Source organism: Corvus kubaryi, unplaced genomic scaffold, assembly GCF_017639235.1.
Source record: "Corvus kubaryi isolate FWS band 111438036 unplaced genomic scaffold, C.kubaryi_AGA036_p1.0 split3-73, whole genome shotgun sequence".
In the NCBI taxonomy this organism is placed as follows: domain Eukaryota; kingdom Metazoa; phylum Chordata; class Aves; order Passeriformes; family Corvidae; genus Corvus; species Corvus kubaryi.
Window position 1 is genome coordinate 31,464,930 of NW_024582091.1, and position 144,179 is coordinate 31,609,108.

At 38.4% G+C, this 144,179-nt stretch overlaps 1 protein-coding gene across 1 annotated transcript; it reads left to right on the forward strand.

Moving 5' to 3' along the window:
* Positions 1 to 3,847: 3,847 nt before the first annotated feature.
* Positions 3,848 to 60,359, forward strand: CLVS2 (clavesin 2). The gene is made up of 5 exons (XM_042016701.1): positions 3,848 to 4,997; positions 13,576 to 13,750; positions 44,499 to 44,609; positions 47,110 to 47,330; positions 52,055 to 60,359. Exons 1-5 carry the CDS (start codon positions 4,609 to 4,611, stop codon positions 52,140 to 52,142), a joined length of 984 nt encoding a protein of 327 aa, XP_041872635.1. The 5' UTR covers positions 3,848 to 4,608; the 3' UTR covers positions 52,143 to 60,359.
* Positions 60,360 to 144,179: the final 83,820 nt, after the last annotated feature.

Genomic DNA, 144,179 nt, shown 5'->3' on the forward strand with positions numbered 1-144,179 from the left:
CCCCTCATGACTTAGGTGGGGTAACATATTGGAAAGCACATATTTTTTCATTATACTATTTAATTGGTTTGATAAATCTGCTTACAGATGACAGAGTTTTTTATTGCTTCTACTGACTGAGTTACTTATATTTAAACCAGATGTTTTGTGTGTTTACATGCAAGGTCTCAAAATATTGAAAAAAAAAGTTATTATTGTCTGTGGCTCAGATAGAACATGACCAATATCTTGTTCTTTCACCTACTCTGCCTTCAGGCTGCCTTGCTATGTGTGTTTTTCATAGTGTCCACCTCCTAAATCTACTCAGTTCAGGAAAGAGGTGGCTAAAGCACATCCTTCCACCTCCACACTGCCCTCCACGAGGGTGTTTTGATCTATTTATCAACAATTCATTGCCAAAATTATTTTCTTGAAATGCTGCTCAAATCCAATGAATCTCATTTTAATATGGCAAAGTACAATTTAGAAATTGTTAAATTATTAAATCCATTTTTATGAAGACTGAACCTTTCTTTAAAAATAAAGAGCACAGAAAATGGAAAGTTTTTGATGAATTTAACTTGTTTAACTTCCAGATTTTTTTACCCTCTTCTTACATACTTTTCCCTGTGCTTTTCTGGACTTTTTTTTTTTATTTCAAAAAGGGTAAGAAGAATGGATTAAATATGGTCAAAATAGGGAAAACCAAAAAATGGAACAATAATGAAAGTTTCCAGATAAATTCCATGTATTTTTTTTTAATTAATAATCTTTAGAAATAGCCTTTTCTGTCAAAATTGTTAACATTTTCATTTTGGCCAGCTCACTTCTTTTCTCTGTTCAGTGCATTTGTGCACTGAAATAAAGAAGAAAATCTAATATATGTATTATGTTTCCATTTGCAAAAGGAAACTAAAGCAGATTAAGGATTGTGTTACCAGAGGTCTGTATCAGTTTTGTATGGCCAGGTTTTGGTGGCTGGGGAGCTACAGGGGTGGCTTCTGCAAGAAGCTGCCAGAAGCTTCCTCCACGTCTGGCAGAGCCAATCCCTGGTGGCTCCAAAGATGGACGTGCCACTGGCCAAGGCTGGGCCAATTAGAAATGATGGTAACACTTCTGAGATAACAGAGTTAACAAGAGAAAAAAAAGTTACTGCGCAGTGGTAATTGTGGCCAGAGAAGAGCAGGGTGAGAATATGTGAGAGGAACAGCCCTGCAAACCAAGGTCAGTGCAAAAGGAGGGGCAGGAGGTGCTCCAGGCACCAGAGCTGGGATTTTTCTGCAGCCTGCGGTGCTCATGCCCCTGCAGCCCATGGAGTTCCACAGGGATGCAGAGATCCACCTGCAGCCCCTGGAGGAGACCCATGTTGGAGCAGGGGGATGCCTGAGGGGAGGCTGTGACCCCAAGGGAGGCCTGTGCTGGAGCAGGGTCCTGGCAGGGACCTGCAGACCCGTGGAGAGAGGGGCCCACATTGGAGCAGGTTTCCTGGTAGGATTTGTGAACCCATGCTGGAGCAGGCTGCCCTTGAAGGACTGCACCCCATGGAAGTGTGACCCACATTAGAGCAGTTTGTGGAGGACTGTGCCTGTGGGATGGACTCACATTGGAGAAATTTGTGGAGAACTGTCTCCTGTGGGAGGAGACCCTACGCTGGAGCAAGGGAAGGGCTCCTCTCCCTGAGCAGCGGCAGAAACATGTGATGAACTGACCACAATCCCCATTCCCTGTTTCCTTGCGCCACTGGGAGAGAAGGTAGAGCTGGGAAGGAGGGAAGGGTACAGGGAAGGTGGTTTTAAGGTCCTGTTTTACTTATTATCCTGCTCTGATTCTGTTAGCAATAAATTCAATGAATATCTCTAATTCGAGCTTGTTTTATGACAGTAGTTGATGAGTGATCTCTCCTGGTCCTTATCTCAACTCATGAACCTTTTGCTATATTTTCTTTCCCCTGTCCAGCTGTGGAGGGGAGGGAGAAGTGATTTTGGTGGGTGGCATTCAGCCAGTGTGAATGCACTACAAGGTCACAGATAGGATATGTTACGGACTTGATTTTGCCAGACACTGGATGCCTGCAGCTCACCTTGCACCAAGTGAATTTAAGGCACTTGTCACATGACCTACTCTTTTATTAGCTTAGTTACAATGGAAAAGACAGAGCAGAAGCATCAGAAATGGAAAATGATGGCAGGAAAAGTCTGGCAGTTTGTTCCACAACGGTGATGGAGACTGCTATTCTGAAAGGCTCCCTGAGGAGGTAATGTAGAGGGAGAGAGTAAGAGCAAAGGGAAATGAAGATTTCAGAAAAACAGACAATAAAAAAAAAGTGCACAAACTATTTCTGGAGCAATAACAACTCTAAGAAAAAGGTATCAACCCAGATGAATCACATCTACATAATTTAAAGTCATTTTATCAGACAAAGAGAAATAAGCATTTCTAGAGAGTGATTCAGCCCTTAGATAGATAGCGTATCTTTCTTGTGAGACATCTCAAATCACACCATGAAATTCAGATGGAACAGAGCTGGGGCACAACGACTGGGCATTATTAGACTGGTCCTTCCAAAAGATTCTCCTTAATCTAGGACATTGGAAGTCTGGTCCCAGCGCAGGAAGGACTGGGGTTTCTCTCCGCCTTTCTAGCCACCCACATTTGCAGACATTTTGAGATCCAGCAGCTATGAAGAAATAGGTAAAACCTGACCCTTACCTGGCACAAAGAAGGGATCTGATGAAGAGCTGCAAACCCATATAAAATCCAGTAAACTCCAAAAAACTCCTTTCAGCCTCCAAAAGAATGACGATTTTGCTACCCAAGCACTGCTGGCTGCTTGGACCTTGCTCATTGCAAAGGGCTCCTTCCTGCTGCCAAGCACCTGCTGATGGCCTGCAGAACATGCAGGGTATCACTGAAATGTTTCTATGAGCCCCACTATTTGTCTGAGAATCCATCCTATGCTTTGTGCTGGTGCATACCCCATATATGCTCTGTATGGATCAGTGACCTTGTGCCTTTTCAGTAATTCAGCCGGTGTGCTCTGGCTCCTTGGGAAAGGAGCCCAATGCAGTACCAAAGAGCTGCCTTTCCCATAGGAAGGAGGAGGAGGAGGCGGCACACGTTACAGGCTTTCCCATGTTTGCTCTGTCTTTTGTGTGAGCTTGGTTTTCACAGATGTATTTGCACTGGGAAGGTCCAGCCCTACAGACAAAGGTCAAATGCTTTCCAGTGGAAACTCTTCCCCGAAAGAGACTGCAGCATCAAACTTTCCTGCATGAAAAAAGGCATCTTTCGTCACTGAAATATTCAGTACACAGAAGCAAGATATTTTTGCCCTTTGCAATATAATGTAACTAGAGACATGCTGCCTCCAACACGAGGCCACAAAAGAGGGTTGCTTTATTTTACTCCCAGATTTTTAAGCTCACAATGCTTCCTTCATGTTAGGAAATTCGGTCACAAGAGAGGATTGCTCGGAAAGCAATTGATGAACAACATCTCGCTACTGGCACGACCCCGACACCGGACGCTTGGTCCGACTCCCGCGGGATGCTCCCTGGGGGCTTACGCGTGGCCCCACCGACCCCGCAGCCCCCCGGCCACCGCCCCGCACACCGGGCCACCACCATCTTTCTTCTTGGTGGCCGCAGCGGCGCGGCTCTGCAAACGCCCCCTCCTTCGCCGGGAGCCCCGCGCCCGCGGGCTGCGCTGCGCTGCTCTGCGCGGGGCACGGCAGAGCGCGGCCGGGTGCGCGCCCGTGCGTGAGCGGGTGCGCGCGTGTGAGTGCGCGCGCAAGGCGGGGCCGCGCAGCAGGCAGCCCCGCGCCGGCTGGTGCCGTCTGCGAGCCGGGGCGTGGAGCGGAGGAGGGCGCGGGAGGGGGGGGGGGACGAGCATCCTCCAGGCCGAGGCTCCGTTCGGTTTTCCGGGCTCCGCGCCGGCGAGCGGGAGGCGCTTCGGCAGCAGTACCGGCGAAGTACCTGCGGATCGGCTTTCCTCCTCCTCGCTGGCTTTTTTTAGTTCGGTGGTGGTGGTGCTTTTTTTTTTTTTTTCCCCTTAACCCTCCCTCAAATCCAGGGAGACGCTTCTGAAGCGGGGCGAGCGCTGATCTTACGTAAATGGTGCTGCTCCGGGGAGGGCATCTCCCCTGCCAGCCCCGGGCCAGGGGAGCATCCCTGGGCGCCGCTCGCCCTGCCTAGCGACCGGGCTCCTCGCTGCCGCCCTGCCCGAGATCCGCAGCGGCACCGGCGGGGGCGGGCGGTGAGCAGCAGCCGGCAGCCCGCAGCCCCGTCCCCGGCGGGTTTCGGCGCCTCCGCGGACCGGCTGCGGGGATGATGCGGCGCGTCGGACCCCGCGGCGGGGAGGGCGCTATGTCAGAGAGATAACGCGCCTCCGCCAGCAGCCCGGGGGCAGTCTCGCTGCCAGCCCCCCCCGGGACCCGGCTGCCTGGGAGCCGCTCGCATCTCGGCGGACGGACTGGCCGCGGCGGCGGGGCCGGGGAGCGGCGGGGCGAGGCCCGGCGGGGCGGGGGAGCGGCGGCCGGCCGTGCCGGGGCACCCCGCCTCCGGGGGGCAAGCGGCCGGGAGGCTGAGGAGCGCAAGCAGCAGAGCCGGGGAGGAGGAGGAGGGCAGCGCCATGACTCATTTGCAGGCAGGTCTCTCCCCGGAGACTCTGGAGAAAGCCCGGCTGGAGCTGAACGAGAACCCCGACACCTTGCACCAGGACATCCAGGAGGTGCGGGATATGGTCATCACCCGGCCGGACATCGGCTTCCTCCGCACCGACGATGCCTTCATCCTGCGGTTTCTGCGGGCCAGGAAGTTTCAGCACTTCGAGGCGTTTCGCCTCCTGGCCCAATACTTTGAATATCGCCAGCAGAACCTGGACATGTTTAAGAGCTTCAAGGCCACAGACCCGGGCATCAAGCAAGCGCTGAAGGATGGTTTCCCCGGCGGGCTGGCCAACCTGGACCACTACGGCAGGAAGATCCTCGTCCTTTTTGCTGCCAACTGGGACCAGAGCAGGTAAAAGCAGGCCACCTCAACCCGCTCTCCCCCCGGGCAATGCGTGGGAAAGCCGTGCCAGAGCAGAGGGAGAGAGGGTGGGCAGCAGGGACACACCCGGCGCTGCCCACAGGGGGCTGGGCAGCAGCCTGGAAGGCAGAGGGAGAGAAGAAAGAAGAAATGTATTTTGTAGCTTAGAGCCCTTTCAGCCAGCTCATCCTTTGGGGTGTGAATTTTGGGAGGCAAGTAGACACTGCTGGAGTGCTCTTCTCAGCTGTCTGCTAGGAGGTTGACACCCTTCTGCCTCCCCTCAGCCGAAGTGGGCTGGCACGTAGATGATGTGCTTATCCTCCAGACAAAGGCTGGTTGCACTCTCGGCTGGTCTTTCTGCTTCAGCACACACAGAGCTGCTCAAGTGCCATGGGAGAAAGTGGGAGATGCTGTGTGTAGAACAGGAGTACCCATCATGGCTTTTGAGATGAAAAGTTTGCTTGTGCAGGAAGCTGAGACTCTGAATCCTTGTCATCAGATAAAGAAAGCTCTTCCTGAGCCACCTGGAAATGCCAGGATGGCAGTTGCTGTAACCACTTCTTTTCTCACTCATGGTGCTCCAAATGTCAACTCTCTGCATAATAAGATCCAAGCACACAAACCTTTGATAGCAAATTGAAGCCTAGTCCCTAGAAGAGTTTCTGATCTTTTTTTGGGACTACTGTAGCCTGAAGATGACTTAGTAGGGTGACCCAAGATCTGTCTCCCATCAAGACCGTTTTTAGCAATTGGCTTGATATTATGTGACACTATTTGTTTATTCTAAATACCTTGTGAGGTGTCATGCTCATTTTCTCCTGCAGTCTAAAATTATATCCACAAAAATGGCATGATTTCAGTACATTTAAACTCTCTAAAAACTGCTTCTGTGAACACTGTATTATTTTCTTTGGCTCCTAACCTGAGTACAGGTTTAGGGTCTGAAGCACTTTTTAATGAGAACACTTAGAATCTTGCCAGTTGCCATCTTTTTTGCAGTTAACACAGTGCTGAGTGCTCAGTGCAGATATCCTCAGCTCAGCTACTTTGAAACTTTGGGGAGGACTCAAACAGAGTGGACAAAAGGGACAAAATTTGGGGGAAAGGCATGTTTAAGTTTGCCCTTTAGGTGTTTGTTTAGCTGTCCTCTTGCAGGCTGTGTGGATTGCCATCACAGGGAGCATTCCCACAGCTCCCTGCACTGGTTGGTGTTACAGCTACGGACAGGTCTCTGCCCAGAGGGATGCTGGCCCACCTTGGCTTTCCTCTCCTCCTGACATGGCAGCCACACCCGCACTGTCTGTGGGAGAAGTTTCCTGTCCCTTGCTAGCCCATGAATCAAGTCTAGGGACTAGGGGAAAGCTGTCTGGCACAAATCAAAACTGCCCACAGCCAGGATAACAACTAGAAAGGGTGGATGAATATATGCAGAGCTGGGGCCAGCGTCCTTTTTCTGCTTTGGTTTTCTAGCAGATGGAGCAAAAAAGCTGAGCGAGGAGCAGTGGTGATGAGGCTAAGGACTCGCTGAGTGGGTTTCCTTTCCCACATAAGGACCTTCCTTGTTTCCTACATAAGGATCAAGTCAACTTTTAATTTTAAAAGCAACTCCACAAACTCTTAAAATCCCTGAAGGAAGAATTAGCAAAGAAACAGATGTTTAGGACTTTTATTAAATTGTATGTCTATGATGAAGTCCCCTTGCTAAAGGTAATGTGTCCTACTGTATACTGCTGTTTCTTATTAATGAAAAAATCCTAAAGCTTCGTGTGACACTTGTCACATCATCACTTGACTTGATCCTAGTCAAAAGAATACCAAGAATTCAAGTGCAGAGATAAAGTAGCATTTAAAACAATAATTGTCATGTGGAAAGAATAGGTTTATTTTCTTCTTGATGTCGGATGTGCTGATATTTAAAGTACATGAGCTCAGCTGACACAGCAATAAATTTACTGTGATCTTTTTCATGAACTCCTGTTGGTATGATTAATAGTACTTATGCTATGATAGCAAAGTGGCTGGGGTACACTGTAGTACTTACTGGACATGTTTGCAATTGGGTGCCACTGCTTTTGAGCACTGCATGCCCACAGCACTCCTCTCCTCCAGAGCGAGGGATTTGTTTTCAGATAGACCCCTCAGACAAAGCGGAGGGAGCTGAAGCCCAGCTGTGGGGAGTGGCTTGCTCCAAGGCACATGACAAGTGACACATCTGGGAATGGAGCTAGGTCACTTTGTTTTCTAATTAATTTAGTGCCTTCCATTATCTGATGCTCGGTGGCTTATCCTGGGGAGCATTGTGAAACTTATGCTAGGGCTGCTGTGCAATATGTCTCAAGCTTATGCCTTAAATGACTTGAGATCTTGCAGTACGTAACCCAGTGTTCCTCTTGCAGCAACAGTGGGAGGATTACTTATTGAAGCCTGTCTTGTTATGCCCTCCTTGTATGCTTCATAAACTAAGTTGATAGAGCACAGTAAGCCTCCACATTTATCATGTATGTGCAATTTACTATGGCTAGGATGTAACAATTAGAAATAAAAAGTTCCAATTTGTTATTTAAATGAATAGCAGACATACTATAGATGATTTATATAGCACTGCCAGCCTATGATTTACATAGTTCCAATTAGAAAGAAAGGTGTGGGAGGCAAAAAATCCCTATGATAAAACAAGCCTGTGTACTAGATGTAAAATCATTAAATTAAAGCAGGGCCTAAAAACTGTACCAGATGTCCTGCCATTTGAACAACCCAATTAGACATGTATCAGAAAACAAACAAACAAAAAAAGGAAAGGTGAAAGATAATGTACTAAGCAACTTTTCAGTGTGACCCAGCCTAACTCTCCACCTGTCTGTACTATTGGGAAAATGAAGATCAGTGGCATTCCTGCCAGGAAGCTGGATAGCACTCAGGGAGTGATCAGCCTTCCCTATTGGCTTGTAGGTGTCTACATGTGTTTGAAGACTCCCTTTTCCTTAATGTGTCCAGCTGGTGAAGTTTTATTCAATGACTAGTGTAATTAACTTCAGCTCTCAGCTGCAAGGGATCTGTTGTAAGGCATGGCCTTCTGTATGCTTCCTGGCACCTGGACACACATTCCCCAGGACTATCAGTCCTTTTTGTTGCTATGTGTTTGAAACCTTTCCGGTATTAGTTATCTCAGGTTTTTCCTTAGAAAGTGCATTAGAAGAGTGCAATGATACCTAGTTCCTGGCGGTGTCACAGTGACCCAGTCAGCTCACACCATCCTCAGTGAATGTGGAAATCCTCTGCACTCATTTACTGCTGGCTCTGCTGTTGCATCAGATGGTTTACAGTGGGGCAAAGACAGAGTGCACGGGTTTGCGTTCAAAACTATGCTTTCATGTGCACAAGTGCTAGCAACTTTTCTTTTCCTCCTGTTAAATGAAAATTTAACTTCTGTTACTATGAGGAGGCTGGTCTGCTCCTCAACTCACAATAAACAACAGGCAAGACGGCAAGGTATTTTTGAAGCTCTGATGGAGGCAGTATGACAAAATAAATAGCAATGCTAACAATAATAACGTATTAACATTAAAAATCCCTGTTTAGCAGAGTCAATTTTTGTTTAGAAATTATATCTTCCAAGCGATAACTATTAACAGTTAACACTGTTAACTGTGTAAGCACTGTCATTATTTCTACAACTGCACCTGCTGACTGATGCTGTCTTATTGTTTCGTAGTTTTCCCCCAGCTATCCCTATCTGACTATCATCACCTGTATTTAGACTGTAGGTGTTTTGGCCAGGGAGCTTTTTCATCAATGCTAATGTAAAATTTAGATCAGCTGAATCTTCATCTGTGGCTGTGACTGTTAGACTCTGGGCTAATATATGGCATAATGAATGGTATTAAATCTGAATCGAAAAGTTAATCTGGTAAAATATTTGAAACTGTTTCTACTTTTTCTATGCATTTTTTGTAACACTGGTGGTACTTTTTGGTTTTAGAATAAGGTATCCCCAGGGCATGCTGCTGCTGCTTAAGCAGAATAGCCATAAGAGAACTTTCAATCCCCCATCTTTTCAGCATTCAAATCTGTACCCAGACTGACAAACCAAGGAGATATGAGGCATCATTTCTAAGTACTCCTTTGTGTATCTTGAGGGCTCTTGTTTCACTGAAATTCTAAAAATAGTGAGCCAGAACAGGGATGATGGCTCAGAGACTTGACCAGCTTTCTCTTTTAAACCACAGTGGCACAAGAGCTCATTTGACAGAAGCCTCTTCTTGTCCAAATGGTGGTGAGTTTAAAATACAGACTGTGTATTCTTTATATCTTTAGGACCTTCAAGAGACATATGGCTCAAATCCAAGCAAAGGAGACTTAGCATTTTTCTAGTTCACATCCTGGGAGGCAGATTCATGCCATTCAGTTTTAATTCTTAAAATAACTCAAAATTTCTTTCTTGTAGGGAGGAGATGACAAATAGCCATAGAGATAGTAGGGCAACTGTGCTAAACCAGATTATCTGTTATTCAGTCCAAAAGTGAATTGACTGGAACCAGAATCTGGTTAAACAGATGATATGGTTGATGCCACTCATCATCAAGAACATAAAGTATTGAAAACAGCTGACACAGCTGAATTTGACATGAGACATCTGTACCCTGCATTTTCCCTGTCTCTTCTCTTTATGTTGGCCTGGTGGAGATCACAGTGGATGCATACAAGAGGATGCATAGACCACTTGAGAGGTAAAGGTGAAAGATCCTAGTGAAGTATCACCAAGAGTTGATAGCAATGTTTGCCAGACCGTTTTCCCCAGAAATCCTTGGAAATACGTTGAATCTGTTCATGTGCCACAGAAAAAATCTCAAATAACTTTTCTGTAAAGGGGAAGTTGCTGCCACTGTTAAATTAAAAGAGAGTGGGATGCTCAGTAAATTGTTTGTGGTCTTCTGTTCTTGACAAATAAATGTCCCAGTGAGGTATTTCCGTGGAAAGCTCTGGCACTGTTGGGTTAGAAATGGTAGCCATCACATTTGAAAAATGGGATTGAAAAAGCATTTGAAAGAATCACTGTCAGTGTGGCTACTAACTTGTCACGCCTTCCCAGGCTCTATTGCTTTAAAGTCAACCTGAATGAAAAATTTCAAGAGGTAGCAGAGTGTGTCTTGCATACCAGTCCGTTTCAGTCAGTCTCAAGCTAGGGCTCACATAAAAAAGGAACATTAAGAGTGCATTATATATGTGATAATGTATTTCCAGCATTTGTTACTCAGATTAATAACTGGACTAAAAAACTTGTCCAAGTTTTCCATTGAATTAAGCATGGCTCCAAAAATAGAAGGCATTAAATACATTTAAATTAACTGTAAGTTCTTGATTATCCTAGCAATTAGTAATACATTGCTAGCTACAGTATGTCCCATAAGAGTCTGTTTAAGCAAGTGAACGCAACTGGATTTAGCCATAAATAAATTAGGATTTATTTATTCACAGCCTGACTTCAGGCTGCTACAGAACATGCACTGCAGCCAATTGGGCCCAGCACACCCTACATACCTGACAGCACTGGGGCAGTCATTAAAAAACTGGTGCCAGGGCAAAATGAGTGGCTTGCTGTTCCCTAAGTACACGTTTTTGCTTAGCACAGATTGGTAAGAATAAAACAATACCATCTTCCCCTCAGACTTCACACCATAGTCTCTTCAAATTAAAGGCTAATATTTTCTTTTTTTCTTTTCCTTCAAAGTAGAAAGGCAGTCAAATCTGTTGTGGACCCAATTTATTTCACATTCACTAGCTTATCCTGTTTTTCTCATGTTTGACTCGTCATATTTCTGTATCTATATGGAAAGTAATTTCAGCGTGGAATAAAAGTTTCAGCAACAAAATCCTGAGTAATTTTTCACAACCTCGTTTTACATAGGATTTTGATTTCCCTGAAGTCCAGCCGAGGGTGGAGTGTATTTTATGGCAGAGCCTGTGCATCCTGGTGACACAAACAGTAGTAGCAGTGAGGTGAAATGTCGGACAACACAGGGCTGGAGTGGATTAAAGATGAGTCTTTACGCAAATAACTCTGTGCTGTGTGAAAGCTTCCATGCAGTTTCTTCAATCATGTTTTGTTTGCTTGGGCTGTTCAGCTGATACTTTCAATACTCGGCTTTTTGCACCACCTAAGATTTCATTTACCACACCACAGGTTTACATTTCTGGCTTGTCTCAGCCCGTGTTCTGAGCAAAAGCTGCTTTAAATGCTCACTAATGGATTTGTCTGTCTTTCTGATGCTCAGTACTGTAGTTAAGTAAGGTATCGAAACCAAGAGAAGAGATCCAGTACAGAATGAAGAATAGCTCCTATCTTCAACTAATTGCCCTGAAGGGTATTTGAGGTGGGAGGCTTGATTGGTAGTGACATGTCCTTTTATACTTCTGATGTGGCTTTTTAGACTTTAAGAGTACTTCAGATACCTCCCTCTGGCAGAAAGAGCTCTTGCTCGCTTTTAGCCAGACCTGTTTTGTGCAGGACTTCTCTCTTTTTTTTAGTGAGTAAACATAAATATTGTCATTGTTGTTGTGGACTGTATTTCTTACACTAAGCAAACTGCAGTAGGAGTTCTGGTGATGGTGAATGTGCTATGGATTTATGGAGACCCAGCCCTGTGACTGTTATTTACTCTCTGTGGTGGCTGAAACCCTGTTCCCATTGATGCCTGACAGTTTTCCCGTTGACTTAAATGAATTAAACACATAATTAGGTGTATTTGTGTTTACATGTATACATCTTGTATTTAACACTTAGGTATACATTAAAAAAGCATTTTATGGTTGGTCTTAGAGACTGGCCTCATAAACAAAGAATCTTGATGTCTGATGCACCAGATTTCCAGCAGCCTTGTGCCACTAGGAAGCTGTTAATCCAAGGCATGTGACGTCTCCTTAAACTCCTTAGGGAGGATATTAGAGAGATGTACATCAGGGACCTGGGACCCTTCTTCCGGGACTGAATGTGGGGTTCTGCTTTGTGGAGCCCTTCTGGAGAATGAGATCTTTTGAATGGGGCAAGCTAAATGTCAAGTAGGGTTGAGGCTAATTTTAGAATCTGAACATTTTTAATGTCTGTTCCTTGTATGAACTGTGGTTAAAATTGTCCTCGGACCAAGGCATTCCAAACTTCCTGTAAACCTTAGATCTCAGAAAAGTAAACCATTAGAAAAGAGTTAAATCTCAGAAAAGTTCAAAGGAGAGGAGTGAATATGAAAAAAATTATCCCAGTCAATAAAAAAAAAAAATTAAAAAAAAAGGATCTCCAAAATGAAGAGAAGAATTTTGTAAAATAATGCTTCCCCTAGTGTTTTCTGGGGGAAGCACACTTTCTCTTGTTCTGACGTTAGGAGAGTCCTTTTTTAATCCCTTTTCTGTGAATGCATAACTGGGAAGTTCACTGAATTTTAGTTGGCTAAGAAAAAAAAAGATGGAAAGATTCAAGGAGTCAGCCACAACAGATTAATTTCATTTATGTTATTTCCTTTTGCAGATATTTTCAAAATACAGTTATGTCCACAACAGAACAGTCTACTCATTGTATTAAAGCAAGTAAAATTCAGTATAATTTAATGTAATTTCTAAGTAGGCACACATGCTCTGTGCTACATATGCAGAATGGTGAAGAATTCTCTAGGGACTCACAATTTTGAAAACTTCTGCTTGATGCCATCATGGGAGATATTTAAAGGGCCTTGCTTAAAAATATCTGTACACCGAATATTTAACTCTTTCATTTCTGGAATATTTGTATATCTGATATTTTTCAGGTTTAACTTTCTAGTGCCTCATTTGATACCATGGAGTGGACTGGCCAATTTAAGTCTGTTTTGGTAACTGTTAATAAAATCCTAGAATCATAGAATGGTTTGGGTTGGAAGGGACCTCAAAGATCGTCTAGATCTAACCCCCTGCCAGAAGCAGGGGCACCTTCACTAGACAGAAACACCTCAAAGCCCTAGTGTGTGTCACTTTCTGATTTTAAGATCCTTGATTAATCAGCCTTCTATAATTGTGGATTTAAGAGAAAAAATTACATGGGGGGGCGGGGGGGGATAAGGAGAGCATGTGGAAATTCTCCTTTTTAGTTGATAATTTTGTAGGTCCTATTATTTCATTCCCTTAGGAAAATATAGAAGGGAACATTGGATCTACGCTTCTGGTATTAGTCTTGGTTTTTGGTATCATTATGATTTTAGAAAAATATAATTTGTGTAGAAGCTCTTATATAGACATGTATATATCTTTAGTAAAGATACTAAAGCAGCTTAGGATACTATACAAAAGTTCAAATTTGCTTTTGATGTGTTACATTCTTGTAGTTTTTTCTGCCTGGCTGATGGTCTATAGGTACATAATCCTGCTCCAGAAGATGAGCTCAACTAATTGAGCTTTTGAGGATTTCCCAGCTTTATGTGCCCATGACTTCTGAGGACACACTCGCACTCTTTGATTTAAACTTCTGACAAAGAGAGAATGCTCAGAACTTCTCCACCTCTGTGGCTGTTGCTCCTTCCCTAACCAAATCTCCTCTTCCCGTTCTCAGGTACACACTGGTGGATATTTTGCGTGCCATACTTCTTTCTTTAGAAGCCATGATAGAAGACCCCGAGCTGCAAGTGAATGGATTTGTTTTGATTATAGACTGGAGCAACTTCACCTTCAAGCAGGCCTCCAAACTCACACCAAGCATGCTTAGATTAGCCATAGAGGGCCTTCAGGTAACATTATTGTTTTCTTTCTTTTCCTAATTCTTTTTCGTTTTGCAGTTCATTACAAATCTAGGTTGATAAAAAAGACCTAAACAAAACAAAATTCCGACAACTTCTGAATAGCAAGGCTATTAACACTTTAAGGTGTGGGTGTACAGGCAAGCAAGCTACTGTGACAAAAGTGTGAACTCAGTCAGCTAACTGCAGTAACTCCTGATGTGTAGGCTCCTTCCTTGCTATAAATATGAGGTAACTTTTTTGTCTTTATTCCAAAGTGACTGGCTTTCTGTAAATTCAGATGGTGGCTTCTGCAACAGAAAGTTAGAAGTAATCAGTTTATGTTGTAATTATGCACAGGGCTAATGAAATAGGGGTTGCTGCTGCCATGCCAGCTTGTTTTTTTCATTGATTCCTTTGGAGACGGTCTCTACATCATTTGTAATAAAGTGTGGGGCCCTGTGATTAGACAGTTAGCTGGGACTATTTATTTACTCAAAGTTCAGCATATGCTTGGCTCTTTTTCTGGGTCAAGATTAATCTGAGCAGCAGCTTCTGGGACTGAGTATACAGTGATTTAAATTTCTTTCAGCTCATTGTAAATTCACTTTATATGGCATAGGCACATTCGTGGAAAGGATACTGCATAATTTGCATCTGTTTCCTATGGTATTTTATTCTTGTTAAAATGAAAAACTCAAATTGTTAAGGTAGTTGTTTTCTGCACAAGTCTGAGTTGTCATGTTAAGAATATCTGTAATTCACTACTGTGGCAGTGTGCCTTGCTTTTAGAAGGACATGTATTCCTATTCTGTGAGGTTTCTATCATTTATACATTTTTATTACTCATAAAGCAAAATAACAGACTTACCTTTGAACTTTCTTCACTGTGATAGTGTGATTTTTGAAAAAACTTATATAGCAGCAGGATGGAGTTTTGATTGAATTGATGAAATGGCTCAACTAATATTCAGCCTGCTGTAGCACACAGAAGGGTAGTGACGTGAGATAAAGATCTCAAATCTCATTTTGTTGTGTTTCCTTATGCAACAGTATGATTCTATTTTCTTTCGAGCTGCATTAGAAGGCAGCAGTGAAACCTGTGCTCTAGTAGTGCTGCATTTCCTTTTATTGCTTTCAAAGTTGGTGGGGGGGGTTTGTGCTTTTTTCAAAGTTAGCCATTGTTTTCTGGTTTAGAAGATGAATAAATGCTTTTGTAGTCTTTGTTTTCAAATGGTGGTGTTTCTTCTTGGGCGTTGTTCAGAGATGGTTATTTTGAGGAGAGCTGCAGTAGATAGTTGCATCTGAAAATGTGAAGGGTGGCCTACCAAACTTCAGGTGGGCTCTGAGACTCTGTATTCTCCTGCCATTGGTTAGTTCATGACTGAATTGAGGAGAAATCCTTTGGCTTACTTAACTTACCCATGCCGCCAGCTTTGTAGTTTCAAATATTCCAAGTCTGATGGTGGCCAACACCTATGGCATCGTTTTGTGCCCGCTGCCTTCAGTGCTGTTTACTGCAGAGATGCAAAAGTGGGCATGAAATGCTGCAAAAGAGAGAAGGAAGAGGCATTTCTGCCCTTTATTTTGGAGGAAAATGTATAGCGAAAACATCATTCTGAATGATGTCAAAGTAAAAAGTGCTTAATCAGGTAGTATGAAAAAGAACACGAACAACTCACACACACTATTTATTTATGGTCTTTGTAAACACATTCTGTTTAATCAGAGAAATGAAATTTACTTTGGCTTATAAGATTTAACAGGGCTCAAGATTCTGAACTTTACCATTTGGAGAATTTAAATATTTGTGTTGCTTAGGTGGAAGGGGACAGTGTCAGTGGGATTAGTGACTACTGAATTTGATGTTAGCCAAATCCCTTTGCCTCCTGAATGAAATCTACTGATTTTGCATTATATTTGCTTAGTTTCCATGGTGAGCAGAATACTCAATATGGTACGTACCAAAGACTTTACAAGCTATTGCATTTTTGGCTTTTTACAATGGCTTGCTGTTTAGGAAATTGCTTTTGAAATCAAGGTAAGTAAATACATAGTTTTCTACTGTATAGAAGAAGATGAGTTCTGGTATATACTTTGTCTGCATATGTGTTAAATGGGAGTGTGAAAAGAATCATACCCCGAACTTACTTGGATAAATTTGAAAAAGTTCCTAGGTAGCTGTTTCCAGGAAAAGAGACTTTTGGTCATGGCATTTTTAATGTTATAGGACTGATTATCTGTAATCTGATGTGAAATTCTAGCATACCCATCGCAGCAGTGCTGTACCAAACGATTGATGCAGTGTAGGTCAGTGCTGAATTTTAGATCAAATGGTTTTGCTAGACAAGAGGCAAAAACTTCATGTGGAGGTGTCGGCACTTGGCTGGGACCCTTGATGCTCCAGTCCTAGATCATACACTGGCTGTGTGCTTTTTGAAAAAAGGAGCAACAGTCTTCCTTGCAGATGCTTGTGGCTACAGCACTCAGTGTTGCTCCTCATCAGTGAGGAAGATTTGCACTTTGAGCTCCTACACCTTCCCTAATATAGAACAAGGTCAGAAGGAAAACTTTTTGAGAGCTGAAACACATGCCTTGACTTTAGCACTTTGTGTTGACTCTCCCTAGTGTATTCAATGTATGGATGTTTGTGAATTCCAGTCTTTAGGTGCCCACTTTTCCCCGTTCATTGATTTCTGTAGCCAGACACTGCTTTTTGGCTCGTGAAGAAGCTAATGTTACTCAGCAGCTGTGTTCCTGAAAGCAGGGAGTGTTACAGTGTTGTGTGCTTCAATACCTGAGTGCCCCGATTAAGTCTCTTCCAAAAACTTTACAGAATTTTGTTTCTTTCACCAGTAATGGGTTGCAATCTGTGTGCTTCAGCTGTTTTTCTCATAGAAGAGAGAACTTTTGAGAGCTCTGAAGAAAACCAGTCCTAACTTTCCATAGACAGTGATAAACTCTGAGCAAAAAACCCAAAATTTATCAGATGGTTTCAATATAAGGAACAATTAAGTTGGCTGGAATTCATCTGGACGGAGGAAGAAAAACTGTAGAGGGAAGGTACAGGAATCTATAAAACCATAGAATCATCAGATAATTCAGTTTGGAAAGGACCTCAGGAGCTTGGCAAATCCAACCCCCTTCTTAAAACAGGGTTCCTGGTGAGGTTAGACCGGGATACAAACAAGATCATGGGTGCCTGGAGAGAGTGGACAAGCTGCAGATGTTATTTGTTATTTCCATTTTAAGAAATGGGCATCATCAGGTGATACTAGGAGGAGACCTGGCTCTTTATAACCGTTGTACAACGTCTGGGTAACTTGTGGAACTCTGTGCTATGGGAAATTCTGGATGCTTAAAGTTTAGTTGTGTTTAGGGAAAATGGAGAGATGAACTGAGTATTAGTAAGTACAAAAACCTTCCTTAGGCTGTACAAAGTTGGAGATGAGGTGGATGCTGAGTGGAATAATCACATATGGCTGTCTAAATTGTGGCTGCTCTAGGCTCTCACTTTTGGCCTCTGTTAAGGACAGGATATGAGTATGGACTTTTGGTATGGCATAATTAAGTTAAGTGTATATTCCACCCCTTCTTCCTGCTTTTAAAAACCTTCCTTTCATTTTACTGCTCCTGGCACTCCCCTGACCCCTTCTACCAAAACACCTAGCTGAGAACACAGAAAGAGGGAGGAGGTTCTGGTTATGATTATTTTCTTTGTGATAGTCCTTTTTTACACTAGCCCCTATACGGACTCTTTTTAATTATCGAGACAGCATTGTTTTCATAACGCAGGTGAAAACAGTTTCAAAGACTGAAAATCCAATTTGAAAATTATATTGAAACTCTGACAGTTAATAATTTTTGGGGGTAATTATAACTGAGTTTTGCAAAATGGAACACTGTAGGTATGCATGAGACACTTTAACTGATCAGCGGATATTTTGTATTCTAAAACCTGAACCACTAATTCCTTCTTAAATATTGATTTCTATTTAGTGCATAATAGTAGTTGCATGTGTGACAGATTCTTTTTCGTGTTTTCACTCAGGCAGGCTGTACATCCAAATGCTTTGCAAAAATGTGTCGTTATTGGTGGCTGAATGTGAATGCTTCTCCTCTAGTTAAAAATCTGGTGAAAAAGAGATGATACACATTTAAATGGGGAGCTGAACATATGTGGACAGTCAGCATTGTTGCAGAAGATAGAAGACTCTTGCTTCTGGGATGAGGGTGTTTACTGGAAGAAACAGTGATAGTGTTGTGGGGGACAAGGCAGGGCTTTTAACCGTGTCCTTTTCTTTTTTTTTTGTAACAGAGGAAGGCTTCATACACTAAAACACACTCACTCCTGTAAAAACGAAAGCAAACCAGAAAGTAAATGAAGGCAGCATCCTTGCAGCTACTATTACTTTCAAAAACGTCTTTCACACAGCTGCTCTTGTGAGTTGTAAGAACAATATCCCCAACCAGATGTGTTGCAGCAGTCCAAGGTGGAAGTACCAGACACAGACCATGTACAGTCTGGTGATGGAAGTGACAGGACTTCCTACTTGCATTTTCTCTAAGTGTGAACTCTATCAGTATCTTGCAGGGAGTCTTGCTGAACATCACAGTTGGTTCAACAAGCACAGAGAGTGCTTAAATTTTGCCACCTGGTTCTGGACTACATCTATGCAAACAGCATGTTGCAGTGCCAAGAATTCCTGAGACAGCAACTTCCAGAACTAAGGATGCCTCTAAAAACAGTATTTTGACTTCATATAATTACGTGGTTACAGGCTCTGTGCCGTGCATAAGATTATTAATAATGAGCTGAAGGAAGAGTTAGCACTGGCAGTGAGCATCAGTGAGCTGCAAACCACAAAATAGAGCTTTAAATGTTTTTGCATCTGGACTTAAAACCATAAACCCCTCTCATTCAGCGCTTAAATTTTCCACCAGTTTTTGAGAACAGGGTCCTGACACTTTGCATATTGCTTGAGAGAATATTAAAAAGTAGCAGACTCAAGCTTTTAATGGGAGTGTCTTCGGTTTTCAGGAAATTTAGTAAATAATTTCATTCAGGTTTTGGTTTTTTTTAATCAAAGAATTAAGTTGTTTGTAAATGCTAGAGTCCCCTGAGCCCATGACTTCTCAGAGAACAGAGGGATGTGCTTGTAAACAGCTTAATTTCATACCAGTTCAACTCATGTTCTGTAGCAACAGCAGTTAAATGGGATATTTTTCCTAAGAGCTTGTTATTTTCAAGAGTTTGCATACACTTGGTCTTCCTTACTTGTAAAAAAGGCCATAAAAAGGCTTACTAGCAATTTACTGTGTAAACAGGGTGGACTGGAAGTGACTGTTATTTCTAGCTCCTCACCTGCTGTCTGGATGGGCTTAACCTGCTGGGTGAGAAGAGACTTTATGACCACAGCTCGAGTTCAGCTACAAACAGGCGTGTCTGTATAGACACAGCCATTATTCAGTGTGGTCCCAGCTGTTACCCTGTTATCTGAAGACAGAATAATTAATTTTCTTGCTAGATTCTTCTGTGATGCTCATAAAAAAAATTACTGAATGCCTTTGGAATGTTGATTTATGTATTCTCGCAAACACACTTTTAAGACAAGGGGATACCATGATCTTTTTTCTTTTTATTTTTCTATCCCCAGCTGAGAATAATTCCACTGAAAGATTACTGTTAAGTGTTTTCTAATTTGGGGTGCCTACTGTGACAGGCTATGGTCTTGATTTTCAGTCACTTTTTATATATTTGGAGTCCAGCTGCCATTTATTTTTCATCAGGAGGATTCAAGACTTCAGTCTTGAGCCCCCAAGCCAGGAGTCTGAATTCTAGCATGGCTAAATTAAGAGCTTCTCATTAGATTCTCTTTGAATGCACATAATGCCACATGGGCTACCACTTCTGAAACAAATGAGAAGAAGCAGCTAGCTAAACTCCCCTTTCCCCCCCAGAAACTCTGCTCTGTGGCATCCTACTGAAAACTGCAAGGAAGCTTAATGGAGTTAAATATCCACCCTGCAAACAACTGCTACTGGAACTAGCAGAGTATCTGCCTGCAGTAGGTTGTCGTCCTCCCATGTGAACCTGAACAAGAAAGACAGAGGGCACTTTGCCAGTGGTTTGCAGATATTTGCTGTAAGCAAGGCGTGATTAGTTGTGGGGAGCTTGGCTTTTGTTCAGACACTTTGATCTAACTGGCACAGACTCTTTTACTTGTTCCTTCTGCCCTTTTTGCTCTGACCAGGCTTTGCCACAGTCCTACTGCTTCCCCAGCTCCTCAGCCCACTCCTGCTGACATTGTCTTACTTCGTACTACACTTCACTGATGTGGGTTTTTTTGTTGCTGTGTTCTGATGGCATCCTCCAAAACCTCAGTCACCATAGATGACTGCATGGCACATTAAGTTCATCTTAGACTCCCTTAGGAGATGTCAGCCTTTTGTGGTCTCTCTGGCCAGGTGCTCTCCACATCTGGCTTCTAATCATCTTAGCTTCCCATCTCCAAATCTCCTTTTAACCAGTGTTCCCATTGCTCTTCACACCAGTCATGAAAACAGCACTGGAGCGTGTGTCCTGATCTGTTCACATACCAAGTGAGTCCTCTAGACACCAGGCTGTTAAGGAAACTCTCCTTTTAGTTCCTCACACTGGAGCTGGTCTACTTGGTACACATGACTAGGTGCTCACAGGGCCAGGCAGGAGACATTGGGAGCTTCTGAGGATGTTAGTGGAATGACATGGCATGATCTAGAAAAAGAAGAATTTTCTTTTTTGAATCTGGTGTTTTCTTCTACTCAACAAAGTAGATATGGTTAGTGTAGAAACCAATGAAAATGCTCATAGTTGACATTTTTCCATCAATTCAGTCAACAGAGAAAAACATCCAAATAAAATTATTGGATCTTGAGAGAAAGAAATAGAAGAGACTCTTTGTACAGGTGGCCTGCTTCTTTCTTGAGCTTTTGCTAAATGCTAGCCACTTTTCTGCTTTTCTTTATCAGAAAACTGAATCTGTCTGCATTAACTAAAGGTAGTGACTAAATTGTTCTGATGAGGCTGAAAAACTAATACAATGCTAAAGTGACACAAACATGAAGGGGTTTGTAGCACAAACTCAGTATAGGCAATTTATTTTTATTATAGGCAATTAATTCTTGCCACTGTGAATGACTTTCTATTGTCTCTGGCAGACCACAGTTCAACAACTATATAGTTGTAACCATTCCTCAGCTTCAAAATATCTCTTTATTTTTGGAAGTGATTTTTCTCAGTCAAGGTCTAAATATTTCTCTTTTCTTCAGTATCTTAAGGCCATAAGGGGAATAAATAGTAGCCTTCCTTGTAAGGTCACTCAGAAATAAAACTAATTTGTTGTAAATTGTAATGTTAGAGACAGAAGACATGTTTTAAGATCATAGTTCACCTTCCTGCTAAGGCAAGATTATCCCTTGCATTATATTTTCTAGTGCTTCTCACAGTTTAATTTAAAAGCTGGAAGGCAGGTCTGGCACATTCTTTGGAAACTTCCCTACGACTTCTTGCTTTTCAGATTTCCTCTCGGCATTAGTCCTAATTTTTCTATTTCAAAATGTCAACTCTTATAAAACCCTTTGCTGTTTCACTGTGTGCTGTTGGGTCCAAGAGCAGGAATTAGTATGTGACACTCAGTAACTCATAGAAAGGAATTGCTTTGATGCAGTATCTATCTGCAGCAGCAGTGATTTGGAATCAGGACCTGGAGATGTTCCTCCGGCCTTGTTTAGCACTGGAGATGGTGAGATGTGAAAATCAGTGTGATCCTCTTTATTTGGAGAGCCTAAATCTAGGTGGTTTTTTTTTTATAGTGTTCAATTTACTTGTGTTATTTTATATATGCATCTTTCAGGTTTACCTCAAAAGTATACACTGGATTGTTTTTGTAATTATTTTCTGAAACCAGTCTAACCTTTATTTTCCATGATGCTAATAAATCATCTGTGATATTATTAGGCTGTGCACAGTTTTCTTTATGCTACTTTCTTCTGCACATACTGCCCCTGCATGTAGTGCCTCTGCCAGCAAAGTCTTACAGGGCTCCATCCACAAAACAATACAGTGTAGGTTTTTTTGTGATTTTGGTTTATATTCCTTAGCAAGTGTTCACCTCCTATGACAATTATTTTTGTGAATCCAATTTGCCTTTGGTTATAAGCAAAATTTTAACTTTGGTTGTAAGTGATTGCTGTGCAGGAAGAACACTGCTGTCATAATTTGCTAATGTTTAAAAACAACTGTGGGAAACATCTCTGGGGGAAGCACCATAAAAATGTGAAATTATATGGCTGGTGATGGTTTCTCTCATCTCAGGTTTCCTAATCATGAAACAATTAAGACAATTCAATTTTTGTACATTTTAATAGGCATAACTGTTTAAATAAGTGATACTTTGCTGGTGATTTAAAGTAGGTTAGGAGCTGAAAGTTTAGATATATAACAAATGAAGAAAATTATATTTCTGAAGAAAAAACTTAAGTATTTATTGTTTCTAAAATCTCATACTCCAGTGTGGATAATATACTTTAAAAAAAAAGCTCCCTCCCCCAAAAAGCATTTCTGCAGTCTTTTGCTGCATAATTTGCAAAGATCAGAATAAGTTCTTGAAAAACATCTCTTATTATATGGAATATGACAAGAGTGCTTGCAATCTTTTCCAGAGTTTTCTGTAATGAAAAGGATTGAGTAGTAACATTTTGTTTACACATAATGAGTATCCAAACATGGATATGAACTGAAATCCGAGGTGGCTGAACATACCACCCTTTCTGAGGAAAATAAATTTACATTCAATCAAAAAAAAAGAATTTCACTCCAGCACCTGATAGTGAGAAAGCCTCGTGTCTGCATCTCCCCCAGCTCGGCTATGCTGAGGTTCTTGCTTGTTCTTTTGGGTTGCATTTTATGTTGCCCCTCACAGTTTAGGTTTTGACTATGAAATATGTATTCTTCTCCCTTATTTTATAGGACTGACCCTAAAATCACACGGTGTCATTGGAAAATGCAATATTTAATTGGTGATTAAAGGTTGTGTTTTCAAATGTATATGTTATTTTCCTGATCTTTTTAGTTGGTTCTCAAGAATCGTTGTAGCTGTTAGAATCTTTTGGGGTAGGGCTTCCTTTCTGATAAGAACTGGTCTTCAACCCTTGGCCACTTCCACCACTGAAAACGTTTTCTGGAAGGAGAAAGTGATTCTACTGTGACTCAGGGGAGGGCCTCTCTAAAGGTGTGTTTCAACTGTGGTTTTCATTAATTCTTACCTGACACTGCACTGAATGTGCCTTATTACCTAGAAAAGATTCTGAGTTTGTTGGGATGTGCCTTCATCTCTTGCTAAACTATTTGACTGCAAGTATAATTTAGAGCGCTGCATCTTCTGGCTGAAGGCCACCGTGCAAAGTATAAAGAAGCCAGTGCAAATCATCAAGTACTGGTAGTCCTCCAGCATTTTCCTCAGAAAGTCTTTGCAAGGTACAGTCAGTCCTCTGAAATCTGCAATGGATCTTTCCGGTCTTTATGCAGAAACCCCATGGATTATTCTCCAGACGTAGTGAGTCCATGTAGAAACACTGGATACATTCAGTAGTTCAAGTGCAGTTATAAACCCGGGCTTTGCAGTAGCAATTTTCAACCTGTGGAAGAGTATATGGTGAAAATGTAGATTCATTTTGAGAGGAAGATGAAAAAGATTTTGAAGGATAGTGCTTAACAGAGGAGAAAAGAGAACACTAAGGATTTTAGGAGAAGATGGGATAGTTATGAAAGCATAAGTTATGAAAGGGCAGGGTGAAGACAGACATATAAGCTGCCCTTCAGTGTAGATTTTGAAATGTTTCAAAGTAAACAATTCCATTTCCTATTTTATGGCTGTTATCAATCTCATTGAGTAAAATGTCATCTCTAAAATAAAAATTTTTAAAGCTATACTGATGTACCATTAGAAAATAAAGATTAACATTTTTGAAATCTTAGCTGTCACACATCTGCAATAACTAACCTGTATAATAACACCAGATATTATCATTCCCCTCCAGTTTTAGTCAGTGAGTCACATTACATGGTGACTTTGACAGGCACCAAGTGTGCTTTGAGACTGTGTTCTTCCTCAAATTCTTAATTCACTTTCCAGAAAAATTATAGGGGTTAACTGCATACCTCCAGCAACATGTTTCCATTATGAGGGGATGCAGTTAAATAGTTGTGATTGATGAGGGATTATGTATCAGTGAGAAGCTGTCTGAGCCTCTTAACCACTTATTTTCTCATCCTTTATCTTTCAGGGGTTTAGAGATGCAGAATTGCAAGCAAGGTTTGACATATGTTTTGGGCATTAGTTGGGATCCATTGGGTCACGCTTTTCAAGGCATTTTGTTAGGAATATTGAGCAATTGATTTTCTCTGAAAAACCCTAGGACATCTTCATACTATTGCTATCAGTATGATCCAATTCTGCTCTCCACAGAAATTCAGCAGGAGTGCAATTTAATGAGACCAGTGAAAGGAATCTGACTGCTCTATTTATAGCACACTAATTGATCAGGGTAGCCATGGTAGGAGGAAACTTCAGAGAAAATCAATGCAGTATCAAATGAAAGTAGCACACAAGCCTTTAAAGGCAGCTGCGTGAAAGCCAGTTAAGAATGAATTTATTTGAAGATCCAGGGGAACATCTTGGACCATGTGTGTTCTTGCTTTAAAATGTAGGAATTAAGTCAAAGCAGCATCTTTCATGCAAGGTGAGCCTTACTATGTATTTTTTTCTTCATCCTCTTGTCCCATTAAATCTTCTTGGTGGATTTAGTTTCATATGTGGACTGTAAATGTCTTCTTTTAAGATCTCCCCCTTGACAACCTTACCCTTTTTTTTGTAATGAGGATGGCAGCCACACTGTGTAGCAGAACTGCAGAGCCTCTTGGCTGTGTGTCCAGCACTTGGGCACAGTTCCAGGTCTCATGGCTTTCACTTAAATGCAGGGAGAAGATGGTCTGTCTACCTCCATTCTCCTTCCTGTCATCAAAATACTTGTGACCACAGTAGATATGTAAAGCATAACTGTTTGTACTCATTGCTAGTGTTTCTTAAATCTGTGTAATGGACCTTAGCTTCCTCCTCTAATTTCATGTTTTCCTCATGAAATCTGCTAAATCCTGAGCAGCCCCCTACTTGCCATCTCTGAAAATTATGGTTTTGTGGCAGATATTCTCCTTTACTGGGTGTATTTCCATGCTATGGGCTGACTGACCATCAGTACATTGCTTTTGGGCTGCTGTAGGAGGATGAAGCAAGCAACAAACTACCATGAAGGCATTTCAGCAGTGACTTGTTTCAGAAGGAGTCAGAGGGGAAACAGATGTACTCTTTGGTTACTTTGAATGTGCTTTTTGCTCTTGTGTTTTTACATAGACAAAAGTTTTACTTCTTCTCTGATTGATGGCAAACATGGCAATGATTACAGGCAAAGCTGTCCAGGCTGTCAGTGTGTCTCCTTTGCTTCAATGCTTGAATGTGCTTGCAATTAAATGAATAAAAATCTTGTTTCATTTTGCGGCATGTGGGATGCAACACTTAGATTCCCTTTTTGAGGAAAAATGCACATACTTTTTTTTCAGTAGCATAATTAAAGGCATGGCATCATGAAGTAGATGCATGAATAATTCTGTTTTTCTGCTGCTTCATAAGAAAGGAGTAAATAATCTACACCTTCCACGAACAGTTAATATCTGTGGGCTAAATTTCTTTAACACCAATAGCTAAGTATATTAATGGTACTACATCTTCTGTTCATTCAGTTTTGAGCTTATGTAGTGGCGTGGAGTTGTGGCTTAATTAGCTAGATGAATAATGTCAGAAATATTGTCAATTATCAATATGGTCTTCATCTTTCTTTAAGCCCCGACTGGGAATCCAGTTCCCAATGACATCAGCAGTTGCCGTGGTGAACGTTCATAAGCTAGTCTTTAATCTCTCATTAAATCACAGGCTAGGAAAGCAGACATGAGGACTGAGATGAAAAAACATGCATCTGCAGCACTGATGTCTTCCCTGAAAAACAGGAAAGGCACACTTCTGTGTTTTTGAAAAAAAAGAGAATTTGCTGCATTGGTGAGCACACTCTCAGCCACCTCTACTGTCTAAGCAACACCATGCAAGGAGAATTTGCAGAATGTAAACAGGGGTGAGATGTGTGGGGCTTGCGAGCAGCTGAAATGGAATATGACAGGGCCTGAATATGATGAATGACTCAGCTCTGTCATGTGCAAGGTTTGAGAATGGAGGTAAGGCTGGCAAGTTTAGGATCTCTTTCTTGCTACACTGGGCTTTAGCTGGACATTTCTTAGAGCAACAATCTGCAAGTTTAAGTTACTGTACAGAGGGGCACTGGAGAGATCTCCGTGTGAGCTAGCAGAACAGAGGTGATGTGTGAACTCACACTCAGACTGACTCATGGGGAAAAAGGAATGGGACAGAGGGAAGAGTACTTTGGGGCCCATGTAAATGAGGATGGGTCTTTTGAGAAACAACTCTGAGTTGGGAGGGCAAATAGAAACTGAGTTGTTACTGACAAGCCCCCAAGTGTTACGTGTACTGGGCTGAGACTGGAAGAGTAGAAGTACCTGTGTTGTAAGGGACATAAAGGTGCAGTATAAAGCTTTTGCTGTGGAACGGCTCCCCAGAGTGGCAGTTTGGGCCAATATGTAACTGTCTCATTCTGTGCTATTTTGTCTAATAGGAGAAAATTATTCTTCCCCATGAAGCTTAATGTGCTTATGTCATTACAGCATTGTGTCTCTAAGAATGCCATCACAGGAGCTGTTACTGGCACAGGAGTTCGTTTCTGCCCAGGTCTTGGTCTGCCAAGGTCTTGGTCTATCTGTCCCCACTCTGTTTGTCCTAAATCAGTCCTGCCTCCTGTATGGGCCCAGATGTTGTGCCAGTGCTTCCCTGTGTTTGTTCTCTCAGTTGCCTGCTTTTGGGGTAAAGGAGTCCAATAGCAATTTTTTTCCTAAAGTAGAAATGGGAAGCCATAATTTTGCACTTTGAAAACGGAAACAAAAATTAAAGAGGCAGGGAACAGACCAACAACTGCTTTGTTCTATTTTGCAAATACAGTAATTGAAAATAAACCAGAAAATAGAAAAGCAGAATCTGGAGGATCTGGTTTTTTTGTGGGTTTTTTTTACAGATTTTAAAGTTGGGATTGATTTCCTTTAAGGTTATGAAGTCTTGCTCACAAATCTTTTATGCTTTCCCTGATGCTTTTTATTCCTGGAAAGGTTTTTGACAATTTAAAACTAGTCAGAAGAAGTACACTAAGCTGTAATTTATGTTGCCAGGCATTATTAACCAAGGCCCTGCCTTCTCACACAGAGGACCACACAGATGAAACTGCAGAATAGAATTATCTTTGCCCAGGTCGCAAAAAGAGAGGTTGTCTGCGAGAGCACTCTGTCATGTTTTCCTACCAGCACCGAGTTCACACTTATGTCCTTGAAAAATACCATTTGCTCGGATGACAGACTGTCACAGGGCGGGGATGTAGGTTATTGCTGTGAGATGAGAGCCTTTTGGCGTTCTTCTGAGTCACTGGCACCATCTGTCCCTCTCCTGAGGTAAGGCCGGATGGAGCGAGTGGAGCCCTGGCATGCTGTTCTGCTTTTTATTTGCCATTCCCGACCTTGCATCAGTTGTGGTCTGATGGCAGGGTTGGTTTGGGATAACTTGCTTTGTTCCATGTTCTGCAGTGAACCCCGGGCATAATCTGCTTTGACTCACATACTGTATTGCAGGAGACATGTTTTGCTTCAAAGCAGATGGTTTCAAAATGAATGTTTTTGCTATTAGTGCATCATATTGGGCCAGGTGTTGCTAGCTTCTCTTATCCTGCCGTGTTCAGAACCTTGATTTTCTTTTCAACACACGATAAAAATGTAGAAGGGAATTCAGTCAGGATTCGCATAGATCACAATTCTGGTCAGCGAAATAGTGTCAGCCTGGTTTCCCTTTTGCTTTTATTGGGTGGGTGATGTGTTCCTGTCTTTTCTCTCTTGGGTTTGATCCTTTCAACATGGACTGAAATTCACAGCCCTGGGCTCATCAAACCCATATGGATTAAAAAAACTCCCAGCCCTTAGAATAACTTTCAGGCAGCACAAAATGTGGCAGTAGGGTATTAAAGATAACTGGGTCAGGTTTCCCACAGCATTGTATGTGGAAAGATGTGGTAAGTGTTGGTCTTGCAGAAGAAGCTGTGGTGTTGGAGGAGAACAGGCTTTTACAGATAAACCCAGGGCTGTGAGTTTGCTGGCTGAGTGCTTCATGAGGATCGCTGCAACACTAGAGAAAATAAAAACTGAATGAATTTGAGCTTAGTGCTGTTAGTCAGCTTTCAGACAAGTAGTAATGACAGGTGAGGCTTGGCAGTGGAAGACACAAGTTGAGGTTATGTGCATATTGGCACAGGAATGACACTGAAATGCTCCTATGAAAACAGAGTTCTCTAGGGATGATGTTCCGTGTGAAGTGAGCAAGGGAAAAGCACTGAAGTCTGTGGGATGGTGAAAGGTGACCCACAGCATTGAAACCTGGGGAGAACAGTTGGTATGGACTAGGGAGACTGGGGAGAAGGCAGAGAGGATGGATAATGCTGCAACTGGGGGCATCCTGTTTCTTGAGCATTGGCTGTAAAATAGAAATGGGATGAACAGCAAGTTATTTTAGAATGAAATATACTATAATGCATTTATATATTAACGAGAAGGAGCAGGAGGGGTGAAAGTAGGAGCTGTCACTGCAAGAAAATATCATCAGGCATAGAATTAGAGGAGTTGGGGCTGGAAAGTCAAATTTCCATGCTGTTTCCCAGGTAACAGGTGAGTTTGTTGAGTCTGAGAGATGTCCAGGCTGGGAAGTGGGGCTTGGGGATAGAGGCTCATGTTTGCGTGTGCCATTCTCTTTGCCCTCATTTTTGGAGTCCTAAAATAGATCTAATTTCCCTTAGTGTTACATAACAGTGAGTCAAACCCAGCTTTTAAATATCTTTAATTAGTTTTAACAATCAGATTTCCAGTTAACACATTTAAAGTAATGAATGCTGCTCTCCATGCTTGCAGAAGAGGCTCGGTGGTTACCTGCAGTGAGTGTACAGATGACTTTCACCAAACCCTATTTCCTCTTGAGCTAGACAAGATGTTCAGTGCAGGAGGTCCAAACTTTCCCATCCATGATGCTGGTGTCTTTCTGTGTCTTTATGTTTTCTCTTTTTTCTCTGTGCCCATCTTCATGCTCCTGCAAGCTCTGGTGCAGCCTCCTACGCTTCCAAAGCCCTGCAGCTTTGGAGAGTTGGCAGCGGTTGCCTGTCCATGGAGATCATCAGAGTTGGTGTCAATTTGATGTGGATTTAAACAAAGCTAGGCCTGCCAGGTTGGACAGAGAGTTACTTGCTTGAATTTCAAAATTTTGACTTCTGGTTTGATTCTTGCTTCAGGCATTATTTCAGATCTCTCATTTGAAGGGAAAATATCTTCCCTACCTGGCTGGGAGCCATGTCCAGGGCAATGCAGTATGATCGTTGCTGGGAATGCTTTTCATCTGCAGCAATTGTAGGTGATGCACATACTTGTGCACATGCTTTGATAGAAAATAGCATCTGTACTTTTTATTGCTTTGTGTAGTGCTGAAAAGCACATGTCAGTTTGATTGGTATGGATCAGGGAAGAATCATAACTTGTGTGGACTATACAAAACTATATACAACCTGCTGATCATGCAACAATGCTTCTATTTTAGAAACTTTGTGCTCTATTGGAATACACATAGTAAGGTCTTTGCACTGATGCTGAGTTATATTAATCTGTCAGCACTTGTTTAACAATAGTGTTGTAGAAAAGATAATTAATTTTTTTGCAAACACATCTACATCTATATTTATGTTAGTGTCAGAGAAAACCAACACAATGAAGGAGAGTTTTATTTCAAAAGCATAAAATGCTTGTAAATAATTTTTTTTCTCTGTGAAATGCAAAACCATGCAAAAGTCTTGATGACATTTTTTTATTTACTATGAATTCAGCTTGTCTGTTAGCCCAGCTCCTGTTCCCACTGGGGTCGTGCTGTTCACCCTGCTGATAATAAGGAATAAGTTGTTTTTATTATATGCTTATGAAGCCTCTTACACAGAAAAAGCATTCAGTAGATACTCATTAGTGGAGAACTGTTTTCAGACAGGTACGTTGTTTTGAAAAAGGAGAATGACATAGCCCAGATGAGTTACTCTTTAAGACTATCAGAAATAGTTGTTATCATCAACATTTACAACCCTGCATGTGGATTTTATTTACTTTGGCTTTATTAGTTGTGTACTCAGACTGAACTTGATTCTCACCTGATGCAGAGTGCAGCTCCTCAGAGGCAGTTATGTTACTGTAGCTTTGGTTCTCCAAAACCCATGCATGCTCTCACCAGATCTGCTGATCAGTGAGCTCTGGTGTGTCCTTCACTTGTGACTGATACTCAGATCTGTGCTGTCTTCACTTACTTACCCCATGTACCGAATGTTGTTACTGATCCCATGGTTCTTGGTTGAAACCTTTGAGTTGCCTGCTGAGTTAATGCGAATACGGACTGAACTTAATTAATTAATTAATTATAACTTACCTTAAATAGAAATGGCAGTACATTGCTCAGTGCTGTTGAAAAGGAACTGGGATGCTGATGACCTGATGGCTAAGAAAGAAAGAATGATGCATATTTTGCATGGAGAATTACTTGTATCTAGCAGCCATTTCTAGTCACCATTTCAGACTATACAGAATGAGGACAATAAAAATTTCAATGGAGGTGGTATGAACAGAACCATTTGTGTGATACTAATTTTTGTAAAAAAAACTTTTCAGTAGAGGTCACTGTAGTGGACACAAACATCTCTCAGGACTCCTGAACATGTATTTACACAATAGCCCTCATAGTGCTTGAGTAGCCACTCTGTTTAATTAATGGTATTTAAAAGGTTTAATCTGTGTAATTAATAGAATTTTAAAAATCCATGGCTGACATTTGAAAGTGAATATATTTGTTTTGTATGAGGTGCAATAATTTAAAATTGCTTCATGTTTTCCTGAGTTTCTTGCTGGTTTATACTGGGCAGCTGTCAATGGAGAACACCTCTAAGAGACCGTAACTGTGTACTAATAAAACAGACATGCCCAGGGCTGCTCCCTTCTGCTGCAGTGGCTATGTCCTGACTATTATTATTTTTGTTAGCCTAAGCAGATTGCTGCATTCAAAGGTCATTTTGGAAGTGGTGCTTGATTTCTGTTTACCTTCCAAATTGTTTGGGAGAGGGACGGTGGCTATGACTTACACTTTCACAGTATAGATAATTGAGTTTCTCCTCCATGAATGTTTCTGGGTGCTGTTAATTGTGCAGTGTAGATGCTGCTTGGAATTTTGCAGAATGTTATTTTGTGTATTTTGGTATTTCTTATGGTACATTTTGTTAGGGAAAGGCCTGTCTCTGCAGTCAGAAATGGAGTACACCCAATAGAATCAGATTAGTGCAGGCCCACAGTGAGTTCAAGTAGGTGAGCTGTATGTGAAGAGCATTGCCTTGGAGAGCTTTGCACTCACCCCTGCAGGCTGGTGTAGCAGGACTGGAATGTCACAGAGTTAGTTGAGCTCACCAGACCCACTTGCTATTAACTCTAATAACATTTGTAGTGATGACACGGTCACATCTTGCATCGGATAAGTTGTCACGTCTGGTGTTTTCCAGTTCCTGACGACACTTTGAGGCAGTTGAATGTTGCTGTAAAAATGCTGGAGTCAGCTGAAAGTATAGAGAGGGTTTAGATAGGCAGAATGAGATTCCTCAAGTTGTTATTTCACCAAGTCATTGAGGTTAATGCTTCTCCATCCATAATGGCACCATGGGACTTTATACAACCAGAAGTGGTCAAGACCCTTTGTTGCTTTTTTCCTGCTGAAACTTGGCAGCTTCCGTGAGCACACCAACTGTTCAGTTGTGCTGGAACTCTGGGGCAGAGTTGAGCCAGAGGAGAGGAACCAATTACTGAAGTGCCAACAACCACTGGACATCACTTTGGGTTCCACTTGGAGGTTACTCTGCATGGTCTCACTTTGCAGGTGAGATCTGTCACAGTCACAGGACTGGGTGATGAAATTTGCAGCAGTGTAACAGCTTAAAATAACAAAGCAATCTGTTTCAATACTGAGGGTGTCTTGGGACACACAGGATTGTGCTTGTCTGTGATTTATATCACCACATAACTCTCCATATCAGATCTGCATGAAATTCAGTTTCTTATCCTGATATGAGCTTGTGTTGTATATGATGGTAGCAAGTAACAGAATGAAATCTGTTAGAATAGCTCCAAGAGGCTGCATTCTTATCCACAAAAACAAAGGCACTATATAGTTCTTTTACAAAATTAAACAGAAACATTATAATCTATGACTCTACATCCCTGCTAAGAAGAATCACAAATTTTCCATAAAGACAAAAAGAAAATGTTTATGTGAAATGTCTCCCTTCTAGAGATTTTTTTATTTGAAAAGTATCAAATGGGTCAAAACAGAAGTATTTAATTTTGGGAAAGCTGCCAGTGTTGAGTGGAGCATTCAGACACCTCACATCCCCATTTACCTCCAGGCTGTATCTGTTCCTGTCTCCAGGAGAGACTGTTGTGCAGTGTAGGAAAAAAATATTTCAACCAAATAACATTGTCTTTGTAAGGAAATGGAAGCTTAGAGCACTCAAAGTACAGCTCCTAGGGCAGTAGCAATAGCTAGCAAGCATTCTGTGATAATTTCCCCCCTGCTTTTTTTTTTTTACATCTACCTTCCTTCCCTCCCTCCATCCACTGAACTCAAATTCTAAGGTAGCCTTTGCTTTTTCGTATACTGACAGATTTAGCTGCTGCATTCTTGTCACAGAACACTTAAATATTCATTCTGCTTTTAATTTTAGTGCTGAAAGACTGTAGTGGATATGATGATGCAGGAATTTGGGCTCAGAAAATGGAAGACTTTTAATGCTTCGGCTACGTGTGAAGATTTATCAGCCAGGCTCCAAAATGAGCAGAGCTGACTGGAGTACTGCTTTAAATGATCTATTTCAGTAAATACACAGCCAGGATCTTTAAATGGCTAAGCATACAGCTGGTGTCTGATATCTAGAATGTGGCTGGAAGTGTTGTTTATTCAGGATGAGAACAGGTATTGTAGGTCTGTAGTACTGTACTGTACACATATATACACATCTGCTCTTTGTCTGAATTGCCAAAAATTAGGTTAACAAAGAAACATGTTAAAAATGATCTTATGGTTATTCCAGGTTGGATTTAATTACATTTAAGGAAATTTAGATGATTTATCTGTGTGTTTCTTATTTCCCTATGTGCTGGCAGTAGGCAGCCCATCCCCTTATTGCCAGCATCTGACTGATTAATTGGTCTCTTGCTTGATCTGTTTTCCTTTTTGTTTATGTATAACTTATTCTAGTGCTTTTCCTTTATAATATGGTAACACCAAATTTGCCCAAGGTCTGTGCACTAATGTGGATTAAAAGTCAAGCAGCTGCAGCTCTAATACATAATTGATCTACCAGTAGGGCACAAAGAACTGATTCTGGTTCCTAGATAGGAAATGCCTTTTTTTGTCCTATGCTGTTAGCCTGAGCTCTTAAATCTATATTAATTTAAAGTGAATAGACTACTGGAAATGGACAAATTATCCATTTTAATAATTTTTAAGAGATTATTTTGATGTTTGAGGCATAAGAATTTTTATACACGGACACAGACACACATGCACTCTGTTTGCCATGTACCTTTTAGATTTCAATGCAGTTCTGTTTGTTGTCAATTGAAAATATCTTACGTCTAGAAAATGTGGTACATTCTGAGTCTGTATCTGCCTCTTGATGTGACCCCACACCTGTTAATACCTAACAGAAGATTTTGCTTGCATAAACTATTTTTTTGTACAGGTGCAAGAGCTTTGTGACATGGTCTCAACAACAGCACCCGTTTGTGAATGGATAGGTTGGAAGAGGCCATGTCTGCTCATATTAGCATTGGCTGTGATTTTATTTCAGCTTGTCCTGTGTTGTTGAGGAATGACTCTTTGACTGTTCAGTTAAGAGGAGGTAGAAGCTTGTTTAAGGTTTAATGTTCATTGATACTCTCACTGAAATGAGGAGTTTTGTATTTCCAGCCTCCTTCTGAGGTACACACGGTGGTCACAGCAGGGGCCTTTACAGCTGTGGCGTGAATGACAAGTGGGTGAGGGCTCCGTGGTTGTGGGACTAGTAGCATGGGTGTGCTGGATAGCATGGCTTGTGTGGTACTAATGGATGGGAAGTAAGAGTCAGCCAGCAGGGTGTCTCTGCTTTCCATTAAGTCCACTCATGCATACCATAAGCCATCATCCCTGTTCTGGGGATTTAATTCTCTGATTAGCATGAAGCACTAGCACCAGAGTGACAGTAGTAGAGGAAAGCAGAAAATTTAAGCCGCGCTGTAGAGGAGGATTGCAAATCGGAATGTGGCCAAATCAGAAAAGTAGAATGGAAGGAGAGGGAAGGAGGGTCTTTTTGCACGTATTCTTATGCTTCCTGTAAAAAATAGGCCACGCTGTTGTAGTATATTGCATTGGAGTTAAGATGCTACAATTTGAATATGGTTTTAGCAGCAGAGCAATAAACATTTTGCAATCTCTAGTTACAAACATCGGAAGATGTTACTTATGCAAAAACAATATCTTTGTAAATAATGCTATATTTAGAAAAAGACATACTTTCAGATGTTGGTAGAGCTAAGAGCAGAACAGCAAATTGTCAGTTTCAAAATGGAAATTGAACTTCTTTCCTAGAGGTTTCATTAATGAATGGAGTTAATTTGACTGTTGCTTTCCCTGGTCTGTGAGCTCTCTGTGTTGCCCTGTGACATTTCTGAAAAGCTGGACTCACTGGTGGGTGCCAGAACTGGGGAGACAGCTCATTCCCAGCCTTTGGAAACTGAACTTGTTCAATGCTGTGCAGACAGCTTGGCAGTGGCTGTGTTTTGCAGTCCTGGTTCAGAGAAAGTGATGCATGAAATGTCAGGGTTTGCAGGTAAGGTAAGCCTGCATTTAGGTGGAGTAAGCTGAGCACATTTTCGACAGTCACTTGTGAAGATGAGTGACCTCGGGCAAGCCAAGAAGCTTGAGTACTTTACATAGGGTAAATATTAGCATTTATCTGCAATTCAGTTTTTAATTGACTTTGAGAAGTCTATCATCACACTGGTTACTTCTGCTGGTGATGAATTTCAAATATAGCACAACTTTGGTAAGTGATTTGAAATATACTAGGTAAAAAGACTATTTAACCTCAGTGATTTTATATTTTTCATCAGTGTCTGACTTGTTTAGAACTGTGTGCTCTTATATTGTTTCCTTATGTTCAGGTGGACCCTTCTGTGTTTCAGTTCGTTCCCATGGCCTCTGGTCCTATCACTGGGCAACACTGAAAAGAGCCTGGCTCCAGCGTCTTACACCCTCCCTTCAGGTCTTCATGTACATTGCTGAGATTCCCCTGAGTTTTCTCTCCTCCATGCTGGATATTCCCAGCTCTCTCAGTCTCTGTCCTTATGAGAGATGCTCCAATCCCTGAGTCATCTTCCTGGCCCTTTGCTGGACTGTGTCCAGTGTGTCTTTGTCTGCTTCGTACCGGGAAGCCCACATTCCAGACAGTTTCAGAGTTGAGTTCTTTTCTCTGTGGGTATCCATGTGACGTGAACTGAGGCTACTGTTGTTTTCTTTTGCTGAGAATACATTCACATGGGTTCCACTTTTATTTTAGCAAGAAGACATCTGCATTTCTGATTTTGATCTCCCAACTGCTTGCATATGAATTTTCAAGAGTTTCCAAGGTGTGATTTTAGGAGAGATCCTACCATCACATTTTGTCATTACTGGCATATCCTGATAGCACAGCAAACACATTAGCCTTGTCCTAGATATGTATGATAAAACATGTAACTATTTATTTTCCCAGTTTTGCTAATCTCTGTTTTTACTGGAAGTTTTCCTCCATAGAAGCCAGCACAGAGACACCCATGCTTATATGGCTTTGCAAAGACAGGGGGCTGATGTCTGAAGTTAGAATTCAACAGCAGTGATTTGTGGTCCTCTAGAGTAATAACTTGAATGACAGTTCTCCCTCAAACAATATTCAAGTTCCCTGGACTCCCATTTTGCATGTGTGTACCACCAGCAGTCGTTCAGGAGTGCAGAAGAAGAGGGAAGCTGAAGTGGAGTTAGCATGTAGGCAATCATATCTTTTCAAGTATCTTTCTAAAGATAAAGTAGCCGAGCAGTTCAAACTGAGGCTTTCTTTAAAGCTGAAAGTCTGAAATAAATCTTTATTCTGTACTATGAGAAAGACATTTGAACACTATTTGGAACTGGAAATAGATTTGTCCTGTGGGGAACTGACTTCTTGAAACTATGTATACTGCATAGTTCATGATACCTCTACTCTTAATAAAATATAATACTTATTAATGGATCTCAAGTCAGTTATTCAATTTCCACAGTAATTTAAAGCTTAATTGTGCTGCACTCTAGATCTCAGTGTCTGCCCTCAGCTGATTTTTCTTAAATCACTATCCCTCCAATTTTACAGTTCAGTTCAATTCTCAGGACTGTCATTTGCATGGAGTGACAGATTAAAATTGGACAGCTCAAATGATTACGACTCTTAGTGCTTACTGCAGTGATGGAGATTGATTCCTCATAGTATGAGGAAACATATGGCTCATGAAATAACTCTTGAAACACTATGGCTTTCAGTTTATTGTATTGTTGTAAATTGAAACTTACAAAGGGCTAATCCAATTTTAATTCATCTTGTCTGAAACTGAGAGTTGCGTTTTTGGAGGAGCTTTGGATAATAAAATTGTAGGCACCAGTTTAGAAGTTCTCCAATTTCAGGGGAGAAAAAGTGAATATTATGGTAGGAGAAATGGTATCTTTCAACTCAGTAACTTACTGGCGCTGCATAGCTATGCAATGCTATTTGAAAACATGCATTTTTGCCTCTGTGCAGGGTCTTTGTTCACCTTATCCATCTGCAGACCTGTGCACCCTATTGCCTGGACAGGCTCAGAGTAGTTTCTTGCAGATTTTGGCAGAAGCCAATCCTGAACTGAAAATCCTTAGGCTGGGTCTGGTTCTAGGAGATTGTCAGCTGGGATGATATACGAAATTATATGGAAGGCATAAGATTTGGTATTTATTTACTTTATTTGAGTTTAGGTCTGCAAAATGAGTCTTGGCATGTGACTGTAAAACATGGGTCTTCCACGCAGGAATACTTTGTATTTCTCTTTCTCTACCTTCCTGTGAAAATTTTGAAAAGGGGCTAGAGAGGGAACAAGATGAGTATGTTTTTCTCTTGTGCATCATAGTAATTTCTTGATGCCTCTCCCTGAATTACTTTTTAATTTAATCTCTTCTGCTTTTACCTTCTTTCTATGGTTTCTGCCTTGCCTCATTTCTTGCCTTGCCTCATTTCTGCCTTGCCTCATTTCTTTCAATCCTTGTCTTAACATTATCTGAAAATTCCCCTTCCTTCCCACGTGCTGTATAGCCTACTCACATTTGGAAGTCGTCAGGTACAAGGAAGGGGATGGTATCTGATAGCTACTGATGCTCCTCCTTGAAACTACCTCAGGCCCATGGGAAGCTGTCTGCGTGACGAAAAGCATCCTGACAGTAATCCTGTGGTCAACAGTTTGGCAGAGACCAAGGGCTGTTTGGACAGTCTCACTGACTAAAAGAGGATGACTTCAGGACGAGGGTGGTACCAGCTGAGGTGCTGGTGTGGCATTTCAGCTCTTGCTAGGCAGTCCCTGGCCAAAGACTTCTGCCTTCAGGAACTGAGTATGGAATAATTTTTGAACAGTAATTTTCCACATTATTTTTATTCCACCAGTATTATGAAAGCATTGTTACTGTATTTATGCACAGCAGTTAGCAGTATAGTGTTTTTTTCTTTTTGTCTGTAATCTTAATCTAATAAGACATTCACAAGCTGCCTGGAAAACAGACTTTTTTTTTTTCCCTATGGGAATTTCCATAGAAGAAATCACCATCTGATAATTGCATATTGTAAAGAATGATTTTCATCACAGGGTAGAAAACAGAATGGAAGAACCTACTTCTACCATTGTTCTTACTGTTTTTCTGGCTTTGCTGATTTGGAAAATAGCATCAGGCTGCAAAAAGTTTTGGGTTCTTTTCCCCCTTTTTAATATCTCACATTCCAAATTAAGAGTTAGAAAAGAGTCAGTGTTGATAGTTGAAAACAGTATTGTCCTTGGAAAACAGCATTTTTTATTTCTTCTTTAAAATTAAAGCCTTTATTTTCAAGGTTTAAACTAAACCAATGGGCCAAGAACCAATGTCCAAAACCCCAAGTCCCTGTCAAAATGAAGAATTGCTAAAAGAATTCCACATTTTCTAATTAAAACTTAAAAAAAAAAAAAATCAGGTCAAAACCTATTGAAATTAATTTTCAAAGACATAAAGTAATTTCGAATTAAAATTGAGGTTTTAGACAAAATACTTTCTTTATCAAGCCCACCTAATTAAAAATTGAGAGTGATATAATCCCTTTATCCAAATAGTGAAAGCACAAAATCTATGTAGGTTTTAAATTTTATTATATTTATATATAAACATGCAGACACATATGGTCAAATGGCTTTTAAATCCCACCTAATTAATTTAAACAATATAGAATTTTTATGAGTAGCATATTGAAATGAAAGATGGAAGACTATTTGAAATTAAAACAGATACTTCAATAAAAAAAGCAATATTGTCACTGGATGGATACCATCTCTCTTCTCATTTCATTCAACTTAACATATTTCTATATGAGCTGTAAGATAAAATGACCAATAGAAATGAAAAGGACTGCCAAAAGTCAAATTGCTTCACTGGAAGCTTCTTAGCAAAATGACAACATCCAGTTCTAGATAATTAAATCTTATTTTGTGGGAATGTCACTGAATGATGTTAATTTGCCTTTAGGTACTGTGCTTTTGGTTGAACACAGTAACAAAAATTTATTTGGGCACTTTTTGTTTGTCTTAGAAATGGTTCAACATTGTCTAATAAAAATGAAAAGCTGAGACTAGGAGACAACAACAGTTCTCTTCTTTAGTCTTACAGAGGGAAATCACTTGTGCAGCTGTTCCAGGGATCAAGCAAAATTTCACCACCTGAGATTTCTTTTTTTGGATTTTTTTGGACTTTGAACCTTAAAGTCTCCTGTTGTTGGACAACCTGAAGCTTAGTTTCTTCAGAATTTACTAATTTTCTCATAATGAGTTAGGGTGCTTATTCCCTGCCAGTCTTGCTGCATGTTTGGTGATTCAAAGCTGTCTACCAGCTTCCAGTCTAGTTAACTGTGCTCCTGGTCTGGTTTCTCTTCTTTGTTTGGGTGTCGACATTGTCCTTTGTTTTGAAAGGTTCTTTCCTCACCTGTTATTTATTCTCCCTAGTGTGTTTACCATCTGTTTTCGTAAAAAAAACAACCCAAATTCTTTTAGATGCTACAGATTCACTTTCCAGTCTTTTAATCATCCAATCCTCACCACTGGTTCCAGTCATGTCTTGAGCATGGGTGATCAGTTTTGACACACAAGTTTGTTTGTTTTGAGGCGTTGCAATTACTCGTGTCACGGATGGATGCTGGCAGGAAGTTTGGTATTAGGAATGCCTTGTTCTTTCCTACCTTCAGTGAAAGTTAACAGTTTGGTAGCAAGATGGGTGTCCTTTCCTGATGTGGATGGCAGTGATTCTTGGTTCCTCTGGTAGTTCAGCTCTTGGAGTACTAAGGAAGTGAACTATTCCTTCTAGTCAGAGCCTTCTCTTTCCATGATTTTCTGTAGTCTTCTCTTTAAAGAAGACTGTCTTAAAAATGATAAAAATTAAGCTTAGTTGTTTAGTCATGCTGCATTTTGTAGCAGACAGAATGTTTCAGTTTCTTTCTAGTGGAGCTTTCCATTATAAAGATACTATTTTTGTTCATCATATTTTTTTTTTCTCCCTAAAGTGCTTGACTTTTTTGGAAAAGCTAAAGGAGAAATAATGTATTATCTTCAGGAACAAGTCTTAAGTCACATTTAAGAAATTAATAGTTTTGTATGCTTTCTTTGAACTTGCAGTTTTTGTTAGGAAGGTACAGCTGTTGCAGTTTTGACTTTGTAACCTCTTGTTGTCTGCAGATGCTACAGCCTGAATTCATCAGAGCACTCAAGTGCAGCCTTAAGTGAAGTGTGTGAGTGTATTCATTATGTTTGTCCAGACTGTCCTTTGAAGGATGTCTCTAGACTGTCTGCGAAAACAGTTTCACTGCACATAAGGACAGCAAACCCTCAAAAATAACCCCAGAGCAACATGTGCCCAAGAACTCTCTTGGTGTTAGTGTGTGGCAAGGTGTGTCCAGACAGTCTGTTTGCAGGAGACGAGCAGCATACTTGTAAGGCTCTGATGAGAATGGGCTGCCAAGGCACCTTTGGGCACACAGTGGTCTCAGCAGTTTCTGAGACTACACTTCTAAAAGCTGTGCAAACAAATTTGATGACAGTACTGAGCTCAGCTAGGAGGGCTACTTCATTAAAAGTAATCTTCAGAGGTTTAAATGTAGAAACGATACTCAAGAAGAAGAAAATGCTATGGGCTTTAAGAAGTTCTTTGATTTTTTCATTTGGTAAAGACGAAAAAGGTGGGTCATTTTTATTATTTCTATGATGACAGTCCTGACACCACTAAGAAGACTCACAGTGGTTTTCAGTAGGAATTTGGCACTTTTCTTTCTTAGGTACTGTTGAAAATGTCATATACTGTTTTTCTTGTTACTACCTGTGCTGTAAGAGCTCCTGCTGGCCAAAGTGGAGCAGGGCACCCTCTGTGAAACCCTGAGAGCTGGCTTAGGTGATGGCTGAGCCCAGCACTGGGTGGAATTTTATGTCTGGCAAGTAGAAACCTGGCTTCTTAGTATGTGCCAAGGGTGGTAGCAGGCAACAGCAGCTGGGTCCTTGGAGAGAAAGCTTGTAAAGATAGTTTGTATAAATTATGTTTGGCAGAGAGGTAAAATTGCTGTGCTGTGAGTCCACAGAACCATATATCACAGGAGATGGAAACTAAGTGAGGGAGTTTGCTTGGGATCGTTCTGCGGTGCTGGCCATTCACTGGTAGTCCCCCAGTCCTCCAGACAGCAGCATGGGGGCATGCCTCTTCCTTGGCAGCCTACTGTTGTCACTTGCAAGCCTCGTGTCACAGGAACTGTGGGCTCTGATAGTAACTACCTGCTTGCCTTTGTCTATGGCATGGCCGTGTCCCAAACTGTGCTCATCAGAAACATGCAAAAGTTGTGTTCCACTGCTGAAACAGAGGTTACAGTGAATGGGATGAAAAATCCACCCACTATATACATAATTAGTTCTTTTTTGTGGTTTGGTAATACCCCATCAGATTTATTACTTTTCCAGTCAGAAGCACAGCTCACTTTACAGCTGATCTCCATCTCTTACTGTTTTCTGGCAAGAGATTCCATTTACTTAGAATTCATGTGATTCATGGGTTACAGGCTCGTCTGTTGAAGTACAGTACGTCTGCAGAGGCAGTTGTGACTGCCACTGTGCTTGTAACCTAATCTGCATAAAACCCCAGAAGAATCAGTGATTTGAAAGAAATTCCTACCTGCTGTTTGTGTAGGATGACCATCTGTCTGGCAAATCCCCACGTGGAAGTCAGATACATCTGAGAAGAGCAAGACAACCTTCTGACACCTGCTTCTCCAGCAGATGTAGTTGCTTATTCTGCTTTTTTATTTTCTTCAGCAGGTGCTTTAGGGATTTGCTTTTGGATCTACTTTCAGCAGCTTTTGAATACTAGTCTAAGTACTGTGTAGAATGCAGGATCATTCTGACCAAATCACCTTTTTTTTTTTTTTTTGGCACAAATTTTGAGGGGTCCTAATTACACCTTAGGAAGTGCTTCTGAATCTGGGCACTGCAGTTCAGTTCCAGAAACTGAGAAATACCCAACTTCTTTAGTTCCAGAAAATGTATTCAGAATTTCTGAAAAACACTGAGGCAAACTGGCTTTTAAGATCAAGTGGCATCTTCTATTTGAGGATTGTTCCCAATATATTCATGATCCTCCATGTAAATGGTTTCCAAGATGCAGGAGAAGAGAGTATACTTGTCAGAATGGTACTTTTTAAGGATAATCCTTTTGTCTGCTGGAAATTTTATATCTTTAAAAAGACACAGAGCATTCTGAGGCCACATTAGAATACAAATGCCTATGGCACTCTGCTCTGAATCTGTGTTTGTACGTCAGTTTGAGATATTCTATTCATGCCTATTGAGATATTCTTATTCACAAATTGTCCTCAGTTTCTGTGTGACTCTCAGCTCCGCTGAGATTTCTGGAGCTCTAAGTGCGTGCTCTTTTGTGCATGGTATGCAGCATGAAGCCCTGGATTCCTTTGCTGGAGAGCTGGCCACAATAATCCAAATAAACACAACCTTCTGTAGACAAATTGTAAATTCTGTAACTAAAGGTTAAGGTGTCATCCAGTGATTTATCCTTCCTAATGGATTTTTTGGTTCACTGTGATACAAACATAATTTACTCATAGTTGTGTCCTCGAAATGGTGTTTGGGGATCTACAGTACTGAACAGGGTGTATTATGCGTCGAATTATCAACCATCCTGTTCAATATTTAGTTAATGCTTACAGGAGTTGGGCCTTTAGCAAAATGAGGCTTCTGCAGCAATCTTTCAATAGGATTGTTTTATTGCAAAGCTGCTGTTAATCAAAAGTTTCTGGAGAAAAGCTGCAAAACAGACCATTGATTGCATTGACTGTTGTGCTCTGGCCAGCCAGATGTGAGCAGTGTGTGTTGTAGTCATCCTTCCTGTAAACTATTGTCAAGGTACTGCCTCCTTGATGGAAAATCCAGCAAGTTGTTACAATTTGAAGGTCAGAGGTACCTTGCTGTAAAGAGCCTGCGGGTTAGGCGTACTTGACAGGATGTGAATGGATCCTTGGAGAGGAGTAAGCAATTTGTACTTCATTATTCCCCCAGGTCTGAACACATTTGCAGAACTAAAGAGGTTCTGTGAATATGCATGCAGTTTCACTTTTGCAAAGTATATCTCTATGTGGAAACATTTAATGAAAGATTTCCTTCCTGCAGTTTCTGCCTTCCTTTTGTGACAGTTCTTGTTTGGCTTGAATAGTTTATAATTTTTTTCTTGGGCATTTTGTTGGTGTGTGCTGTATGACCCTATGCTTCAAGTGGTGCTTTGCAGATTACATCTAGGCTGCTGTATGTTTCTCTACAGCCTCCTCTCTTGTCTCCAGAGGAGGCAAAATAGGTCTATTTGCACAATGCACCCTGTCAGACCATTTGATTGCCTCCTTTTGAGCCTATGATCCCACTGGCACAGACCTGAAGCTGCCTTTATTGCATCCACATAGGAGGAGAAAGAGAGGAGGAAGAGAAGGAGGTATAGCTGGAAAGGATGTCCTTGTTTGTTACCTGTATGGTCAGATGGGAGCTGCTGCTGCTGTGAGGAACCTGGTTTTGATCTGAGTGGCTGCCTATGCTGTGTCACCTGTTGAATTAAGCTTCAAATGAAAGCCAATAATTTAATAAGTGTGTATAATTAAGAGAAAATTCACTGAGAAGGTTCTGACATAAGCCATTAAAAAAAGGGAGCATGCATATACTGCACCTGTTTACACTTCTTTCCTCCTTCCTCAATGGTGTGACTCTGGGCAATGTAGGAGACGGCTTATTGCATTGTTTGTGCATATGATCAACCAGGCAAAGACAAAATGAGGACACACAAGGAATTTGGCAATTGTATTCCAGGACAGAGTGGCTGCCCTCCTCAAACTGCCAAACCCTCTGGCATATTCTCTCGACTTAGAAATTGAAAATGCATATCAGAATCTTTTCCTAGTGAGTTATCTGCCCCTTGTGATTTTCAGCAAGTAAAAAAGAAAAGCCACTGCTTCAATACAGATATGCTGTCCTTACATTTAAGTTCCCAGAAGGTCTCTGACTATGTGACAAGAATTACTGTCATGGATATTGCATAACAGTTTATGCATAATCTTTAATGCAGTCTCAGTTTTATGAAATATGGATAATATTGGAGACATTTTGAATAGTAGTTTAGATTTACACTTTCTTTTTAAGGTGGAGACGAGGGACATTTTTAGTGCTCTTCAATGTCACTGGAAGAGTTGAGATCGTTACTATTAAAAATGAATAAAATCCATAGAAGTGGAAAAGAGAAAAATACATTGTATAAATGGATTATGGGCAAATCATAAATGTTTAAAGCATTTCTGGAGGTTAGAAATGCCATGCCTTTATTTGAATAATGTAGCTATCTCAGCACACTTCCTCCACACTTACTCTGTCCAAGCTGTGTTACTCCTTGGTGTGGAAGGTTGGAACCCAATTGAGAGAACACAGTTTGGAATAATCTTTCTTCTTGTTAAAGGTTTATTATTAAGATAAAGGCGTTCAGAGAAAAAAATAAGGTATTTGATGCATGTCCTACATATGTTAAGAGTCAGCTCAAATTGTATGTATTTGTTTTGTGACACACAGGACAGCTTTCCAGCTCGGTTTGGAGGAATACATTTTGTCAATCAGCCGTGGTATATCCATGCCCTCTACACAGTCATCCGGCCCTTTCTAAAGGAGAAGACACGAAAAAGGGTATTCTTCTTTTTAATTGTCCATTTCCTGCCAGTTGCCGTCAGCAGATGCATCATAGTCTAATAAAGTAGATCAACATGAGATATCAGCTTGCTATTGGTGGAAAATGTTTAAATATATCTGTGTGGTAAAAGGTACCTTCAGCTGTTTTAGAAACTTTTACAACATTATCCTTTAAGGACACAGTCAAGCAGTGTGCTTAAATGTATTTTAAAATGTAAGCATATGTTTGCTCCTGGGGGTTATATAAAAAATATTGCCACATTACAGTTTCTATTAAGGTTGTATTCAATTCCATTCTATTTAATTTCTGTTAAAATGATTTATGTCTTTATTTTAAAAACAGAGTTAGTGAGTACAAAGTCCTTTCCTAGTGTGATTTCCTTGAGATTAGCACAAACTAAAATACCCAGCTGGCATCTAGTAGTATTAGTTTGCAAATACTAATTTGAATGAAAGCCAATAAAAGGGAATTTGTGTGCATGCATCTGTGCATAAGCATGAGCAGCCTCCAAGATGTTGCTGAATTTGTACCACTTGCATCAGTGCAATTAAATTAGAGCTTGGTGGTGATAGCTTATAGAATGATTATTTCTGTAACAGGAACTTTGTCATCCAGGAAAACACAATCAACATCATGTACAAAGGCACTACAAAGAGCATGATTACATTTTTTTGTGGAACCAGCTCTCTAAGCAGCTCTGTATTTTCTCTCCTCTAACACAGTCTGCAAGGCCACAATGATCCTTGGTGTGTAGCTGTTTTTCACTGACAGATTATGCTTGAGAGGCCTCTGGTATTTACAGATTTTGAACTATAGATCACAAAGCCTATTATGCAATATCTGTTATGAATATGCAAATGAAGCCCCATTTTGCAGGATTCAGTTGCACTCTGTTGACTGCAGCTTCTGCGAAGAACATTGTAGTGCCAGATATGTCTGAGGCCTTTTCAACTCAAGTGCTGGGTATGCATAACAAGGGAGTAAAGTGCAGCTCATAGGAGTGTTACAGCATTAAAAATGAGTGACAAGGCAGTTGAACATGGAGGCTTATCAGTAACCATCTAAATTTTTATTTCGACACCTGAATCAATGGCATATATTTTCAGAAATGCTGACTTTTTACAACTGTTTTTTGTCAATACCAAATACCTATAAAAAGTAGTCAGGTAGTTAAATATTGATTTACAATTCTAAACTTAGTGTCAAAATGTGAAAGTTATGGCCAGCACATAAAATTTAAATCAGATTTAAAGTATTGGATGCAGAACAAACAATTGGGGGAAAAAAAACCTAAACCCCACAGAATTCTCTTTAGATTTTTCTCATTAGGCTTATTATTTATCTGGGGTTTTTTTATCCTGAATTATTATGTATTTTTTAAATTTGTCAGGTAGATTTGCAACTGATAGTTATATTCAGATAAATGTAGTACTAGGCATATATAAAAACAACTGCTAAGAAGTAAAACACTCAGCTATAAAGGCACCATAAAGCAAATTACTTTCACCATTAATAAATGTTCTTTCACAAAAGGACAAGTTCCTTTCTGAGATGAAAGAAAATCACTGGTTTTCCATGGTCACATTAACTTTTCTGTCTCCACAGCTGACTGGGAAGATGGTCTAATATAAGCAATAAAAGACAAGCATATATTTAGTCTGTGTCTTTCTGCCTTTTGAATTTAACTCTTGATAAATCATGCTAAGGGTATAGCTGCTCAGAGGGGTCCCTGCAAGGTGAAGTGGAATGTTAAGGATCTCTGAGGGGAAACAATAAAGTTAAACATAAATACAAGTATTCATATATACGTCATACTAATATACAGATATGTAAATGTGTATGAATGTCAGTCTACCAAAACATTGATGGTAAATATCAAATAGTCCATCAACTATTCCCATCAACTATTCAGTGTTGTCACAGGGATTATTTTACTGTTATTACTTACTTCAGGTATTGTCAAGTATAAATGGCAGTTACTGCTATCACTAGATTAAGGAAGAAAATATTTCCAGCACTGTTATCATTACACTGCACAATTTATCTTATTTATAGAACTCATGGCTGGATGCTGACAGTCAATATATATTCCTTGTTGCATATGGTGAATATTTTTTTTTTTATTAATTATAATCTTAATTTAATTCACTTACTTTAATTCACAGAATTAGGGAGGTCAGTTAACAAGAGATTAACAAGGCTGTCTGTCTATCTAATATTCTGTCCATCTAGCTACCAGACATCAGTTCTTGCCCTCCTTAAGTCCCTTTCCCTGCCAACATTTTAAGTTATTTATACTTTAATCACTTTGGATATTTATGAACATGGTGTGACCATGCTTAACGCAGAGGTGACGTGTGCCTTCCTCTGCACCTCTGTTAGCCCAAAACAACCAAAATATTGAAATTGTACAAAATTCTCCTGATGATGGTCTCATTTGGGCTTTGATGATTTTTGGTGATACACCTGTGTTTTTACCTGCATGCATACATATAGATATTCCTGCATGGTAACAACCTCAACAGCCTGCATCAGCTCATCCACCCCGAGATCCTGCCTTCAGAGTTTGGAGGAATGTTGCCCCCCTATGACATGGGGACATGGGCAAGAACACTGCTTGACCATGAATACGATGATGACAGTGAATGCAATGCGGACTCCTACAATACTCCTGCAAAGGATATAGAAAAGGACCTCTCTCCCAAATCCATGAAAAGGTGAGTTAAAGTTACTGCTGTCTTCTACTATTGCCATAAGGTTAACATTTGCCTTCCTCCTCTTTTATGAAGCTGTAGGTAGTCAGATAAATTCTATCAGTCTATTATATATGAGGACCATTATTTTTTTTTCCTTTCTTAAAAAGATCAGTGTTGATGAGAGATCATGGCCTTGATCATTACTCATGTGAGTTGTGAACGCAGTGCAGCTGATTATTTCTGTGGTGCCATATAGGTTGTGTACACAGTAATGTGTTTGGAATAAGCTGCTATCCCACCTCAGCCTACGGTACTTATTAGAGAAACAGTGCTAGCTGGAATGAGCCTCCGTGCAGAGGGTAAAGTGGGGCCAGTTTTCTTTCTGGGTGGTGATGATAGCTCTTATCTTCCTCCATCTCGTAGCCCACTGCCTAGTATCCACCAGCCTGTAAGGGCCAGGGCATTTACAGTGTTTGAAACATCAGTCACAGTGACTGCATGCCTGAGAAAATAGGAGGAGAACCAGGACCAAAATCAGTGCCAATTGCTATACTCAAGCCTGGTAAACATCCTGGCATTTGATACTCTTCTCTTTGAAAAGGTACAGTGTAATTGCTTGCTGCATTTTACCTTTCAGAGTAAAGTATAGGAAGAGCTTAGTTACCTCTTCAGTAACTATGGAAGCAGTGAAGTCATTAACTTGGGAGGGGTGAATCTGATCCAACCTTGACAGGGCAGTAGTCTAAACTGAGAAAATGGTAAGGATTACAACTGTGATATAAAAGGTAGCAGAAAGGGCAGCAGAAAGGGCAGCAAAAGTCAGAGTGCAGCTCATGAGGGGGAGGCCTAGCAATGGATCAGAAAAGAACAAACAAGGCAGAAATCAATATATAAAATCATTAAAATTAAGTTAGGATGTGCTAGGCTGGGAACCCAGTTTCAGGAGATAGCATGTGATGCAAAAGGGAAAGAGACTCTGGAAACAGATCAAACAGGATAAAATAATTTCAGATTTCTCAGTCAGGAAGATGATTTTGGCTGGAAAATATTGCCTAGACTGGAAAGGACAGTGGGGTTTAAAAGGGAGATATTTTTGTGGAAACAGAGGAGACAACATAAGATTGCTATAGGAAATAAAAAAAGAAAAAAGCAATAAAGTTTAAGGATTTTGTGTTGAAAAAACCTACACTGCATTGGAAGTGGGAAATAGCAAGAAACTGTATAGGAATGAGCTAGGATAAAAAGTTAAAAAAGGTTCTGAAACTATATGATAGAATGGTACTGGAATGGCTGCAAACCTGGTCTCAAATTCCCAGTGAGGGAGCTTTGGCCATAAATTCCCAGAGCCTCTAAAATCCCCAATGCCCAGATATATGAAGCTAGAATTATGTAATTAATACAATTAATGGAGAAAATGGGACAGAGAAAAAGAGCCAGGGGAGGGGAAAGGTGAGCAATACACTTATATATGATTTGCATGTAATACAAGAATTATGAGACAATAGAGAAGCTGTCTTAGACAGAAGGATGGAATTAAGGAACTGAAATGCAGAAATCTTTCTGCTGCAAAATGATGTCGTGAGAATAAATAACTTCATCCAAGGGTGCAACAAAAAAAAGTATGAGAAGGCCTGTGATAAGTCCTTTTGGAGCAGACTTTTCCAGATTGTCCTGGGCAAGCATATTACTAAGTGGAAAAGCAATGAGTTGACCATGTTCTTTATTCTTTGTCAAATAATTTTTATTCTCATTTAACTTTTCTTAAAAACTTTCATACAGTATTACACTTCAGTGTAAGCTTCAAATTGACATTCTTTCAGTCTGGGTGAACTGACACAGTAGGAGACCTGGTGCAGAAAAGAAACACGTTGAAATTTATATCTGTATAATATTAAACTAAAATTTCTTCACCTTCTATGCATTCTTTCTCAGTTAGCATGCCCCGAGCATCTGCTGGAATCCTTGTTCCCTGCTGCTGGACATGAAGAGTACTAAGTAGACTTAATATGCTGGTACTAAGATTGGCAGAAAGTCCCAAGACCTCCAGCATGTTAAGTGCACAGACTCTGTTAAAACACAAATAAAAAAGTTAAGATAAAACAAATAAACTCTATTTCATTAAAAATTAAATTTAACTTGGATTCAGAAATTGATAGGTTGCTTCTCTCAGTTTAAACCCACAGTCAGTATCATACGTTAGTGCAGAAGATTTTTAACACATAAAAAGCCATGACTAAGTCAATGAAAAGTGCTTAGCTTAGAACAAATTTCACAAGCAGATAGCAGACCTCCAACAATTATCTTGTTTTATTTGGCTTACCATTTAAAAATTAGTTTACTGTACTAAAAGAATGTCTTTTTAATACCACAATCCTACTGAGACTTCATTTCTTTCTTACTCATTTTTTGCCCCCAATGTGAACCACTGACATTCCTCCAGATCTCCTTGAATTTGGTTAATTGGATGACTTCACCTTGAAAGGAAGGTTGATTGCAGAGGGGATGGTGGAGATAAGGAGGAATTAATGCCACCTGTAGCACAGACCTCTGGGGAGAGCTTGTTTATGTCATCTGGCAACATTGCAGCTGTCTCAGCAGTCAGGTTTAGCCTGTGGCTGTGCTCACCCGTGGCTGTCATTCTGAGGCACCCAGCTGGAGACCTGCATCCTCTTCTCACCTAACCCAGCAGGGCAGATATCTGTGTTGATAAGCTTTGCAGAGGAGCTGTGGTTTGGTTCCTCACCTCTGCAATGGGTCTTTGTAGTATAACTCTGTCCCACTGTGTTTTCTGAGAATGTATTCAGTAATGTTTGTAAAGTTATTTGGGAGATGTAGGTAGAAGAGAAGGAGCTTAGACTTAAGCAAATGCTTTTCCTTTCACATACCTTCATTTGTGAATTGCTGCTGAAGGGGATGAAGCATGACAGTAAATTTCTGTTTAAAACTGAGTGCAAACTGTTTCTCCTTCTTCTTTAAGGCATTTGGGCGTCTGAGCTTACAAACCATAGATCAGGATTTGTGCAGTTCAATTTTTACACCTGCCTGGGCATTGGGGATTTTGGAAGCCCTGGGAATTTGAGACCAGGTTTGCAGCCATTCCAGCTCCCCTTCAGTTTTTCCCAGATGAGAACTGGAAACCCTGTCTGCTCAGTCATTGGCAGCCGAGGGAAAAGGCTCAGTTTTAGCACTACATCCAGTTGGCAAACCTTTGAAGTTAATTTGCTTCCACAGCAATTTTTGTCATGATGAGCTGGATTTTCCATGAGTGCAGCTTCCCACCAGCAAATTTTCAAACAGCTTTGCATTGGCATGGTACCTTGTGAAGATTTTAAAAAAGCGTTTTTAATTCAGCAGTTTAGTTTTCTGCCTGAGGAACTGACTAGTGTTCAGGATGAGTATTATTGTATACTCTTAATTTAAAAAGTTTAAATTATGCTTATCACAAGAGAGATGGTCATATTTTTAAAGTTAATTTTCTTGATTTTAGTATTAGTATGAGAATGCGATAAATATTATTAGAAAATATCCTTGTATCTAAAGTTTTCATCTACGCTTTAAGTCAGATGTTTTTTCTTGTGTTTTTGTAAGTTTTCTTTAGATTTTTTTGAGAAAGGTCTCATCAACCTCATTCATTGTTTTCACTGGATGATGCCAGTTTATGAGAGTGGCAGATTGACTCCATATGCTTATTTTAGGAAAGGTTAGAATTTGTAAAGGTTTTTCTCTGCACTGTAGCCCTCTAAATGGGCAAATCTGTAGCAATGCTGCAGGCACAGGGTGCTTCCACTGATCAAAAATAGATGTCTGCATTGTAGAGATGTATACATGCTCTTTAGTCATCTTAAATCTTCTTTACAGAAAGAAATAGGCATTTCCTGCATGAGGTTCATCTCACTAAAGGAAACATCTAACAGGGGTTGCATTTACTGTACCCCAGAACTGGCTGCTTTTTGATCAGCTGAGCCATAGCTGATATGGGACCCCATCTTAACACTTCAGGCGTTGTTTTCTATGGAGCATTTTGATTTTGCTGAGGACTGGGTTTTCCTCTTTGTCCGTCACATATGGCTGTTGCAGGGTACTGGTACCATGTTATGCTTCTGGGCTGAATCAGAGAATCCAGAGGAAGTTTACAATCACCACTGAATTTGCCCTCAGCATCCTTCCCTGCCCTGTTCAGTTGAGCTGAAAAGTGAGTTTGACACATTTGTTCACTGCTCCAGAAATCCTGCTAACCATGGCACTGTTCCCTTGGTTTGGCTTAGGATCTCGCACTGTTGAATTAAGATGCTATTCAGAAAAGGAGCAACTTGTGCTTCCAGCTGACACATCCCGCTAATTGCAGTGTGTGATTAGCCAGCTGGGTGGCTGAATTGCACCTTCTTTGCCAGTCCAGTGCTGTATAACCTTCTGGAGAGATGGTCAGTGCTTAAGTCACTACAGAGGACAGCTTAGTTTGCTCTTGTGTCCGGAGGATAGTCCCTGCTTCATGATTTCACTGAAGAGAGGATCCACATTATTCTACCTTTTGCTCCTATATTTACAAATCAGCACTGAGCCCTTTAAAGCCCTGTTATCCTTCCATGAGGGTATTTCCTGATGGTTTGCAATGATCAGATGCTTGGGTAATGTTGTACCATTATTTTTAAGCCCTGACAGAAATTAAAATAAACAAAAGAAAGCTGAGGTTTACCCTCATTTGTCTTGATCTAGAAATGTCAGATAAACATGTTGTCCCTCTGCAGGTCTCAGTCAGTCGTGGATCCTGGGGTGCTGAAACGCATGGATAAGAATGAGGAGGAAAACATGCAGCCTTTGCTTTCACTTGACTAACAGTTTTTGAGCATTGGACATGAACTGAGGTGGAAGGCACTGCCTCTCAGCAACAAGCAAATCGTTGGGAAAGAGTGTAACAGCTGGAATCCTATTTACTCGTGTTAATGTAGCATAATGGCAGCAGGTTTTACTATTCTGCCTGAATTCTGGATGCCCTTTGGTGAAAAAGAAATGGAGAAAAAAAGAAAATGAAATAAAAAAAAAGGAATCAATAATTTATTCTGTAAGTGCCAACTTGTTTGTAAATACAATATAATCCTCCAATTTTACTTTGTAAGTTATGGTAAACAAGTGCTATGGAAATGAGTGACTATTAAACATGTCAGTGAAGTGAAGTGCACCGTAAAAAAGAGAAGAAAACGTGTGTGTTCTCACATGCGCACACACACACACACATACACAGAGAGAAACATGTACTGAACAGAGAGAAACATGTACTGAACAAAGAGAAACATCAAAGTCAATTAAATATTGTCCTTCCCATGGGAAGCCAGCTAGTACATTGACTACTGGGTTTTTTCTGCAATGTTCATGTAGTGTTTGCTAAGATAAAGAGGGAATATAAGAACTTGGGAGATGCTGTAATCAATGGAATGTTTCCTAACTGTAGGAATTGGTTTAACAAATAACCCTGGGGCTTAGGATTGTAATTTAGCATAAACCATGTGCATTGTGAGAAAGATCACAGGTGAACTGGAACCAGCTCTTGGATAGCCTTGTTGTTTAGCTATATGGATCTCTGAGGTTTCTTCCCTAACTTTTCATTTACACAAGTAACCTGGCTTGGTACCGTAATCTGGGTGTTGTAATGTGGGACACGTTGGAGTTACTTCTCTTGCATTTTGGGTGCACATCAAGAAGTTTTCCAGAACTCTTGTTCTCCCTTGGAGCAAGGCATTAGTCCTCTAAATGCAGGGTAATAACCAGTATCTGAAAGTAAAGCCTGGCAGCAGAGGTTAGAAGTTAATCACTGAATCCTGTGCACTGGGAGACTGGATACATATATATATATATTTTTACCAATCTCTGACAAGCATACAAGGTGGCATTGTTAGATAAGTATATTTCATTGGAGATTTATACAAGAAATCATACCTATTCAATGTACTTAGATATATTATAGATTGTATATTGAGACACTGTCATTATTAATATAGTAAAACTTTCCATAGATAACAGCATTCCACTCCAAGCAAGGATTAATATTAATAAGTTGTAGTCAAACATCTCAGCCTATATGTTTAGGATACCTTTGTTTTGGTTGTAGTGTAACTGTATATATTGAACATGTGCCATAATAGAGAAATACATTTTACCTCAAAAGGTCAACAGGTTTCACTAGGGATTGGGTAAATCAGCTGAAACATAGGTATTGTGTCATCTCTGTGTGCTGGCTGATGTGTGTGCAGCCTGTGGTATGCTGAGGTGAGAATGTAATTTCTTATTAGGATTTACATCGACAGTCAGAGTGGGAAGACACACAGGGTGCCCAGCAAGACATCTGAATAATTAGAGGTATTGTAAGAGCATGTCCAGGCAATGCAGGGATTAGTTAGGAAAACACTGACCACAGTGGACGTGCTGGCTCACAACAACCCTGCCTCCCAAGTGCTAGAGTTTGAAACATTTCTTCCATCACTTCAGTGATCAGTGAAGTTTTAAAGTTACTGGTTGTAGGCCACCTCTCCTCATCCAGGATGATTACAGCTGTAAGATTTGGTAGGCTGAGATGAGTTAAGAGCAGAGAGTGAAATCTTGAAAGTCTGTCGTCTAGAGTTTAGCTGTAACTCCTGTGGTGGCAGCTTCAGCGTTTCTCAGGGCTGAGAGGACCCTGACTCTTCCAGCATAACCCTTGATTAGCCCAGGCAACACACAGATAAAGCTCTCCTACTTCGCAGGTCGTTAGCAGCACTGATAAATAGTGTATTCCCTAATATGCCATCACCTTGCAGGAACTTCTCTGAACAACTCATCACCTTTCTGCTTTCCTAATTCTGTTTTCATGATACGTGTTAGGAAATGCAGAGAGGAGAGATACAGAGCCTGAACTTCTTATCTGTCTGTCCTACAAGTTTTTCAGTAGTAGAAACTGTTCTAATACTACTTCTGTAGTTTGAGAGACTTGAAAAAATGATCTGTTCTTATATACTATTTTATTCAGTTCTATTTTTCACATTCCTTGTAACATCATGTTGTATAAGTGAGATGTGTCTCCAGTATTTGCATAAGTGCCATATTTGAATGTATGTTATATATTTCCACACTTCTGGTTAGTAAAATAGTATATCGTCATTGATATGATTTTTAAATCCTTATCAGATAAAACTTAAACATCAGTAGAAATTTTCTCCTTGTAAGGGCTTCAGGATTTAGTCAGTACTCCACATGCATACAAACTGTGACACAGTGGTGATCAACATCTTCATGGATCCATTTAGATACATGGGCCTGACTTTGCTGTAAGACAGCAGAATGCTGATTTCAGAGTACCCCACCTGTCCAATCAAAAAATGCAAATCCGTTCCTGTATGAACTTAAAATTTGTTTTGAAGCTTATAAATATTTGTTTGAAAATCCTTTATTTGTGCACTTAACTGTAATTTATGTAATATTTTCAGATGCCTGATTTCAATTTTAAGGTAATAAGTATTAATACATTCTTTCCAGAAAGTGAAAGTAGGATATATTATAGTTTTGTGTAACTAGGACCTCATCTTTCAGGAAGAACAAAACTGCTTTTTCAATAAGATTCTCTCTGTTAAAGAGTCGGGCTACAGGTCTTCTTGGCTGCAGCTTTTATTTCATTGAAGCAAATTCTGACAGTGGTAATTGCAGTTGTGACATTGAAAAAGAATATGGAAATGGGTAAGAGAAATAAATATACTTTACCTGCTCTCAGTATTCTTTCAAGGCATTTCTCTTTTACATATCAGGGTACATAAAGGGTTCCATCTTTCTTGTAGAAAATCTTTATAGGTAGTTCAATTTTTATTAGATGAATTTGGACTGAAAACTTTTTCCAATCTTTATTACCATAGGAATTGCTGTCTAATTTTTATAGCAGAATTGAAGTGCTAAAACCAGAATGCAGATGTTTGGGAGGAACTCCTCTTAATTTCTTACCTTTCTTGTGTATTGGGTAGAATAAAACCTTGTTGTAATTATGCATGCCGATATGCATATTAAAAATATCCTGCAATATGAGGAACTTAGTGGAGAAACTGGATATACCTGTCCAACTACATTAAAAAAAAAGGAGGTTTTAGAAAAAAAAATGTAAAAATTGATAGTTTTAAGCCTTTGCTAAGATGTAAAAATATCCTCTTACATGATGACTTTTCCAAGACACAGATGTTTAAAAATATATGTAAAAGTTATGGAAACTTTCATGACCAAAACCTCCTTGTAATCAGAGATATCAGTAGACTCTGATTTATAGAGACAGGTAATCAGACCCACTAAGCTCCAACAAATACACAGACTCCCAATAGTTATTAGTTGTAAAATAGTTTGAGATGTCTTTACAGAAATGTAAATTTACTGTATAGCATATTTAAAAAGATGTTTTGCACTCTACAAACATGCTATGCCTAGCCACAAACTGAACACAGAATTAAAGAAAAGAGGAGTAAAAGGGGCCTCAACAGGTCACTCATATGTGGAGGAGCAGATTCACTTTAATGTCGCTCTCAAATGTTTTAGCTCAGTACCTTGCATGGAATGCTCTTTGTATTATTTAATCATAGTCACAGCCAAGCCTAAGCACATTACCTGACAAAATTGTAACCTGGCAGTGTTTTGTTTATGCCTTTTATTATTTTCCTGTTCTGTTTGGGAAATTAAAGTTTGTCAAGCATCCTAAGAACTACCATTTAGCATTACTTGGAAAACACTGCAATAAGCTTTGGTCATATCCCTGTTATTATATTGTTTCTGTTATTATTATCGATGTATGTATTTGTCAAGTCTTTTGATAAAGTCATGTTTGAAAGAGCATGCAAGAGAGAAAAATCCAAAATCAATCAGGCTTCAGGATTTTGTTTAGAATATTAAAATGGGATTTTAGGGGGATGCTGAGTTTGGATTTGATAATCTTTAATTGTCTCTGGGGAATGTCCTGCTGAGCTATTGTCAGTGTTGGGTTCCAAGACAAATTTGGAAGATAAATATCAATATGAAAGACAAAAGCAAATGTCTCAAAGGACTGTACTGAATAAACACTTAATCACATGGCTAGCTGGATCAGGTCCCCCTAAAGAAAGGTGTTTTGCAAGTAGCTTGTGAGTGTGTACTTCTGGTGCTGAGAATAGTTCTTTTGTCCACAAACTTCAAAACACTCTATGAAATTGAGAAAATAATAGTTATCCTGTTTCTCAGGTAGCAAAAGAGAAACACAGCAAGTTAGAGACATATGTCAATGAAATACATTTTTCTATATGGCAAAGATGACACTTTGATCACCCAGTCTGATTTTAACTGCCAGAGAGAAAATAATGTGTCCCTATTTTGTGTAAGAAGGTCCTATTTCCGATTCACTCATGCTTAGTTTCTTTAGAACACTTTACCATGAGACCTTTGCAAACCAGGGGTGATATGCTTTCCTGTGGAGTTAAATCCAAATTTAACCGTTTCTGCTGAGGAAATAGCAAAAGGGGAGTATGTCCCCCAAATGAAATGCCTTTCTTCCCTGTCTGATTGTTGGGAAAAAAAGGTAGTTTAATTCAAAGACCCTCCAAAAGGAAATTTGCCCCGTAAAGAATTCTAAACTTGGTCAGGGATGAAACAAGATACTTATTTCCCATTAACTGTACAAGGAACATCAGTGTTTCGTTTAGAGGCGTGCTCAAGTGACCCCAAATGAAAGTGCAAGCCAGGTAGATAGAACCTTACATTCTGTATTGCCTTGTAACTTTGAATGATCCTGGGTCAAAAGTCTATATTTAGCAGATTCACTTGGACGTTCCCTTCAGTCTGCATTGCAGCTTTCAGTTGTGTGGGAATTTTTTTCCTATCAGCTTTTGGGATCTTAGAATGACATTGACCCCTGTTGGATTGCACAAGTTGCAAAGTGGTTTTGTTGTTAAAAAATAACAACTTGTGCAGGGCTGGGCAGTGATAAAGTTGAAACATGGGGCACGAGTTCCCACTATTTTGTCACTTCTCCTCTGGTGTTTTGTGTGTGTAAACTGCTTTGATTGATAAAAGACGTGTTAACACTTGCATGATATCAATTTAAAAATAGAGAAAAAAGAGGTTTTTGCAGTGAGTTCAAAATCAGAATTGATGCCATTGCTGTGGAATCCAAAGGGAGGTGGGGCACTGCACACAGGTGAAATAGAGAGACTTCAAATGAAAGATGCTGATAATTCCTTATGGTACACGTTTTGTTAAAATGTGGCCAAAGTATTTTCTCTGTGGGGACAGTGGTCAGCCAGATCTTTCTGAACTAGTGGCTTATAACAAGTCCTCTCTAATAAAGGTATGACAAAGCTTCCTTTTGTAGAGAATTCACTTCCAGAGAATTGACATATCTGTCAATTTGCTGTAGACAAATGGTGGGAGTTAGTTAGGATTTTTATTTGATATGGAAATGGTGCTGTGATTCCTTAAAGAGGCTGTCGCATCATCAGCAACACACAGCAGTGCCTGAAGGCTGGCATCTCAAATCAGGTCCCTTGGTTAATAAAAATTTAAGGGTAGAAAAAAATCAAGGGAAGAGATAATAGAAGATGATAAAATACAGTAATTAAAAAAAAAAAACCAAAACAGAAGCAAGCTTGCAGTGGAAAGCTGTATGAATGACAAAAATGATGTGATAGAATTTGCACTGACACTTCCAAGAAATTAATCAGTAGCCTGAGTCCCCCACCCCTAGACTGTGAGCAGATTTTCCATTTTTCACACCATCTACCATGTATGGCCACGATGAAGTTTCCTGAATCTTTATAAAATGTTTGAGTTACCATATGAAATGGTAGGTACTGTGGCTGAGCTTGTGAGCATGGTTTAAGGGATCAGAACATGACAGCAGAGCCTCACCTGGAAATGGGTCCCAGGAATATGTGAAGTGCTGTGTCCTGCCTGGCTGAAGAAGTCATGGAGGCAGAGAATGAAAGGACCCCTGTGGCTGTAAGGAAAGGTGGAAGGCCTATGGAGAAAACAACCTTAGTGAGTTGGAATGAACTTACTGGCCATTTTTGTAGTGAGGGAGGCTTTCACCTGCTCAGTAATATGAGAGGGCTTACAAACCCCATGACACATCTGTCATCAGGAAGGAGAAATAACATATTTCTCACTTTACCACACAAACCCAGTTTCAATATATTTAAACCTGATGCATATGCTGAACCTGAAGTGCCTCTGCTGCTGCTGTTTCCACAGTAGCTCCCAGGATGTGGGTATCATGTAGCATGCAGGAGCTGGAAGGGTAGAACCCCCCAACCTGTCCATAGGAAGAGAATGGAGGGATGTATTCTGCAAGACCCTGTTGCAGAGAAAATTGTGCGGGAGAATTCAGCGCTTGCTTGAGTTACAGCCTGCCTTGCCCTGACATCAGGGCCTACTCTGTGGAAAGCTGTGACTGGAAGTGTTGTGGGAATCTCCCCTACAAACCTGGGTGTCTTGTGCTAATTGTGCAGCCTTCGAGCTGTAGCTGGCGATCTGTGTCCCATGTCTTTGAACAGTGCTGCTGGTGATGTTAACTGTAGCCATTAGTCACTCAGAGCACAGAAGATTTAAAGGAAACTGATGGCTTTAAGCATTGCACTCAGTGCCTAAGAATATCAAATTGGTGATAGTTACAAGTAATGCCTAAGATTATGATAACTTAAAGACTTCCAGGGCTTGGTTGCATTGTATCCTTGATGGGACTTAGTGTATAATCACTTTCCTTTGAGTATGGTTGTCCCTGAGGTTCACCTGCATCTTTGATGCAGCAATGGTAGAAAGAATTAAATAGTAAAAAATGTCATTCTAAAATTATGAATAGATTACCTGACACTATTAAAAAAACGGCTTTGCAGTTTGCTAGTGTTCAACTTGAGAATAATGCCTCTTATAAATCATTTGCTTCTCTAGCTCTTTCACCCTATTGTGAAATGTGTTCTGCAAAACATTCCCAGCTCTTCAGCCCTTTTCCTACCCTCTTGCATTCAACACCATCCTGTCTTCTGTGTGTACTTTATTCTATGAATAACAGAAGAAAACTGTAAAAAAAACACACTGATAATCTGCAGACTAGATCTTGAGGACGAGTATTTTAAATATTTCCCTTGTATAAATCTCTGGTTAACAGGGAGAAATGGAAAATGAGACCAAGGCCAACCACATGATAGCGGAATACAAAACAGAAGAGTCTGTCTAGGAGTATAGATGAGACAGCTCTTGTGATTTAAGATGTTACCTTCCCCTGACTGTTAGTTGTCATTCTTCACGTAGGAACTACTGCCCCAACATTTAATCAACAACAGATTACAGAAGTACTCATGTCCCAGTGAAGGCTGTTCACAAATCACGTTAACTCTGTTGATTCTGCACTCATGCAAATACAAAAGCACTCACATAATCTATTAATACAACTCTGTTATGAGAATAATGATTAACAGCTAGTCATGGCAACATCTAAAATTGCAGATTGGCAATCTGTGCCTTAAGGCTCTTGTAATCTGTAGTACTGGCATAGCGGTAACTTCTGAATAATGGGTTTTTGCATGCAGCAATCTACTTTGGAGCCTTATGGAAAATATTACAGCATCATATCAAAATTCAAAAATAAAATAAGGAATAATTTACAAACAGTGCTTGTATCCTCAGGATAAAATTTGTTTCTTTCTCAGCTCAGTACTGTTAGGACTCAGGGGGTCTGAGATTTGTAAAGCCAGGACAAGTTTATTAATCATGTTCTTTCTCTGTAAAGTTTCAATAACTGTTCTCTTTTCACAACTTCTTGTTAGTTTGAATTTTATTCTTGGATCTAGTGAAATGGTTAATTTTGATCTGTTGTGTTCTAACTTAAAGTCTGAAGGTAAAACAACTTTGTGAAACATCACTCTTTATATTGTATATTTAAATATCATCAGTTCTGTGTGATCAATGGGCTGTTTTGGAGAGTGCTACTACTTTAAATCATCATTGGTTATTGAGGAAGAATGACATTCTGTTAAATAAAATATGACCAAATGAAAATTAAAATACATATATATTTTTGTGTTTGTACATGGGAGTGTTTGTCTGGCTTCCTTGTGCTAAAACATGTATGGAAGACATATTTCAATTGGATGAACTGCACTTTTTTTTACCAAGGTATTGAAAGAAAACTGAGTGGTATGTCAGCATGGAAGTCTGGTGACACTGAATGTCTCTTTCCACCCAGCAGTAAGTTTTAGAGAGTTAACACATTTTACATTTACAATATTATTTTGAACTGTCACTTGGAAGTCTCTCTTGTCTCACAGGTGAAGATCATGTAGCGATGCAACGCAAGGAAAGCTCATTTCCCCCTCAAAGATAACTCCTACTCTCCTGCCTCTAACACTTGTCTGTAGTGTGTTCCCTAGCATTGTCTTGTGTTCATTGACTTTTCTTTTGATGCCACATCAGGGAGAAATGGTATTAGCTCTGCACAGAGATGTCCCTTTCTTTGGGAAAATATTTTTGTTCTCAGGAGAGATTAACCAGGGTAGGATAGAGGAGGTTGTGTGACATTGGAGCACTGCCTGATGAATGACTGTATTTCATTCTATATGTTGATTTTTTTCCATGGGAGGGAGAGACCCAGTGAATTACAGTAATGTGTTTATGTGCTTTTTAATGTCATTTTTGTAGTTGCTTTAGACACAAGGACCTTATTCACCTCTTCTGTACACTTTCCATATCTTATCTTTGGTTTACATAGATTAAAAAAAAAAATAGGCTGCAGTAGCTTCCTGTTTCACACATAATCTCAGTGGTGTATGCAGATGCATTTCTTATGCCAGCACTGCAATATGTTGAAAAAATATTGATGGTTTCTCATCTACATGGGAAAATAGTCCCTCAGCTCCCAGGCACTGCGTGGCTGTACACAGTACGTAAGCCATGGCTGCACAAGGGTGCATTTCATCATTATATGGCTGTGCGAGCTGCATGGCAATACAGCTCTCTGCTCCCTTGGAAATCCCTCACTTGCATCCCTCTGGCTGACCAGAGTTGAATCCCCTGTAATGATGTGGTTTTCAATGCCTCGCTAGAGTGTTTTGAGTTGTAACCACTACCCATTTGTATGTTGCCAGGCAGCTTTTCCCTGCAAACAATGTGATCCCAGTGTGTGCACCCGTGTGTGTGTGTGTGTGTGTGTGTGTGCATGTATCTGCTTGTCTCACCCCACCTCCCATGCTGGACCCCCTTCCCTAATGTCATTTATCTGTGGAAAAAAAGAGGCCTCAAAGCTGGCATCTTGTGTTGACATGTGACAGCATGTTGTGACATGCTCAGCACACCTGGCCCTGATGTGGAGCTGGCTGGAGCATCCCATAGCTCACATGCAACTCCAGTGCCTTTGTTTCCTACCAGAAGGGACCAGCTTGTGGGCTGGAGGATGGGGGAAAGAGTACCAGACCCGCTTTTGTTCTGAGGGAACTGGGAAGCAATGAGGACCTACAGTAGGGTTGCACAGATCTTTTAGACATGTAGTACCATAAAAGTAGGTAGGTGGCAGAGGAATCCTTTTTGCTCCCTGTGCTGCCAGACACCAGTGTTTCTGTACGGGCAGGAGCTCATACACAACCTCCAGTCAAAAGGAGAGTGTCGATGTCACACCATTGGTGTGGTGGCATGGTCAGGAGGGTGTGCAGGAGTAGGAGAGTCTTGTCTGTGGAATTAATTACCTATCATGCTACCACAGCTCTGGCGCAGCCCACAGTAGTGCTGCAATGGTGGAGGGTACTGGAGTGGATAACTGGGAGCTGTGCTGATAATTTGAATAGTACTGGCAGTGTTTACACAAATCTCTAAGTGTCTGTTGAGCACAATAAAAACGTAGTAAGCGTTCACAAAGCCAAAAATTCTCTGTATGAGTAGCAAATAAAGCATTTTGTCTCATTGCCTGCATGATTCTCTGCAGTGATGTTTTCATTCCCGTGAGCTGAGTAGTGGGGAAAAACAGCCCTTGGCCTTCCAGACATGTACAGATGGTGGGCTAGTCAAAAGCCCTTCCAGTACCTGAACTCTGACCAACAGCATCCTCTCCCCTCTGGATAGATTACCAGGCTGTCAAGAAATCCTCTTCCCATCATCCATCAGCTTAACTGCTGAAACCCCTGGAGATTAGCAGCTGAGAAAGTGCCTATGTAGCAAAAATGTGTCACACTGGTCAAATGGAGATAATATTTTATTTTACACTGTCATTCTCTTCTATTCAGATATACAACTTTGCAACTTCCGTCTTTTATGAAAAGACTAATGAAATTTACAGAAAAAATATTAATGAAAAAGTATTATTTAAACATAGCTGTTTAAATTTTATCTCCAGGAGCGGTAATGCTACAGAAAACAGATAATCGTATGGTTTGATAGAATTAATTTTCATTTCAATTTCTATAAATAAAAACATTTTTTTAACAGACAAGTAATTTCTTCCTCATGGAGCAATGAAGTAAAAATCAGATTGGTCTTAACCATATCCCATTCCCAGAATCACCAAATAAAGTCTAACCACCATGTTGGGGTGCTGATCTTAGTAGGATTTTTTTTTTTTTTTGATTTTGGTGTATAAACCACAAATTTATAAAATTTGATTCTAAATAAACACAGTAATGGAAAATGGCAACATATTCAAGAATTTTACAATTTTTTCTTTTCCTTTAATACATATACCTTTTTACAGTTCAAATCAAGCTACCACAAACCAAGAATATACCTTGAAATATGAAAGTGCTCAGAATAAAGTGTGAGGTACAAATGTGCATTATGCTATCAGCTGGATATTTTCTATTAAGGCTTTACCTTATCATTTTTAGATCCTTTTAATGCTCATATGTGAAGACCTGAAGGAGAAACAAAGTGTCTTGTTTTCAGAAAAAAGAGAAAGGAAACATGGACCTGGAATATCACAACTTACCTTTCTTGATTTAATTTCTTTTACATGTGACTTCCTTTTCTTCTTTAAAAAAACTGTAGCCATGGATCTCAGCTCATGTGGTGCATCAAGCTGATGCACCCCTGTACAAGCCAACTAAACCACAATAGCCTCTTAAGTTATTTTAGAGTCATTAAAACCCTTTGACATATAGTGTATTTTGAAAAAAAAAAAGTAGACTAAAGTTAACTGTGAATAAAGATGCTGCACTTGAGAGTGTTTGAAAAATGCTTGCAGACCTACCTGTCAGGTACATGGTCTCTTAAAGAGGAGTGCTTTGCAGTCACTTTGAGGAGTGATGGTCTTCAAGCTCCAGAACTAAAGACAGGGGAAAAGGAATATATCTTCTAGTAACACGACTCTTTACATGGGCAGATAGTGATAGGACAAGAGGGAACAGTTTAAAAGGGGAGAGATATAGGTTAGATGTAGGGAAGATATTCTTTACTCAGAGGGTGGTGAGGGTGCCCCATCCCTGGAAGTGTTCAAGACCAGGTTGAATGGGGCTCTGAGCAACCTGGTCTAGTGGAAGGTGTCCCTGGCCATTGCAGGGAGACTGGAACTAAATGATTTTTAATTCCAACCCAAACCATTTTGTGATTCTAAGATGTAGCCTACTGTCAATTTCTCACTGAGATAAAACTGCCTCATTATAAGAATTTAGTAAAATACAGAAGTAACTGCAGTGCAGTGTGGATTAATTAAAATTCAGTCATTAACTGAGATTGACCTGAAGTCACAATTCCTGTGAATAACATCCCCTGTCACTAGTTGTTTTGTTGAGGTTCTTGCAGAAGTTTCCAGGGAAGCTGGGAATGTGACCTGTGATCATTTCTTCTTCTCTTTAAGTTCTCTCAAGTTCTTTGCCTTTAAATTTCTCTGCTAATATCCTGCATTATGAAAGAAAGAAGGTGGATCTATTAGAGAAGAATTTCTCTAATCTTCATTTCTTGCCATTTTCCTGTCTTCTAATTTTATTGAGATGATGAGGTGATTTTTGTGGGATGGTTTTTGGTGTGGGTTTTTTTTTTTTTTTTTTTTGGACGGTGAGGAGATGAGTCCTTTTTTCTGTTTCAAGGTAATTCATCAAATGATGCTTTCATAACCCTGCAGCTGCAAAATTTTTTTTTTGACTGTCTATTCCCCCCAGTTTATTATTCAAAGATATGGTGGTTTTAATGATTAAATATAGTGATCTTAGAAATGCATAATGATGCCAATTTTCTGCTTGGTTTCCCTTTCCTAGAAGCACCTTAACAGTGCAATATAAAGCCCAAGATGACAGCAATTTACACCTCTGCAGAGACAATAAAATGCAAATAATGTGGTTTATCTTGAGTATTTTCCACAGGAAAGAATTCGTTTTACGCTGTCTTTATTTTCACACGTGGAAAAAAAAAGCTCTAATAAGATGACCACTGTTTATTTATTTATTTACATTTTAAAGCTCAGATAAGAATTTATCTACTACAAAACGCTGTCAGGGAAAGTTGTGTATTGGTTGGGTGCCACATAAGGAAGAGGTGCTCGCCTGCTGCCTTTCACCCCTGCTTGTTTGCAGAGTGATATTTGTGGGTTTTAGATGGCAGAAGTAAGTTTGTGTTTGGCTGAAGTCATTAAATAATGAGGGGTAATAGAGGCCAGTTACTGCACAGCTCCTTGGTTTGCATTTCAGATATGAAAACCTCTTCTTTATAAATGGTACTTTACATGGGTTTTAGTTTCCATGGGATTTTTGTCATGTAGCTTCACTGAACAAAACTGCTGCACCCTAGGGAGAAAAGTATCAGTGCCATCAGAGAACTAATTTTGGGAAGGCAGAGAATAAAACTGTCATCTTTTCCAAGCTGAGAGAGTTTCCCAAGGGCCTTTTTATTTTGTGAGGAAAGCTACCAGAGGCTAGTGGCAGTACTGGTATTGATTTTAATGTTCAAGTTTGCAGTCATTATTTGCAAGAGCATTTTGATTAAAATGATCTGTCTTTGATTTTCCTTCTCAAAATGGCTTTGATTTTAAAATTGATTTTCTGTCTGTTTATAACATATAACTAAAACAGTTGTGGGTTTTTGTTTTGTTTTTTTTTTAATCAAGCCTGCTATTCCAATTATTAAAGTGATATCATGAGTCTGAATGATTAGCATTGCATTTTTTAAAGGAAGTTTTGGTCCTGTTTGGTTCTGTGTCCCATTTGCCAAACTGCCACAATTTCTCATGGAAGAGAAACCCTTAAATGGAATGTGCTCTGTTGCTTGGCTTCTGCCATATAAAGTCATAAATCACAAATATATATTGGTTCCTTTAAGAGATTAACTCAAATAATATTAAAGAGTCTAAGAGGGCACTAAAACTCACTTACTTCCTGATTTACTGAACTAGAAAAATAATCATGTCATTAACTCAAGTCCATGTTAAAATGCAAGCCTAGTGTTCTGAAAAGTTTAGTTAATGCTTCCACCTGCTCTATAAATTTAAGCAATGCACTCCTCAGCTTTATTGGCTCCATCCTCAGCTAGTGAGGTCCATAATTCCAGGGCACAGATGATTAATGTCACCCTGTTTGGATTCCTGCATCTGTGTGATGAGTCAGGCTGTGTGGGAAGGGACAGTTTTAAGCCTTTGAATTTTCCCCATCTTTCCCTATTCTTCTGGTGTGAGGCTGGCAAGAATTTGTCCAAGAAGCTCTTTTCTACTGAAGATTTTGGATACAGCAAAGTTGAAACTATAAAACATTTCAATGTCATCTACATTTTTGAAGTAAATTTTTAAAACAGTTTAAATACACTTATTTTGATAAAACTATTCCTTTGATGATATGTTAGTTAAAACAATGACATAAAATAATTCTGCTTCAATTTGGATATTTTATTTTGTTAAAACCCTTGGGATTTTTACAATTTGTTATAATATGAGGCAAGTATATTTTCAAAATCCATATACTGTTCTTACAAACTAAATTTCCTTTTTTATTTTTTGTTTGTATCAGCGTCTCTTGTTTGCTGTAGGTGCCTTTCAGAAAGGTCATGATTTGATTAGTATGTGCCTCCGGCCCTTCAGAACCATATTCCTCCATTCAAAGGTTTATTTTTTTTTTCTTTTCTCTTCATCCATCCCAAAGCTTCTGCCTCATCCTCTGTCACCTGCTGACAACCAAAGAGATCTTCTGAGGTGCATATTAAATAAGTAAGTTTGTGGCTTTGCTTTTTCTTTCAAAATCTTACAATTCTGACATGGATGTCAGAAGCACTTTCTAATTTTTCATTTTCACATGTGAAAACCAACCCATTTCTCAATATTATAGATAGAAAAGGAACTCATGTGTATCAAGGAAGCAAAAATAACCACACTGGGGACGGGGAGGTAATGGTTTCCTTTCCTTTCTGATCAGCTCTCAACTGAAAATCAATTTGCTTTAACAGAGAGCACAGCACGTTATTGTGTTATTTGTTAAAAAAATTGTATTCTCTTTGCAGCATTGTAGACTGCCATCAACATTCAATCTAGAACATACAGTTCTGAGCTTGCTTGCACAGAGAGAATACCATAAAACTAAAATTTTTTAATAGATTTATAACAAATATGATGTAATGATATATGCACATGGAGAGTAAATGTGTTAAGACAGTTCAGCCCTGAAAATAGCCAGTGGGGTTTAAGGTATGATGAAAGCCTAAAAACTCATGAGTGGTTTGGAGAAACTGAATAGCCTTCTGGGGTTTTTTTTCTTACGTGAGCAAAGAGTCACCACACAAAATTATCAGGCTGCACATTCAGGATGCATAAGAGGAAATGAGTCTTCATTCACCCTCTAATTAAAATATTTTCACCATTACCACAGAGCACTGTAGATGCCCAAGATGACTTCCAAAATATATATTCATAAAAGGTTTATTTATTTAGGGTCATTAAATACAAAAGGAATATGTCCACTGTCTCAGGGAGATCTTGAGACACAGGGCTGGAAGTATTCTGACAGTTCACCAGGGGAGCATCTATTCCTGCTTGCAGCATTCTCGTAACCTTCCTGGGCATCAGCTGCTGCCCACTGTGAGAAACTGGACTAGGCAGACTTTCATTTCCCCAGTATGGCTTTTCCTACGTTCACTAAAAATAGCTTGTATGCTACAGGTTTATTTAGTGTCCAACACTGTGATGGATTTGAGATTTGGTTGCTGTAAAAGCTGTCCTCTTTTGGGATTCTTCAAAGACAGTTATGCTACAAGGGCTTGCTATCATTAAGATAGATGTGGGAAATTCACCTCACCTGACTTTAGACATCTATATATGAGGTAATCACCTGAATCCCTGCTCTGATCAGTGGAGAAGAGAATTTGTGGCTGTTATCATCTCCCCTAGGAGATAAGCTGTATACTGTGAAACACAGAACTCTCTGTAAGGGGAGCCAAATGATTAATTCTCACTGCCCTTGACTGGTGTCCACAGTGGAGAAAATGTGAGGGGAGAACTGGTAAGAAAGGGAAGTAAGTAGAGAGCTGTATTCTGGTTCTGCTTCCTCCCTCATGGAATACATTGCAAAAAAAAAGCAGGAAATGTGGCTTTCAAAACTTTTTTCAAGGAGAGAGTGGTGTGTTTTCTAAAACAAGAATGCAAGGGAACATCAGCTGGAAAATCTCTCTGGCATACAGACTTCAACCAGGTTTGGGGTCCACAAAGACGTTAAAGACACCTTTTGTTATCCAGAAGGATCCTATTCTTTCTTTGTGAGTGTAGCATGACTGCAAAAGATACATTTGACTAGAAAAAATACGTTAATTGTATTATTATTATGTAGTTTTTCCAAAATCCCAGTTCTACAATTCAGAGGGCTAGCTAGGAATAAGAAAAATGCATTTAAATCACTCCTGGTTCTTAAAAGCTTTATAATGGGAGTGACACTGCCTAAGAATGATATTAGACAGGTGCTGTACACATAGCAGAGCATCTGAAGGGCAGCACGAGGAACAGTGGGCTGCTATTGCTTAGGTTCAAAGGAACTGGACTGTCTAGCTCCTGGTGGTTGAATTCCTTCACAATAGAATTGTAACAGGTGAATGACATATTATTTTGAGTATTGTTTCTGCATTCAGGATAAAATCATCTGGCTTTCTGCCATATGGAAACAAGTTTGTTACCTCAATGTTTTTCCTATCACCAGTGAAAAACTGTTTCCCAAATTCTATCTGTGTCTATACTTGCAATTACACCTACACCTTCAACTATCTATATATTATTTTCAAAGCCAAAAATCGTTCTCTTCAATTCCTTTTGATCTGCATCTGTAATAGCTCATTGATTCTTCATGATGACACTTAAATTGCCCACCACTCCTTCTTCAGACAAATTAAATGTACCACAATGCTTTGAAGATTGTGGTTCTTCATACAATCCATGCCAGGTTTCTTCATATAATCCATGCTCCAAATGCTATGTTTTGCATTGTCAGTCTGTAGGGAACTCCTTGCTCTTATGGTGTTTTGATGCAAAAATACAGCTGCTGGATACTTACATGAAGGAGAACATACGCTAAGAGCAGCTGACAAATACTGCTTGAGTCGAAATGGGTGGCATTCATTTGACCAGCCTTCATTTACATGTGACCTAGCTCTATACACCCTTGTCAATAAAGAGGAAGAATCATTTCTAAGGCACTACTCATCTTAAAGCAGAGATCTTAGCTAGGGAAAACTTGGTATGACTGGCAGGGGAGGCATAATGGGAACCTGAAACAGCACATGCACTGTACAGAGGCAGTCCATAGAAGAAGAGAATTATTTCTTTACAAGTTATTAAACAATGGAAGAAGCCCTTTTTACACCTTTTATTTGTAATTAAGAAGTAGGTCTCTAAAGGACAATACTTGCTTAATAAAATGCAGTCAATTAAGGCCTGCATCATCAAAGAGGCACTGCTGCACACACATCTGACCTCTCCTTCACCTCCTTCAGAAGATGTGCCAGCTCATGTTAAAAGTACTGAAATGTGCTCCAGCTACACTTCTGAGAGGCAAGGCAAAAGCAATGGACTCTGATATGGCATGAAACCTTCCCACGTTGATCTTTATTATGGTAAATATTCAAATCCTCAGAAGTGTGAGTCATATAAGTTCAGGCTTCAAGAACAACTAATCTGCATGGTGATGGATCAATAAGAGACACTGCAGTGTCTCTTAACAAATTGTGCCTCCTTACATTCAACTCATACTGAACATTAAATTAGCTTATCTGATGGGTGTGTACTACAGTTTGACATTCTTCTGCTTTCCTTAAAAAAAAAAAATCTCAAAAATCATAGGGTCCTGTGCTGGATCCAAGGACTCATTGCCTATGAATCTGGAGAATACTTCTTTTGTGGTCAGCTAAATCTCTTACCTGAAAAAATCAGCCTCTATTCAAACAGCAATGGAGACCCAAAAGCTTCTCTCGGAGGCTTCGCTCTGAGGTATCACTGTCCTTTTGCTGAGGGGGTATCATAACGCAGACATCCACAGCTGTTTTAAGTGGAGCAGTTGTAACTTACCACATGTTTGAATTACAGATTACTCTATTTTTCACAGAGTGAAGGAAATCTTCAGAATTAGCAGTGCAACTCACTTGGGATTGCATTTACTGTAATTTGGTTGGGAGATGTCAGTAACTCAGACCTTTACTCTGAGCAATGAATTTGTGAGTTTGGGCACTGGCTGAACATTGACTCATATGGGAACAGGGAGTGGAGATGCAGCTCTGGTTCTCTTGACCTACCAGTCAGCAAAGGAAGGATTGTTATTTGCTGCTTGCAGCAGTCAGGAGAAAATTATTTTGGGACTCACTTGTTCTGTAATTTAAAAAGACAACTAAGCTCGTATGTGCAGGATTTAAAGGAGGCAAAAGAGTAAAAGGGAAGCGAGAGAAGGGATGACAGCAAAGTATTTAATGTATTAGGATGTCTATCTCGATGTGTCTGTTGGAGGTTTACTCTCTCCAGTGTTGGAACCTGCTCTCAAATTTAATAGGTCTCTAAGCAGCCACCCACCCTTTGCCATGGGGTATTGAAAGCAGCCAGAGGCACTGCAGGCTGTGCAGACACAGGAAGCTGGAGATGAACCAACATGTGTATGGCTCTCCTTCAAAAAACACATGCTATATTACTAGAGCCAAAGTCTGTGTATTGCTGGTGTGTCTGACTTTGGCGATTTTTTTCTGAATGACTGAGTGCAGCATCAGAAAATTTGGGAGCCTGAAAACCAAGTATGGCCTGACAGTATCCATCTCAGTAGAAATCAGAACTCTCTGTGGCCTGAGTTTATTTCAGAATGGCAACTTGCTCCTCTTAGTAATTTTAAAAAACCATTCTCTCTGTCATTCCATGAACTGTCTGAGCTTGTAACGCATGGAATAGCTCTCACCCTCTTGTACATCATGATACTGTGTTCTTCTGGCTCCAGCCATGAAATTGTCTATACATCTGCTGTACATGTTGTATCATTATCCAGTTACATTTCTATGAAGTGTTGAATGGTGACAATGTTTACTATAAAGCTTTGAAGGATATTTTCTTGTTATGAGGATTCTGTGATAAGGCCACCTAAGACTAATGAATGAAAAAGAAGTGGTATCAGTAGCAGTTAAAAGGTAATTTAAAGAATTAACAGCAGGAGAAGGGAAAGCTGTACACAAACTACTTTATACTTTTTCTTACACAGAAGCAGGTGGTAGCTTTCCTATTGTGAATCCAATGCTTTTTACTGCAAATCAATCACTTCTTCCGTGGGAACCCACTAGAAACTTTAATAATAGCAATCTATTGCACCTCGCTGTTAGGTTTTGCCGCAGTCTAATCTTCTGGACTTGTGTTTACCAATGATTTAGGATGGCTGGCATCTCTAAAGTACGTTAATTGGTTGTAGTCCTACTGTGTTTAAATTCTTGCAAAAAGACATCGTATGTTGATCATGGTTTTCCTCTGGGATTCTGGGGAATCAACTCGGTGTGATTTGGAGCTAGCTTGGTTTCATGCTAGAGGATTGGTGCATTATTCATTAAAAAAAAAGCAACTGTAAATGTAAGGGGAAGAAGAATTTATGAGACAGATCAGATTTAGGTGATTTTGGCACTTCAGACTGCAGCTTCAGGGCCTCCTTTGAGAAGGTCTGCATTATGTTCCCCATCCCTTATGACATTACAACCCTCTGCTTCAGCGCATGGTCTCTTGTATTGTGTCTCCAAAAGGGATTAGTGAGAAGAGAAGGCTAGAACTTCAGTCTCCAGCTTGGATGGCATGGAGCTCCTTGAAGAACTGGAGGCTATAAAGGACAACTCAAACCATCTGTTTTAAGGAGTGATAGACATTTTATTTCCAGACATGTCTTTAGTTTTCACTGTGATCATAACTTGCAAGCACCCCTCTCAGTCTTTGGATGTGAAGGCAAGGCCCCCTTTCAGCTGGGTAGAAAGGGTCGTTCTCTTCTGTCTGCTTTAGGAAGAGAACAAGAGTGTGCGCTTAGTCTGAAGGCATGTGTCTACCTGCTCTCACATATGGGCTGGTCAGGGGTCAGTTTCCTTTTCTGATATAGGGACAATGTGAAGGAACCTTCCTGTCAAATTTGAGTGCATGAGAGAAAGTATAAGGACTGACCATGTTACTGTATTTTTCAAAATTTGATATTTTGATATTTAAGAAGGTATTTACTGAGTGTTTTAAACATTACATATTCAAGCAGAAAGCAGGTATACTTTTGGATGGGTACCTAAAAATTTTCAAAACAGTATTTGGACATTTGGACATTGGGCATAAGTTCATTTAGTGGAAAAAAAGGTTCCAGTTAGTAACAAGACTAATTTATCTAATGATGTATTTATGGATGAGTCTGAAATGTTAGTATGAGTAGTCTAAACTAGTTTATTGGGAAGTTTTAACATCAGAAACCTTATTAGACATTTCTGTATTGTCCAAGCAGCTTGAATCTTTATCTTCAGTAGCACTATGACTCCAAGGATGGCAGATGTATATTTAATAACTTGTTATATTCTTAGTCAACAATAGTAGTTTATATATGCTTATTTAAGCTGTGTAATCTGATGAATAGAACATGTTGAGGAAGGGGAAAGTTGTCTTTATAGCATAAATCTGTAATGTGTTTTTTATATTGCTTGTAGTAAGCCGAGAAATCTTGTGGGTCTAGATTTGTCATTGTTAGAAAGCTTATTTGAAGATTTATAAAATTTACCTTATCGTTTTACTATATAAACATAAATATTTTTTTAAATATCAAGAATGTGATGGGTGTGCAAAGATTGATCTTGCTGAAAAAAATGCATATCTGATTGTCCTGGGTTGCAGTGTCCTCTTACCATCCTCATGAGCCGTTGAAACCAGGAGGGGCAGTGTTTCCTTGCCTCCTCCCCCCAGACTGTCTTTCTGTTAATGGCCCATCATTGTCCTGCCGCCTGACTCAGAGATAACTCCCTCCGGACTATCTCCTGTTAATGAGCCTAATCAACACTTGGCCTCATGACTCGTTACCCCATTGTGAGATGCTCCACCCAGAGGGAGGAACCAAGCATCCCATCGTGGATATAATCTGGGACTCTGAACACCAGAGACAGCCCTTCCACTGGATTTCCAGAGGATAGGAGCTACACAGCCACCACTGGACCTTCTGATGAAGAGCAGATCCTCCTACAGGATTTCTGCTTTGACAGAACCGCATCCACCACTTCAGGAGGACTGCAGCCACCATCTTATCAGACTGCTACCACCACACTGACTAACAGGGAGTCAGGTTGTATCCTGACTCTGTCAGTTTAAACCAGTGTTTTCTGCCCTTTTTTTTTTTTTTAAATTTCCCTATTAAATTGTTATTCTGACTTGGTGCCTCCCACTGGTTTGTTTTCAGACTAGTAAACTGATTTATGCCTGTCCAAATGTCCAAAAACATGCAGCCGTACATCAGGCCTCATTGGTGAGATAAGTACTTGCATGTTTTTTGATAGGAATGAAGACAGTTATAAGGCTGTGGGGAAGCATAGATATGGGGTTGAGTCTGCTACTTCATTCTGCTGGGGTGGGGCACTGGGCAGAGCTGATGCCAAGTATGAAGGAGCAGAGGCAGAGGGAAAGGGGCTGCAAGCACAGCAATTCTTTGCTGCCCAGCACTCACAGCTCTCTCCCGCTCCTGAAACAACTCATAGGCTTTATCCAAAGGATGTGACACAGGAAAACTGGATGTGATGAGCAACAGACTGTGAGCAAGGTTGCTGCTTGTGTGTGAAGATAGTAGCAATTGTTGGAAATTTCTCGACCAGTATTCGTGCTGACCTCACCAGTGTCACATAACAAAGTACCCTCTTGTCCCCAACCTCTGCTCCACTGTTTGCATACTGACAGTGACTTCATTAGCCCCCTTTCATCTCATTATCACACTAGAAGCTCACACTCAGTTGCTAATTCTGTGTGGTTCTCACTAAGTCCCTGTTTCATATGCAATATTTAATTTCACAGGCACGGTCCAGACACTTTTGTCTAGAGATATTTGGCATTTATAAAGATCATTTATTTGAGAGGGCCCAGACTGATAAGTTAGATGTCTTCATCATTATTATCTGCTATTCTGACAATCTATGTGTCATCCACAGATTTTACCAACAGTGATATTGTGTATTATTAGAGAGCATTAATAAAACATTATTGAATTAATCCCTGTACAGGGATCATCCTGTTAGAATATTCCTCACTTCAATATCTCTCCATTGACAGCTACATTTGGGCATCTGCCAATTAGTGCATTCTTAATCCATTTAATGTGTTCTCTACTGGTATATAAGAGACTAATTTTGTAATAAGACTTACATGTGGCACTAAATCAAACACCTCATGACAGGCAGACTTTACCAACTACTTTTGTCAAACAACTTAGAAATCTAAGAAAAGAAAACCATAGCTACAGCAGTCTTGGGGACTGAGTTACAGAATCTGAGTCAAGATATCTTTTAAATAGGAAAGTAGTTAAATATTTCTTCAGGGCTAATTTCACTGAGGGAATTTAGAACCATGAGTGTGACCTCTAACCCAGGCAGAGTCTTCTTTCAGGTAAGTTCATGAAAAGTGAGTTAGTACAAGGTGTAGCCTTTCCAGGGGAAAGGAATGAAGATACTTCTTGCTCCTCTCCTTCTGGCAGTTTCCGCCCTGAATACATTGCTCCTCAAATGATTTATCATAGGTAAGAGAGAGGTCTTAGTACACTGCACGATTGAAAAAAGGGAATGGGAGCTTGAGTGGCTGTGCAGACCCTCTGTTCCAGACATACTTTTAAAAAAACCCACTGGCTCTTCCTTATCTTCTGAAAGAAAGATGGCAAAGCAGGACAAGAAAGAGGTGCAAACCAGGATAAAGTGCCAAATTTGTCCTTCCTCTCCTTCCTTCCATCTCTGTTTCTGAATGATTTAGATGTCTCCCAAGTCTTCCTTTGTGCAATCCATCTTTGGATACCTGAAAGGATATCTGCACAGGCTCTAGAGTCTATCACTGTGCATGTGCAGACCCCAATCTAAGCCTGGCAAATGTAGATTTCCACTGGTCAAGCTGTCATTTAGCAGGGGACTTTGCTAGCATCAATATACTTTAAGTCTTCAGAGGGAGCAACATTATATTGCACTTATCAGCTCTTTGCCTTCCCAACCCTACTGCCAGAAGTGAAAATAATGAACTCTGGGGTACTCAGCCTAAGGACAGGCTTTCAGTGTACTAAGGTTTTTGTGCCTCTAGGTATCACCTTTTGGTAGTAGAAGGAAAATCTGCCTTGAAAGTGTAATATGAAATAATTCAAAATAATATCACATTAAACATTTTTTTTTTTAAACTTGTCTTAATTTAATGTGTGCCTACAAACTGAGAACAGTAGCTGCAGCAATCTTATAAATTTTAATAAGCCAGAAACAACTCTTAGGATATTCCATACTAATAATGATATTATGCAAAATAACCACTTACAAGGAAAATCATATAGACTTTTGGGAACCATAACATTCTGTCTTTCCAGATCTATCCTGACACATATATCACAATTTTAAAATGCTATAATTCCCTTGTATATGGCATCAGTTGGTTTTATGATCTATAAAGTAATTTAATTGTGCAGGTGTTCAAAGATTTTGTGTTACTGTCATCAGCCATTCCTTCAGGCAATCATTGTTACTAGAGAAGATGAGAGGAAATAGGTTTAAATATCATGATCTTGACAAATTGGAGAAATGGTCAGAAAAAAGTAGGTTGCAGTTCAACAAACCCGAGAACAATCACTGTATTCACATGAAAAAAAGAACAACACAAAACAGGAAAAATGCAGATAGATAGAAGTTCCCAAGGAAAGGATCAAGGCATGTATTATGAATACAACCACATGGACCAAGGTCAACAGTCCAACAGTATCTGTTTCTGATGGTAAGCAATATTTCATGCTTAGGAAAAGACTACAAGAAACAGGAAGGGCAGAATGCCACCTCTCCTGATTCTCTTTCTACTTCTGGCACTTGGGGTTAGAAGCTTAGTGAAGTAGAGTGACATCTTCAACATCATATTTTAGAATACCTAAGTGTAACTTCCAAGTTTATTCAAAAATCTCTGGACCTATTTGTGCTATCCAAATCATCCTATGGCAAAAGGTTTCACAGTTTAATTGTATACCTCATAAAACTTCCTTCCTTTTGTTAAACCTCCTGCCTATAATTTCATTGTGTGCCCTTTATCTTACATTTTACGAAAAATAGTATAGCATAGTTCCTATTCATGTTTTCCACGATGTTTTTATTAATTTAAAAAATAATTTTATAAATGTTGATTATGTCTTTATAAATTTTAAGAGGCATCCTACTCTATGCAATTGGTCTTCAGAGACCATAATGTACTTCTGAAAATTCTTGTCAATTCTTGTCACTTCTTGTCACATTTCTCAGTGTGTCTTCTAATTCTACTTTATCATTTTCTGATATCTGCTGTGATTTCTATGTGGTGACCAGAGCTACACACACCATGTGAGACATAAATGCACAAGGTTTTTTTTCAATGACAGTTTTCTCCCCTTTTCCTTTCTTTATAGTTCCACATGTACTAATTGTTTTTATAACTGTTATTGAGTACGGGGCTTACATTTTAAAAGAATTTTAAAAAGGATCTCCACAGTCTCATTTCTGAGTAATAAAATCTTATTGCAAGCTGCTGCTATACATATAGAATTACAATTACTTGTCTTCATGAGACTTATTTTACATTTATTGTTTCCTCCTGAAATCTTTTCATGCTTTATTATGAGAATCTCCTTCAGCAATTTTCAGCCAGTTTATCTGTGACTAACATGAATGTGAGTGCTTGTACTGCACCCCAAGTATTAGCCCATGTCCGATTTAGAGGTGGATCCTATATCAGTTGTTTTTCTATGTGCAGAGCGACTCACAATATAAGCAGGTATGTGTGCAGATACCTGATTTGTGATTACCCAGCTGACACTTATGCACATAAATCAGGCATCCACAAGTATCTATATTTGCCTTTCGCTGAAATTCTGGTCCCCAGTGAATTAAATGTCCTCCTAGTTAGAAATGTAACTTCCTGCTGAGCAATCATTAGGTGTATGTAGTTCAATCCATAAGTTCCAAAATTGAGAGAAAAGTCAGTTAAAATCTCTGCATGTTGGTGCTGTTGATGTCGACTTGTTTTCAGGAATTTAATAGATTTCTGTGGAATGGAGTCTGTAAACTGATTAATGACAACACCAACATCATGGCCTGGACCTTGTATAATTTTCAGAAAAGACTGAATTGGAAAAAAAAGAAGAAAAAAAGCTTACAGGCGGTGCTTCTGTGTGTTCTTTGTGGACAGCTGTGATTACCCCTTGTTCAGTTTTATAACTGTGAAAGAATTACTATAGAGCCTTCACCCAAAATGTTAAAGGCAAACAGAAAACTGGGAAAATAATTTTCAAAATGTAGTGTGCCCAATTAGGCATGAGTTAGCTTAATGCCTGACTGCACACCCAATTGACACATTAAATTTGTCATGGTTTCCTTTTCAGTTTGGGTAATTGTGCATGCAAATGAACAGGTACTCATATAACCTGTAATTTCCATAAGTAATTGACATATTTGCATGTGTAATTACTTTCTTTGTAACTGAAACTCAAATTGTGACTATCTTAATATTCATCAAGAGCATGAGCTCTGGTCCTTTCAGCAGGAAATGAAGTTCAGTGATCCACTGACAAATTGAATCCACCTCAGAAAAGTGGGGAATTACCTCACCAGCCTAGATTATCCTAAATTGTTCTCTTTCTGATTTAGGAAGGAGGGGTATCAGACTGCATCAGCAGTGACACCTGACAAGATCCAAGCTAAATACGAACAACAAGGTTCTAGATACAAAAGGATTATTCTTAGAAGCCACTAAGTCCCTAAAGGTTTTTTTTAGAAAGAATAAAAATGGGAATAGTTGGTCAACCTGTCAAAGCTTTCTAGACTACATACCATAGATACTATATAGGCATCTATATATTAATGCAAAAAACTTAATCTCATCACTGCTGCGAAATAACCAGCATAACAGAGATGGGATAACTCATGACTATAATATGAACAAAAATTGGTATAGGATGCAGGGAGGACAAAGCAGGGAGAAACGAAAAAATATTTTCTTGCATGTACGAGATAACATGCTTGGTAACTGAAAGTAAAAAGTATATCCCAAAAGTCTCTGGTTAATAGCTAAAGAGAGAATAAATGCTAATAGAGAAGAAACTAATAGGGAAGAAACACAGCAGGTATGTAGACAGATCTTCACAATTTGCTCTGAAAAACAAAGATGAAGCTTAATGGCAGGTATGAAAAATAGTCAAAACAGAAACAGGAAGAAATACTAGGTCTTTGAGACAGAATGTGGTACATGGTGGGCCACAAATTGAGCATAAATTAATAAGGTTGTGCAGCTGTGAACATTGTGTCTGGGACGTATTGTCAGCAATGCAGCCCACAGGATTTCTGTTCCTCTCAGACCTGTCTTGATGAACTACATTGCTGTGATCATTACACTTCAAGAAAGGCATGAGAAAGTCCAGAGAATCTCTGGAAAAGGTGGCCTTTGGGTAATATTGAAAAAACTGGGTCTGGATAAGACAGAATAGAAGATATTTGGGACAATGTCATAGAATTTAGGCATATGGAAGTCTGCTACAAAAAAGGAGAGGATAGACTGTTTTCCAAGCTTTTGGCAGATAAAGGAACAGTGATAGGCTTTGTTTTCATTAAGAAATGATCAAGTTGGACATTAGGAAACACTTCCTCCTTATGAGAGAAAGTGACATTGCTAGTCATAGCTTTGCACTGTATGAGCAGGCATCTGCAGTAGTTGTAAAATCCTAATTGCTGGAGATATTAAAAACAATTTAGCCATATGTCTTTCATGAATGACACAGGGATAATTGATCCTACTAGAATTGGGCTGATATTCTCAGGGTTGCTTCCAACTGTTCTTTATATAATTCTGTCATTTGATGGTTGTATTTAAAATTATGTATTCTTAGTAATTGCATAGTCTTTTAAAAAAAGCAGAATTGAAAAATTTTACCATCCCATAATTTTTATCTCTTTCGCTCATACTTGGTCAGGGTCTTTTGTTTACATCTAAGATCATAACAGTTTGCTGAATCAAAATAACACCTCTGCCAAAGGGGATATGAATGCATTACTGTTATGCTTCTGACCTTTTGCCAAGAACAAAAATGCATACTCAAAGGCAAAGAAGAACTGGGCGTAGCATCAGGGTTTCTTTTGTAAAGTTTCCAGTTAACTGAAGATTAAAATTTTTAATTACTATTGGACCGAGTAAAAAATGTTGGTGTGCAGATGGAAGGCATCCCTTCAACAGGCCTGTTTCTGTAGAAGCTGCAGCTACCATACTGCGAGTGGATAGCTGATTAATCAGGGAGCTGGCTGGAAAGCTGTGTTTAGTTCTGTTTCCAGATCTCCCATAGACTTGCATGACCTTAGGTAAATCACCCTTGCTAAGCCCTTGAAGAAACATCCTCTGGTTTATGTGTTTCACAACTCCTGTGCAATGAGTAAGAAGCCATATAGATCAGCTATGACCTTGCTGATGATTTACTCTGGTAGGAACTTAATTCAATACAGAGCAGGACCAGGGCTGGAATTTAGTCTGGGGGCCTCACAGGGCAGTTATGATTAGGAGGAAGCTCTGCAGGTGGTCTGGTACCACCTCCTGCACAGATCTGAACTGTTGTCAAAATTATGTCATTTTACTCAGGAACTATCCAGTGAAATTTTGAAAATCTCTGAGGATGGATCTTACACAGTGTCTCTGGGCACCTGTTCCGATGCTTACCACTCTGATGGTGGTTTTCTTTTTTTCCCTCACTGGAAATTGTGACCATTGGACCTATGAGGAGACTCTGGTTTTGCCTTAGAAAAGGCAAAATAGCTGCACTTTAGGTTGTGGAAGATTACAGTCGGTCTTTACTCTTCTCCAGGCTGAAAAAAATCTCTTCCCTCAGCCTTTCCCCATGCAAGCCCTCAACCATGCAACTGACCCTCCTCTGGCCTGTCTGCCAGTCACACATCTTGTCCTGGGGTGGCAAAACTGGGGACAGGACAGCACATACCTCCACAAAAGCATCAAGAAGAGGGGAATAACCATTTTCGCCAGTTCCCTTACTGTACACCTGTTAATGCAGCGCAGCATGCTGTTAGCCTTCCTCACTGCAAGGATGCACTGCTGCCTCATATTTAACTTGTTTTCTAACATGTATTTTCTGAAGCCAGCCAGTCGTTAGCCTGTACTATTGCACTTCCTTTTTCTGTCCCAAGGCATTAAAAATTATCTTTGTTGAAGTTTGAATCTTTGATCCCAACTTTGAGCAAGTTTTTAGTCCAGCAAGTGATTCATCCATCTTGTAGTCTAGTCATCCAGTCCATATCCCCAGATTTTACAGTGATTATTTTTAATTAGTTTTCTGTATTCCTAGATCCATTGCTATAACTTAAAATTTTGCTGTCTGAATGAATGACAGTAAAAACACACAGGGGAAGGAAGTTTTCTATTTTCATTTAAAAATGAAGAGGAGTTATTTTTGTGTTTGAATATACTATCAAGCAGAAGCTGTTCTACACAATGTCTATAGCAAAAATATTGTAATGTTATTGCAGGGAGAGAGAAATACTGAGTCATGCTAACTGGGTAATAATAGTGCCCACCTCAGCTGGTGCCAGAAATCACTAGCAAGGATGTTTGAGAAGATGAGAAAGGAGTGCTGTGCGTCTGCACAGGAGGTCTGGTTCTGAGTACTCCAGCTATGAACATCCTGGCATGTCCTAAAGGCAGCAAAATGATTATTTCACAAGTTACAAGTGGCTGCCAAAGATTATATGTCCCAGCCATCTCATTCACTGTTCATTTGCTTCCCTCCCTCCCTCTAGGACAGTTATTATTTTGTGCGGGTTACTGATTGGACATTAAACTTCCAGAGGGATAATCCTAGCAGGAGTCAGCACATTTAATTTCCCTGAAGCAGGAATGCTGAAAACTTTTACATGCAGTTCATTAAATTTTGTTCTCATTAAATTAAAATTCTATTAAACATATTTATTTGACTCCTATTGCTATTTATCCTGCTTTCTCTGGAGTATTTACTGGAGTCCAACGTTAATGTTATCAATCAAATCAATTAATGTTATTGATCAAATTTTCAGTGTTATTCCTATTATATATTTAATTCAGTAAGAGTTCTGACCTCAAGAATAAGTCAAACAAATTTAAGAGCAGTGGTCTGTTCACTCTAAATGAAAATTATGTACTTGATTTAAAGGAATAGTTTCAACACTACATGCACAATTTTTGACCATATTTCTATTCCTCCATAAAAAGATTTTGTTTGGAAAGAACAATGAAGTACTTTTTCCCTTATGAAGGAAAGAACTTCAAAGAATCATGTTATCAGAGAGAAGCAGAATATATAAAAGCACAGATGCCTGAAGGAAGAGGCCAAAGGAGACAACCATTAAGTAATTGGATTAACCTCTATTTGGCCCTTTTCAACTGAGTGAGATTTATTTGGATAACATGCTGGTTTTTTTCTTCCAGGTTTATACACAATGTAGCAGCCATTTTCAAAGACTGAAAAAGAAATTGAAGCATGCGTCTCAGTAAAAGTCCCTGTCTGGGTAATATGCATAATAATGCATCTTTCAGTAACTTAAAATCTGGAACACGATTGTTCCAGTAGCCATAACCTGAATAATACACAGATGGAGATATTTTTTTGCATACAATGTCTTTCTAAATTGCAGCTGCAAGGACAACTTAAGGAGGAAATGAGAGCTTCTCTCATTTTACTTGAAAATTGATTTAAGAATAAAAAAAAAATCTATTTAAAATTAGAATAAAGCATCAAAATCTAAGACTTTGCAAACTGGAAGTCCAAAGTGTCTTTGATTCAAATAAATTATATTTTACATTAATCTATAAAAAAAATTTCACCAAGAGCTGAAAGAATTGATTGTGCCTAGATCAACTATATTGTCTAATTTAAAAACAAAGTTATTTCAAAGCAGAAAAACATGAGAGTTTTGTTAGAAAATATCATAACAGTTAATTTGGAAAATTTTGAAAGTTGAACCCCAAATACTTCCTTCTAATATCTTAGCTTTCTCTACAGATATGTAATTGAAAAATTATCTAACAAATATATACATTTTATAGCAGCTGTAGTAGGAACTGCTTGCTTTTCTCAGAGCCTCCATCCTAATTTATCTAGTTTCTGCATATTTTGCTTGAGGAGAATTTCAGCAAGGACACAGTGCATTTTCCATTTCTGTGGATGAGGTGTCATCAGCATTTGCTTTGTCTTATATGAACATAGGTCTGCGGTGATAGTGGTCCAGCCTGTGACCTTCAGCTGTATCCATGCAGAACACCCAACCCAGCCACAGCAACTGCATCTATTAGTGAGATAAGGATGGGTTTGGGGCCAAGGGGTAGCTGGCTGATGCTTGATTTGAAAGGGATCAAAGTGCTGTCTATGGGAAACAGAAGGAACAGACAGCAAAGAGAATATTGGGACTTTTGACTCAAAGAGGCAAATAGGAATGAAGCTAGTTCACTGTTAATATTAGAAAATCAGAGAGCCACTATAGAGGATGGGATCTAGTTTCTTCTTGTCCTTCACTCTCATTTAGTTGTGTAGTTGGGCTTATTTCTTTAGTCATGCATTTAATATCTATTAGTTTTAGCTCAGACTTTGCAATGATTTTTACTTTGCAACTGTCTGGACAGTGAAAATATAGCAGAACTCAAGTCTGTGCTCATTCAGAGCATATCTTCCTGGAGTGCACACACTAATGTTTCTGTATTTGTACTCTCCACACAGTAGGACCTAAAGAGGATTTTGTTTAATTTGTTGGCATCCGACCAGCTTTTCTAAAGCATCTTCTGTTTCCTCAGGCCAATCTGTTATTGCTGTTGTCAGAAGGAGACGTGTTCCACCCCTTGCCTCTGAACAGTCCCCTTGCCCACAGAGGGCACTGCAGTCAGGAGCTGCCTGACAGGGTCCTGACTTGCAGAGGTCAGTGTGGTGATGGACATGTTAAATGAAGCACAACCTCTCTTCCGTGTTGGATAGCCACCTGATGCCCTTTTACATGTTTCTACAAACTCCTGGAGGATAGTTGTAGTCTCAGGATCTTTGAAATAGTGTCAGGAGTTTGCCCAAATGTTTTGTCCAAGCACTGAGAGTCAAAATTTACATGAAATTGTGACAGATAGTATCATGGTAATTACTGTCTTGATATGGTCATGACTTCAGCATAAAATACTTTTCATAAACCTATTAAATTTCATCTTAAAAGCAGCTAGTTGTTTTGTTGGGTTTTTTTATTTTTTCCTCTCACAATATAACTTTTGGAAGGGCTGGTTCAGAATTCTTATTCTAATGCTGTCTAAGGTTAGTGATAGCCTTCTTTTGGTTTCCATTATGTGTTGACAGTTTTCTAAGTAGTTGTCCTCAAGATTTCTTGAAGGTTTTCTTCAGAAGCTTGAGTGTTTAATAGTGTAAGAAAGTTTGTACATGACTGTTTATTTATATCTTTTACAGCCCCATCCTCTTCATTGAGAAAATGTTCATTTCACTGCACAAAATTCTTTGAATGGAACTGTTGTATTTTTCTCAGCTAAAAGCTTTCTGCTTGAGTTGCCTGGGATAGAATTTCCATGAGAAGGTGTATTTCTGGATCTAAAAGGTTATAAAATATCTAGAGGCTCATGCTTCCTTTGTGCTCTCACAGGTTTAGGCATAACAGTGAGCAAAGTCACTGATATATGATATTTTTCCATTCTGCAGCTTTTTTGGTAATATTTCATCACCAGAAACTGTCACACTCTTATTTTACACTGAAGATCCAATGCTGGACTAATTACAGGGTCTTCAAGGAACACAGAATGCAAACCAGACAAAAAGCATTGTTAGAAGCTAAGTTCAAGATTTACAACTCTTTTCCCTCAATTATTGTGCAGAATTTCAGCTCAGAAGAAACAAGACAGTAAAAATGTAATTAAAATGCCATAAATCTTACAATAGTGCAGTTTCAGACAAAAGGATTCCCTATCTCAAAATCACTGATAAGCCTGAAGGAAATTGTATGGACCTATGTGAGCTCTTCCTTTTGTTAGAAATGTGGAGCAAGATCTGACCTTAAATTGTAGGAAACATTCCTATCTATGTGTTTATGTAACTACCAGTCAGAAAACCACACAAAGGCTCTATTAAACAACCTTGCTTCTACTGTTCATGTGCTCTGCATGCAAGTGCTTTGATATAGGACCAAAACCAGAGAGGTCTCTGTCTCTCCAGTGGTTTCTTGCCGTGGGCCTGATGCGTTAGGGAGTGAAAACATGGAGTTTTAGATAAATATCAACAAACAGGATTTTATAAGTTTGGGGATTTTAACAGACCCTTTGCCCCAAAAGATCTTAGAAATACTCTCACCATACAATTTTTACCCAGCAGAACCAAGAACTGGTTGTTCTTATTTAGAGCCTTGTGCATCACCTGCTGCCTGGATGCCAATTTTACCATTTTGCTATCCATCCTCTTTCATGTTTTAATCTGGAATATGAATTACTGATGCATGAAGAGAGTGAACTGGTCACTTGGCAGGAATGAAACATCATTCTCTTTTTCACTCTTGCCTGCCCTGTGCCTTCATTTTCCTTCCAGAATGCTGCTACTGACATACACCTATGCTTCCCTCGAGTTAAAGATATCTCATTCCCATCTGAATATGAAATATCTAGAAGGTACAGAATAATCTGCTGTCCTCGGCCTTGACACTAGAGGCAATGGGTCATTTCACCTGTTTCTGCCTTTGCTATGAATAGCATTGCAAAACAAGTCTCCACAAGAAACAAAGGAACTGGAGGTTAAGAGTTGATAGTTTGATGCCAGGAAGCGGCACTGAATTGTTCGCCTGTTGAATGATTTATAGTTTTCATGAGGAAAGTGGAAAGAGTATTTTCTCTGGTAATGTCATATGTATAACACATTTTGGGAGAGAATAAAACAGAGCAAGGTCCTTACTAAAACCCTGAGACTGTCTCACTGGAGTAAATTTGTTTTTTTTATCTCCCTCATCAGAAAAGCAAAAAATCTCTGTTCACCACTGGATGTCTTCCCATTTCTCCACTATTTCGATGGATATTTTTCACAATGTAGACAGGAAATTACCTGTTGAATTATTTATTTTTCAACAGAGGACATGAAGTCACAGTGACCCCAGTTTTCTTTTGTGATAGGCTCTTCACAAATAACTACTTTGAAAGTCAGTGCAACACATAGGTGAGATGCCCTAGGTATGTTTAATTATTTAAGTTAACTTTCATCCTCTTTTCTCAGCAGTCTTAGCAAATTTAATGTGCACTTTTAAGGGAGACTGTTACAAATGTAGAGTCTCGTTTTGCTCTGAATAAAGTGCTGTTTTTTTTCTAGTTTCAGAAGGTCGAAAAGGACAGGTTCATATCTTAAAGAACTCAGATTGGGCTTGGATTTAATTATAGCTAATAACTGAATAATACCTGTTAGGAAAGATGTGAAAACCCACAAAGGGGAAATTGACATGAAATATGTGGCCAGGGTGAATAAAACTGGTTTTCTTGTGATTTATTTCAATGATCAAATTGCTCTGCCCCCAGGAACTGAATTCTAAATCACATGAAAAATTTTGTGTGACTTTTCGGCAAACAATATACAGGTTTTAATAGAGCAGGCAATGGATTCTGGGACAATTGTTATTTACTGTCATAATTTTAAATCTGAAGAAGTTATATTTCCGTTAGATGAGTTAATATTTCAGATGAAGAGCAGATGTTGTTGTTAGGAGAAACAATGTTGTCAAAATAAGAAACTAAAAGTGTAATACTTGCTTTATAATTTGCTTTTTCATCTGTGGGGAACTGCATCAGTATTTTTTGCCTAGGTACATTCTTTTGTGTATGTTTGCATAGCTGCATCATATGGATAACCAGTCCCTCAAACATCAGTCCTCATTCTCATGCTTTTTCATTTCAGAATTATTAGCTATCAGCTCATAGTCCCTCTGTGAGCAACCTCCTACTCTGTAGTCATCAGTATCATTCCTGTCGGTTACTCCAGTTTTGAGGATAAGCTAGTTCTTTCCTATCATCCCTGAATTGATAATGTTATTCTTTATTAGGCCTTATAAAAGTCGCATTATTACAGTCCTAGTTATTTTGTCCTCAGCAATGTTCTTTGGCAATTAAATCAATTTTGCTGAAGAACTTTTTTCTGAACTATCATTTCTCTGTATGTGTTCCACAGCTTGACATATTGATTTCCAATGTATTACAAAGGGATCTTTTTCACACATGAGAAGAAATTATAGTTTCATTTTATGTTTCATCAAATTTCTTTCTACTAGAAAATTTGTAAGGAAGAAATTCAAGCCCCCCTATCACTGAAGAGATCGGACATAAAATCAAGTAAATATCTTTCCTGTTTGCATAAATTGTCTAAGATTTTAATACACCACATGTTGAAACAATTGCATCATCCTAGGAAAAACATTAACATTCAGTCACTCGTAGCTAGGACTTAAAATTTAAATTCACGGAGTGATTTATTCTAACATATAATAAGCAGGGGTATCAGAGACGAAATGAGAAATCAATCTGGTACAGTTACAAGCAGCATAATATTTGAGAAATTTTAGAAGGCGTCATGCTGAATAAACACTTTTCTATTCTATATAAAATATTATATACTATACAGGATTTTTATAAAAGGTAGCAATTATATCTCACAGCTGGGAGTCGTTCCACTGGATAAAAATTTAAGAAAAGTAGCCTTTTGAGTGCACAGATTTTGTGCCTTAGCCCTGCAGTTTGAGATTTATCCTGGGGACAGCTGCACAATGCTTTTGGATTGCAAAGAAAAAATTGTTCAGTTCCAGAAATTATAGATAGAGGGGACTTCTTTCCATCCCAAGTGAAATAGCTGGAAAATTAATCAAAGAAGAATTTGTGAATATTTACCTGAATTTGACTGGTAGGGACAAACCAATAAAGACATGAGAAAGGGGAATTGTACTTTCCTAATATGTTACAAGAATCTATCCAGAGAAATTTTTTATTATTTTATTGTTAGTTACAATAGTTGTCCTTTAAATGAGTCATTTTGTTCCTATATTTCATGGCAGGTATTGGATTTGAGTTTGTTTTTTTTAAGCCAAGGTGGCTATCTTACTGGCTCTAGAGGTTTAAGAAAAAGGGAAGAGGAATCAAAGAGAACTATTACAGTCCCAAAAGCTGCTATTTTCAACCTAAGAAAAATTATTGTGCTATAAATCTGTTTCATTAACATGTTCAAATATTCTCGTTCCCCACCAAGTAATAACGATTTAAACACCAAATGATGTCTAATCAACAGCTTTTCTGATTTTCACTAACTAGCTCCCACAAAGCATGATGACAAATTACTTCTTCTGAAATCAGTTTCTTCATTCTTTAGAAACTTCTGCTCTAGTGATAGAAAATTGTACTTCGATAGGCAATAATACCACTCCCATTGGCATTATTTCTGACCATTCCACAGGTAGAAAAGAATTGCTTGTTCAGGCAAATACCGTGCCTCTGATACTGATTGCATAGTACCAACATAATTCAACATCTGTAGATGTTTTATCTGATTTCACCTTTATATGGGGTTGTAATAGTAATTAGTAATTGGACTAAAGTCAGTGGAGTTTTTCTAAAATGACTGTAAATATTTATATTTGGAAAGCATTGGTCTGTAAATTATGAGATATAGAAACCTTGTTTCTCCAGTTATTTCAGTGAGGTTATTCCACTTCCATGACAGCAAAAGTCCATTTAACTAGCCTGTAGCAGTCATACCTAAAATTTGTATTATTACAACAAGTATTTTTTGTTATTCCAGAATAATTTTCTTAAATTTAACTTGAAAGTTCCCTTTATTTTTTTCAGTTTAACCATTTATTTTGTTGCAGACTCCATAAATATTTTTCTTCAGTTGGATTTAAATTCAACCTTGGAGCATTTTCAAAATCAAAGTTTCTTGAAGAGAAAGTGAAATAAATAGTCTCCTCCATAGAAGCTGTTAGTTTGCCACTCTTTGCTAAATAAGATGCAGGAGAATCAGGAGAGGAAATAAGGTAAATGAAATATTGTTAAAAAGCACCCATCAACAGGAATTGTCACAAGAAAATATCTGAGGTGAAAGGCTTCTTTGACAAATAGCAGACCTTGCTTGGTTCTCATAAATTAGAGGGCTGTAATTTTTTTGTCATTAGTTGACCAAATAAAAAGAAAGGGAAGGTGGAATGAATTTATGCATTTGGAAATTGGAAAATTACCAAATTACTAAAATAAATGGCAGCATATCAATGGTTAAGGCATTTCCACTTCAATAATGTACAGGAAAGCAGAGGTCACCCTCCTTAAAGGATTTTAAAAATTTAAACACTTCCGATGGGAAACTTGCCATGTCATAGCTCAAGCCAAGTGATTTCTGAGTTTTACCTGGGATTGGATTACCTTTTTTGACAAAATGTTATCATCGAAAGAGAGCTATACACAGTAGATAGCAATGTGAAAACAATGAGGTAATAACAATATATTATGTTATCAAAAATTTCCATTTTTGTACAGAAATATTGCTAAACCACAAATCTGCAATTTCTATAGACAGAGGTTAGCTACCAGAAAGCCTTCTGACTTTTTTGAGGTCAGTTTCTTAAGGAAGGGAGCTGATCACGCTTTATGACTGCTCATGTCTGTTTTCTTTATGCAGTTGTGTACAGTTAGGCCAATTTCAACAAAGTTTTTTGGAGGACTTTATTCTTAAATTGACTTTCTTTCTGCAAATGTAGCATGGACTTGTCCCTAGGTGGAAGAGAAGAGGTCTTATTGGTGCTTCTCTTGGTGGAAAAACATGTGGAGATGGGAACATCAGTAAGCCATCCAAGTGGTGGTGCACTTCAGAACACCTTCAACATACAGTGTCTTGAGCTCCTCTTAATTTGCTGGAAAAAGCAAGAGGGTGCCATGGAGTTAGGTCAAAGGCAAGAGCTTATGACATTATGGGAATAGGTCATAAGGATTTGGCAGACATCTGAGATAAGGAAAATTACAAGAGTATGAAAGGGAACTACTGTCATGGAAGGAAATGGGAGATACATTAATTCAGCTTCTGCCAAGCAACACAAATTTTTGTCTCCTATGTTTATTTGTTCATTCTGCATTGCTAATGCTTGTCTCCATTATGATCTCAAACAAATATATTTACCTTTCTATTCCTTGTTTTCTCTTATATGTAATGATACTATCCATATTTTGGAGAAGCACACAGTTTTTAAAAAAATACTTTTGTTATTAATCTTCCAAAGATCATGACTCCAGGTGAGCCTAATTAAAATAATAGGGCAGTATGCAAAGCTAATTTTGGCAAGGATGTGTCATGAAAATTTTATACAGAGAGAATTAATTCCTTTAATGTGTTGCTGTACTAGTGAAAAAGAAAGTCTGATGACAAAAGGGTTTTGGAAAGGATCTTGGCAATGGCGGAGAATGGTAAGCCTTTTTAAGAGAGAAAAAATGTACAGTATGAGAGTTTAAAAATGGAGAAGAGTATGATTGGTACTGGAATCAGTGAATTAATTGCATGGTATGTATCAGACATCAAATGTTGATGTGAAACCTAGAATGTTCCAAAAAGCATGTAAATAGTCACACTGATGAATCATTGGTATTACTTTTTGAAAGGACTGGCTTAAACTTTTGGATGTTTTGACAGTGATTCTTCATTCATCTACTTCTGTTTTGCAAATCACAGGAGTCATGTGTTTCAGACAATTATTTGCGGACTTTGTGTTGATTATTCTTTGGGAATAAGTCAGGAACTTAATATAGGTAGATAAATTAGCCTAGACTACTTCTCTAGTCCATGGGGAGTGATAAGCACTTTCAGAAGGTGATTCAGAGCAATCAGAATCAGCTTCTATCTTCACTGGCTACATTAAATGTTTATACATGAATGGAATAGATATACCCCAGGTGGGAAGCAGTCACTGTAGTGCGGTAACTTATTTGTTGATGCACTAGAATATAATGAGAGGAAAAGTGCTACAGCTGTCAGACAACTTCTTAATATATCTCTTTTCTCACAGAGAGAGGATGAAGCTGTTGCGTTGATAAAAAGGAACTAAAGTGTTCCTGTGCCAGAGCCATATGAGAAGAAGAAACAATCACTCAGGATCTCACTTGTTCTTCAGATTCTGTCAGGGCTTTCCTACTACCATCTCATGAACAAAGTTTGTTGAGATATATAGATCTTGTTGAAAGCTGTTCAACACATTATCTACACAGTATATATTCAGTTGATCAGTCTGTTTCTTCTTCATGAAATCTGTTGTTCTATGATACATTTTTCATTAGGCAGCTTCCCCTGAGTCTAACATTAATTATGCACCAGACTCTAAGGGAGAGTCAACAAAACCACATGACATGAATGAGCGCAGCTGAGCATTGACAGGCTCAGACATTTAGGATCTTTGTACCAGGATTTCCCAACAGAAGGGTCAAATACAGATGGACTTAGCTCTACCTTCATGGGCTAAGTCTGAAAACACTTCACTCTATCTGGGAGCATCAAGATGAATCAGAATCCAAAGTCACTTCACCTTGGAGCCTGCTAAAGAGGCACTTTTCTCATACAAATGAACGTTCTTTTCCTAGTAGCATGTCAATGTTATCTGTCTTACAGATGATACTGGATTTTGGTTTTGTTTCTTTCTGACATGTTGCAGTACCAGGAATTAATATGTTAGTGTTAGCTTTGCTTTGGTATTTATGTAGTCATTGGATGTGTGACTTGCAAGCACCTAATTAAGACAAATAAACAGTGCCAAGGATCACCACATTTGCTTTATTCATGATTGCTTGCAATGTAATGGAGGACAGACAACAAAACTTCAGCAAAGGTCAGTGCACAGAATGGCCAATGGGAAATACAACTATATTCATCCAAATGTCCCCCCTAGCTAAGTATTTTGCTGAAAAATAACCCCGGGAGAAATTAGGATACACACTGGTGAGTCAGAAATTGTCCTTGCCAAGCTCAAAGACCCAACCGACTTTAAACATTAGGGAGAGGTGAACCTGTATACAGAGTCAGCATGCACAGAAGAACCTTTTCTTAATAGTACACCATAAATTAATCACCTAATATTAGCAGATGACTTCTAGTTCAAATACGTGGCTTCTGATTTAAATCAGCCTCTAATATGACAGTATACGTTCCAGTGCCAAACCGAGAGGTCTGACATAGTTCCTGCCCCATAAACCATGGTAGGTACTGAACTGTAAACCCCATGTGTTCAACAGTGGAGCAGGTATAAATACTTGTAGGCTTTCCATTAGCAGTTGGGAATTTGGCTATGCATAAAAAATCTGTTAATCACAGAAGTACATGTGAAGGTCTTACTCAGCTCTGCCGTCTCTGGAACGCATTAATTATTTGAGCATTCAGACAGTCTTCCTGCAATCCTCACCTGGTGTTCTTATGACAGACCACATTGCCCATCAGAGATGATGCAAAGGGAGATGGTGTGTGTATGTCTGTGTAGGACACATGGAGACCTGAATATCTGTCATTGTCATACTCAGCAAGGCAAGTATGACAAGACAGTCCTTACTCCATTCACTAAAAGAATAGAGATGGACTTTATGCACAAAAGGTTTAAAACTAAAAATGCTGATGGTCAAATCAGGAATGGCCAGCAGTGATATTGGCTTAAGTAATTTGGGCTTCTTTTCTTCAGGAAGTGAATTGAGAAAATGATTGCTGTCTCAGCTGGCTGCACTGCCATGTGGAAATAATGCTCAACCAGTAGCAGACAGGTCTGGCTTGAAATCAGCTTTTAGTACTGAGTCCTGCTATCCCACTGCTATTCCCTTAACCTCTACAGCTGTTTGATTATAAAATTTAGTCATGTGCCAATAACATGTCCTCTGAACACCCTGGCGTGGAAAATGAATAGTTAGGTTTTCAACAGATGTCTGTTGATGGATTATTTTTGTCAGGAGATGAATTGTTTTATTGGGTTCTGATGTTCTGCTGTGCTCTTAGGCCTCATATCTCATCACTTCATCCTATACTGTTTATTTTCACAGCCATAAATTTGGTTAGTTTAAATACAGGTGTCAACTGCAGTCTGTCATTTTACACATGAATAACTTTTGTGACTGATTTTACCTTATCCGCTAGATAGATACAAGTATCTATCCAGATTGCCCATGGTTCTTCATTTTGGTAGAAGGTTGTGCCTTTCCACTGCAGAGTAGTTGGCTGTTGGCAATCTGTATGTTGGCAACATGTGTGTTGGAAGTACTCAGGCACTCGCTGAGGTTTCCAGGTCTGACTCATGCAACAAGGCTGCTGTATTTCTGTTTAATGGCCATATTAAAATTAACCCACTTGGGCACAGCCAGATTTTTGCAAAGAAGCTGTCTCTATGGAAAGAACTTCTAAAAGGGAACCAGATGTTTAATTCTGAATTATTTCAGCACAGAGCTTATTCTTAGTGTTTATGAATAAACAACGTAACAAAGTACATGCCTTTTAAGAGTCAAGCAGCATTGCACACGTTCACTATGCTGGAGTCAACAGTCTGCAGCACATTAACCTAGCATTCTAAACCCCTAAAGTAAAGTGCCCCAGAGGTTAATTGAAAAGCAACTACTAAAGACATCTTCCTTTTTCTTCAGAACTGCGTATCTACAGAGCTCAGACAGCTGTTCTCAAATAAACACCTAAACAAGAGCAGCCTCATGGGAAATCTGTTTTAGATAGCTTGTGCAAGTACTAGTGGAAATTAACACAGGCATTTCTTGAAAAATTTTTGAAGATAAAAGAAATTATACCACCAAAAGATGTAAATGTTTAGTAGCACTTTTGCTTTATTTCATTCCTCTATAAAACAGCACAAGTAAAGACATCCCCGTTTCAATATTTCTTCTCTGATGAATGACAGTGTAGACTTGGGCTCTTCAAGTTGAAAAAAAATTGTATGATTGGGGATAAAAGAGAATACCATGAAATCAGTGGTATCATAAAGGACAAAAATAGGAAGTGGCTGTATATTCCCTTCTACTACACAAATGGAGGTCAAGCAAATGAACCTAGCAAATGGTAGGTGAAAATAAAATAAAGGCTATGATTCTTCACACAACATGCTATTAAGCAGTGGAACCCATTCACTCCTAAATATTTTGGATGCTAGTATTTTACAGAGTTTAAAAACTGGTTAAACTCAGGAAAGAATAATTTGTTTAAGATTACTAATCAGAAAGTCAGCCTCAGTTCAGGAAACTTATTTCTGATGTTTTTGATTTTCCAAGGAAAATACCATTATACATTTGCTCTATTCTTACTGTTTCCTAGGCTCCTTCTGCCAGCAACAGACATTGGTCTAAACAGAGGAAAAATATGTCTATTTTTCTGTTCAGGTGGAAAAATTTTCTAGTCTGGTTAAGTGGTGTGCCATTTTATTGCCATAGAAGAGACCATGCTTTCTTTACCCTATCTTTGGTGTATACTGTGTGGCTTATTTAAATTAGGTTGTTAGCTGTTTATGGAGTAGACAGAAGAATTTAAATCCTTCTGACTTCCCATTTCAGATTGTACCTCTCAATCCAGATGAGCAGGACACTTCTGGTGTAGCTAATGCAATGCAGTGCACTACAGACTTACCCAAGCTATTTCTAAATATACTTCCAGGATCCTAATCCACTCACTCACCTAGCTTTGTCATAGACTTTGATACAGTTATAACCTAACAAGAATGCAAAATAACCTAACAAGAATGCCAAGCACCTCTTTTTCTTTCAGTAGTTTCATGACATTAGGTGATGCTCCTTTTCCCTTTTTCATGTTCCATGTAGGTTCATCCTAGCTTCATATCTGGAGAACACTTGCAAATGCCAGGGAAACTAACAGGTTTCACCTCTTATCTCTCTTGACTGATTGGGCCACTCTTGCATCATTACAATACTTGATTCTAATTGTATACAAACACTGATAATTGTAATGGATAAGTGCTCTAATCTGAGAGTAATTTACTGTTTATGCTATTTGCATGTATGTGGCTTTCAGTACTATCAGAAGGCTGAACAGAAATTGCACAATAGATGTTAATTAACTCCTGAGAACAACTTTTTAAACTAATACTCCTTATTCACATGTTAGTACAAAAAAAGAAAGACATAATAGGATTACCTACAGGAAATAAATTTTTCAGAGTTTGAAAAAAGACATGGCGCCAAAATATGACATATTTTGTGCAGAGAATTCACTAGAGACATCTGAAGAGGAATTCAGTGTGATCATGGTGGCATGGAAAGTGAATGAAGTTTGCCTCAATCTGTTGAACAGCTAAGAGACTGAAAAAGTTAGAATGTAGGCGTTAGTCCCATTGGTGTTGGATGGAGAACCCACATGCTTAATAATATAGAAATAAACCATCACGTCATAGACGCCATGCTGGAAGGAGACTATGTGGTGGTTAAAATGATTCTGTTGGCTAGGTAGGTTTTTCATTTTCCCATCACAGAAAAAGTTAAAAATGACTTTCAATTTAATTATTTAAATTGCCTCTTCTTTCTCTATTGTACTCAGAGCAATTATGAATTTGGACAAGTCTTTTATCATATGCTAAATGAAGCACACAGGGCATTCAGAAATTATGTCACTTGCCTGCTTTTTGTTAATAATCACTGTTTCATTGGAACTGCTCCTTACCTACAGCACAGAAATGCCCAATAAAGGTTATTTTGATTTATTAAAGAAGTCTTACTAATTTGATTTTAGCTATAATTTTTCATTTAAGTGAACTTTTCATTGCTTTTATTAACAAATTCAGGTGGTAAAAATAATTATTAATGGAAATCCTTTAATAATATTACAGTATATCTTCATTATACCTTAATCACTCGAAAGAGGTACCTGCAAAAAAACATTAAAACCATAAATGCATTTATGATGAATAACTGTTTTGACTTTTAATAATAACTGAATAACTGTTATGATGAATAACTTACGTTGACTCTGCATTTTCATTATGATTTTTTTGTAAGACAAAAATTGCCAACACATGGGATCTTAGATCCAAGTTTATCTAAAAAGCATGAAGAAAAAAATGTTGAAAAGGATGAGGAAACACCCATAAATTAAGACAAAGATAAAACTTTTCAATTATATTTTCCTATTTTCTCTTCATCAATGGGTTTATAACCTTTTTTTTTCAGCTTTTTCTTCCGAAATGCTTAAAAACTATTATTCATACACAATATCTCTGATAGCAAAATATTTTATAATGGAAAGGTCATTTCATGTGATAAAATAGCATATTTGAATAACTTGTTAAAAAATAATTCAAGAACATTTTTAGTTACAGGCAAAACTATGGATATGGTGTCCATGAATTCACGCTGACACGTTGCAATATCTTGGGGTGGGATGGTTATTCAACTCCACAGGCCCATTTAGAGTTCATTTATAAATGTTATGTGACCGGACATCTAAATCTGTTTCTTTGAGGAAGCTGATTCCTTCAGACATCCTTCAAACATGCTTAAGAAACTTTGACAACAATGTCAACAGTATAGAGAAATTGAGACATATAATGGCTTAGTCAGCACAACAATAGAAAATCCGGAGTGGGGGAGCAGTTTGTGTTATTTATTACAAGTTAAGCATGCTTTGAGTATGTGTGCTGGTTTTGGCTGGGGTAGAATTAATTTTTTTCACGGTGGCTGGTGTGGGGCTGTGTTTTGGATTTGTGCTGGACAGAGGGTTGATAACCTAGAAATGTTTCTGGTTTAGCTGACCAGGGCTTACACAGGGCCAAGGCCTTTACTGCTTTTTGTACTGACACACTGGAGAGGGAAGTTAGGGGTGCACAGGGGGTTAGGAGGAGACACAGCTGGGACAGATGGCTCCAACTGATCAAAGGAATATTTCAGACTGTGTGACGTCATGCTCAGTATATAAAGTGGGGCAAAGCAGTGAATTAAGTCCTCATTTTGCTTTTCTTGTATTGGCAGCTTCTGCTTTCCCTATTAAACTGTCTTCATCTCAACCCAAAAGTTTTCCAGCTTTTACCCTTCTGGTTCTCTCCCTGATCCTACTGGCAGGGAGAGTGAGTGAGAGCCTGCGTGGGACTTCGTTGCTGGCGTGGTAAAACTGTGGCAGTATGTATGAGAGCTTGGGTCCTGGGAGGACCTTCAATGCTTTCAGTCTCCTGGAGCTTGGCTTTTCCATGGTGAGCAAGAAGCACCTCAACAGGTTTTGACTATTTTTTGTTTTGTCAGAAATGAACTTGTAGGTATGTGAAGGTATCAGATCAAAATGAAGGTATCTAATGAGTATTCCATTTATAGCCCTAAATTTTTCTTAAACCATTTTTCATATATCTAGGTCCTTCTTTATGGTTCAACAGCTAGAATAATTATCTTCATAGCATGTTGAATATAGAGAAATATATTATTTCTTTGTTCTCTACACATTCAGTATCAATTGAAATACTTCTGTTTCATCAGGATATTGAAAGACAGTCAAAAATAGTCTCTATAACAAAATAAGGTGATGAGTCTTCTGAGGTCCAGATTCCAGGCTTCCCTTGCTTGTAACTTGTCCATGCTCTTGATCACTCTTTTCCTACTTCAATATGATATATCTGAAAAAGTAGGTTTGTTTTTTTTTTTTAAAGAGAAGTTAAAGAGAAGAAGTGGAGATCTGTTCTACAGTGGGCATGCTGAAGGTTTAAAAACATTTAGATAAAAATTAAAAATACAATGTTGGCACTCTACATGTTATGATAGGTGGGATAAAGTATGTTTGCTTTCATTAAAGATGTAGGACGCACAAGACAACCATGTACTCGGGGCTCTAAATTCGTCATGCACTACAGAGTTGAGTCAGAAGAAATATCTTGCACTCTGGACAACTGATGAGCAAATATAGTCCCATATGGGCTTGTTGTCCCAAGCACCACTGTTGAGGAGCTCACCTCCAAGGTAGGAGAGGTTCAGAGACAAATATTCTGTACTCATGTTGTGGAAGGCACACCTGACTCTAGTATTGCCCCTGAAAGGCAGACGTACCTTAAGGATGTGACCTGCCATTGGTTTGAGGAGTGGAAATGTTTCAGTTAACTCTAGCAGTGCAAATTCAGGCTTTCAAGATGAAAGGAAAGACTCTGTGAAAGTTTTATGCCTGAACTGAAACATTATTGGCTACTATGGTTTCATTGGTGTCCCTGCAGAAGAGTGAATTACTGATTATGAAATGAATGGTTTACACCTCTGTGAATTTGAGGCAATAGTAATAAATCAAAGGAAAAATAAAACTCCTACACAAATACAGTAAGGAAAGAAATTTTCCTATGTTTTTATAATATCCAACAAAATTCCAACAATCCTTATGTTCTACATAGTTTTGTGGGAATGGGGAATGTCAGGGAATATTGTAAAAATATTGTTTAGAGTTTGAACTGATTTATGTTCTTGTTTTTTGAATCCCACCTGTGTATATTTTTCATTTTAGATTGTTTCTTATATTTCTTCCTTTTGTTCTCAAAGAGAAACAGGAGGAAAATGAAAGCAACCTACTTTTCATAGGATCAGGGACTTAGGAGCCAGCTCTGGTATTGGGGGTGTGTGAAAGACTGGAATGTTAACAGTTAATGGCTCGAACTATTGACCATTTGCAAAAGCAGCAGGGTGCACACCCATCACCAGAGTGTACAAGCTGGGTGTTGAACAAGATTAAGAAAGAGGCTGAGAACCAGAAAATCCTGCAAGGTGGGGTAGTCTTTTTTATTGTGCCCAAAGTCCTTACACAAGTGGCTAAGCTGTGAAAACTCCCTCTGGGGAAAACTCCCATCTGGGGAAGTACCAGGACATCCTGTGTCAATTCCAGGACAACCTGAAGGTATTTGTCCTTTTTGATGGGCCATAATTGACTCAACCATGCTGATGTAAGAGGCATCTGTAATGTCTTAGAAGGTGTGATAAAACATCAAAGACTCTTCTCTTGGTAAGAATAAAAAAACAGTTAGAAAGTCTTGCGGAATCTCAGTCGTGTGTCATGTAGGTAACATGGGATTAAAAGGGGAGAGGGAGTGAGAAGAGAAATTACATTAATATATCAAATCTGATATTAATACATTTGCTTTTGGCATCTAAAACCTGGCCTAAATACAGAACATTCTGCATTGCACTTTATTTGTACATCAAGATTACTGCCATATACTAAAACCAAGTCCATTTCTAGCTTTACTTCTAGTCTCATCACAGCATCATAGGTGAGTCTCACATAACTTTAGTCTTATGAAAGCTACTAAGATCTGCTCTTAGCAGCGAGTGAAGAAAGACTTGTTCCTCTCATGGGTGATTCATCCCATCCCTCAGATTTTTATTTTAGATTAGGTGAACTCATCAGCAGTTACCAGTTTCTTTCATTTACTACAGACTTATCATTGACTGCCTTAGACTGGACACCTGACAAGCCAGAGATAAAGTGAGAAAAATCACATTCAGTGTCTTTTGAGTGATACAGTTCCATGTTCACTCTGAGCTTTAGCTTTTCTTCTATATAGTCACGTCTTCACTGTGACCTATTGGGAAATTAGAAATACAGCCTCAGAGCTTGCTTACGGTTTGTTTTATAAATTTATTCTCATAAAGTCTAAAGTAACAGAAATATATAGTGCAGATGGATTTTGTTTTCATTCCTCTACAAATTAAGGCAGCTCCAGATGCAGAAGTTAGTCCAGTTGCAGGAATCTTAAATGACAGGATTTAATTTCTTTATGTTGGTGCTATTCGACATTCCTAAAAGAGCAGTTGTGCCAGTGGGATTCGCAAAGGTTTTACTACTGAAGTGAGGTCTGACTTACCAGAAAGAAGTTTAATGCAACCCACTGTTTTCAAAAATATCTGAAAATATGCCATAGAGTTGATTGTCAGAATGCAATAGTTACAGTGAAACACCTCAAATGCTGTTTTAGAAGCTGGTTAAATTTAAACGCGCATATAATTTCTTGGCACTTCAGAATTCATTGTTACAGCAAGAAAAATAGTAAGGATATATACTAACTCAACCACAGAATTTAGGGTTAGAATGGGGATGGTGAGGTGATTATCCTTGCCTCTAGCCAGGATCAGCTGTTGAAGTGCATCTTTTGACACCTTTGCAAACCTTTCCTTTGAAAGTTCTGAAAATTCTGTGGAGTCTACAAATTTCCCACTTATTAACTATTTTTGTAACCAGACAGTGGTATCTAACATTTAACCAAAACCCTGAAGTATTAATATATTTGTTTTTCTTTGATGGTTGGAGCATAGGCAGTGAATCTAAGCCCATTTTCATTTCTGCAATGAGAGGAGTGTGCTCATTTTCTTCTTTTTGTCCTCACACATCAGAATTTTAGTCAGCAACCAGAATCACATTTCTGGTAGTAATACACCATGCAGATCAAAAGAGATGGAGCCTACTCTGCAGGAAAAAAGTATTTTTAGATATGAATATTTGTTCCACATAGAGTTCCTAATATTGTTATATGAGGTTATAGTTTTTTGTAACACAAAGGCAGAATTATTAAACTCAAGGCTGTGGTTTGCAAGGAAAACATAGTGGTTAAAAAGACTGAGTTGTTTTCTATTCTGTCATGAGTGACTGAGACATGCATGCAATGGAACAAATGTTTCATAGAATCTTGTGGAAGGCTGAGACAGGAACCGTGGGAAGGGAAAAAGTTTTGGTGGTGTGATATCAGGCTCTGTACTTCTCTTCCTGAGTTTAGATAGTAGATACTTGTTTCATGAGATAGCAGTGATTATTTTTTTTCTTTGACAAATAAAGAACAGAATCATTATCTAATATTTGTTCCAATAGAAAAGAAATTAAACATATGAAGAGTCCTTTGGACACGTTAAAAGAGCAGAAAAGAACAAGGTCAGGAGTTGGTTTTCTGTCAGGCACAATGATGAGATCTGGGCCCTTCTGCTTTCCTTTCTTACACCAGTGAGAGTGTAATAGAAATTATTTCCAATTGAAATTGCATAAAGGGATGGAACTCGTTACATTTTTTGTGTAATCTCACATATTTCTCAGCTTTTAAATTGGATGAGTTTAGCAGTTACTGTTTTGGTTTTGTCGGTTTTCAGATTAAGACAAGTGTTAACACTATGATATACATCAGACTCCTGATAGTTAAAGACTAGACGACTTTTTAGCTAAACTGTCATTGTCATAGTACATAATTACAAATATATATATGTATATATAATTATTATTATTATTATATTTTATTGAGATATGTGCCAAGCCCCATGCTAATACGTAGCAAATGATGGTTATCAACAACAACAATTAACAGAGGAACCAGACTAGAGGAGTTCAGGAGCACCCTGCTTGGGTGCCTTGTTTGGCATGAGCTGGGATTTGACAGATTCATGAAGCAAATAATACCCAGTCCTCAGATCATCTCCATAAATACTTTTGAGACCATATCTGGTGGGTAAGGTAATTACTTGCCTGTGAGGTGACAGCAGTTCCGTCCCCAGGAAGAGCCAAGCTTTCTGACATGTCATAGATGCAAGCCTCCATTGCCTAGTATCCAGTGTTTGATCAGTTTTCCAAAGAGCACTGGGATCACACTGCACAGAGGCAATTTTTATTTCCCAGAGTAACATGCAGTCAAAATTCAGGGTGATGTTTGTCCATCAGTAGAGGGTGGTACAGACCGCTCTGTGTATTTGGGTGCTTGCCAGAAAACAGAGAAGGAAGAGAATGCTAATTTTTTAGAGGGTCAGTGTTGCAATTATTAAAGGATCAGGGGCATGGATCATTGATAGAATTATGGGATCAATAGAAGAACTGTACAAGCAATAGGCCTAGAAGCACAAGGCCTGTGTGTGAGAAAAAACTCTCCATGGGAAAGTCCCTGTGTGAAGAAAGCAAGCAGGGCTGGGAATAAAGAGGAAGTTTTGAAACAATGCAGCTGTCCTGATAAGATGTGCTAACCAGGGAAAAGGGGGGTGAACACTGAATTCTTTTAATCATAACATGACTGTGGAAGCTTGCCAATGTAAGTCCAATTATGTAGAAGTAGAAATGTGCTTTGATAAGCTTTAAGCCACTTAGGAGTTAACAAGCTGGTATACTATATAAGTGCCTTTGGATTGCTAATAAATGGAGTTTTGCTCTTATCAACCATATTGGCTTGGACTGCATTCTTCTCCCCCCGCCCCCCGCTGGGATCCCCAGGCTCTCGTCCCTTTACAATTCCAACAGGTCAGCAGCTTCAGCTGCAGAGCTTGCAGATTTATGCTGGCTAGGCCAATTGATTTGATCAGGGATTGATACCCATCAAAGCTATTACCAAAAAAATAGTTAAACAAAAGCAGACAAATTTTGGTTGTGGTTTGCAAGGGAAATTGATTGAATTGCCTACTCTGAACATTAGCACTGTACATCCAAAGATAGCTCCTCAGAAATACTTGCCAAAGTGAATGTTACCGTCCCAGGGAAGAACAGAAATTTCTTGAGAGCAGCAAAATCTGTGTAGCAGTGACCTTATGGTTTCTTGGTTTCCATTACCTCCAAATCACCCAGAGCCTCATTGTGCCTTGACTTTGCTCTCATCTGCTTTCACCATTCTCTTGCTTCTCACTTCTTCCTGGGGTGAATGTCTGCTTGCAGATCTGGTCTCTCCTCTCAGAAAGAGGGAGAGGGAAGGAGTGGAAGAAGGTCTTCCTCAGGAAGGAGAGATTCCACTAGCACATTTGCACTCATGTTTGTGTCCTTTATCTCTCACTATTACGCACGTGATTTTCCACTCAATAGTTTTTCTCTGTGCATTTTTTACATAAGTTTAAAATTGGTATCATAAACCAGTGACTAGTTTGGATATTTTGGAAAGCTTTCTATTGAACCAAAGTCTGTTTTCAAACTTTTAAATAATTTAAGTTGGTTAATTCTAATATAGAAACCTTAATTTTAATGTATAAATCCATGCACATTTAATATAATCTAAGTTGTTGTCCTAGCTAAACATTTCAGTGCTCCAGAATGAAAAGATTTACAGCTTTTCCAATTTTTCATCTCCTGGAGAACAACATTGATGGGTTTTGTCTGAATCTGTGTCTCCTGAAGGTTTTCATGATAGGAAAAATATGATTTTCAAAATCAAATACAATAATAATTGGCATAGATTCATCAGTGGACTACAGTGAAGTGATTTATGGCCTTATGTTTAACATAGCTTCATCAATGTTAACAGGAGAACAGTAACATAAACCTTACTAAAATGGCTGTAGTTGTGTTTGTGGAAAGAAGAGACAGGGTGGCACTGGAGACTGAAACCTCATATAACTACAGACAGCATGGGAAAAAGAGAGTGCTTAATCTACAAAACGTTTTTTAGTTTGTCTGAAACAGTTTTTAAAGAGTTGCACTATATTCCAGCTTGAGTTATTTGACTCCATATAAAAGGCCACAGGTTAAAATATAAGGGCCTATTTCACCTTTAAATTCCATGAATTTACAAATGTATGCTGAGGGAGTGTGCTTAGGTCACTGCACATCCGTAGGAGTACAGGTGCCTTGCTGCATCCACACACACACACATTTCTTCTCATCAGTCTCTGTATGCTTTCTTTCCACTGATTGTGAAAGTGATGATATCTAGCTAGGGTGTGGCTCCACTAGACGTATTTTTCAAGTGATTCTTGTTTGAGCCATCAACAGGGAAGAAGCCATACACAGTGTGAAAAGAATTCATTGCTGGCATCTCAGAAAATAGCACCTCTGTCACGTACTTCTGGGTTTAATTATTGTTTGCTATTTTTTAAAAACAACCTTTAAAGCGTGTGAAATTATTGGAAAAGGTCTCCTTTGATCTTATTAAAAGTATCAAACAATTTAATTTGAATAATTTTCTTTCACTTAAAAGTTTTGGTTGAGACATTTATATGACCAAAATAAAAGGAAGTTCTGATCTAAAAATGGGAACCAGAATTTTCTTAGACTGAAAGTTCCATTACAAGCCTAAAGTCTTCAGCTCCATTGTACAGCTAAGTTCTTTGCATCTTAGCTGATGGTATTATTTATACGGAATATCAGTATTAGAGAAAAAGTGTTAGAGAATGATTTTAACACTCTAACATATGCATTTATCTAAATAAAAACAGAGAATTATACATTTTTGGAAGCAAAAGAATGACAATGATTGCATGTGATAAAAAACCCCTTCACAGCAGAGGTCTCAATATGAAGGGTGATAGCTGTCAAATGGGATCATACCCAAACTCGTTAACTGCTCTATTTCTGCAATTTTTTGAGAGAATTTGTCAACTAAATTGCAGAAATCCTTTTCTTTGTAGACTGCCAATCACTCCCATCCATGACACAGCTGCCCACAAACAGATAAATCTATAAAATATCCCTATGAATATGTGAATTGGTGTCCCATACCTGGATTTATTTTGAAGTATTCTTGCCCTTGATTACATGGACTTGTCATTTTCACTAATTGTAATCCACTGAAACTGTAGGACATCAATAACATTGCTATCAGCTGAAAATGCTAAACGATTTTTTCCTTAAATCATTAACTTTTGGGCAAATTAGAGGCATGCTGCTGGCTTTATTTTCTGGAAGCTGAAGCACCCAGATGTTTCATTTTCATGGCATTTAGCGTTTAATAACCTCAGTGTTACTGGTACTAATTTTCTAAATGCTTTTTCTGCTTTTGTTTTGAAAATCGATACATGACAAAAGGCTTTAGTACTTCAATTTTCTCTTCTACTGTTTGGGGAAGATACCAAAATGATCAGCTAAATGATCAAGCAGTTAAAAAGAAGTGAATTTGGGGTTGGATCCAAATGTCCCTATAGTCTATAGGATTCCATTAACTTCTAGTACATCTGCCCAGAGATGATAAATCAGTTGGCAAGGCATTAATGGGAAAAACCCACCTGGCAAGAAACTAAAAGGGAGGATGATTTGTATGATTTAAAAAATAAGGGTCATAAAATCTTGGAAAAACAGGTTTTTTAGTTGGTTTTTGTCTTCTATTTTTTTTCATTTTTTTCATTATCATTTTTTGTGAATTTAAAAGAACTAATTTGATCTATCAAAGAACGTGTTGTCATTCCAGCTGAAATGTAGATATACCAGTATACCTATGTACACACTTATATGTGTAAGAGAGAAGAACACTGTATTGACTTTCACACTCAAAAATTCAAGTCATCGAGCAGCAGTGAAGCAGTGCTTTATTCAGATTTTCTTAAGGCAGACTTAGACACACTCACATCAAGGCAAAGGAGACAAGATAGGCTCAGTTGTTTTGGGAAAGGCTGGTCATATCACTTTGGCAGGAAGATGCAATATTTAGAGAGGCGCAGGGAAGGTTCTCATCAAGTTATCTTCATGTTGCCTTTTCTGCACTGAAACACTACTTCTAAGCCCTAATTTAACAGCATGGTACTTAAGACTTCTCCTTTGCATTGTTTCTTTTCCGAAGGAAAAAAACCCCACAGGAGGTGGGTTGCACAATAAACGTGCATTTATCTTTGTCATTCAGCTGGAAAGTATGTCTAGACTATTAATGTTAGCAGCTTTATTTTCCCATTTCTTTAGCAGGTTTGAAAGCAAGAAGACCTTCACTTTGTAAATACCCCTCTTTAGAATAAAAAAGTAGATGAATTAAATGTTTCTGTTACTCTTTACCAGAATCAAAATTTTTCAGTTTGGTGATTGAGTTTCAAAAAAGTTTGCTTTTTCTATCAGGAGGAGCTTAATATGGGATACATGGGAGAACAAAGTAATTTCTGAGCCAAATTTAGCAGAAAGAATGCGAAAACTTTAGAATTATGAAAGCAAATCTCATACTTAACAGGAAGAAACTTATTACCTCTGCTGCTACCCAAATTCAGCAGTTTGCTGTTTCAGCCACCAGCCATACTCTCTAATAGAATTTTATTGGTGACTGAGACAAAACCCAGAGGCTTAGGATATGGACATGCTTATTACCATTAGATATTCTGAGAGAAAATTAATAGAACATTTCAGGTAAAATCAGATCTGGGAAGGAGTTTGCCTGTTGGCAGAGTATCCATTAGAATCATAGAATGATAGAATGGTTAGGATTGGAAGGGACCTTAAAGATAATCTCGTTCCCACCCTCCTGCCTTGGGCAGGGACACCTTCCACTAGAGCAGGTATCTCAAAACCCTGTCCAACCTGGCCTTGAACACTTCTGGGGATGGGGAGTCCACAACTTCTCTGGGCAACCTGTTCCAGAGCCTCACCACCCTCACAGTAAAAACTTTCTCTCTAATATCTAAACTAAACCCAACCTCCTTCAGCTTAAAGCCATTCCCCCTTGTCCTGTCACTACATGCCATTGTGAAAAGTCCCTCTTTAGCTCTCTTGCAGGCCTCCTTTAGGTACTGGAAGACTGTTATTAAGTATCCCCGAAGCCTTCTCTTCTCCAGGCTGAACTGCCTCATCTCTCTCAACCTATTTTTGTAGGAGATGTGCTCCAGCCCTGTGGTCAACTTAATGTCTCCCCTCTGGACTTGCTCTAACATGTCAACATCTTTCTTGAGCTGGGGTTGCCAGTCCTGAACACAATAGTCCAGGTGGGGTCTCACCAGAGCAGAGTAGAGGGACAGAATCACCTCCCTTGACGTGCTGGCTACACTGGTTTTGATGCAGCCCAGGATACAGATGGCTTTCTTCACTGCTAGCACACACTGCTGAGTCATGTCTAGCTTTTCATCTAACAGCAACCCCAAGTCCTTCTCCCCAGGGCTAGTCTCTTTCCATTCTCTGCCCAGCCTTAACTTGTTTTTGGGGCTGCCCCAAACCAGGTGCAGGACCTCGCACTTGGCATTGTTGAACTTCATGAGGATGACCTGGGCCCACCTCTCAAGCCTGACAAGGTCCTTCTGGGTGTTATTCCTTCCCTCCAGCATGTTGACTGCATCACATACTTGGGTGTCATCAGTAAACTCACTGAGGGTGCACTGAAACCCACTGTCCATGTCACCAACAAAGATGTTAAAAAGCACCAGTCCCAATACTGACCCCTGAGGAACACCACTTGGCACTGCTTTCCATTTGGACATTGCACCACTGACTTCAGCACTTTGAGCATGATCATCCAGCCAATTCTTTATCCACCCAGTGGCCCATTTGTCAGATTCACGTCTCTCCATTTTAGAGATATAGATGTCATACGGGACAGTGCCTTTGTACAAGTCCAGGGAGACGATGCCTGTTGCCCTTCCCTCATCCACTACTGCTGTAACCCTATGGTAGGAGGCCAAGAAATTTGTCAGGCATGATTTGACTTTAGTGATGCCATATTGGCTGTTACCAACCACCTCATTATGTTCCACGTGCCTCAGCATATTTTCCAGGAGAAGCTGCTCCATGATCTTGCCAGACACTGAGGTGACACTGACTGACCTATCATTCCCTGGTTCTTCCTTATCTCCCTTTTTAAAAATGGGTATTATGTTTCCCCTTTTCCAGTCAGTGGGAACTCCACCAGATTGCCATAACTTCTCAAATACGTTGGATAGTGGCATAGCCACTTTCTCAGCCAGTTCTTTCAGGACCCATGGTTGTATCTTGTCAGGTCCCATAGACTTGTGCACCTTCAGGTTCCTTATATGGTTTTGAACTCGGTCTTTTCCTGCATTGGGTGGAGAAGAAAAATGGGACGACTTAGGTTTTTCTTAACACAGAACAAGAATCAAGTCAAAGGGAACACAGGGGTCACAATTTGAGCAAGAACATATTTTTCCCCTTGAGAATAATCAACTCATCCAGAGAAAAAGGCTCAAAATTGTAAACAAATTTTATCTAATGAGTATTGGTAAAAGAGTTATGTAATAAAAGTGATATTTAGAAAGTGCATTTTTTGCAAAACTTTTCCAAAGGAAGCATTTCTGAATAAGTTGGATTGCTAAGCTTTTGGATCAGGCAAAATAAAATGTATTCTAAAAATTTTACTCATTTCCATCATAATAAAAGACAACATTGGAAACTGAAGGAAAGTCCTGAGAAGTATTTACTACATTGACTAACCCAGTCCTTGAGATTTGAGGACTTCAGAACAAATGGTTGTGTGGTGTATGTATCACAAAAAATGTGCATGCTCAGAAATCTATAAACCAAGAGAAAACCCAAAAAGTGTCATGTTATTTCATTGTTTAATTGAATGGCTAAGAATTCGGCATTGAGAGGTACCTTCTGTTTTGCCCACAGGTGAATAATATGACTTCTTAAGTTTTTGGTTAATTGAGAATTTATGGAGAACTTCTGGTATGCAAGCTATAGATCTAGTGACATTTTCAGGTGTATAAATAATACATGCTTCATATTTTCAATTGCCTTTGTATTTCTTCCTTCTGGAGAACTAAAAGGTGGCAGAAATATCACCTCTTTAAGATGAATCTTTAACAAATTCTTCTTTTATGTATGGTTCCTGCCTAGGAACCCTCATAAGACATTTTATATTTACTCTTATTTTGTCAATTACAAGCCCTTCACACCTTAACTTTCATTATTACTACTCATGTAATACTTTTAATTTTTTTCTTGGCTTCCAAAATCTTCAATCCCTGGAAAGAAGTGCTGCCAAAGGTGTGTAACTGAGGGCAGTCAGATGCTGACTGTTTTAAGTTCAAAGCAGCTTAGAGGGCCAGTGTTCTCCCTAAGGGGATAAGTCTCTGATTTCTTACTATACTGAGTGGTGGAAGAGTATTAAGTAAGATAGGAAAGGGAAAAGTGTTTCAGCTGCTCTCCTGAGTGCCTATGTCCTAGCAGATAAAGACATCTCTTTACAACTCTGTTTACTGAACTTCTCTTATGTTGTCTTAGAGTTTTTGTCATACAGAATTTGGCATATAAACAAGAGTACATTAAGCAGTAAGTGGCTGTGTATAAAAAAACATAGCAGTGTAGTTCTAGAGCTGAGGATTAGTGGAATAAATCTTTGTGGTAATGTACTATTTACAGATGTCTGTCTTATGTTCTAAGTGGTGACCCCAAGTGTGGGACAAATAGCATTTTGCTGGTTTTTAGTAGGACATGTATAAGATCTGTGTAATAACCAGCTGTGGTGGGTCAGCCTTGGTTAACAGCTGCTCACTCCCCCCCTCAGGGAGGGAAAATAGGAAGAACAAGAATGAGAAAGCTCACAGGCTGAGCTAAAGACTGGCAGATTGGTTACTAATTACCACTGTGAACAAAGAAGACTCAGGGAAAATAAGCTCACAAAAATGTATGATTTCACGATTTGGATAGTGGGAAACAGAAAGGCAAACATTAAATCAACATCTTTCCTCCCCCTTTCTCAAGCTCAAGGTCACTCCTTCCCACCAGTCTCCATCAGTAATGATTGGCCCACGGTGGTTCCTCTTCACTGCTCTGTCCTTCTCAGACTTTTAGCCTGCTGTGGCATGGGTGCTCCACAGGCTGTAGGGAAATCTCTGCCCTGATGTAGAGCAGCTCCTCTTCGTCCTCATCTTCTGACCTTGGTTCTCCATCTGCTGCTTTTCACTCTTTTCATTCTGTCTTCCTCTCTCTCTGTGGCATTTTCAAACCTTCCTTACAGATGCTTTCCTTGAGGCACCACCATCAGGGCTGTGGGGCTCAGCTCTGCCCTGAGGTGGGTGCCTTGTAGCCATCTGGAACCAGCCATGTCCAGCCCAGGGCTGCTCTTCACAGAGGTCACCCTGCAGCCCCCACCAGTGCCTGGGCACCTGCACACTGTTAATCACTAAAGGAGCTTCTTACACAGACTTTCTCAGCACCCCCTCACTAACTGGTGCAATAGGAATGAGCCATTGAGAAAAGCTCCGATTCACCAGAAGGTTTTAAAACAGACAGAATTGGACTCTAGCTGTGACATGGGTAGATGTGTAAAACTGAACAGGGACTGAAGGATGGGGATGGAGTCTGAGGGCTGCACCAGCAAGAGCAGACAGCTCTTGTAAAACTTATCTCACTAGGCTTGCTGCAAATTGACTGCTCCTGTTGACTTCAGCATGAGGATTTTAGCACCTCAGAGAAAAGTGCGCAGCCAAACTGCCGAGTGATACACCTCATACATGGGATGGCCCACCAAACTCTGCAGGGCAAAGGACTCTTGAACCCCAGTGCAGAGCTGAGCGCCTGCAGTTGTATCACCTTCAGGCTCTAGTCTGTTTCCCACACCAGCTCATCTGCCTTAACCATTGCTGATACAAGCCATAGTTCCTGTGGAGTGTGGGAGCTGGGAATCTCACCTTTTTTTGCGGTCTCACTTTCTTGATGGCCATTTTCCTAAGAGTCTGAACAATATACTTGTCATTGGAGATCACAGCTTTGTCTGTACTGGTTGTGCAGCTGTATTATAAACAAGCCCTTTGATGAACATACATGATTTGGTGTAGATGGAGTCCTACCTCGAATGACTGCAGCACCATTTAGCTTTCCATCAGAGTGTAATCAATGAAGTGTGTAAAAAAGCTGGCTAACTATTGCTAAAAGCCCATTAGGAGTAAATACAATGCGGAATGGGCAATTTTCCAGCCTCTTTGTAATCAGAAGATTTCTGAAGCTTGAATACATAAACCCTTGTCCTGCACTTTTGAATTCACAGAACAACATATTAGAGCCACTGAAACAGGGTTTATATTTTTTATTTTCCAAAATGTATAACAATCAGCATATGTTTTTGCAATATTTCAGGCTAACTTGAGTAAAACCATGCAAACCAGGAATTTTTTTAGTTTCCAGGTGAATTTAAAGAGAAAAACACTTGCATCTCTGAGAGCGGACCTGTTTCTCCTGTTTTTCCAGGCAGGGACATAGATTAGGAAACAAAATTAAAAGATTGATTTTGTATCACTTATGCAATTTTGTTAATTGTTTATATTTCCAAAGCTTTCAGATATCTAATTGGAACATTGTGAAAATGACATCTGGAACAAATTCTTGTCATCTCCCATCTCAGATAGGAAGAAAGGATTAAAGCTAACTATAATGAAAAAAAATTATTTTTCCCAAAGAAGCTGAAAAAAAATAAAGGCTTATAGTATATAATTTTTTTGTCCTGATTATTGGTGTTAGATAAAATCTTGAATTAACTGATTTTGCAGAAAGTTAAAATCTCATTTTTAAGACAGCTTTCACAGTAAAAACCTAGGGCAATAACATCCATAATAATATATACAAAATCACAAATTGGGAAGGAAAAAGTCACTGGAAATATAAAAAGAGACACAGAAAAAAAATTTGAAGATTATCATTTACCATTAAAAATTCTCTGTTGTCAGTGCTATCTCTGGAGCAGATTTCACAGGGGTCTGTGGGAGCATTCACCATGAACACTCATATCTATAGTGTAATTCTACATGGGAAGAGCTACTTCTAGAGCAGGACCTGTTCCTGCTGCTTTCTGGTCACCACTGCCTAAACTGCTTGTAATGACGGTTTTTGCAGCACAGGACCTGTGCAATATCAGAGCACATTAAGGCCAAGGATCCAGTTCACATAAGGCCATGACCAGTATTCGGAGAGTACCAGCTGGACCCAGAAGTGTAACAGCAAAGCTTTCTGAATTGCACTAATCTGTCAAAGAATCAGTTGTCCAAAACTTACATGAGTCAATTATTTGATTAGAAGTAAGAATGGATGGGGAAGGACAGTGTATGAGGAAGGAGGCCAATGCTATCTTGATCTAAACTAAAAATAAAAAAGTGATATATAGTTTTTGGTGTGTTCAGACTCTACAAGTAGTCACATTCTACAAAGAGCATCATGTTGCTTCAACAGGAAACTACATAACTAAGGTCACTGCTGTATATTTCCCAGATTAAATGCAAAAATATAGTAAGGAAATGCAAACGAATAGCAGCTTGCAAAAATGTATGATTATTTGCATTGCCAGACATAGACTGGTGAGATGCCAATTTTCAGTCATGTGCCTTTACATGGATCAAATGCCATCCTGTCTCTTTCCTGGGGCAACAAATCCCTTATTTCTACATAAATGCACAAAAAAAGGTTGAGAACAAGCACATCTACTTTCAGTTCTACTGTAAGTTATTTACAGTAGTGTGCTGTGAGGAAGTCTTTTCATTTCATCTAGTAAAACGAGATACCTGGATTATTTAATGTGTTTATGTTTCTTTTTTTTTTTTTTTTTGATTTTTTGTTTGTTTGGGCTTGGTTTTAGTTTTTTGTTGTTATTCACTGATCTGAGATAGCATGAAATTCACATAATTACTTACTGGAAATTTGGTTTGCTTTAGTTTCATGAATGGCATCTCACATCCTAGCTTTTCATCTGGCTTATGCTAATAGCAAATTGTTGGCTGGTATATTGTCCATTTACAAGGTTTTTGCTGCAAGACAATCTGATTTAGCCACAGAATAAAAGTGGAAGCACTATAATTATTCGTTAGTTTCTTCGGACTTTCATGTCGGTAAAACAGTGGTTTTCCTAACCTTTGCCATGTGGTTTCACTTTCTCTTCTCACTTTGGGCCTTAGGAAGAGAAGAGCTTGTATTTCACCAACAGGCAGGGCAAAGTGTCCATCCTTTTACAGCTTCAGATTAAATAGAAATATTCATCATTAACATGACTTGTGGAGTCAACTTACTGATAGTGTATTGAGCTGCTCCGATTAAGTGTGAGCTTCAGGCTACTCTGGTCAATGAGACATAAAAATAGCACCAGTCACAGAGCACATTTTCATGACTTAGTGAGGCTTTTTCCTGTCAGCAATTTGATTGAATGTTAAGAAGAAATAGTTTAGGATTGCAGGTAGTCTTGCAATCTTGCTGATATAAGAGCTACATTCAACCTTTCACTCCTTAGATAAGATTAAATGGAAAAGAGACTCACTTCAATGCTGAGCATGTAGGTAAAGAAAAACAAGAGCAAAAGAGGCATGAAAACACACGCACATGCTCACACACACAGTCACATCAATGCTTTGTTAACATTGCAGCCTTTCCATGAGAAACTGGGCATGAGAAACTTTTACATTTCTGTCTTTGTTAAACACAGTTCATTACTGCTTGTTCTGCCGCTGCCCCATGGAAACTTTTTCCAGGTACATGTGTGCAAGTGGATCACGTTCTTGCAATGACAAGTACCACTGCAGCTACTGTGGACCTCAGCAGAAAAGATAAAGTGCAAAATATCAGTGATCACAGGACTCAGTCTCTCTACTGCCCCGGTTTCCTTGTCTTTCTCTTGGAAGTCTTTGAGTGAGTCTTTTCTTCCTTGTTTGGAGGGGCATTAATAGGAAATTGCAGCCCAAATCCATTAGGTCCATTTAGGAAGACACATTGAAAGTAGCGGACAGGAGCTAGGAAAACAAGGAAGAGAGGATTAATGTTTGTGGTTTCCAAACTGGGGCCATGAATCTATTCCATGTTCTTTCAGAAAACATGTGTATGATTTCATTCCCATTAAGTGAGTTATAACAGCACAAATCTCTAGCGTGATCACAAGCCAGGTTTCACATATCAACAGGATTTTAGCTAAAAAGCTCAATGAGAGATCTTGTAGCACAAGATGAGAAAATATTGGCAATTTCACATTTAAATACATCATTCTTCTCAGTGTTATAGCTCTACTTCTCCCAGAATACTTGTATTTTGGGATAGCTGAATGCAAGCCCATCAGAATTCACACATATATTTTCTGGTTTTTATACTTTGCAATGACTTTCAGATGCATTGAGGAGCTCCAGAAGGACTCATATCTAGTTCATATCTAACTCATATCTATTTTATTAGACTTCAAATGAATTATCTTTTATTGTGAATAAAGAGATCATAAATGTACCTATTTTCTAACCTTTCACAATCATGGATGTTTTCTCCCTTTTAATTTTTGAGTACTATGTATGTCGTTGTACTTTCCATTATATTTTAAAAGCTTCGAGAACACATGCTTCAGCACAGATGTAATTGATCTAATTTGCTTCAAAAGCTATTTTGCACTGTGAGATTAACATTGACAAGATTTTAAAGGACAACTATTAGCCAGTTATGTGTTTGGGGAAAAGGCTGGAGGAATGTTGGCATCTGAAACACATTAGTTTTCACATGTCTGATATTCTGATGACTTTTTCTTTCCCCTGATGTTCATCCCATATTAAAAAAAAAAAAAAAAAAATTAGATGTTCCCTGTGAAAATTCTAAACTGAGATGGACTCCAGGGCTCCCTGCATTACAAACTGGGGTGCAGGCTTTATTTATTGACTTCCAGGTCTCATTAAAAACCACGTCCCATAGTGGAAAACAGAGCAGCGTGTCAGAAATGCTGGTATATTCAGTCCAGTTATATTATCCTCTGTGGTTTTCTTTCCTGACTCATGCAAAGGTTAAGTCTTTTTTCTCTAAAAGCGCACTTGAAAAAAAATTGGAAATGAAATCCTTCTGGATCTAATGACTTACTGCTTTTTCACTAAGTCTAAGAATGGGAATGGTTTTTTTCCCAAAATTCTCAGTGTTTCTATGTTTCTCTGTGAGGTGAATCTCAGATCTCTTTAGAAAATAGAGATAAAGCAACTCCCCTGAATAGAGTTCACAGCCCAAATGTGTCAGACCAAGGTTCTCCTGTGAGGCTTGACAAGCCATGGACTGGTGAATGTGCTATGTCCTCCACCACTAACCTTTCTATGTACACACTTGGGCAGAACCAGAAAGTTTCTGAAATATATTTTCAACAAATAGACTTATTCCATTCTTGAACTAAGGTAAATTTCATGAGTAAAATTACTAAAAGCAATATATTGCCACAGGAACTACTATGATTAAAACCAGTATGCTCTAACCAAAATAGTTAGTCAGATATTTTTCAATCAGATCTCTTAAAAACACCCCACAAACACAAAATCCCCTAAAATTTAATCACAGTGGATGCAAGATTGACAAAGATAAATTCCTTAAAGGAAGAAAAATGCCAATTACAAATCATTTTTACTGTTAAAAGGAAACTATTTCTGTATATTTTTTTATGGACACAAAAATGAAAATAAAAAAGTCAATTACACTCTTCTTCATGAAGAAGGTGAGTAGGGCACCATGCACTTTCTAGCTTCAATAAATACCAATAAATATTTTACTTATGGGTAAAAAAATTATTGTCCCCTGTATTTTACATGCTATCAGAAAGCAAAAATGTAGCTCTTTTTCTTCAGATGCATTTTTAAAGTTCTGTAAAAGACTAACATACACAGCTGCATACTTGCAAGTATTTTACACATGGTTATGTTATTTATGTGTTGCAATTATAGCATCTCTGACACTACAATGTTTTCCAGAGGTGTTACCTGATCATCATTCTAAAAACACTAGTAGAACTAGCTGCTACAACAATTTAATTTGAAAACCTGATGTATAGTCTATTGTTAAAAGCCACTAAATTCATGAAGGGGAAGGGAAATGGCAAACTTTCAGATTTTTGCAACTCAGCCAGCAGCTACAAAATAATTATGTGGGCCATAATTCTAAATTGGAAAAAAAGGCATAGAAAACAATTCTTTTGAAAATATTATATAAGAATTATGTTTATTTGGAATGTGTAATGCTAAATATCACTTTCTAATTGTTTATTTGGAATGTTAATGCTTTGTTGCGTTATTTCTATCTGCAATGTTTGTGAAGTGAGCCCTGTTTTTTGGCTAATATGTACTCGTGTTGATTGCAATATGTTGAAGTGATATCCAAATGTTTGTATAGCTTATTATTTATCATCTGTCTTTAGAAAACATCAGAAAAATGTTGGCTAAAGAAGAACCTCAGGAGAAATAGGGATGGTAGTAATGACTTTGGAAAATTTTCAAGCTAATTGTTTTCATAAGACTAGCACAATTTGTTTCCAATTTGTGAAACTTTCAGTGTTGAAATTAGGCGCAGGCCATATTTCTTTTTTTTTCTGGCATAGATCCCTCAAATACCCCCAAAAGGTATATATATATATATAAAATCTCCCCCAAAACCTCACCCAAAACCAGGATGTTTTGGTTATTTCTCTGCCTAAAGAGTAGAAGTAAGACAGGATAAACAGTGCAAATGGGACAGGAGTAAGAACATGGGACTAGAAAAGGCAGGATGTGTAAAACAGGTTTTAAGGTAAGGAGGAAAAAACAATCATGCTTCTTCCAGGATGTGCTGGTTTTGGCTTGGGTAGATTTTGTTTTCTCTATAGTGGGTAATATGGGACTATGTTTTGGATTTGTTCTGGAAACAATGTTGCTAGTTCAGGAATGGTTTAGCTCTGGCCGAGCAGGATTTACACAATCAAGGCCTTTCTGCCTTTCACCCCACCCCACCTGCGAGGGGGCTGGGTATGCACAAGGAGCAGGGGAGGGAAACAGCAGGGACAGCTGACCTCAGCTGACCACAGGGATATTCCGTAACATATGGCATGATGCTCAGCATGTACACCTGGGGGAAGAAGAAAGGGGAGGACATTTGGAATGATGGCATTTGTTTTCCCAAGCAATGGTTACGCAGGGCGGAGGCCTGTTTTCTTGCAGATGGTTGAATGCCTGCCTGTCCGTGGAAAGGACGGAATGAATTCCTTGCTTTGTTTTGCTTGAGCATGTGGCTTTTTGTTTTATCTATTAAACTGTCTTTATCTCAACCCACAAGCTTCGAAAAAAACTTCTGTGAATATTTTGAAGATCTACAAATATGGAAAAAAAATTTTATTAATAATTTTTAACTGTATTTTCCTTGGAATTAATCTGAAATATTTCACCCTTAAAAGTCCCCATTTTCTTCAAATGTTTTTTTTTGAGGGTTAGACAAACTAAGGTACAATGCTTAAAGGATTTATCCTAATACTAAGGCAATGTTTATACCTGATTTAAAACTTAAGCAGATTCACTTGGTAAAAGGTTGAACTATTTTGATATGTTGTAGAGTGTGTGTGATCTAGTGGCTACAGTTATTAGAGTACAAGATTTGATAAGCAAGGTATTATGCTTCCAAATGTAGGTAGAGAAAGAGGTAATTTTCAGGTTTTGGAAACAGTTAAACTATTAAAAAGAAGTATTTTTCCCGTACTGTCTTTGTAGATTGTGTCTTATTAATTCTCCCAGTGCAAAACTACTCACTTATAAAAGAAAATTTCATCATCATCATCATCATCATCATCATTCTATGATGGAATGGATCTTTTATATTTTAGCTAATTAAGCAATCAGAAGCAGACATATTGCAAGTTTCCATATTTTCTGGTAAGTATCTCATATTTCTTTTTTTTTTATGGCTGATGAATTTCATACTTTTTATAAACTGAATTTTCTGTCTGTAGCATATTCTAACTTGTTAAGTAAAACAAAGTCAGCTGCCCATATAGTAAGTTTATGCAGGATGAAATCGCTTCAGTATTACACTTTTGGCTTCTTTACAATTCCTGTTCCATGTTACCCTTCTTAGACTGCTTTATATAGCAAACCTCAGCTGAAAAACATGCAGATAAGAAATTCATTTGGAAAATACCACCATCTTTGGTATTGTGTCTGCAACAACGTTATGATACAAACCATAGTCAAGAGAACAATTTGAATTTTGGCATGCAAATAAGAATAAAAATACATCCCACACTGCCTTTGCAATTCCCACATTCAATATGAATGCAGAATGTCTTTCAAACTGAAGAGGATTCTCACTTTGAAAGTATTGTTTCATATCTTCACAACAAATGTTACCAAAAAGAAAAAAGGAGGAACAGTAGGAGAAAAACGTGGTTTAACAGTAGACATATTAAATAGATACTATCAGCTTAAGCAGGAAAAAAAAGCCTTTTATCTGGTCTGTACATTTGTTTAGGACGTAGTTTATTAGAATTCATATAATTACTTAAATTTCCCTTATGGGTGTTATGGGAACAAAAAAGTCAGTGCTGGAAAAGTATCACAGAGTTTTTTTAACATATTAGAACTGGTGCTCTTATATAAGGGCATCTGGTACCTAAGATGAATTAATGTCTAAAAGGCTGGAGGAAGGGATATTTGCTTCTTTCTTTTTCACTTTGGGAAAGGAACAGGAAACTTTCACCTCAAAAAAGATAAAAAACAAAAAGAGAGAGAGAGAGAATTCCTTAAAGTAGTTTTTTGCCAGGATGGAAATCAGTCAGAGAAAGAACAGCTAAGATGAACTCCAGAAAGAAAAGAAACCCCCTGGATTTGTTTAGGAGTTATGTAGTGGAAATGCTAAGTACTGTGGTTACTCAATAAAGTATATAAATATTCCATGGAGCTTATTTGTGCTCTTGATCTCTAAGTGACATGGGTGTCACATAGAGGGCTAGTTTCAAGATCTGTGTGGAATATTGTTAAGAGCACTCTCCTGGTGTTTTCAATTCTTTAGCAGAAAAGAGAAAAGCAGCCTAAAATAAAATTTATTACTCCGAAAGTTCCTGTTTATGTGTTACAATTATTAAAGTCTCCTTTCTAGAAGACTCAGATAGCTGTTTTTAATGCAAGTCACCAAATAAAATATTCATTAAAAAGAAAACTCTTTTAGCAATAACACTTTGGTTATTAATGGAAAATTACAGAGAATGTGTGACAATTGTTTTCTAGTTTGAATCCAATTTCCTCACTTAGAGGATGTCCTAATAGAATTAAACAATTCAAAACCCACAAAAATTAATCAATCATAGTAATCATAGCATTAGAAACTACTATTTGGTAAGCAATTACAAATAAAAGAAAAACTTTAACAACTGCACTCATTTACTTGTGACTGCTTCTCAGGAATGCACGTGAAGTGCAAACAAATTTCAGCGATCAAAACTGAACCATACAACAGCAAAAAATTCACTCCAACGAGTTGGCAGCCAAAGATTTTTTTGCTTACTAAAGAGTCAGGAATAGAAGCAAATACTTCTCCCCCTTGCTCTCCTTTTCCTGTCAGTCAATTTTGGCCCCATCATGTAATATTCAGTAAAATTACAGTATGACAAAGTGACCAGACAAAGCACAGGGCAGATGGGGAAGGGAAATCATGTGGAATCCTTTATAAACATCACAAATTTTTGTCTTCACACTTTCTAAAAAGAAGAATATAAGTCTTTGTGCTTAGTGGCACTGTGCAACTGACATTTAATTACATCTTATTTCTTCAATAGAACAGTTGAAGGCTGAGGGCCTCTGCAGGAGACCAAATATGGTTTTAAGTTCACAACATGGCCCATAGATACCTGCTATTCAAAACAACATGATTGGGTCAAAAATTAAATTAATTTATTCATTTTTTGACAAATTCTTTTCAACTCCTTTCTTATTGACCATGCTCTACAGCCATACTACTGCCATTCTCAGAAATTACAATGCTTAATGGGAAGAAGGACAGGAAAAACAAGAGGAGAAAACATGTATATGTCTGTTACAAATAAACAAGAAATACCACTACCACTTTAAGTCAATTCTATATATCTAAAAACACCCTCTAAAAATGCCATTTTTCTAGCACTGTATATACAAGCATAGACAGGGAAAAAAAAGCAATTATCCCATGAGGACACTTCTTTTGCATCTTATTTTGTGTCTTGAATAACAAAAGAAAGTTAAAAATGTTTGGAAAGTAGCAGCTCTTAAAGCTACTTTCAAAGTGTCTGTGATGCAATGCAATTAATTGTATATTTTCCAGCGACCATCCAAGCTTTCATATCTGTTTTATCAAGGAGTATGTCAGATATTAAGTTGTTTAATGAAAAAGGACTAAAGATGTTTGAGTAGCAGAATTAAATGCCAGCAATAACATTGTTATTACAGCCATGAGTATTCAGATTCTCCTTAACAGATCTTTTTCAGGCATTGTGAGACTTCTCCATCAAGGTCTGGGAAAAGTAAAATAAATTTATTTTATAAGAGTAAATATGCCTTTTCTCACAAATAATGCTCAGGTGTGAGAAAAAAACCCCAAACATCTAGAAGGTTGCTTCATTTCTTATGAGTGCCTGTGGTCCCAATTTGCTCCCAAAATTTGCTAAATACATCTAAGTGCTTCAACGTGGAAAAAAAATAGTATCAGTACAAAGTCAGTTGTATGTCTCTAATTCATATAACACCTTCTTAGTATAAAACATGATGAAAATGTATCAAATCAATAGCACTAGAAGGGCACTCTCATTATATTTAATGTCATTAGAAGGGAAAATATCACCACAGTAAAAATACATGTAAAGTTTAAAGGAACAGAACTGGTTAAAAACAGTTATGAGCTGTCACCTGTCAAAGTCAATGCTCTTTTTGAAACATAACAAAACTCAATGAATGAGATCTTTATTCTGAGAAAACCAGTTCTGCAATAGAATGTGAAATTTATTATTTCTGTCTTTTAGCTTGAGTGTGATGGATTACATCTAACAACAATTTAAGGTATCAAAAAATTCTTTATTTTGTTAACTGTCTCTTGCATTGTCTAGTAAGAAGGTTAAATGGATATATAAGCCGTATATTTATGGAATATTGTTACATTCCATGTTATGGTCACTGCACACAAACCACGTAATTCTCCCATAAATGTGTGAATATCCCCAAAGTGACATTCCCCCAAAAGTCATTAAAAGAATTCTTTTTGTTAGACAGTAAAAGCATGCAAGATGTAACAGCGCAACACATATGTGGTAATGCAGGCGCTTCCAACAAAACACACAGCAATAATCAGAACACACAGGATTTACAATTTTGCTAGCATTGAGTTTTCAAAGGAGTCCGGTACTGGCATGATTTTTTTTATTACTGAAACATAGGAGCAAATGGATGAATCATTCAAGAAATTATACATAAGAGGGATCAGAAGTTATTGGATTTTTTCACAATGCAGTAATAGTTACGGGAGACTTCAGTGGTATTTGGTGGCAGCAAAATCAAACTGGATTTTCTTGCTGTTGCTCAATAAACACTGATGGTATCATGGTAGGATACACTGTGTGCTGGTCATGAAATTTAGGCATGTTGACATGACATAGTCTCTGTCAACTTATTCCTATGTCCAGTATGTTCAACTAACGTAGTTTCAACATATCTCAAGAAAATAGTTTCTAAATAACTTTCATTCATTTTAAGGTTGGTTTAAAATTTACATACAAACATATTTATGTACACAAAAAAGGATAAAACCAAAGAAGAAGGAATAAACAATCAGGGATCTTATTATGTTAATAAGAATGGATACCAAGTAACTGGAAGTTAATACGATATATTTACTCAGCTGTAAAGTCATGGGATAGAGAAAGGAGGGGAGAAGAGGAGAGGAGGGGAGAGGAGGGAAACAGTGAATGATAAGCAGTTAAGCAGCTAATGAAAGTGAAGCTGATGTTTGAATGATACAAGTGATTTCTTCATTTCAGCTGTCATTCTAACCTAAATCTTTATTAAATAAAAGCTTGGGGGATTTTTGGATTTTGTGTAGCATTATGTACACACGCTCGTGTTTCTCAATGAGAACTTTTCTGCTGGGAACAGCAGCACTTCTTTTATGACAATAAAAGCTCAGTAAAGAGACAGTGTTGAACTGTCTGATAAACTTGAACTGCTAGCACACCCTGATAGACCCAAATTCACCCTGCTCTGGAGGCACTACCTTCTGGATTTAGCTCTAGCCACGTGACATAAAGCTAAAAGTAATTCAGATTCTGAAGGGATGAGTAACCCATTGGGGAAGTTCTCTCTGATTTACCATGGAGCATATACCCTCTTTTCTAAGTGCTTGAGATCAGAAAAGATCAGATCTGTGCCTGTGTGCTACTTACAATGAAAAATGGAGCTAAATTAGAATGTCTTCTTCACCCTGAATTTGCACAGTTCTGGGAATAAGTAAAGACAGAAAGAAACTGCAGGAACTCAATAGGCTGTCTTCTTAAAATATTTCACAATATCTGCTGCCACTGATTAAAAAATTGTGTCACATAATTACAATTTTTCCACTGGATTTCACCATACTGATGATAGCCTGGAAACATGAACTAACTCCAATATCAGGATGCCTGCTCTTAGCTGATAATTTTTAAAAAATAAAACCAATGTTGATGAAAAAATATGACAGCAATTACTTTCCTAAAGTTGAAGAGGGATTTGAAGAAATGGCCACTTATCTGAAACAAAGATAAATAATCTCTGACTCAGAAAACTGCTGAAGAACTACATTTTGTATATAACTTTACTTCCACAAGGTATGTCATGGGAATACACAATATGTACTTTTTTGTCTTTTCTTGCAGTGTGATTTAAGATATGCCAGTCAAACTAAAGGGCAAAATGAACATAATGATGTTCATTAGGATACTAGACATTTATATTTTGTTTGTGGCAAAATTGTTCAGATATATTTTTGCTTAATTTGTCTTGAAATAAATTTCACGTATATTTACAAGTGTTTGGAGCCACTTAATTTAGTTCTAGAAAAATGTTTTGACCCAGTTAAGGGGAAGAGAATGAATTCATTGTTCAACAGGCATAAATAACATTACTAATTGGATTCATTTTGCAAAGTTAGGCAAAAGAGATCCTTTTTACTGGACCTAAACCAGCATGCCAAGTAATAATTTTTTTCATAATCTATTTTTTTTCCCATAGGCTGACAAATAATTTTCTGACAAATCATTTTTGGGATTAACATAAGAAGGAATCAATGAATGAGTTCATTGTGAAAAAACCCAGCTTTTGATTACTTTATGTATTTTTAACTTTTGCTTATCCTCCAATTCTTTTTTTTCCCAAATGTCCTCTTTATTTCTGGAATCGCTCTCTGTGAGTTTTCCCTTAGTGTATTCCCTGGTAAAATTTTTTCATCCTCTTTTGATGTAGAAAACCACTCCAAGCTCATAGGGCACATTATGAAGTGTAATGAGAGAGGTCTAATAATGTTTGTGGACCAAGACTTAGGATGGACTTCAGACACCTTGACAAAATTTAGGTTGAGTCCCAGCACATACATTTGAAGTCATGTTCACAAAGCAGCGTTTCGATGGCAACAGCAAATATCCCTCCACTATGAACAGCAGAGCTCTTCAGATATTAAACTTAGTGCTGTGTATATGCATGATCCACATGAACCAGCTCCATACATTACTAGATGTGCCTGGGAGCACAAAAATTAGTCTGCAGTTATTTTACCTGGTAATCATTTTGAAGTATTTTACGTAAAGAGGTTTCTGAAACAGAAACAGACCTTTGTATCAAATAGGTAAGTCTTGTCTATTAACCTGCAGTACCAATGACTCTTGTATTGATGGATCTGGAATTGTGCAAAATCAAGAGGAACAAGCAGCTGGCACTCCATCTATGTTATTTTGTAACTCAGTAGCCCTGAGTGTCCTCCTGGAAAGTAGAAGTTATAAAGCTGAGTCTTTCCAGTTGAAGAGGGCTTCGAAAAAGTGTCATCTTAACCCCTTGGAGACTCCACAATGACTTCAACGGTGTAAAGGAACTATCATTGTCTCTCACATTTTAAAAGCAAAGTACCTACAGCTGTATTTTGTCAAGAGCCTGATGAAGATGGTTTAGTTGTACTCAAAACATGTCTGGCAGACAGGAATTGTTAATCAAGTTTCTGGATCCTAAGGATGTTTTTGTAGGAACAGAGCGCTACTACAGCAATTTTGCCGGTTTCAAAACCAGGGATGTAGGATATAAAAAATTCTGTGCTTGCACAGTAATGCACCTTATATATGTATAAACCTTAAGCTTTATGCAACCTCTTTGACAGATTGTTTTGGCCATTGGAGTCTTCTAAAATAATGTTTTGGCTCTGACCTTGTATTTTAAACAGAAATTTTCATGGTTGTTTGGCAAGAACTCATTCTGCTTATTGATCTTCAGGATTTATCTCTTACAGATTTTAATAAGGGTCTATCAATGGGATCTGTAAAGCATATTCATGGTTGTGGCACAGCTCAGGTTTGCATAATAATCAAAGGTTCTCAATAGCTAATAACATTCAAGTGTTATTAACATATAGCTAATATTTGATTGTTACATGGAAACAAAACTGAATCATCCCTTCTTTTTTCACTGTGTTGATAGCTGTGAAAACTTATGACTGTTTTCTGGGGAGGTGGCCTTTAAACTGAGCGCAAATAACCCTTGTCATAATGTAGAGATGATTGAGATTCAGTCTCAGTAATTCCCAATTGTAAACACATCTAGACAATAAAACTCAAGATAAAGTAATGAAATTCCCAAATATAGCTAAAGTTAAAAAAGCTTTATTTAAAGCCGGGAATAGATGTGGAAGACTCTCCTGTAGAAGAGCCAACATGAACCCAAAGTGCTTCTAGATTCTCACTGTGAAGTTTTTTTTGTTTCAGAAGATAAAACTTAACTCTTTGGGCATTTAAATAGAATCTCTGGAATTCATAATTTAAATTACATTGTCACTATTCTGAGAGGTTAGTTATAAACTCATCATTAGCATGAAACCTTATATTTTGTTCTCCTTTTTGATGTGTCTTTACAGATTTTGAGTTTCAAAATTTATTACAATCTATTAGAAGTTTTCCAGTGACATTTAACCAGTTTCAGGACAGATCATAAAGTTTTCATTTTACCTCGTTACCAAAATATGGTAATTTCTGCCTTTGATATCTTTTCTATATAGAAACAATTGGCAAGAGTAATTCAAATTAAATTAAAAAGAGATTAATTAGTCCATATAAAAATGTTGTGTAGATGCTCATTCAGAATTAAAGCAGCCTCAGTGAAAATTTCACAATAGGTTTAACTAAATTAAATCAAGGTCACCTTAGTCCTTAATAAATGACCACTCCAGCATTTAGCATGGTCTAACTGTGCTCTTTAAACATACACACCTTCTAAAAGGGCAGTATTCCTCCATGTCTTCGTTTAGACAAGCCTGATGTGATTTAGACTCCAAGTATTCGTTTAAAAGTCAATTTCAGAATAATGGAATGACTAACAGCAAGTTGCTGGAAGGCCTGCATATATAGGCTTGGTCCTCACAAGTCTGACCAACATGAAATGTTGAGACATTCCTGTACACCCACAGAATGGAGGCTGTTCCACATGGACTCTCCTGCAAGCAGCCTTAGTGCACAGTTCTTCCTGCTCTCATGATGAGTTCTTGTACAGGAGTGTGATGAACGCCCCAGAAAATCTTAATGAGAATACCCAGCATAGACACCAGTTTTGTAATTGAATGAGAACAGATCTTTTAAAAGAAATTCTGAAACTTCTCAGAGTGTCAGTTCCTTCTAATTATTTTCTAGCCAGTGGCAGACTTTCTTATGCCCAGAAAACAACAACATTAATTTTAGTGCTTAATTGGTGAATTCTGGTGAGAAAATTCTAGTCAGTATAAGTTTATGCAGCTGAATTATTGGAAGAAACTACTCAGAGAATACCAGAACCATCATACATCTACATCTGAGACACACAGACTGGGTGGCAAGGAGAGTAGAGAATATAGTATCTGCAGTTCATCACCTGTCTTTAGGTGAGAGCTACCTGCACTGCAGTGATGAAGTCCTTGCCTTCTCTTTTGACTATTGTGCAATATTTTTAAAGTAATTCAATGCTTTTATATTATAGAACACTACCAATGTTTGTGCTTAATGAAACTGAAAAAACTTGATACTCCAGAACAATGAAAAAGATCATATTTTACTGCAAAGTCTTCAAATGCTCCAGAACCAAGGAAAAAATTAAGTGGTCTCTCTCTTTCAAAATTATTTTACGTGGGAAAAATCTCACACATTGTACTGCTGACAAATTTATGTTCCCTTAACATTGATGAAACCTCCTTCGCAGTCTCTCAAATGGCTGTCATATCAAACCTCACATCAAATAAAACTTTTGCTTTTGCAGATGTGGAAATCATCTTTGCTTTGGAAAACATATTACTAGACAGAAAGTTCAAAGCACTAAAACAACCTCACTTAATAAAACAAACCCCATATGCTTATAAGATATGTAATGAATTCACCCCATACAGTTGTTGAGGTTTTCATGTGGTGATTACTATGTGCTATTGAATATATATTGATAATATGATGAAATGATTGCTCTTTATGCTACAAAATGTTTGAGGAACTGTATTGTATTTGAGAATCTTTACCATTGCAGAAGTAGATGAAAAATCTAGTTGAAATGTTCTTTTCCTTCCATAAAAATTTTCATAGTATGTTCATATAAGCAGTGTTCCAACTCTGCTTAATGTTAATTTCAGTTTTCACAGAAGTAAAAGTTCTTTAACTAAACAGTAAGTGTAACAGTTCCCATGTCAAAGAAAGTTTCAGACCTCTAATAGTGTATGAGGGTAGATGCATGAATTATGTAAGTCTATTTATGAGACATTTATTTACAAGGAAGTTGTCATGACTGGCTTGGTTTCACCTGACCTTGAGAATAATCCACACTTTTCTCTAATTTAAAAAAAAAAATACAAATGGGAATAGTATCAGTTTCATTAATTCTCACTTTTCATGCTCTTTGCAACACAGCTTTTCTTTATTTCTGCCACATTTGCACTTTTGTGGGCAGTAAAAACCTCAAGCCCTTCAACTAACTGTAATATATATGCAATATACATTGGTTCCAGAGTTTTCATCCAAGAGGGCAGTTGGAAAGTAATTAAAATAAATATAATCAACTTTTGGTCCATTTAGATTTTCCTTCTCTGGTATTAGCCATGAAACAAGCTAGAACTTGTATAACTGTACAGCTGTTCATATAAAGAGTATGGTAGATTATCCTCACTAGAGAGTTCAATTTGTACACTCTTTAAATTTCATTCCAAAAGTCAAAAAAACTGCTTCTGTGTGCGTCCAAAAACATTTGTTATAAGATAGAAATAAAAATGATGTTCCCAAGTATTCCCTGTTTTTTTTTTTTTGCTGTTGGTAAATTTCAGTCTCAGTACAGGTGTCAACTTTGACATTTAGGAGCAGAAAAAGAAGAGGAAAGCATTCTAATTAATTGCTTGCAAATCTACAGGAGAGTGAAATTTAGTGTCTGCTGCACATAGCACCATTATTTATGAAAGTTACAGTACTGCTTAAAATTCTGTTCAAATGTGGAGCATTCTAAAATTGCAGCTATATACAGCTTTAAAAATTGCCTTTCTTCTTTATCTGATTGCTTCTTAATCAGGGAAATGTTGAGGGGGTCTGAGCAAAATCTAGGAACATGGGAATCTACTCTATTAAGCTTTTGAAGGCTGAAAGAAGATTTACTATTTAAAGTTTTAGATTAGCTAAGAAGGTTAAAATCATTTTCTACTTCCATTTATCAGAAAAAAAAACTAGTATTCCGTGCACTGGGGAAAAAGCACTGGCTTCATCTGCAAATAGAACAGGGAAAAGTTATCAAGTTCCAATTCAAGTATACATGACCTAGGACTTTGTCTAAACGTTTAAATTCTCAATTTGAAAAAATGCCTAAAAACTACATCCATAAAAGAGTAACTTTGATGTTCTTCTGGTAACTTTTCATCCATTGTCTGAAAACTAACTATTCCTTACAGTGGACAAAGAATATTTTGAAAACACTTACATAGTAAGTTAGTTTGCAAAGTTATGAAGAACTGGTTTTGCACAGAGCTGCTTATGATCTGAGAAATATCCAGTCAGGAATAATTTCTCAGTGATAACATACATTTAAATTAAACAATCATAATAATTACTTTAAAGGAAAGCCACAGAAACACAGTGTTCGAAAGATGTAAACTTTATAGGAGGGTGGTGGGCAGGAGAAAATCCAGTGACAGAAAATTTTTAGTACATTCTTGTTTTACACTAAATTTGGGATTTTGATGCATAAGAAAATTCTTTTCTCTCACGGAAAAATCTTCGGTTTAATGTATTGGTTATATATTTTGACTAGCACTTCCTGAACTATAAATGTTCTGTATTAATAAAATAGCACTAAATTTTTGACAGCATAGACTCTGCCTTCTGTATCTGTCAGTTAACAACATCATAATCAAGAGGAATTAAAGTCTATATCTGACTCAGTATCTCTGTGTTCCTGATTTAAGAAAAATAAGATGAAAAAATCCAAGCTATTCTTTTATGTAAATGTAGTTGCCCTTATGAAACAAAGTGATCCATGTGTGCAAAGACTTTCATGTAATACACGTGGCAAAATTCATGTTTGATCTTAACACTTCATTTGTATTTTCTCTTCCTTGATAACAGATTGTTCTGCAGTTGTTTTATACTTAGGTATCTTTTTTATTATTCTATGATTTAATGTTTCTATATATGGATAAATAGATATTTCTAAATAAATAGATACAAATAACTGCACATATATTACACATTTTATATCATGTATATAGGACTCTAGATCATTCTACTTACAGTAAAGAGGTGAAAAAAGCATGTACAACAAAATAGTCTGGATGATTAGAAGTAATATAATATACTTTCCTCAGTAGGTTAAGACTAAAAAGTTTCATTAGAAGGAACCATATTCACATGTAGTTCATATTTTCTGTGTAAACCAGTTAGACCTCAGGTGAGAATAAAGACTTTGATCCTTGTCTGTCATGAAATAGTGAAGTTCCACTGAAATCATAGCTATTAATTTATAGTAGTCAAGAATCTGGAACATATATTTCCTTTCTCTGTAAACTAGTAAAAACGTGATTACACAATGAAGGGAGATTTTTCTTTTGAGATGCCCTATCTTTATTTGCCATTTTTGCTGGAGTGGAGTTGGGGCAGACCGTGATGGGAGACAATATTTATTAATGTGAGATAACAGAAATTGAACATGTTCCTCCCTATGTGACTTTGTTACAGAAAAGATTTTCTGTGAGGAGAATATGTTTGTTTTAAATACTGCACTGCCAAATTAATTAGAGACCTCTTGTTTTATAAAGTAATCAGATGAATATATGTTTAAAAATTTAGGAAGGTGCTAAAGCAATACCATTTCAGCAATTGATTCTTCATAGGAACAATATTTATGGATTTGATTTACCTGGCTTGTCTCACATCTTGTCCTATAGACTTGAATTAGAAATGTGAAAATATTGTGTGATCTCCCTTACAAGAAAAACCCCCAAAACCAAACCAAACCAAACAACAAACCACAACTTTCCTGAATCCTTTACAATAAAGGAAAATCATGTACGTACCTGATGTCAAGTTCTGATGTCGTGGGTCTTCTTTTACTGGTGGGACAGATTAAAAAAACATAGATAATAAATTAATCTACAGTTTCAGGTGAAAATACTGAAATAAATGTCAATAAGAAGTATGTTTGTTTCTTGGAATCCTCTCTCAGATAGGAATTTCTTTAAACCAAGTATTTTTAAGCCTGACTCTCCTAATTAATCATTTAAACAGATAAATTTTCTGTCCAGTAAAACCATATAAGAAAACTGCTTCTGGATAGTAGTTTAGTGAACTTGCTCGAGTGCCACTTTTATCCTTTGAGGTTCAGGATTTCAATATACAAATTTTATATGCAAGTCACTGTATTTAACCAATGTAGAGAGAATATTTATGTCTTCAAACACTTAATAAAATACTGTAGTTTATTGCTATTAATTATCTTTAAAGGTATAGCAGAAATCATTTGTCCTTTTGCATGTTACTGTGAGGAAACTATCAAGGCAGTGCTGTGTCCAAGAGGTTAGCCAGAATATGGGTGATCATGAAGTCCATCTTGTGTAGAAAAAAAACCGTTTCTTGTTATCACTGTAGATATTTTACAGCATGAAGCTGGTGACCTAATGCACCAGACAAGCTAGGAGGTGAACTTTGCACTACTGTGGTAGGGAGCACAAGAGCAGACGGAGTGGGGACTGCTAATCCTCGGCTCCAGCGCTGGGGGCTGGACAGGTCGCTGCTGCGCCGCTGTGCCAGCTGGGCAGGGTCACCGGCAGGGCACCGCTGCAGCCAGATTGGATGCGCTGATGTGATGCTTGATACTCATATGCAAAGGAGGCACCAGGCATTCAATTACTGGGGATTTATGTACAATTTCATCGTTTTGGCTTACTCGCATGGATGTAGAAAGACTAACAAAGCTCCTCTTTCCAATCCCATAAAAGCCCCCAAACACGAATGTTTGCATATTTATTGCTGTTTGTAGAGATTTTCATCCCTTTATTACCTTTAGCTTTTTCATCTTTCAGCTGTTTCTTCTCAGTTGTTTTTTCTGCAAAGAAAAAGGAGCACAGTTAAAGTTTGGTAAGCGGTCTGCTGAATAGACTTTACCTAGAATTTTCAAGTAAAATTATTTGACAATTAACACATATATTTTGGGGGTTGCTTCAAACAACAATACATGAAAAATTTGCAATCTCATGCTATTCTTATTGTGATCTTCTACATATATATGAACACATGGAGTAAATTCCTACCTTCTTTTTCCTTAGTTGTCTTTGGTTTTTTTGTGGCTAAAAAGATTTGCAAAGAAATACCATTAAGTGGCAGGCATCAGAAATACAGTGCTTTTACAATAAGTACATGGCACAAAGATTGTCTCCCTTGTAATTTCTCTGGAAGAATTACTGTGGTAAATGTGTCTCATGGCATGTTTACAATGTCTGTAATACTGCAACAGTGCCTGCTACCCTTAGTGGCAATAGCAGTTGTGGGCTTTGTGTAGGGTTGTTGGAAATTGTTTGAATATTGCTGGTTGCAGAATAGTTTAGAAAATCCTGATAAAGACTTTAGGCACTTAAATTCTGTAATTTCCTAACTACTTCCAGATTTACCTATTTATTTGGGGCCAAAGTACACTAGGGAAGGCCATTGCCTATTGCTTGCTTCTTACTCTTTTTCCCAGAGTGATCTCAAGCATGTGAAAGAAATAAACAAACAAAAAATCCCAGGATATGGAGCAAGATGGACCTTTAGAACTGCCCAATGTGACCATTCAGAAGTCCTGCAGCATTAGACTGTGATTTATTTAGGGTTTTTTTTCCTAATCTACATTCATTTAGAGCATGTGCTGTTTTCTTTTCAGCATCCTTTTTTCCCCAGCTGTAAATGCATTTGGTCTGTGACTCCATTCAGCAAGGCAGATTGAAATTAAGCAAAGTGTATAGCTTCAGGCAACTGAGCCCATTTCAGTATTCCCTGGTGACTACAGCAGACAAATAGCTGGCTGCCTTCAAATGGTTCATTTGCACTTTGCATCGTCCAACCAGTTGTAATAACGCTTTCTTCAGTGTCTTCTGGCAAGTGTGTTACCTGATTTATACCAGCTGTGTCAGTGAGGATCACCTGTATCTAGCTCACCAAAACATGATGCAGAAGGTGAACAGTGAAAATCACATAATCAGCTGATCAGAAAGGCCTGTGGCAGAGACCTGCATAGCTGCAATGCTGTCAGTTCACCCATGCTGCTTTACATTACCACTGTTCCTTGCTGATGAGCAACATGCATTAATCAACACTGCTCATTAGTTCTTTCCATAAGGCATACTAGAAAAATGCAATATTTACCTGCTGTTGGGATTTCAGCTGTTGGCTCTCCAGGAAAATAACCAGTAATGAAGAGGAAGGGGGCGGGGAAGGGAAGGAAAAGAACAAGAGTTTCAGTACCATGTTTTTTCAGGGCAAGCAACCATTTAAATAGATCTTCTCTTTCATTTGCAACTTTTCTGCAGGATATTAATTTACAAAAAAATATGCCTTAACAATGGGCATGTACATAGAATTTCACATTGAAAGCTAAGAGTCTCACTCTTTGAAGTACTATAATCCAGCATGCAATGATTCCTGCAAATGCAAACACCATGCCAATCAAAGCTTTCCAGCAGGCAAGTATTTAAACAGACTTATTTTTAAGCGTGCCTTCATGGTTATAGCTGACTATGCTATTTTCCAAAAAATGTATTCATTTTAATTTTTATCTCTCTTTTCTTATCATCCACACATCCCAACCAAAGACTGACACTGACCTTGAATAACTGGCATTGACCCGTCTAAGAGTTTCTCCCACATTAGTAGGTCACCTTGCGTTTTAAGAGTAAAATCTCTTGAGAAATTTTGACTAAGTCTTTGCACACCACCTAGCACAAAAGAAGTGTACATTCCTGGGCTGTTATAATACCCAAAATAATTGATGAAAATTGGTCAATCTATTGGATAGAAATTCTTTGGTGTAAGCAGTCATCACTCTTTTTAAATGAAAGAAATTCATTAAATCATCATTTTGAATCCAAGAATTTTTTACCCATCGTTACTTCATTAGTCCCAGTTTTATGTAAGAACACAATTTGAAAGAAAAAGAATGACCTCACTATCCAAGAAAAACCTCTTTTCCTAGAACTTAGAGCAGGACAAAAAAAGAATAAGATCACAAAACATTTCAGGGTATTCCTTTGATTGAGTTATCTCCGTACTTTCTTCCTGCTGAGTTTTGGCTTCAGGTGAACATGAGCTCACACAAAGGTGAAAATGTTTCAGTCAATGCTTTTTCAACAGGAAGACTGAGCAATTAAGCATTATTTTCCCTAACACATCCCAGGAAACTTTCCCTCAAATCTTGGCCCATAAGGAGACCTGTAAATGTCAGTGCTCAATGCTTAGGCACCCTGGCCATTCAGCAAAGGCCAGTTTTGCTGCTATTAAATGCTAACATGCTAAAGTCCTTTAATATTTACCTTTTTGCATATAATCTTCCTCATAGCTTCTGGAAGCTGATACATTACTGCACTCTGACTCATGGAATAATTAATGTTTTTTTCATTTTCAGAAGAAAAAAACCAAGATTGTTTCTAAGGTGCTGAATCTAGGACAGGGGCTATGCTCTCACTTCTTAATTAAGGGAGTGTCTCTCTGGGGGATCTGGACAGGCCCAGATGGACGTGTACCCTAACTGATTTCCTTAGACAGTCAGGTATGGGAAGATTCTTGACCTGGAGGGCAGTTGGTTTGACCCTGTGTTGTATGAAATATAAGGGCTATTTCTTCCTCTCAGTGCATCAACAAACTTCCACTTACTCTGAGAACATTGGGAAGAATATGACCCCTAACATGGGGCTTTCATTATAGAACTAAATGGGAATATAATTTGCCAATTCTTAGGGTATTTTTAAAATATCAGCCTACGTGTCCTTTTTCTTGACTGCAAACTGCAGTTTGGTATTTCTGCATGTGTAAGATATGCCACCAGCTTTGTTTTCTGTTCAAGGTAATGTCTCACAATTTGTGAGTCTTTAGTTAGTATGCAAGGAGTAAATTCTGTATCATTACACATTTGAGTTTGATGTACAGGCTGTCAAAGATCTTCTTGTACACTAAAACAGAAATAGTGAATAATAAGATTATTTGCTAATTGCTTTTAAAATTGAGTGAGTGGCTGTGTGGTGGCCTGCCAGGTTAGATCATGGCAGCGAGTTACTACTATAGAATTGTATGTGTTGTTAATTTGGGTAGTTTTCAAACTCAGCTTTGTCTTTCTTTTTATACATGCATTACCTAATGATCCAATCTCTTTACTGACTTAAACCCCATTAGCTTTTACAGTAAGACTGAGCAAGATACAATGTGTGAATGAATTCAGCCCAGGATAAATATATTAATTTATTTTACATTCCTACTGGACCTGAATTCCAAAATCAGTGGGTATTTTGTGCCTATTACTACATCTCATACTGAATTACACAATAGCTATGTTCATGTTATGGCAAGTACACTGTACACCTGGCTAAGAAATATATGAAGCAAAGCTATATAGACCTCTATAAATAAAGAAGGTGGTGATCAAGCTAAGTGTTCTCCTTTAAGTGGAGAAAATAAATTTAAAATAGATAGATTTGGTGTTTAAAATCTTAAGCTAGATCTATTCAAGGATGGTTAGCTCAAAATGGGCAGTGTATACAGAATTACTGTTTAAAATGACTATAGCCTGCTTATTACTGTTTTTCCTTCTTTTCCTTTTATTTTTTTTTCCTTTTTCTAAAGGCATTGTTAACATTTATAATCATTTCAAGCAGCAGAATATAAGCTCAAGAATGTGGTACAGATATCCCTCTGCAAAGGTCAAGGGAAAATATCTTGGCTATTCCTTATATTCACAATATACCAGGGTAATATAGCTCTTGATAAAAAAGCATTGTAGACAGTGACTTTGGGTTGAAGTGATTAAAGCATAAGGTTTTAGTCACTTAAATATGTGATTGACCTCTAAGAGTAGTGGTTCCTCACAACTCTTGAGTGCCATCACTGGGTCTCTCAGATAAATCAGTGCAGAAGACATTAAATGTCAGTGAACAGATCCAGTGAAAACAAGACTGAAAAAAACTGAGTAATAGAATCAAATAGAGCAAAATTTTCTTAAAATACTAGCAAAAATGAAAATAAAGCCATGGATAGCTTCACAGGAAGTAATAATTTTACAATGAAAACTCGAACACTGGACACTGCAGTTCAGGGCTGCAGGAGATACTTCAATGTAGGCACATTTCAGATGCCTCGTGTTCACGCTTTCCCTTTGCACCTGGGGTTCAGGGTAACACTGTTTTCCTACAGGTGATTAAGAGCAGGTATACATCTTCTCTAACTTTAAGTAGCTAGCACAGGTGACTGATTTAGGAAGTTTAAGGGAATCAGTTTGCTTTGCCTTGTCGTCAGCTTACTTTTTATTAGAATAACGCATGGTTTGGTCTTGATGTGCCAGGCACAGCACCAAAAAGAAAACACGGATCCTGTGCTAAAGAGGCAGCAACTAATTGATCTATGAAGGTCCATACTTCAGCATTTTCACAATTCAAAGCATGTAGTGCAAACACTGTCCTGATTTTTGTGTGACCATGCTTTGGAGTACGTAATGTGTAACGACTTGCCACAATAAGCTTAGATCCCAGTCTTTTTCTGTTCAGAAGTCTTCCTTAAAAATGACCTTAGAAAGTACATTATCCAATGACTTCAGTGGAAGTCTTTCAATGTGACAAATTCCCCTTGAATCCTCCTTAAAACTAATCTAAATTGGAAATATTCATTTCTCTTCTTTAATTAAATTTAGGTTTTTTTATAAAAAAAGCTTTTATTGGAACAAGGCCAACAACATGTTTAGTGAATTAATGATGTAAGTAATTTCCAAATGGTATAAGAGGTAAGAAAAAGGTTGTCTAATTAATTTACGCTATATGCTGTTTTCTTATTTTCAATAAACAATATATTTGCCTAAATATAAATTATACATCTACACTCATCTAAAATGACCAGAATATCAGTTTTGCTACCAGTGTAATTTACTTGATTTTCTAGGAAGTAAAAATTGCAAACAGAATTTGAACATTGCAGCTTCACAATATTACATTATAAATGTTCTTGGTTTCGTTGTGTTTGGCTGTTAGTAAGCAGACGGAATACAAGAGTATCTGTAGTATAAGCAAGAAAATAGCATTATCTAACATGACAAAATTGCAAAAGTGCAAATTGAGAGAACATGCATCTGAACAGAAGGTTTATATTCCATACGAAACAGGTCATGACACGTACTTGCAGTGTTCTTTGGTTTGACTGGGGAGTAAAAAGAGGGAAGAAAAATGGTCAAAACAGTCAGGTTTAGCATGATATTGTTATGGTAGAGAAAGGCTTTATTTCTTCTATATGTTTCCACATATCAAAACATATGTTTAGTAATCTCACAATAATTAATAACAATCTAATAATGAATGATAGTAGTAGGGATGTTCTCATTTACAGATGATAATTGTTTTGCTAGAGTTAAGGATGACTAATATTAACAATAAAAATTTTAATTTTCCACTTATTTCCTTTTATGAAGAAGCATGGAACAGACATTTTTTAAACACGTGATGATAGTCTGCAGTGAAACTGAATAATGCTCCTTCTTATACCACCATCAATTTTGCTCTGTCTTGTACAAGCGAGAATGCGCATGAGCTATGATACCAGAGACATTTACCACAGATGATGGATAGTGCCAGATCAAGATCTGAATGATGTATCACATGATATTTGCAATGGATAAAAATTAAAGTATTGCCCATCCTGAGAAGCTAACTCTTTTTTGAAGTCCAAATAAAAGGCAGATCCCCACAAATAATTAGCAAAATGAAGACATTTAAAGGAAGAAGTTTCAGAAAGCAGTTCAAATTCTTTGCTGGCATATGCCTTTGACATCAATGGAGTTATAGAACCAGAAATTTGACCTTTGATATAAACCTATATCTTTATCTTAAAATGACAATCAGCATTACATGTACTGTGCTATTTAGTTTGTGGCATGGCTTGTCAGGGCCATTCCATACATCAAAATAGGTCACAGGGTCACGGTTTTGACATTTGTCATGTGCATTGTGCATTGTGTTTCACTATTTCTTTAAATAACAATTTCAAAAGTAAATGTAGGAGTGCTTACCTGGTTTTGTAAGGGAAACACCTTTTTCACGTTTGACTGCTTCATGCTCTAGACAGAAAACAACAGCATAACAAAATTGCCATAATGTTTCTAAGTTACTTTTTGTATGGGTGTTTTGATTTTTTTTTCTTTTGTTTTGCTCAACAGGGTTTTTTTGTTTGTTTGGTTAGTTGGGGTTTTTTTTAAGTAATAAGGATTGCATGTATGTTTTTCAGGATTAAGCAGTCAGTTTCTCTTGTTTCGTGCTGTTATTTTGAAAAAAACCCCACGGGTGAATGGTTATTAACAGATTATCCACTGAGGGATCTACCACAAAATAGCAAAGTTAATTCGTACTGCACATAGCTCCACAAATATAGCTACTATTAATGCTACTAAGAGTCATGCACGTATCTTAGGGAAGAAGTTAATAGGGTCTCCTCTAATTTCTTAAATGTAATTTTTATCTATTTTCTATTTTTATTATTTGAGAGTATAGAGTAAACTCAGCAACCATTCACTCAGTCTTCATTCTTGATTCAGAGCTCATGTACTTGAGCTAAGTTCCCAAAGTCTTGAACACATACTATTACATATGAATAAATTATATTTAGGTGTGGAAAATGCATCTCATCTCCACATGCCCCTTTCTCCTACCCGTCCTACCATCCTTCTACTTCATAATTATTACTGAAAAAATGATAATTTATGTTATGTTGCTGGAAATAGAAAATATGAAGAAGCTTTTTTTTTTTTTTAAATAGGTCTAGCAAACAAAAGTCAGACTTAGAAAAAAACACCCCACAGATCTCATAATACAGTAGCAGCTATGCAATGGAAACTGGGGCCAAAACACATTTCAGGGCTGAGGAATCAATGGGCAGCTCTGCTGGCCCTGTTTCCGGGTGAGGTTTTCCACAGCTTAAGGACTGTGCATCACTTTCCTTTAGAGAAATGAGGACCCAAAAGCACGCTGTAAAGTGGAAAGTGATGAAAATGTGAATGGTCTCTGAAAAAAGGGCAATATGCCTCAGCCTTTCTGCTACTCAGATGAATTATAGAACTCCTAGTAACTGTGGTTTCAGGTGGAGAGACAGGTTGAGAAATGCCATGATGAAGACATCATAGGGAATTTCAAATGGGAAACATTCTTATGAAGCATGAATGAAAACTTGGTTCAGTGAAGAGTGATACATTTCCCATATCTGGATTTTTTTTTATCAATACATTATCTGGGGAATTAATTGAAATTTTAATTATTATTTTTGTAGTTTACTTTGCATTCTGCAGGTGTGCAAGATGTAGAAAATCAACAAGCAGGCTGTGTGGTGAGTTAAGGTATGAACTCTTTCTTGAGTTCTTTTTGACTGAGTCCAGGATGCAGTTATATTAAAATAATTTCTATTTTTCTCTTTTTAACTTAGCAGGAGAATTTATTCAACCCAAGTAATTTTTACTAGTGATTTTTAAAAGACTTTTCACTTCTGTATGAATTTTTGCTGTTGGGACTTTTGATATGGGAAGTGTAGAATGAATTCACTCTTGCACTGAAGCAATTGGTTATGTCAAATGGACTTTTAAATAGCAATGACAAGACAGTATGTTAAATGAAAGAAATGAAAGGCATGGTGATAAAGACACTATAATTTTAAGCAAAACTAGAAATTGCCAAGGGCGTGTTTCCTTATGTAAAAGTAAAAAAAGACACACATATCCAGCAATTTTACAGCAATTTTTCTGATTAAGGTAGGAGTCACATACTTGTTGGCTTTGCCTGGGCTACAGAAGACAAAAGAGGTTAAGTTGTAATAGTTAGTTACAGAAAGAAGAGAAAATGTACTATTTCTTCCCCCTTTCTTCTTAACATTCAAACATTTTATTGGACTCACTTCTCACTTGTTTTTATCTTCCCCTACTTGTGCAAGGATGAACAAAATTCAAACCCCTGAAGTTTAGACAGTTTTGTGTTGACTTCCAGTGACGATGAGAATGTTCTAATTGCTTGGCTGACTCTTCACAGCTTCTAGAACACTCATTATTACTTGATTGTTTTTTTCCTGTCAACATTACATTACAAAAACTCTAATGTCTAAATAACAGACAAGACCCAAAGATTTAGAGTTTATCCCCAAAAACATTTTCTCCATGAGATAAGACTGATCCAAAGTCCAAATCCATCTGGTGATTTATCTTCATATTTGGGATTCTTTCAGAGGTCTGATTTACAGCTACACGCCATTTCATTAGCCCAGCTCTGGCTAATGAGAGGCCGGAACCAGCAGCTAAGTAGCTGAAAGGCCTTAACCTGTCTTCATCATTGGAAAGACTATTCTTAGTAGAACAGTATCTGCTGGTTTTCCTCTAAGTGTTATCAGTTACATATTTCAAAATACTGTAAAAAATTGTTGCAATGCCAATATACTACACTAGATGAGTGCTGAATAGTGTTTAACACCCCCCGTCCCCCTCCATAAATCAGGAGAGAATCACTCATTCTTACCTGACTTCTCAGTGGGAGTTGTCTTTTGTTGTTTAATTTTCTCCTCTGTATCATAAAAGCAGCATTAAAATCACAATGTGTTAGCATAGGTTCGTATAATTGGAAAAATATTTCCATAGGTGATATTATGCATATGGTTCACAGTGACAAAATAAATTCATGTCTTTAGCATCACTATCCCCTTGTGGCACTGTAAAACAGCACGCATGCATTATGAGTTCTGACTGCATGGTGAGATCATACTCATGGAAAAAGTAAATTACTGGGCCTAATGTCTCAGCTGCTGGAAAAGAGCTGAATGCCCTTCAGTGTCTTTCAGGCAGGCACTCAGGTGGAAACCTGAGTTTCCTGCATCCATTACACCTTTGCCAACATCACTGCCCTGAGTGTCTAAGTCCAACAGTTCGGTATTAAACAACACTAAGAACTTCTGTTTAGATAATGCCTAACCACAAACATGGGTGGTGGTATCCATGTGTGTCTGCACTCTGAAAATGAAACAGGTATGGAGACACCCAAGTGCATAGTAGCTCACAGAGGAACACATGCGACAGTCTGAATGCCAGTCCATACCACCTGCTACTGGACAAGCCTACCTAGACCTAGCTGGACATCTCTCACAAGACCTTGGAGCAGCCTTGAACTTCTCCTGATCTCATAGGAAAAGCTGCCCAAGTCCACACACTCTTGAGCTGCCTGTGGGTTTGCTCGGCGCAGTTCTCAGATGATGTGAACTCATGTCGACATCAGCCACGAGACCTGAACAGCCTCTTCTCCAGGTAAGTTGGTGGGACTACACTTTCTAATCAAGTGGGGTTTGTTTTACCTTCCCAATGTCCCAGTCAGGTGGAAACTGGGATGTTTACGTTCAGATTTCTGCTCTGCCCAATTTGGTTGATTTTTAATTAACCCTACCTCATCCTTTTATAGCTCTACTCCATTTTATGTCCCTTTCCATAACTGAATTCAAGCCTCTCTCCTAATCTCTACCTTTCAACATTCACATACATTAGTAAATTTTTCTTAAATATGCTTAAGACACATTCAGACTATTTGCTCTTCCTCTTGTTCAAAGCAGTTTGCAGCCACCTGCCTCTGGCCCCTTCCTTTCCCCTAAGACCTCTGGAAGGCATCAGATTGAAGATGACAATGGCTGGGTGGAGATCAGGTAGGGTAGGTATGTTTTTGTCCCCTCACCTTGCTAGTTTTGTCTGTTTCGGGAAGAAAGTCAGTACTGATGGGGTCAAACATAGGGAGGGATTCAGCTCTATGGTTACTGATATTTTCTATTTGGAAATTAAATATAGCTCTGCATTGCTATGCTTTTCAGTTGTTGTCTGGTAGGTGGCAATTTAATTTCTCTTAATTTGTATTAAGTTTAGGGCTTTTTTATCACCCTTACTCAGCTATTGTTACTGCCAGCTTCTTATGAAAGCAGTGAATTAAAAATCTCATCTCCATATTGTGAATGCCTGTGAAGCTACAAATGTTTTATAGCACAACCAGCAATGTGAAGATGAAACTTATTGGGAGAAAATGTCTTTTTTTCTGCTGTTTGAAGAATTCTAACAAATCACAGTGCATTTCACTAATTTAGATTGGGACATTAAACTTTCTAGATACAGAAAAAGCCCAGTATGCTGACTTTAAACAAAGGCTCTGTAACATGCACTGGATTAACGACAAGTAAAAATCAAAAGGTTTATCTTTCTTTGGATATTATCCTAACACTTTTGAACACTAAATAAGATATTTTTCCTTTTCTTAATTCTGTTGAGAATGTACAGCAATGTTTGCTTTATAACTCTGGGATAATAAGTCTGTGAGAAAATAAGTAAGAAAATAAGTTTGTGAGTGGATGGCATATCTGATTAATTTGAAAGTAGGGGTAGTGTTTCTTCTCAAAAAGAGTTTATTCTTGAAAACAGAGTGTCTTGGACAGGCCTGTGGATTTGCATTCATCTGGGAATGAACACAGTAATTCTTTGGTATTCATTCACCTACCTATTCTGCAACCTAACCACCCTGCAAATACTGATCTGCTGATTCCACTGGAGAGCACCCTGATGCATTCCCTGACAGAACTACAGGTGGTGGCTGCTTGGCTTTTTCTCTGAGTTTCTATCCTTTAGCTGTAGCCAGAAGGAAAACTGAAGGAGTAGAATATCCAGACTGAAGGAGAACAGTCTCTATAAGGGAATACACTTCAAGACATCAGGAAGCTTCACAAAATTGTTCTGCTCACCACATTCAGTATGAATAAAAGCAGAGAAAAATATATGATGAGGATAATGTATATTATTTTGCCAAGAACAGAAGTAATATTTCTAATTTTTCATGCATTTTTGTTTACCATATCATGAGGAGTCTTGCAAAAAAAAAAAAAAAAAACAAAAAAAATCTTGAGGACTTCATAAAACTATAAAGAGTCAAAAATAAATTTTATGAATATTAAAAAAAGTTCCTGATTATGCTCTAATTTTGTGTCAGCCCAAAGTTTAAAGTTCTGAAATCTTTCATCGGAGAGAATTTATTTGCTCTGCAGAGCTCCAGTTTTGCAGCACTACAAACATTAATATTAATTTTTTTCCCTGATGTACCTAATTTAAATGGAAAGAAATAAGGCTGTAAACATTTCTCTGTGTATTGCAGGCAGTTTCAGCAGAATTACATCAGGAATGAATTCCCTTGCTTTACTTGCTTTCACTGACATACACAAAACACTCTTTAATGTAAATATTTCCCTACAGGATCAATATATTTTCTGAAATTCTCTAGTATTTCAGTCATGTGATACTTCTAAACCTGATGGCAGGAGGCATAGGAAAAATGGTTTGAATTTGAACTGAATCAAGGTGAAAAAGGAGGCCACTGTTTTGTACAGAATGAAGCTTTTATAATTCAAGCTGCTAACTCAAGAGCACTCATTGGCACACAGCAGGTAGAAGCACTATTACCACCAGTGCCTGCAGATTAATACTTCCAGTCATCAAGTGAAACTCAAAACAGCCACTGTTCTCCAAAGCAACCATTGATCACCTGAGAATAGAGCTTTTATGTTAAAGGAAATTTAGCAAGCATTTTTTTATCCTTTTTTTTTTTTTTTTTTCCGCTTCAAGCACTTAAATTCCAAGGGCTTGTGGTCTGGAATATACTGTCCTATACTAGAGTAAAATCCTAATCAGTCCAATATACTGGTTTGTGACATGATGCTCTGATGTTTGAGAATGCCTTAACAAGGATATGTATTTTCCTGCTGCTATATGGATGAGACTGGACTAACTGTGCAGCAGAACTGATTTCATTTAGCAGGAAAGGTGAGTGGTCATGCCACCCATCCAGGCAACCTGCTTTCTGGCCACCACTGTGGCCACCAAGCTTGGCTCCCTCGCTAGGACCTTCCTGCCTTGGCTGAACTCACCTAATGGTTGAAGAATTCTGCTAGCAGTTAATACACAAAAAGTCATCAATGAGTTAAATAAAATCTTGACCTATATGTCTTTGTAGGAAGAAGAGAGAAATATTTTTTTTCCCCTATTGACCCAAAACCAATACATCTTCAGTAAACCAGTTCCTCAAGGCTTCCAGGAAACCTCAAAATGTCTATGAAAATACTTAACTTACAAGGTAGAATATTGTACATTATAAAAATGAATTAGAAAAATACTAAATGCATGGAGAGACTGATTTCTTTAAAAAGAAAAATTAAGGGAAAAAAAGGTAATGAATTAAAGCCTTTTGCTTATCATTGAACACATAAGGTTTAAATGCTTTATTCAATCACTTATTCATAAGCACTTCAGTGTGAAGTTTGAACAGCATCACTGCCAGCAAAGGTCAATGGGATGTGGATACTTGCTTTCCAGTCCCCACTGCTTCTGGTAAAACCACTCAGGAGTGATGTAAGCTGAGCATCAATAGCTGAGTTTTCTGTGAGGTTACCTCTTAGTCTTGTTAATTCACACCAGACCCAACTGTGGATCCTTGAGTGCCTTCCTCCTCAAAAAACCTGATGAGGCACAGAGCCTTGGTTTGAAAGGGGGACCCCTTGTCCTGCTCACTGCAGCCAGTTGTTACTACTTACAGTTTACCTGATTGCACAGTCAGTTCAGGATTAGTATTGCTATTCTCAGTTCAGCTCCTGTTCTTCTGAGATTCAGGAACTGGAGGCTGCCTCTGTGCAGGCTATCATTTACTTGATGAGATTGTAGCTTCTCCTTTTTTGGGGGACCACACTCACTTCATGTAATAACCAATTTATTGAAAAGGTTGAGGAGGCTTAATTCCCAGTACACCTCTTTGAAACAGTGGACTACAGTAGAGAACTCCTTCCTCAAAGTCTGGAAAATGGATTTTGCTAATGCTATTTACTACACCAGTGAGAAAAGTCACAAGAACAGTCAAAAACTCTTGACAGCCGAATCCTTTTAGTTAAATCTCACCCTCATTTTTGTTCCTCTCCAAAACACTGAAAAAAACCAAAGGCACAAAGCAAAACACCTGTGCCTAGCTCAAGGAAGTCTCCAAGTTTTGCAGACCACAGATATCCTTATTAAGTAGAGCCGGGTGTAACTGGAGGTTACTTTACCAAACCTACCTGGCTTAGTCTGAGAGACAGCTTTTTCATGTTTATCACGTTCATGCTCTGCAAATAAGAATCCCTGTATTAGAAGGATTTTTAATTTTTAGAAGATTTTAAAAATAAAAGATTCTCATTATAATTTTAGAAGACGACTTTGCATTACATATTCCCACTAGACAGGAGAAGAATTTTTTGATAAATATACTTCTCAAGAAAAGATGTTTAACAATTTTTTCCTTATAAAATTAAAATCATGAAAATACTTTTTTGGCTTTTTAATGTGGTTTAATTATTTTCTGTGTTTTTTTAGAAATATCATAGAATTTCTAAAATTATTAATTCCTTCTACTATTAATTGTGATTGCTATCACTGATCTTCTGTATACAAAATTTCTCCTTGATGTTTAATATAGATATTATGGCAGTTTTTATTACAACAGAAGCAGGGTTTTCTTGTAAAGAGTGTCAAATAAATGTTCAGTATCCTGCATAAAGAAAAAACAAAAAAGCTTTCCATGTTTCTCTGTGTCCTGGACTTGGCTGGACTAGGGCTAGTTTTCTTTATGTTAGCTAGTATGGGGATCCCATGAGTATATTGTGAAGCACTAACAATAATGGATATTATTCTCTATTATAATATAACCTGTATGCAATATTGTGCTATTTAAAAACAGTGTGCTACCCAAATCCCAACATCATGAGACAGAAAAAATTTCAGAGAATTGTTAAAAATATGTTTAATTCTGATTTGTAGCTCCAATGTCTAAGCTGTGCAGCAGGTGAGCATTGCAGCATGCCAAGAAATAAATCTCTAAAATTCAGACTAGAGACCAGGCCAGAGAATTGCACAGACCCTTCCTCATCTGCGGCGCCCTCAATTGTTTCCCAGTGCGAAGCTGCCATGGAGACAAAAGGCATAGGTGGGTCTCAGCTGAATGGGAAAATGGTTTCCATGCAAACTGGGACCTGTGAGACACTCCTGGTCCTGCATTACAGAGAAAGTCATTGAAAACCAGTTTCATAAGTCAAAATGTGTGAGTTTGTGTTGATGAATCCCATCTTAAGCTGCTACAACTTTGTAAAAATACAGAAATACCTTCCTTCTGAAAGTTAAACTAACAACATTCTATATCGCCTTGGTACTTACTGTGTTCATGAGGGTTCCCTGAGGTAGCTAGAAGTAAACAAAAAAGGCGAATTTTAATATTTTTGTAACTGTGGTGCAAAATTTAATGCATTTCTTAGTGACATTTTAGGCACAAAAAATTTCAGTGAAATCTATATTGAAGTGTGCAACAGTTACATTGTCTTACTTACACTGCCCACCCCAGACACGTAAATGGGACACTTAGCTGAGGAACACAGGCACCCTGAATTCCTCATTTAGCCAAAATTTGGTACAAATATCCTTGGAAGGCTCTGTACCTCTTCACTGGGCTGAGTCACCCTCACTAAATGTTGACCATATAACAAAACTAGGGAAACTGCCTGGATAAGTAAGGCGCTCAGTCCAGTGCCCACTAAGAGGCAGGGCAAGTTCAGACCATAAGGTCTCTACTAGACAAAGACAGAAAAATAATTTTAGCTCCAGTGAGGAAGCAACACCTAGGACAGTCTAAACATGAGAATGCCTGACAATTGCACCTGCTCTATGAGGCCAATGAATTTCAGACGGATTCAGTCATATTCCAAGAAGCAGAAAGACAATTGAAAATATTCATTAAATTAATTAGGCCAGTTCTAAACAAAAGAATTTTTGTGCTGCAACTTCTAAACTTTGTGCCAATTAATTTTCTGCATTTTTCCACAAAAAAATCCCAGATGAGATAAAACTGAGAACCAAGTTAATACTTTCCATGGATGTTAAGACAACATTCC

Excerpts from the sequence above, each read along its gene's own strand:
- CLVS2 (XM_042016701.1), top strand. The coding sequence starts at position 4,609 with ATGACTCATTTGCAGGCAGGTCTCTCCCCGGAGACTCTGGAGAAAGCC. Across the intron at positions 13,751-44,498 it reads TAGCCATAGAGGGCCTTCAG|GACAGCTTTCCAGCTCGGTT; the intron begins GTAACATTATTG and ends TGTGACACACAG. Across the intron at positions 44,610-47,109 it reads AGGAGAAGACACGAAAAAGG|ATATTCCTGCATGGTAACAA; the intron begins GTATTCTTCTTT and ends GCATACATATAG.